Source organism: Engystomops pustulosus, chromosome 8 (genome assembly GCF_040894005.1).
Source record: "Engystomops pustulosus chromosome 8, aEngPut4.maternal, whole genome shotgun sequence".
NCBI classification, from domain to species: domain Eukaryota; kingdom Metazoa; phylum Chordata; class Amphibia; order Anura; family Leptodactylidae; genus Engystomops; species Engystomops pustulosus.
This window is the reverse complement of record NC_092418.1, coordinates 46704983-46849161: the sequence shown is the minus strand read 5'-3', so window position 1 is coordinate 46849161 and position 144179 is coordinate 46704983. Positions and strand designations below refer to the sequence as shown.

Below are 144179 nucleotides of genomic sequence, written 5' to 3'. Positions count from 1 at the left end.
ATATCCTAAACTTATAAGAACGCTACTACACTTGATCTTATACAAAAGGTTCTTAGAAGTGCTGTTTGGGGAGTAGCCTAGAGACAGGGGCTTGGATTGGCGAAAGCTCGCCTAGCAGCGGAGCGCCAGCTCCATGCGCATCATGCGCTTCTTGCGCATCTGTTTACATTCCCCTCACCCGCCATATCCCAAACTTATAAGAACGCTACTACACTTAACTTGGTGCAGGCTGGGACCGAGTCTGACCCTGGGGCTGGTCATATACTGCCGACGCAGAGGATTGCGGGGCCTACCTCGGTCCAGGTCTCAAAGGCCTACTATACCTCCAAATCCTCCCACCCCTCCTCCACCTCCTCCTCCTCCAAATTACCATCCGTGGGCATGGCGTCATCAGTCGGTAGCTCTAGGCACAGCAGCAGTGCCGTTGCTAAGCGACAGCAGGCGGTGCTCAAACTGCTGAGCCTAGGTGATAAAAGGCACACCGCCCAAGAGCTATTGCAGGGCATTCCACATCAAACTTGTTAACTTTGTCGCCACCCTGCTGTGTAAGCCACAAAATATACTGGAAAACTTTTTTCATTTACGGATATTATTTCAGCGCTTCTTGCGCAGATGTTTACATTCCCCTCACCCGCCATATCCCAAACTTATAAGAACGCTACTACACTTGATCTTATCCGAAAGGTTCTTAGAAGTGCTGTTTGGGGAGTAGCCTAGAGACAGGGGCTTGGATTGGCGAAAGCTCGCCTGGCAGCGGAGCGCCAGCTCCATGCCAAGAACCAACTAACATAGTTTTAACTGCAGCACCATTAATCTACTACTAGTTCACTGCCTCCATACATCGTCCCCTTATCAAACGAGCTGTGTCAGGCAGAATTTTGGATTGTTTTCATGGCTTCCATGTTAACTTTGTCGCCACCCTGCTGTGTAATCCACAAAATATACTGGCAAACTTTTATCATGTACCAATATTATTTGAGCGCTTCTTGCTCACCTCCTTTGGTTCCTCTCTGCTACCCATTGGTTTGAAGCCTGAGTCCATTTAGGGTATGTCGCCATGCCACTCTCTAGCCTTCCGCTGCTGCCGCTGCCTCTGCATGCCGTCCCCTATAGTGTCTACTATCTAGCTTCATTCTGTCACTCTGTCATGGCCATGCTGTTGCCCATAATTTTGGCATAATGGTGCATTTAAGCAGCCTCAGAGGCATCCATGCATGCTGCCCCTGCTGTTTCCTGTCCATTTCCGTGGTGTTTCCATCCTTTTCTGAGGTTCCCAGGTGTTTGGCCAAGCTTCCCTGTGCAGAGCCTTGGTCCCCTTGAAAAATGCTCGAGTCTCCCATTGACTTCAATGGGGCTCGTTACTCGAAACGAGCACTCGAGCATCGGGAAAAGTTCGTCTCGAATAACGAGTACCCGAGCATTTTAATGCTCGCTCATCTCTAGGTAGGATTAATTGACGCACTACTTCCAGAGATAGATAAAAGTTAGAGTTTTTATTATTAGTTAATATTTTGATATTTTGACAACGCGTTTCAACACTGTATCGATGTCTTCATCAGGTCTTTAGTTATAATGAAAAAATAGAACAAACAACAAAACACATATAAAAAATAAATTAGTAAATTAGTGAGGATTAATGAGTGACACACACATTTGAGCAAGGAACATATATCTGTAGGAAAGTATGTGCATAGGTATATGATATGATGTGTAAAATAAAATGGAAGGTTATAAAATGAATGATATAATTTATTATAATAAACATGTAAATCCATCATAGAGAATGTCACACAAATTGCAAATAGGTTAAACTGCATGGCAAGAAATCAATAGCATTAATAAAGTATAATTAATAGATAATAAATAAACAATAAAATTGATCAATAAATTCTGTATGATAAAAACATAAGACCGCGCGGGGTGCGAGAGGACCATTCAATAATCAATTCATTGATAAGAAATTGTCACGATCAGGAAATGTTTGTGAATGGTTTAGGTAAGTTAATATAAATATGAAAAAATATGAGTTAGTAATTAAATAAATGAATAAATAATTATATGCTGATTAAATAACTGGGGATAAACTATATACAGTAGAGTGAAGAATTGCTGTATTGATCTACCTGTGGAAGGGGGATAAGGTATCCATGCCGGAAATAGGTGTTATGGTGTAGAGAAAATATTAATAAGTAGTGTTATGGTGTAGAGAAAATATTGATCTAGGGTTGAACTGCAGCGATTGCTGGATCTACATATTCAGAATTTAATAGGGCTAGTGCGAGACCGAGATGTATCAGTGTGTGTATGAGAAACCAAAAGTATCCCCCCAAAACAAGGTCGGAGGGAAGAAAGGAGTAACCAGAAACCATTGTATGATAAGCAGATAAAATACTTTTATTTGAACAATAACAATAAAATGACAAAAGATGATGTAGACAAGTTGATACAGTAGATGACACAGAAAAACTAGCGTTCAGAAACCAAGGCAGTAATGGAAAATTAGTGTGTATAACATGATGGACTGTGGAACCCAAAATAGGGGGGGTAGGGAACCCACTGAAGTACTGGCTGGTAATAGCTACCGTGCCTGGTGCTCATACAAAAATGTGGGAACCTGCACAATAATAGAAGGGAGTCCTTACCCCCAGACGAAGGCTCATTCCAGAGCCGAAACGCGCGTCGGGGCCAGCGTTTCAGTCCAGGCAGAGGAACATACTGTCACCCCATTGGTAAGGACTCCCTTCTATTATTGTGCAGGTTCCCACATTTTTGTATGAGCACCAGGCACGGTAGCTATTACCAGCCAGTACTTCAGTGGGTTCCCTACCCCCCCTATTTTGGGTTCCACAGTCCATCATGTTATACACACTAATTTTCCATTACTGCCTTGGTTTCTGAACGCTAGTTTTTCTGTGTCATCTACTGTATCAACTTGTCTACATCATCTTTTGTCATTTTATTGTTATTGTTCAAATAAAAGTATTTTATCTGCTTATCATACAATGGTTTCTGGTTACTCCTTTCTTCCCTCCGACCTTGTTTTGGGGGGATACTTTTGGTTTCTCTAGTGATTTGATGAGTGTAACCTGTGCGTACACCAATAGGTGGGGGGCCACTTTTGGCCAGAATCGAAGGGATTTGTGCCACTGGGCCGTTACCTGTTCCCCACTTGCCTAAATCTGATCTGCTGCCTTTGGATTCAGTGTGTGTATGAGTCCAAGCAAAGGACCATTGACCAATGAGGTGTAAAAGCTAGACAGGACACTGAGGTGAATGCCGTGTGCTAACTAATTGTATAAGTGGCACACTGTAGCTGTAGACAGACGTGCATCCCGAGTCAAAGTCCGATCTAAAAGACATAGACTCAAATGATATTCGCCGAGTGTGAATCCATGCATGAGTCCTTGTCTTGAGGACAATAAGAAAGCTGGAGACAGGAGTCACGGAGGCGTCTGGAAACACTGGAGGAACGCGGAGGCGTCTGGAAACACTGGAAGAACAGGAGCATCTGGAAACGCTGATGGGCAATCACTTCAACAGGAAACCTTGGAAGATCCTTTAGAATGCTGAAGATCCGGCCAGGAAGGAAGGGATTAGCCAGCGCCATTCAGGAGGACACTGGCCCTTTAAGTCTGGGAGATGGGGCAAACGCGAGATTTGGAAGGGAGCGTTCAGCCTTGGCAGCAGGAGTGAGGATGCGGCCTAGTCGGGAAGCAGGCTTGTGGAGAGGTATGTCCGGGCCAGGGAGTGCAGCGCCATGCTGGGGGGCACGGGTGTGCCCGGAATCCGCGATAAGGATCGCGGGGCATCCGTGACAGTTTGTTCTATTTTTTTCATTATGACTATAGACCTGATGAAGACACCAATACAGTGTTGAAACGCAAAATATCGAAGTATTAACTAATAGTAAAAACTCTAACTTTTATCTATCTCTGGAAGTAGCGCATCAATCAATCTTACCCCATCATTTTTTCTCTCTATTAACAATAGAGACATAAACAGTTGTAAATTAAAAAGAGAATAAAAATGAATAGCCTTACTAATGAATAGGAAAGTTACTCTCATAGTGAGATCCAGCATAAGAATTACGGGCAGCCTTTTCAAAAGATAATGGATTTTCAAAATGACTGACAATGGACATTTGCATAGCCCAATAATTTATCCTTGATGGATTTTCCTTCTGCCCCCAGATTGTGATGTTTATATGTTAATATGTACTGTACCGCTCGTAATGCTTCACAGAAAAGGTTACAATTCTGCCAACACTAGTTGACTGGGTACCCTGTTCTGTATCACAGGCAGTTATATGATCTGGCCAGATTCCTCAATAGATTTAGCCCTGAGGTTTGGGAGAAATATGGAATAATTTCCCTACCCTGAACCTATGCTGTTAGCGGGGGCCTATAATAACAGGTTATGCCCAAGTTATTTAGAAATATACAATCTCCTGTCTCTAATTTTTTCTGTCTTTGTGCTTTTTTGACGTATACGTTAGTGATATATTCCTCTACAGTGGCCATTTTGGATCAAGCGGCCATTTAAGTGACGCGTTTCGTCACAAGCGTGACTTCCTCAGGGCCAGAGGTGACGTAACATTGTTTAGGTGTTTTAAGTGTTTTTACCCTTTGATGATTGTCTTGTGTAGATTTATAAAATAAAGAATTGTGTCTTCATTTTTGTCGTTATATGCATCTCCTTGTTCCTTTTTGTGGTTTTGGTCTATTTCATTGATGCATGACTGCTTTATTGTTACTGTGTTCTCTCTTTTGTTTTGTATGTAAAAGAAAATACTAATGCTGAAATATTTGATTACAAGAGAGATCCATTGAACGAGCTGAAGAATTTGAAAAAAATAACCTCAAGTCTTTGTATTCAGATTCACCCATTACCCTTATTGGGGCTCATTTACTAAGGGTCGAGGACTGTTGTCAGACTGCTCGTCTTTTTCGGGGATTGGACTTCTTGGATAGGTATTTAACAGGTATCTACGCAGGGATTTTGTTGCATGCTATCGTTTTTTTGACGCAACTGTGCTGGCTTCCATGAGACACAAATTTGGGGGGCATGCCGTTGTACGATCCAATTTGGTCTGAGCGCAGGATTTAACTTTCAAATTGTGTCGCAAGACAATGCACTTACATGCACCATTTAAAAGAAGGTAAACTCCGTCGGACCTGAGCGGGGAAGCGACACATGCAGGATATCGGGCGCATGATCTTAGTGAATCGTCGGACATTCGGTGAACTCCAGCTGATGGGTAAGTAAATGTGCCTCATTATCTTGTTGCTCTCTTCTGCGTCCCATTTAGTTCAACTATTTCCTTCTTTTACACTGGTGCCAGGAATAGTGCACAACCTATACAAAAATATTCCTTTCATATGCCTGTACCCCTGCATTTGTTAGTATACACCTTTAATCATATTTGGTATTCATGTATAAATATAAAACTGAACATTGCTGTTGATCTGCTCTGGATATAAATATAAGATTCATTGCTAAGTCAGAGTCAGACACAGATACACTGAATCACTTAGACATATGTAATTGTGAACATTACCACATATTAGCTTTGCAAATTGGGCTGTGGACAGGTGCCTCTAATGTGGACACATGGCACTTCACAATGCAATGCAAAACCTAGCTTCACTTTGACAGATGCAACCATTCCCAATTTCAGTGTGTTGTTCCCCATCCAATCTATCCCGGCAATACACAGGCACATCCATCCAAATCATTATAATACCAGTCTACAGCTGTCACAAGTCAAAGGTATAATATCACTCAGCTGATCTGTCTGTTATAACACCATTTATCAGTAATCTAGAGAATGAATATAAATGTCATAGCTGCGGCAGGGATTATGCGGAGCAGTTATTGCAGGCTTTGGAATAATATCTTGTATTATTGCAATAATGTTGACTAAGGATGTGAAATCATAGTGATGAATATTTTCTATATATAACTGATTATGCTCATGTTTGGAACAGGATGTATTGCTGTCCCGAAAATTGGATATATTGGCAATGCTTTTAATAAATTCTATACAGTACTAAGTAAAGCTGACTTTTTACTGCATCTGAGGTCTTTGTGTGGTCCATCACAGTCAGTCAGATGCATTGGCTATCATCTATAGCTAATATAAAACATGCCTCTATTATTTTCATTATTCTTAATATAACAGCAGAAAAATGGAAATATAGACGTGTCTGAGAGCAGATCTGTTCCAGTTGACCATGGCAACCAATCAGAGCTCGGCTTTCATTTTCTCACAGCTGTTCATAAAACTAAATCTGAGCTCTGATTGGTTTCCATCGGCAACTAGAACATTTTTACCTCAGACATGTAAACGTATCTGAAAGCCAAACTGCTTCTAAGAAAATGCAGTCCAGCATCATAAATAACAGAAGGAGCTCAAAGATTGATGTATAGTATTGTAGGAAAACACACAGTGAATGGGAGAACCATAGACACCACCCCCTTTGTCCCCCTGGTAGCTACGCCTCTGACTATACATACAGGTTGGTCCAAAAGAATGTACACATTGTGATAAAGTAAAAGGTGTTGTTCGGAGGGACCTGCATCTGTTGTACAGTACAGGCAGTTAAAGGGTTATGGTAAACGCCCTAGATTTGTCTGTAGTAACCCAGGGTTAATGCAGACATGTGGTAAGCAGGAGAAGTCTGTTTGGTCTATGTTGGCCTATCTAGCATAGACACTTTTGTAAAGTCTGTACTGGGCCTGCTTATTATGGAGTAGGGGTAGGCTGGTGGTGGGATGCCTACTTTGGACTCCAGGCCAGAATCAGTAGATGTGGCAGCTCCTGGGGATCTGAATGCAGGACTGTGCCCATACACCTGAGGCTGACGGCACACGTGGTGTTTTGAACCCATTTTTGGGACGTTTTTAAGCAGTCTGTTAAAAAACACATCCGTTTTTGACCCGTTATAAATAAGATAATTGGTAAAATTGTAAAAAAAAATGGAGACGTTTTCAAAAACGCATGTGTTTTTTAACGGACTGCTTAAAAATGGCGCCAAACGGGCTCAAAACGCCTCGTGTGCCGCCAGCCTAAGGTTGAGTGCCTCCTGATATACTACTGGCCAAGAGCGGGTGCCTGGCAGCCAGGTGCATCTGTATAGAGGGACCTGTTATTGTGTTAGACAGAACTCAGACAAGTAGGATTTGTTTTTGTTTATGCCTATGTTGAGGCTGAATTTAAGTTGTTTGACGAGTGTGAATAAAACACTTGATTTGGACTATAACCTGCTTCCTGAACTACTACCTTGTGTCTGCCAGAGCGATTCCCCACAACATATAATACTTATCTGTATAAAAAAGAAAGGGTGGCTGTTACAGTAACACATTACATGCTCATTTACTAAGTTTAGGCATAGCTTTGAATTTTATTTTAACATAAATCTTTTTATATTAAATTCTTAAAAAGATCCATAACATCACATTATTGCATGTTCTTCCTTCAATCTGGAAAACTGGAAAATTCCTCTCTTCTCTTTCCTTTATGGAAAAAGCATTTGTGACTGCCATGAATATTCAGGCCTCAGGAAGCCAAGTTTCTCTTTAATGGTTTGAACCAAAGAACAGCATGAAACCAGCTAAAAACACTAAAGTATGAAATGCACTAGAACATTTACACTGGATACTGAACGATCCTGCCCTGCCCATGTCCTGGAATGTTTAGATATGAATATTAACAAGAGAGTGAATGCAAAAATAACTGGATTACACATGTATCTTCCCCAAGATAAAAATGTTATTTAACACTCACTGGAAAGGTCATATAAATCATACACTGGAATTTCATGTTTCCATGCAGGTTTTTCCCTGACTCGATAACAGCTGTACAATACTGTGTCTTCACTGATATAAAACCGCTTATCCATTATAACTAGAGATGAGCGAGCACTAAAATGCTCGAGTGCTCGTTACTCGAGTCAAACTTTTTACGATGCTCGAGTGCTCGTTTAGAATAACGAACCGCATTGAAGTCAATGGGAGACTCGAGCATTTTTCAAGGGGACAGGGAAGCTTGGCCAAACACCTGGAAACCTCAGAAAATGATGGAAACACCACGGAAATGGACAGCAAACAGCACGAGCAGCATGCATGGATGCCTCTGAGGCTGCCTAATGGCACCATTATGCCAAAATTATGGGCAACAGCATGGCGATGACAGAGTGACTGAGTGAGGCGAGATAGCATCTAAAACACCCAATAATTGACCCTGACACTATAGGGGACGGCATGTGGAGGCAGCGGCAGCAGAGGCAGGCTAGAGAGTGGCATGGCGACATGCCCCAAATGGACTCAGGCTTCAAACCAATAAAAAAAAATTCCTTTTGGCGAGGATAACGTGTAGCACTGTACCAGTGCCATATATCTGGTGAAACACCCAAAAAATGAGCCTGACACAGCTCGTTTGCTAAGGGGACGACATGTGGAGGCATCTGAGGAGACGACGTCTGGAGGCTGCTATGGAGACAACGTGTGTAGGCAGCTATGGAGACGGCGTGTGGAGGCAGCTGTAGAGAAGGCATCTAGAGGCTGCTATGGAGACGACGTGTGAAGGCAATGGGGACAGTTATGGCACCCGAGGTGGTCGTAAGGAAGTGAGAAAAGAGGAGTGAAAAGATAGATTTTAGAGGTAAAAGGTTATAGGTTGTGGGTTGAAAGTTGCTGCAGTTCAAACAATGTTAGTTGGATCTTGGGATGGAGCTGGCGGTCCGCTGCCAGGCGAGCTTTCGCCTGTCCAAGCTTCTGCCTCTCGGTTCCTCCCCTCCCAAAATGGGCCTGGGGGCCAGAAGCGTTTACTTTGAAAAAATTATCATTTTCAAAGCAGGTGGGGTCATTTGAATATTTCATCTAGGAATAATGGAATAGCATAGCGGTTCTATTTTTTATTTTTCTCGGACATGGTTCCATGATTAAGAGCGATGGTATGGAGCATCTATATTGCGCTACTATGATTGAAACTTCAGGTCTCCAGCAGTTATGTATCTGGTGAAACACCCGAAAATTCTGCCTGACACAGCTCGTTGCTAAGGGGATGATGTGCTGTATTTCCTCTTGCGCTCCAGCGTCTAGGATATAGACAGTTGAAAGCTGCGCATGGAGACATTGGTGGACGCTGTGGAGGATTGTGGTGGCAAAATGGACAGGAAACAGCAGGGGCAGCATGTATGGATGCCTCTGAGGCTGCCTAATCTTGGGATGGAGCTGGCGGTCCGCTGCCAGGCGAGCTTTTGCCTGTCCAAGCCCCTGCCTCTCGGCTCCTCCCCACCCAAAATGGGCCTGGAGGCCAGAAGCGTTTACTTTGAAAAAATTATAACTTTCAAAGCAGGCGGGGGCTACAAACAGCACTTCTAAGAACCTTTTGTATAAGATCAAGTGTAGTACTGTTCTTATAAGTAATTGGCCTGGTTATGTTGGGGGAGGGGAACGTAAACAGATGCGCAAGTAGCGCTGAAATAATATTGGTCGAAGATAAAAGTTTGGCGGCATATTTTGTGGATAACACAGCAGGGTGGTGACAAAGTTAACAAGTTTGATGTGGAAGCCGTGAAAACAACCCAAAATTCTGCCTGACACAGCTCATTTGATAAGGGGACGATGTATGGAGGCAGCTATATGAACAAGTTTTGGAGGCAGCTATGGAGCTGATGTGTGGAAGTAGCAATGGAGACAACGTGTGGAGGCAGCTATAAAGACGACGTGTGGAGGCTGCTATGGAGACAATTAAATTTGGATAGTGCCTGTATGTGGCAGTCCAAAAAAGTTTTCAAACCAGAGGAGCAGGTAGGTGGTCCTCCAGAAAAATTAAATAGATTGAGTGCCTGTTTGTGTCAGTCCAAAAATATTTTCAAACCACAGGAGCAGGGAGGTGGCCCTCCAGAAAAATTAAATAGATTGAGTGCCTGTATGTGGTGTCCAAAAAAGCTTTCAAACCAGAGGAGCAGGTAGGTGGCCTCCAGAAAAATTAAATACATAGAGTACCTGTATGTGGCACTCCCAAAAATAGTTTAAAACAGAGGACCGGGTAGGTGACCCTCCAGTACTATAGCTAGAGCCAGTTGGCCCTGGCAAAAAAATAGCCAGTTTCCTCTGCTTTAGTGTACAAAGAGGAGGAGAAGGAGGAAAATGAGGAGGAGGAGTGCATACATTATTCAGGTTGAGCTGCTTTCACCTGGTGGAGAATGGAAATCCTGAGAAATACAGGCTTTATTCATCTTGATAAGCGTCAGGCGTGTTCGCTTATCAGTGATGATGCCACCAGCTGCACTGAAAACCCGCTCTGACAACACGCTAGCGGCAGGGCAGGGCAGGCAAGAACCTCCAAGGCGTACAGCGCCAATTCGGGCCACATGTCCAGCTTTGAAACCCAGTAGTTGTAGGGAGCCGTGTGATCATTTAAGACGATGGTTTGGTCACCTACGTATTCCCTCACCACCAAGATCAGCCCTACTCTGCCGAGACTGGGGACAGGTGACAGTGTCTTGCTGGGGTGACATAAAACTGGCAAAGGCCTTGTAAAGCATGCTGGACAAGCTGCCTGCTTACCTACTCTCCCTCGCTACTTGTCCCGCAGAAGTACGCCCCCTGCCTCTAGCGCTGTCAGAAGGGAAATACTGTTTCAGCTTGTGCACCAGGGCCTGCTGGTATTCATGCATTCTCACACTCCTTTCCTCTACAGGGATGAGAGTGGAAAGATTTTGCTTGTACCGTGGGTCCGGGAGAGTGAATACCCAGTAATCGGTGCTGGAATAAATTCTTTGAACGCAAGGGTCACGGGATAGGCAGCCTAAAATCTGCCATATGCGCCAGAGTCCCAACGCGCAAGAATTCACTCCCCTCACTGGCCTGACTCTCCATTTCCTCCTCCTCTTCCATCTCCTCTTCTTCTGCCCATACACGCTGAACAGTTCAGGACTGAGCAATGGTCCCCTCTTCTGTCTCGCCAACATTCTCCTCCTCTTCCTCCTCATCCTCCTCCACCTCCTCTGATACGTGCTGAGAAACAGACCTGAGGGTGTTTTGGCTATCAATAAGGGAATCTTCTTCCCCTGTCTCTTGTGACGAGTGCAAAGCTTCTGATTTCATGCTGACCAGAGAGATTTTCAACAGGCCAAGCAGCGGGATGGTGAGGCTGATGATGGTGGCATCGCCACTGACCATCTGTGTTGACTCCTCAAAGTTACTCAGCACCTGACAGATATCAGACATCCACATCCACTCCTCATTGTAGACTTGAGGAAGTTGACTGACCTGACTACCAGTTCTGGTGGAAGTTGACATCTGGCAGTCTACAATTGATCTGGTAAAATCTGGATAACATGGTTAATGTTAAATTCCACCTCGTGGGCACGTCGCACACAGTCAATGAGCGAGCATTGGAGGCGGCGCTGCGCTGCCCTGAGAGTGGCAGCATCTGTGCTGGACTTCCTGAAATGCACACAGATGCGGCACACCTTCGTGAACAAATCAGACAGATTGGGGTATGTCTTGATGAACCGCTGAACTATAAGATTTAACACATGAGCCAGGCATGGCACATGTGTCAGGCTGCCAAGTTGCAGAGTCCCGGGTCAGTAAAAACATAGCAATTTATTTCATATTCTCTAAAAATTCACAGAGGCAGATGAACATATAGGAGAACACAGACATACACAGCGTAAATGCCTACGCGTTTCGGCAAAAATCCTTCATCATGGCATTTTTTCGCGTAGGCATTAGCGCTGTGTATGTCTGTGTTCTCTTACACTTTAGTAATAACTAGAGATGGGCGAATCAATTCTAACGGAATTATTCCAATTATTCAAATCGATTCTAGTGGAATTCGTTTTGAATTTCAGGAAAACTTCAGCACAAAGTTTACAGTGATTCAAGGGATTTAATTCCCCCCCCCCTTTATTAGCAAAATAACCGCTACCACAACGTGTTACATGGGGCAGGGAACACCCTTGATCACATGTGCAGACATTTAAGCCAATCAGTGACCGGCAGCCTTATGTGATGTCATGATGTGATGAACAGACGGCCATTTGCAATCGCGTCATTTCACACTGCATGTGATGTCTCTAGTGTCTAGCTGCTTGTACTCAGTAGCTGATGGAGTGATTTTTGCTCTAAGTCCAGGGTGTCCGTCTTGGGGATCTGTACAGCTCAAATTTCAATTCTTTTTTTGTTGCTAAAGTTGATATCAAGAAATATGCCTCAAATCCACATAGTTGCTGGAGTGATTTTTTCTCAAAGTCCAGGGTGTCAGTTTTGGGGTTCTGTATTCCCCAAATTTCTATTCTTTTTTGTTGCTAAAGTAGATATCAAGAAATTTGTGTCAAATCCATATAGTTGGTGGAGTGATCTTTTTTCAAAGTCCAGAGTGTCAGTTTTTGGGGTTCTGTATTCCCCAAATTTCAATTGTAGCAAGAAATCTGTGTCAAATCAACATAGTTGATTAACCAATATGTCAGACAATGAGGTGGCAGATGGAGCAGGCACAGGTTACAGCACAGTAAGGGGACGTCGCAGCAGGGGTGACTGTGATTTCACCAGATAAATGCTGTCCTGGCAAAACACAGAGAACATTTAATCCAGAGGTAATGAGGCCCTGTCCTTCTTGTCCAATAATTAGTTTCCTAATATCTGCCCCTTGAAAATGGAGAAATGATATAGCATGACTTGCACATTGGAACAGCATGTGAGAGTTGTACAGCATCATCTGTGTACACGGCCAGCGTTTTTGTACCATATCTCCGATTTCCGTAGACCACTGTACGGTCTCAGCACCTGATCTGAAAGATCAAACCCACCCATGTATTTATTGTAAGCCAGGATGCAGTGTGGTTTGGTGGCGGCAGTGGTGGTACCTCATACAGAAGTGAGGGTGCTGGAGTTCCCAAGAATTGTGGTCAGAAAAAGGACATCGCTTTTGTCCTTATACTTAATTCCCCCCACCCATTATAAGTGTCTATCTAACAAGGGTTCCAGGGGACCTCTATGGTTTTTGCGTACAGTGCCTCCACACGCTACAGGACCTTGGTAACGGAGTGATTGGAATAGTGGAACGCTAGGATAAAAGTTATCCACATACAAGTGGTAAGCCTTATCCAGCAGTGGGTGCACATATTGGTCAATCAGAGCTTTTTGGGAGATGGCATGATGCCACCAGACATGGCCCCTTCCACTCATGATTGTCACCGTGTGTTGCTCTAATTCAACCCAGCGATTACCATTGTGACAAATATTGCTACTATTGGCTGGTCTCGATCGACCAGCCAGTAGCGGCAAACATGGACAGAAGGGGGCAGCAAAACTCCTCTGTACCGTGAGGCAAAATCATTGGCTGTCAGGAACAGCTGCCATCTTGCTCTGATCACCGTGTCTACTGACATGGTGACCGGTATTACTGACGTCCTAAGTGAAATTGCTGCTATTGGCTGGTCTTCATTGTTCAGATCTTGATCAAGATCTAGATCTTGCCACCACATTTGCTTTGTGCCATTCATTTTACTGAACTTAGATTGTCACATGTCTACATTCAACCAGTCTAGTATATTAGATTTGTTGTATTGGATGTGTTAGCTGCAGTGGCACCACCCACACCAGATTGACTCTTCTTACGGTATAAATAGAGTAAAAACCCTTAAGTTACTCAGCTTTTCCGAGATTACGAATCTCCCATTATTGGCATATAGGCGTTCCACCTGTATTTTTGGCTTTATATGACCTGCAAGTTAAAGTCCATGATCTTTCCACGTTTACAACAATCCCCTCCTGTGCAGCCTGCTCTATGTATTTATACAGTTGACCTTTTACTTCATTAGTGATATTGGGGGGTCTCTAGATTACACCAAAAAAATTTTTTTCAAAATTCCCCTGACTTTGAATGTCAACCCACTAAGTTTTAAATCCTCACACACTTCAATGACTATTGTCTCATTCACAATTTCTCCCTTTACTTTCATGGCTCCACTGACATAAAGACATACTGTATACCACCTCTTCTCCTATTTGTCCTGTCCTGCTAAAATAGCGTGAAACCTTGAGGACTAGCACCCCAGTCATGTGACATATCTAGCCATGTCTCAGTATTACACTGTTATTTTACCATTGTGTGACAGAAGTACTTTGTTGATGATATTTTGTTAGGCCACTGATAGGATTTATGTTAACTGGACAGTTTGGCACAGTATAACTTGAAAATGTCAGTGTTTTTGTTTCAATCCGATTCTTGTGGGGGTTTTTTCCACGCCCTTTCAGGAGCACTAATGGAACCCATGCCTGAGAAGGAACTACGTGAGCAAAATCTAGAGCGACAGACAATACATTCATTAAGGATTTTGTCTCAAGATGTGAAATATACGTAGTGACATCATTATTCATTCTATAAATATTTGTTCTTCTGAAATATTTTTTTTTTAATTAAAATTGAGTGTGTTTCCAAAGGATAACGTGCTCAAGGCTTTAACAAGTGAGTGATCTTGGATTACCATTGTCGTAGTTTCCTTTTAGGAAACACATGGGTGTTAGCTTAGATGGCTTCCTGGAGAGTAACATAAACCAAGGCTAAACGATAGTCATCATTTAATTAAAAAACAGCATGAGAAAACAAAGAACGCATTTTAACCTTGCTGCTATGTATTGTTGGCTCCTGAATAATCCATTAAAAACACATAATGGAAATGATGATTCTCTACACTACATCTTGGCCCACATTTAAAAGACTTTTGTGTGTTTAAAAGTTATTGTTTTCAATCCCTTAGATTTAGAAACAAATCATTTTAACAATGGAAACATATCTCATGACATATTCAGAAATCACAAAGAAGTGGTACTTAACATGAACAAAGCTGTAATCAATGGCCACAGGTCCAGTACATGTATTGAAATAAAAGCAATGTGACATGGAACCTTTAACACATGCTGAATACGCCAAAATAGCTAACTGTACCTGTAACTATGTGACATGTACCTTAGAGTCGGCTTACAGTTTGGGTGGAGTAGGACTGCGCTGCACTCTGTTCCAGGGTTATAGTAAATTTGTAGAGTATCTCTGCCCCATACCCCATTAGGCTGATTGGAAAGAAGGCGACATCAAGAGGAAAAAGACAAGTGCCAGGAATTGATATTTTTTCATGCCTTGTGAGCTGGTGGGTGGAGAATAGGTTTTTTAACATACTACAGACAAAGGCAGAAGAGATTTTGTGGTCATTCACATTAAAGATCATTCCCATACAGTGGACATTTTATAAGAAACACATCTGATGTTCTGTCAACAATTACTAGATTTCTGGCTGCAGAACAAATGTGATTAGCATTTGCTCATCTGTGACCAGATCACTGCCTAATAGTCAGGCATGATCATTCATATGCGTATTGCCTCAATTACTGGTCTTACTACCTTACTAATAAGGTGGGTCCGGTGGCAGATTCATGTAATATATAGCAGGATAGCCCTTTTTAGGGCTAATCCTTTAGACCCCTGTAACATTTCTAATCTTTTATTACCCTAATATGAAAATTTCTGAAAGAGGCTACTGAAGCATGGAGTAGCCAGAGCTTAAGCTACACAGTGCAGCTACTGCATGCCTCAGTAGCCTCTTTCGATCCTCCTACCAAGACATGTTGGGGCAGATTTACTTACCCAGTCCATTCGCGATCGAGCGGCGCGTTCAATGCGGTGGATTTGGGTCCGGCCGGGATTCACTAAGGTAGCTCCTCCGACATCCACCAGGTGGCGCTGCTGCGCTGAAGTCCGCCGAGGCCCACCGGAATGCACTGAAGTTCACCGGCCTATACCTGGTGAAGGTAAGCGCGAGTCCCGCGACACTTTTTTTTTTTAAATTGCGGCAGCTTTTCTGAATCCGCGGGTTTTCGTTCGGCCACTCCCCCGATTTCCGTTGCGTGCATGCCAGCGCTGATGCGCCACAGTCCGATCGCGTGCGACAAAATCCTGGGGCACTACAGGGAAAATTGGCGTAAATCGGAAATATTCGGGTAACACATCGGGAAAACGCGAATCAGGCCCTTAGTAAATGACCCCCATTCTGTGTGTAGCTCTTCGTAGCTGTTTGCACTTTTCTATGAAGTTTGAATTTGGCGCATGTGCAGTAGCTCAGGTTTCAGTGCTGAGACCACGTAGCCGCCATCTCTGCATAGATAGTCTATAAAGAAGTTGGATGAGTGTGTGCAGCTACGAGGAGCTGTGCGCAGCAGATGTCTTGGCAGGAGGATCACAAGAGGCTACTGGGTCGTGGAGTAGCCGGGCCGTGTAGCTTCAGCTCTGGCTTCTGCATCTCAGAGTCGCCTCTTTTCGAAATTTTCATATTAGGGTAATAACAGATTATAAAAGTTACGGGGGTCTAGAGGATTAGCTATAACAAGGGCTATCCTACTATACATTAGATGAACCTGCCACCGGATCTACCTTAATAGGTAGATCAGTGATGGTATGTTTCTTTTAAAAGAAATCTACTGAGATGAAGGATTGTAAACCAAGCACACTTACCCTCTGCTGTGTGCGCCCTCTGGCAGGATCTGCTCTTCTGTTATCTTCTTCTTCCCTTGTTTTAACCAAAAAAAGTTTTAAAAATTGTGCAAATGAGCCTATGGTGCTCCTGGCTCAATAGATATTATTGAACTTGAACCCCCCAGCCAGGGGTACACATCTGCATGTAAGTGTGCTTGGTTTACAATACTTGACGCTGGTGGTAGATTTGCTTTAACCCTAACAATGCAATGTGCTATGTGACCAACATTTCACAAGGTTTTATTTTTACTATGATAGTGTGCTTAAGCACCTGCTTATCTCAATTTTCACTGTAGTAATAATATTGTCCTTTGAATGTGAATAACAAGGCACCAAGCAAATTATTGTATTGTTTAAACAGGTCACATACTTTCCTTTCCTACTTGAGCATTGGAAGCAGAGGAATATGAGTCATTTTTGTTGGAAAGTTTTATTTGACCTTTACAAAGCAGGTCAAATTCCTTCCAAGGTGGATCTCTTCACATAGAAGTGTTGTTAACTCTAACGGCACAGCTCTTTCACCACACATGGAGAGTTAATTTTCTATAATGGCTTTCACTAAGCATAAAATCATTATGAGCAGGACACCTACATAAATAAGAATCCCTGTAATCAAGCTAAAAAGGAATGTCAAGCTTCAGTGTCAGGTAAGGCATTAGCAGCGCTGTTAAAAGTATATGCCCTCTACTCACTGAGTGGGTGGCCTGGAGCTTTCAACAAATGGAATATCACAAAAAGAATAACTGTTTAAACACATAACACATTCATGAAATATTACTACATGTACTTAAGAAGCAACATTGTTTAACACCCATATTCTCCATATGAAGAAAGTGTATGATTTGCATCACCTTACAATTCCAACCTTACTATTGCTATCAAATGCTTTCCATAATTTATTTTTCATATTTTATATTGCCGCTAAGAAATTCCACACCACATAACAATGTAGATTTATTTTTTTTTATTATTCTGAGGTTTAATAAATGAAAGGCTTCATGTTCTAAACCGCTGTGAAATAACTGTTAAAATATAGTGTAGAGAGTTAGAAAGGATAGTAAAGCAATATACAAGCACTGTTATCTAATCACAGTAAGAGCCCTATATATACCCTGTATAGTACACACGCCTTCAAGGGGTATTCCAGGAATCAGCATAATTCATATACAAATGGGTACTCAAAATATAAGCTAATGTCCGTTAATTTCCTCCGCGCAGTCCGTTGCAGGAGGAGACACAGGACAGAAGATGGCTGCTGGTCACATGTCCACATCACATGTCCTGTACCTGCCTGGGCAGGTCATGTGATCACCACTAGGTTTGGCTGTAGTTGGTTGGTTGCAGTGCATCCAGTAAGGTCAGTGTTGTGGTGATGGCAGTTACACATCATTACTATGGTAACAGAGCAAGAAAACCTGTTACATCATCACCAGGAGCAGAGCATAAGAGGGAGGAGGAGTTACTGAGAACTAAAGGATCATGGAACTTGTAGTCTCCAGTGGGGACCATCTTAGTGATAACTTCACCGACTTTAGAGGGGCCATAAATTTTGTAAATCCTAAAATCAAACAATTTAAGCTTCGTTTTGTGACTAATGACATTGAGTATTGTTGTATTCATTTATTTATATCATCATGGGTTTTTGTGTCAGACGTTCATACCCCTTTCAGCAAAGATTAGCCTCAGCTAAGGGATCATGACCTGAGAAGGAGCAGAGGTGTCATAGAAGGAAAAGAAATACTCTACAACGGCCTCTTCAATCTGTGGCTATCCTCCTCCCAACATGTGGGAAGTCATTTTATATGTCATCAGGCGGTTGGTGCACCAGGGTCATGTCCTCAGCACTTGGATACACAGTTAATCCAGATTATTCTAGATTTGTCTGGTGAGATGTATGGGGTAACATTGAAAGAACTACGGTAAGTGATGTAGGCAGGAATAGCAGTGCTCCAGGTGCTGAGGACATGGTCCTGGCAGGGGCGTAACTTAAGGGGGTGCAGAGGTTGCAATCGCCCCGGGGCCCAAGAGGTTTAGGGGGCCCTTATGATGTCACTTTACCATACTATTACTATAAACCATACATTATAGTCGGGGCCTGGCACAGACTTTGCACTGGGGCCCACCAGCTTCTAGTTATGCCACTGGGTCCAGGTGCACCAACTGCCTCATTTCCATGCAAATTAACCCCTTCACCCTCTGCGACAGATATATTTGCCTGAAGGGATGCTATGAAGGGATACATACAGAGATGGCTTTGCTGCATATTGCAGCAAAGACCTATTGATAACACTCGCGGTCGGTACTTGCACCAATTGAGGGCGTTAACCCCTTGTTTGCTGCCGTCAAAGACGCCTGCAGCAGTTAAAACTCATTAAACACATCTTTATTGAGATCGCTGCATTTTCATTGCATTTGAAACGCATATACAACAGCTAATGAGAGGTAATTTGCCTAATTACATTACCGTTTACGTTTGTAAATGCAATGTTAACGCATGTGTTAACAAAACACATGCGTTAACACTTTATTAACTATGCATTTTGTAAACAGAAATGTTAACAGTGACGTAATTAGGCAAATCACCTCTCCTCAGCTGTTGTATATGCATTTCGAACGCAATGAAAACGCAGGTCAAAACGCAACGTGTCAACGCGCCCTGAACATCATCAGGGGCAGAGATTGGTTGCCATGGCTACTTGAAATAATGTAAAAAACGCCATATACTGCAATACTACTGTAGGAACGATCAGAACATCTAGGGTTAAATTACCCTAGAGGGTCTAAGAAATAGTGAAAAAAAAATGTTTAAAAAATCTTTAAAAATTACAGTAATAAAATATTAAAAATTCAAATTACCCCTTTCCCTAAACTGATATAAAACTAAGTAAGCAGTAAAAATCACAAACACATTAGCCCAATGCCCGATCTATCAAAATATAAAAACAGTTATACCCGGCGGTGAACCACATTGTCAGGTTTGCTGGGGAGAATGCTAGGACTTCTGGTTCTTCTGGTGGTGCTAGCAGCGTTCTCCGACCTCCGGCACGTATCCGCGCAAACTCCACCTCTCGTCCGCTACCAGCGGTCTCTGGCATGCGCCCTGGGCAGCGGCTGCTGAGACCTTGCGCTGTCTAGGAGTTCTGTTATGAACTGCTGGGACTTGTGGTACCTCTGCATGGTGCCTGCGATTGTGCTTGGTTATTCTGCACCATGAGGAGTTAATTCTCAGAAGTTGTCCAGCTCCTATCAGGTTCTGGAGGTGGGGTTCTGGCTGCATAAATTGCAGCCTCACTAGTCACCTGTGCCAGTGTTTCAAATCCCCTCATGGCTTGCTCTGTGCTTAGGTTTGACCTGCTCTTATTCTGTATTGTTGTGATCTCGGCTAGTTTTTGACGTTGACCCTTTTGCTTACTGATTTTGCTCTTGACATACCCTCTCGTTGTGACTCCGGCTAGTTTACCACTCTTTTGTGTTTTATGTTTGTCAGTCTCTTTGTGTTGTTCCCTTCCCACACTTATCCAGTGTATTTCGAGTATTCAAGTAGTCGCCCCAAGGTTTAGCGTGGGGGGGCTATAGAAAGGGACAGAGGTTAGGGCAAGCTCAGGGCACACTATCCCCTGTCTTCTGTGTTACCAAACCCTAACACACATGATAGAAAATAGCGCCCAATTGTCCAAAACGCAACTTTCACACCATTTAACATCACATAAAAAAATGTAATAAAAAGTGCTAAAACATTTCCCCCAGTCCTCAAAATGGTAGCAATGAAACCGGCGGCTCATTTTGCACCATACACCAAAGTATGAAAAAGTTATTAGCGCCATAAGATGGAGAAATTTTTTCAAATGTTTTGTACACATTCATTTAATATTTGAAAATGTATTAAAACTAGAGATGAGCGAACATACTCGTCCGAGCTTGATGCTCGTTCGAGCATTAGCATACTCGAAACTGCTCGTTGCTCGGACAAATACTTCGCCCGCGCAAGAAAATGGCATCTCCCGCCGTTTTGCTTTTTGGCGGCCAGAAACAGAGCCAATCACAAGCCAGGAGACTCTGCACTCCACCCAGCATGACGTGGTACCCTTACACGTCGATAGCAGTGGTTGGCTGGCCTGATCAGGTGACCCTGGAATAGACTAGTCCCTGCCTGCGCTGCTCGGATCATTCTCTGTCTGGATGCCATTAGGGAGAGAGCTGCTGCTGCTGCAGGGATAGCGTTAGGCTGTTAAATTAGCTTTATGTTAGGCAGGAGTGAGTCTACAAGAACCCAACAGCCCTTCTTAGGGCTACAATAACGTTTTATTTTACTTTTTTTTGGTTTGCCTGTGGCTGGGCTTGCTGCCATTAGTAGTGCAGCTAGTACCATATTGTGAGTAATTTGTAGGGAAACTTGCTACCGTTGTGTTAAGCTCTTAGTGACACACATATCCACCTTAAACACCGAAGTGGGACAATTTATTAGGGGTTTGATTAGAATTAGGCAGAGTCTGCTGATTTATTTTTTTTTACCTTTATTTCTTTTTAGAACTCACAGTAATCTGCCAAAGCAGTGTGCTTTCAGTGTAGGCTAGAAAATAGCCATAGGAGAACCCCAACGGCTTACTTAGGCCTACAATAGCGTTATATTTTCCTTTATTTTGTTTGCTTGTGGCTGGGCTTGCTGGCATTAGTAGTGCAGCTAGTACCATATTGTGAGGAATTTGCAGGGAGACCTGCTACCGTTGTGTTTAGCTCTTAGTGACACACATATCCACCTTAACCCCTTAAGGACCAGGCCCTTTTTCGTTTTTGCGTTTTTATTTTTCACTCCCCACCTTCAAAAATCTATAACTTTTTTATTTTTCCATGTACAGAGCTGTGTGATGGCTTATTTTCTGCGTAACAAATTGCACTTCGTAGTGATGGTATTAAATATTCCATGCCGTGTACTGTGAAGCGGGAAAAAAATTCTAAATGCAGTGAAAATGATGAAAAAACACATTTGCGCCATTTCTTGTGGGCTTGGTTTTTACAGCTTTCACTGTGCACCCCAAATGACATGTCTATTTCATTCATTGGGTCAATACGATCACGGGGATACCAAATTTGTATAGGTTTTATAATGTTTTCATACATTTACAAAAATTAAAACCTCCTGTACAGAAAAAAAATTCTTCATTTTGCCGTGTTCTTGCGCTAATAACTTTTTCATACTTTGGTGTATGGAGCTGTGGGTGGTGTCATTTTTTGCGACTTCTGATGTCGTTTTCAAAGCTTCTATTTTTAGGACTGTTCGACATTTTGATCACTTTTTATAGAATTTTTTCTATTTTTCAAAATGGCAAAAAAATGCCATTTGCGACTTCGGGCGCTATTTTCCGCTACGGGGTTTAACGCAGTGAAAAACGGTTATTATATTTTGATAGATCGGGCATTTTCGGACATGGCGATACCTATTGTGTTTATGATTTTTACTGTTTATTTATATTTATATCAGTTCTAGGGAAAGGGGGGTGATTTGAATTTTTATGTTTTTTTAATATAATTTTTTTTTTTTTACTTTTTTTATTTATTTTTTTTACTATTTTACAGACTCCCTAGGGTACTTTAACCCTAGGTTGTCTGATTGATCCTACCATATACTGCCATACTACAGTATGGCAGTATATGGGGATTTTGCATACCATCTATTATAATGTGCAGATCGCACATTATAATAGATAGCCTCGATCATGACAGCCTGGGATCTTTGTGTGATCCCAGGCTGTCATGGCAACGGATCGCCACTCCCCGGTGACGTCACGGGGAGTGACGATCGGAGCCAAGATGGCGGCGCCCACGGGCCGCCGGCTCTTTAGTGCCGCCGGCAGCTTTGCCGGCGGCAATCAAAGGGTTAACACCCGCGATCGGTGCAAGCACCGATCGCGGGTGTTAGCGACGGGCGTTTGCTTCATTATGAAGCAAATGCCCGGTGAGTATGAAGAGGGCTCAGCCTGTGAGCCCTCTTCATACTCCCCCATGCGCAGTAAGACGTAAGGGTACGTCTTATTGCGCTATGGGGTTAAACACCGAAGTGGGACAATTTATTAGGGGTTTGATTAGAATTAGGCAGAGTCTGCTGATTTATTTTTTTTTACCATTATTTCTTTTTATACCTCAAAGTCATATTGCAAAGCAGTGTGCTTTCACTGTAGGCTAGAAAATAGCCATAGGAGAACCCCAACGGCTTACTTAGGCCTACAATAGCGTTATATTTTCCTTTCTTTTGTTTGCTTGTGGCTGGGCTTGCTGGCATTAGTAGTGCAGCTAGTACCATATTGTGAGGAATTTGCAGGGAGACTTGCTACCGTTGTGTTTAGCTCTTAGTGACACGCATATCCACCTCAAACACCGAAGTGGGACAATTTATTAGGGGTTTAATTAGAATTAGGCAGAGTCTGCTGATTTATTTTTTTTTACCTTTATTTCTTTTTATAGCTCAAAGTCATCAGGCACAGCACAAAATCCAGTTGTGTGCTGTCAGTGTAGGTTAGAAACTAGCCATAGCAATAGGATAGCATCGTTTTGTTAAAAAAAATAAATAAAAAACACAAACAAAAAAAAATTTAAAGTTTACACTTTAATTTGGAAAATGTTTAACCCGAGGGCTAGGGGTAGAGGGCGTGGATGTGGGCGTCCAACTACTGCAGGGGTCAGAGGCCGTGGTCCTGGGCGGGGTGAGACACCACCTGCTGATGAGGGAGCAGGGAAACGACGCAGAGCTACACTCCCTAGGTTCATCATGTCTCAAGTTCCTGGGACTCGTGGTAGAGCACTGTTGAGGCCAGAACAGTGCAAGAGGTGATGTCGTGGATTGCGGACAATGCATCTAGCCATTTGTCCACCAGTCAGTCTTCCACGCAGTCCACCCATGTCACCGAAATCAGCACTCCTCCAGCTCCTCCACCTCAGCCTCCTTCCCCCCAGTCTGCCCCCTCCCAGCAAAATTTGGCATTTGAACCGGCATACTCTGAGGAACTGTTCCCACAGTCACAAACCACTTGTCCGGTTGCTGCTGAGCAATTTTCCGAAGCCCAGGTTTTCCACCGGTCGCCGTCTGTGGGTGATGATGACATTATTGACGTAGTGGAAGAAGTGTGTAAAGAGGTGTCGAACGATGAGGAGACACGGTTGTCAGACAGCGGTGAAGTTGTTGTCAGGGCAGGAAGTCCGAGGGGGGAGCAGACTGAGGGATCGGAGGATGATGAGGTGACAGACCCAGGACCACGGCCCAAACACCTCCCGTGCGAAAACCCCATCTTCGCCTCCACGATCCTTCACAGCATCCACCAGCGTTCAGCTCTCCATACCCCAGACGCTGGAGCGCAAAAGGAAGTATAGCGCAACCCACCCACACGCCCAAGCCCTCAACGTCCACATCTCCAAGTTGCTTAGCCTGGAGATGCTGCCCTATAGGCTGGTAGAGACCGAGGCCTTTCGAAACCTCATGGCGGCGGCCGCCCCTCAGTATTCGGTCCCCAGCCGCCACTACTTTTCCTGATGTGCCGTCCCAGCCCTGCACAAGCACGTGTCAGAGAACATCATCCGTGCCCTGACCAACTCCGTTTCTGACAAGGTCCACCTGACCACGGACACGTGGACGAGTGCTGCCGGGCAGGGCCACTATATATCGCTGACGGCACATTGGGTTAACTTGGTGGAGGCTGGGACCGAGTCTGACCCTGGGGCTGGTCATATACTGCCGACGCAGAGGATTGCGGGGCCTACCTCGGTCCAGGTCTCAAAGGCCTACTATGCCTCCTCCTCCTCCCACCCCTCCTCCACCTCCTCCTCCTCCGAATTACCATCCGTGGGCATGGCGCCATCAGTCGGTAGCTCTAGGCACAGCAGCAGTGCCGTCGCTAAGCGACAGCAGGCGGTGCTCGAACTGCTGAGCCTAGGCGATAAAAGGCACACCGCCCAAGAGCTATTACAGGGCATCACGGCGCAGACTGATCTGTGGCTGGCACCATTGAACCTGAAGCCAGGCATGGTTGTGTGTGACAACGGCCGTAACCTGGTGGCGGCTCTGCAACTCGACAGACTGACACATGTGCCATGCCTGGCCCATGTGTTAAATCTCATAGTTCAGCGTTTCCTCAAGACATACCCCAATCTGTCTGATTTGCTCACGAAGGTGCGCCGCATCTATGCGCATTTCAGGAAGTCCAGCACAGATGCTGCCACTCTCAGGGCAGCGCAGCGCCGCCTCCAACTGCCCGCTCACCGACTGTTGTGCGGCGTGTCCACGAGGTGGAATTCAACATTAACCATGTTATCCAGAGTTTACCAGCAGCGCAGAGCGATTGTAGACTGCCAGATGTCAACTTCCACCAGAACTGGTAGTCAGGTCAGTCAGCTTCCTCAAGTCTACAATGAGGAGTGGACGTGGATGTCTGATATCTGTCAGGTGCTGAGTAACTTTGAGGAGTCAACACAGATGGTCAGTGGCGATGCCGCCATCATCAGCCTCACCATCCCGCTGCTTGGCCTGTTGAAAAACTCTCTGATCAGCATGAAGTCGGAAGCTTTGCGCTCGTCACAAGAGACGGGGGAAGAAGATTCCCTTGTTGATAGCCAAAGCACCCTTAGGTCTGTTTCTCAGCGCATATCGGAGGAAGAAGAGGAGAATGTTGGCGAGACAGAAGAGAGGACCATTGTTCAGTCCTTCACTGTTCAGCGTGTATGGGCAGAAGAAGAGGAGTTGGGGGAGTTGGTGGAGGAGGAAATGGGGAGTCAGGCCAGTGAGGGGAGTGAATTCTTGCGCGTTGGGACTCTGGCGCATATGGCAGATTTCATGCTAGGCTGCCTATCCCGTGACCCTCGCGTTCAAAGAATTTATTCCAGCACCGATTACTGGGTATTCACTCTCCTGGACCCACGGTACAAGCAAAATCTTTCCACTCTCATCCCTGGAGAGGAAAGGAGTATGAGAATGCATGAATACCAGCAGGCCCTGGTGCACAAGCTGAAACAGTATTTCCCTTCTGACAGTGCTAGCGGCAGGGGGCGTACTTCTGCGGGACAAGTAGCGAGGGAGAGTAGGTAAGCAGGCAGCTTGTCCAGCATGCTTTACAAGGCCTTTGCCAGTTTTATGTCACCCCAGCAAGACACTGTCACCTGTCCCCAGTCTCGGCAGAGTAGGGCTGATCTTGGTGGTGAGGGAATACGTAGGTGACCATACCATCGTCCTAAATGATCACATAGCTCCCTACAACTACTGGGTTTCAAAGCTGGACATGTGGCACGAACTGGCGCTGTATGCCTTGGAGGTTCTTGCCTGCCCTGCCGCTAGCGTGTTGTCCGAGCGGGTTTTCAGTGCAGCTGGTGGCATCATCACCGATAAGCGTACACGCCTTTCGACTGACAGCGCTGACAGGCTGACGCTTATCAAGATGAATAAAGACTGGATTTCTCCGGATTTTCATTCTCCACCAGGTGAAAGAAGCTCAACCTGAATAATGTATGCACTCCTCCTCCTCATTGTCCTCCTTCTCCTCCTCTTTGTACATTAAAGCATAGGAAACTGGCTTTTTTTTTTTTGCCAGGGCCAACTGGCTCTAGCTATAGTACTCTATGTATTTAATTTTTCTGGAGGGCCACCTACCCGGTCCTCTGTTATAAGCAATTTTTGGGAGTGCCACATACAGGCACTCAATCTATTTAATTTTTCTGGAGGACCACCTACCTGCTCCTCTGGTTTGAAAACTTTTTTGGACTGCCACATACAGGCACTATACAAATTAAATTGTCTCCATAGCAGCCTCCACATGTCGTCTTTTTAGCTGGCTCCACACGTTGTCTCCATTGCTACCTCCACACGTCATCGCCATAGCTGCCTCCAAAAGTCGTCCATATAGCTGCCTCCATACATGGTCTCCTTATCAAACGAACTGTGTCAGGCAGAATTTTGGGTTGTTTTCATGGATTCCACATCAAACTTGTTAACTTTGTCGCCACCCTGCTGTGTAATCCACAAAATATACTGGCAAACTTTTATCATTTACCGATATTATTTCAGCGCTTCTTGCGCATCTGTTCACATTCCCCTCACCCGCCATATCCTAAACTTATAAGAACGCTACTACACTTGATCTTATACAAAAGGTTCTTAGAAGTGCTGTTTGGGGAGTAGCCTAGAGACAGGGGCTTGGATTGGCGAAAGCTCGCCTGGCAGCGGAGCGCCAGCTCCATCTCAAGATCCAACTAACATAGTTTTAACTGCAGCACCTTTAATCTACTACTAGTTCACTGCCTCCATACATCGTCCCCTTATCAAACGAGCTGTGTCAGGCAGAATTTTCAGGTGTTTCACCAGATACATAGTGGAACTCGGCGCATCTGTCGCCGCCATGCTGGAGACCTGAAGTTGCAATCATAGCAGCGCAATATGGATGCCCTATACTGTCGCTCTTAATCATGGAACCATTTCCGTAAAAACAATTAAAAATAGAACCATTATGCTATTCCATTATTCCTAGGTGAAATATTCAAACGACCCGGCCTGCTTTGAAAATTATAATTTTTTCAAAGTAAACGCTTCTGGCCCCCAGGCCCATTTTGGGTGGGGAGGAGCCGAGAGACAGGGGCTTGGACAGGCGAAATCTCGCCTGGCAGTGGACCGCCAGCTCCATCCCAAGCTTAAGCAGCCTCAGAGGCATCCATGCATGCTGCCCCTGCTGTTTCCTGTCCATTTTGCCTCCACGATCCTCCACAGCGTCCACCAATGTCTCATTTCAACTCTCTATACCCCAGACGCTGGAGCACGAGAGGATATGCAGCACATCATCCCCTTATCAAACGAGCTGTGTCAGGCAGAATTTTCAGGTGTTTCACCAGATACATAGTGGAACTCGGCCCATCTGTCGCCGCCATGCTGGAGACCTGAAGTTGCAATCATAGCAGCGCAATATGAATGCCCCATACTGTCGCTCTTAATCATGGAAGTCGTCTCCATGGCTGCCTCCACATGTCGTCCCCTTATCAAAAGAGCTGTGTCAGGCTCATTTTTCGGGTGTTTCACCAAATACTTTATGGAACTTGGTCACTATGTCGCCACCATGCTGTGTTATCGACTAAATATACTGTCAACCTTTTGTTCACATAGGAAATCATTTCACCTCCTTTGGTGAAACCTGAGTCCATTTAGGGTATGTCGCCATGAGACTCTCTAGCCTGCCACTACTGCCGCTGCCTCTGCATGCCGTCCCCTATAGTGTCAGGGTCAATTATTGCATGTTTTAGATGCTATCTAGCCTCATTCGGTCACTCCGTCACGGCCATGCTGTTGCCCATAATTTTGGCATAATGGTGCGATTAAGCAGCCTCAGAGGCATCCATGCATGCTGCCCCTGCTGTTTCCTGTCCATTTCCGTGGTGTTTCCATCCTTTTCTGAGGTTCCCAGGTGTTTGGCCAAGCTTCCCTGTGCAGAGCCTTGGTCCCCTTGAAAAATGCTCGAGTCTCCCATTGACTTCAATGGGGCTCGTTATTTGAGACGAGCACTCAAGCATCGGGAAAAGTTTGTCTCGAATAACGAGTACCCGAGCATTTTAGTGCTCGCTCATCTCTAATTAAAACACAAGGAAACCTGTATAAATTTGGTATCACCGTGATTGTACCACACCAAAGAATAAAATAGACATGTTATTGGGAGCGCACAGTGAAATTAGAAAAAACTGAGCCCACAAGAACGTAACGCAAATGCGTTTTTTCTCCAATTATTCCACATTTGGAACTTTTTCCAGATTCCCAGTACACGGCACGGAATAATAAGTAATGTTATGGAGAAGTAAAATATGTTACATATAAAATAAGCCCTTACACAGCTCTGTACATGGAAAAAAAGAAAAAGTTATGATTTTTGAAAGTGGAGAGCGAGAAATGAATGAAAAAACGCTGCGTCCTACTGGATATAACTTGAAAACTAATAATGGAATAATAGAGGTATGATGGAAATCACAGTCTATTCCTCTACAACATTCTCCCAGTAGATCATAACATTTGGTGGAGGTGGCAGACAGACAGACAGACCCAAAGAACAAAGGTTATACATTATTTGAGTCCATAAGATAATAGCGCACATGCTTTTTTTTTGTCAACCTCACCATGTTTAAACTAGATTGCTTGAAATATCAACTTCGGTCACTAGAAAGTACAATTTTTACCGCAGGTTACAAGTCCCCATATGACGCTATAAATGGGAAGATAATGAAGATGGTCTTTGGTATTCAGAAAATGAAAAACGGTCCTGGTTCTTGATGGGTTTGACTGAAAAAATTTACAACAAGTTTATGAGGCAGGAATTCTGCATACTCTTAATGCTTATATGATACTTACTAGTGGGACATTCTACACATGTAAAAATATCTACTGTTTGGCATTGTACACAGTAAATCTTATTTATAGTTTATATTATAGCAATGTTCTCTGTCTGTCATGGATGGAAAAAGTAAAATGTTGAAAACTGGAATCTGTTGACTATATTTATTATATTATCTTTTATGAGTGCTGGGGTTGAGCTACTTTACAGTACCAGAAATAGACAGTAATATTTTAGGGGAGCATGGTGAATTGGGATTGGCATCAATAGAGATTTAGTATTGATTATGCTTAAGAAATAAATGATGTGATGCTTGTTGGAACATTACAGTACAGTAAGAAATAGAAAAAACCTGCTGTTATGTTCCAAAAAATGTTTTTAAAGGCTAAATCTACACCCCTCTAGTGGTGTCCATTACTGTTTTAATTTATGGAAAAGAATAGCGGACACCTAATACTGATACTGAAGTTTCCTTTAATTTTGCTGTTATATGGATATGACAAATGGTGAACTGAGCCAAGCCTAGGAAAAATAAAATCCCCTACAGTAATCTTATGATCATAGAATGCCCTATTGGATATCTTCACATAAAGTGCCCAATTACTAGTTGTAAAGTAGCCCATGGTAAAATGTTTTATTAAAGAAAATACATTTTTATACCTATAAAAATTAGCATCTCAGGGAACTGGAGGCAGGGCTATTCTAGTGTTCTTCCCTCTATGGTGCATTACTATCCGGCTCTTTCAATTTACGCAAGGATTGACAGCTTAAAAATACAGGCCCACATTTGCACCAGTTTTCTGTCTGACTTTGCACTAGGAAGAATGTGCACACTGTTTGCACATGTATTTATTAAGTGTTTGCACCAGTTTTGTGTTGCAGCTGCACTGTGTCCAACAGTGCACCAAAAGGAGCGTTCCGGGGCACAGTTGGAGCATGCACCACAATTCTGTGTGACGTGGGCCACAATTCTAAAGCATTAAGAAAGTGCACCAGAAAAAAAATGAATCTGTTGCACACTGCACTCCCTATTGGCAAGCTGCACATATTGCAACTTGCACTAGTTTTGATAAATGTGGGCTACAGTGTACAAAAAATGTGTGGACCTATCAGGCATGGCATCACAGTCAGTGAACCAAGAAATTCATTTTGCATATAAATGTTGTTTTCTCTAAAATTGCGGATTTTTAGGAAACTGAAAAATTATGACTAAAAAGCTTATAAAGTGCCATACACAATACATATTGTACTTTCGGGGTGATTTGGTAGCTCTAAATTTACATTTGGAAATGTAAGTAAAATTAGAACTATTAGCAGTAGTGTTTATATTTTTTTCTGGGATCTTGTTAAGTATCCGTTTTTATTTAGGGATCTTGTCTGGGTGCTAAATTTTTCTGGTGCCATGAAATGTGTACTAACTTTTGAGATTTGTATTATAATACATAATCTATAATGATTAGAGATTGGCAAATTTTTCAAAAATTCAATTCACTGAATTCACCAAATTTTCCAACAAAATTTGTTTTGACCCGAATCGAATCATGGCGAATCACGTTAAAAAACAGGTATTTCCTGGCTGCAGAGAACCTGTAGGGTGTTGTAGAATGTTGTGTTATGCTGAGATATATGCATAGGGAGCGTGGTTTGGTCTTCACACAATGCTGTGTTTTAGTATGACACGCACATGACAGCCGCTGCTCTTAGAATCGCTTCACTCTTCAATTCCATGGGCACTTACAGGGGCCAACTTGACCAAATAAGTGAAGCAGGGACACAGCCTGACAAGGCAACATCTGTGCCAGCTGGAAAGGACTGAGCTGTGAGGCCAAGATTACGACAGAACCTCTTCTGTTAAACGCTGATACATGTAGAAACCCCCCAAAAGAGTGCAGAGGGTGTCGGCAGTAATTCTGCATTGATTATTTTGCCCTTCTTTTCATCCGTCAGTGTCAATAATCCATCAGTATTGCTAAAGCCAAAAACAAACAGGAGTTGATCCAAAACAGAGATGACCAGTAAATGTTATATTTGCATGTCCTCTGTGTTCTGTATCCACTCATGCTTGTGGCTATCAATCCTGAAGATTTTCATTCCTTCTGACAGATGAAATGAAGGGGAAAACTAAACATAGTGGCAATGTCATAGAGTGGTGGAGGGTAGTCATTGTAGGCCACAGAGTGGTACAATGACAAATGATGTAGGTGGCAGCAACATTGTAGGCCACAGAGTGGCAGAATGACAGAGTGTGGAGGTGGTGGCAGCAGCATGAGGTCAGAGAGTGGCACAATGACAAATTCTGGAGCTTGCAGCAACATGATAGGCCACAGTGTGGCACAATGACAGAATGTGGAGGTGGCGGCAGCAGCATGAGGTCAGAGAGTGGCACAATGACAAATTCTGGAGGTGGCAGCAACAAGGTAGGCCACAGTGTATGGTGGTGGTGGCAGCAGAAGCAGCAGGAGGTCAGAGAGTGACACAATCACAGTGTGTGTAGATGGGTGGCAGCAGCAGCAGGCCAGAAAGTGGCACAATGACAAATTCTGGTGTTGGCAGCAACATGGTAGGCCACAGTGTGGCACAATGGCAAAGTGTGGAGGTGGTGGCAGCAGCAGCAGGAGGTCAGAGAGTGGCACATTTACAGCGTGTGAATGACAAAGTGTGGAGGTGGGTGACAATTCCAGTCCCTGGTAAAGATGGTGGGAGGCAGATAGAGCACTTGGCAGCAGATATGTGGCATCAGGTGGGTGGCAGCATCAGAATAGTGGTTGAGGCAGGTAGTTAGAATCCAGACTCATTTCTCAACATTTGGGGGAGGCGTCATGGCTGATGTAATCTGATGCATAAGGCATTGGTGTGTTTAAATCCTGGCCAATCCATGCCTGATTCATCTTGACAAAGGTCAACGATGGCCCCCACTGCACTGAACACCCGCTCTGATGCCACACTACTGGCTGAATAGAGTATACTGGGGACTGTCGGAGATGGCGCACACAGTGAACCACGTCATCAAGATCTCAGGAAACGTTAATTTGATATCTCGGGTCACAATGCGTTTCAGAGTCGTAAAGACTCCTTTATCAAGTGATAAAGTGTAAACAGTGATAAAGTGATAAAGGTGTCTTTATGACTCCGAAACACGTTGTGACCCGAGATATCAAATAAACATTTCCTGAAATCTGCCGACGTGATTCACTGTGTGCGCCGTCTCCTACAGTCCCCAGTATACTCTATTTGACTTCGATCCAGACCGTCCTGGCAACCGCATCTCGACGACGACTGCACTGATACCCTCACCAGCACCCAAAAAGTGATAAATAGTGTTGTGCCTAATTCAGCACAGCCGGATCTGGTGAGCCTACAACCATATATCTTTGATATTAACACACTATATACAAACAATACCACCATATGAGCGCCTCTCGGTCTACAATACTGGACGGCAGGACAGCTTCTCTACTGCAAACTCCGCAAGTTGCGGCCACACATCAAGTTTGGCTGCACAGTAGTCAAGGGGATCCTTTACCTGGGGTGGTAGAGTACTGTTCATGTAGGCCACCATGTAGGCTGGTGGTGGGTACCCTCCTCACTAGGCGGGTGAAGAATGCTGCTCATTAAGGACTTCAGACTTAAGCCGCTGCTTATGGAGCTGCTACTGCTCCTATCCGCCCCCCCCCCCCCCATCCCAGTCACGAGAGTTCAGACCTGACAGAGGATGGACAATGGCGCACTGTCTGCACAGTATTTTTCTATAGTACGCCAGTTGTTAGTCCCTCTCAGCAGCTGGAAAAAAGGCACCCATTTTGGACCGGTAGTGAGGGTCCAAAAGGGCGGAGAGTCATTCCTATGCCGGATGTTGACTATTATGAAGTGCTGTGTGAAATGATGGGTTTGCAAATGGCTGGCTGTTTTTATAGGGCTGTGACATCACATAAGCTAGCCGGTCTCTGATTGGTTTACAAGTATGCACATTTCATCGAGGGTGTTCCTTTATTCTTCTCTACCATGAAACACGTTCTGCTGATGGCCATTTTGCTAATAAAGGGTAAAAAAAAAATTGTTCCCACAAATCACTGTAAACTTCGGATTTGTGCAGAAACTAAGGTTTCTGAAATTCGAAACAAATTCCACTTCGTTAGAATCATTTTGCCCATCTCTAATTATGATATAATGTGATATAATGCTGGTACTCATTTTGTTAATGTGTTTTATGATACAGGCGGTCCCCTACTTTAGGACACCTGACTTACAGATGACCTCTAGTTAAAGATGGACCCCACTGCCCCCTGTGACCTCTTGTAAAGCTCTCTGGAAGCTTTACTATAGTCCCAGGTTGCAATGATCAGCTGTACGGTGTCTGTAATGAAGCTTTATTGATAATCCTTGGTCCCATTACAGCAAAACATTTTGAAACTTCAATTGTCTCTGGGGCCAAAAATTGTTTTGTCTGATGCTACAATGATAAAATAAACAGTTTCAACTTGCATACAAATTCGACTTAGAATAAACATATGGCACCTATCTTGTATGTAACCTGTAACTGCCTGTATATATAAAACTCAGGGCATCAGTGAGGTCATGCACAGTCATGTAGAAGCTTAGTTGTTTCCGATGTAGGTTCTGCAAATATTGCAATTCTACAAACTAGCCCAATAATCATTGGTATTTTATATAATTAATGGAGTGTTTGTCATATACTCCCAACACATACTGTACAGACTAAGTGTAAAATCAATTTAGTTGTAACATACTGTCTTGGGAATAAGCTTGATCAAATTTACAAGTACTGATTACAGTTGCCGGAAGGTGTTCAGGCTTTCCTTGAACGATCTTAACCTGTCCAATTTCATAATCCTCTGTGGAATGATATGTTATTACTGGATTTACACATTAATATTTCACACATTGACTGAGCATGAGGGTTCCTTTAAAATGGGCTAATTCTGTGTTTGTGACTAAGAATAAAGATAAAACTGGGTTATTATTAAAACAATTTTAAAAGCTATTGGTCAGGACATTATTGGTTGTAAATCATGATGGATGGCCCCATAAAACTCAGGTTCGACCTAGATTTGGTGAATCTGGATTTTAAAACCCTGTTTGAGTGGCTGGTGCCAGTGGCATTTAAAGAGTTAATAACCACGATCAGTGCAAGCACAGTAACTGTGGGCATTACAAATGTACAAACCGGAACTTGGGATGTTCTATTGTATGCTAGCAAAACATCTGTTCATGCTGTCACGGTTAGTATGTGTCACACTTTTGGTAACATTAACATGTGACGAAGTCCACCAAAGAACTAAATTGCTCACATCTAAAGTCATCAGAAAGCTAAATAAAATAATTCATTTTTATCTGTTGATTTTTTAATCACTGTTTGTAGTTTATTATGCATAAGGACTTCTTCAGACATCTGGTTCTTCATGCTCAAAAATCAGCCATTGGTGTGGAAGAAATCCAGAACTGAGGATCAGAAATCTGCAGCAGAATGGCAGTTTTCATTTCTTTCTATTTTAAGCTGACGGGTGTGTGTGGCTACCACAAGCCAAGACTGCCTCATGAAATTGATGAAATTCAATTCAATTTAAACCCACATAGGGGAGATTGGCACCTAGTAGTCACCTTCACTAGAAATGCATAAAGTCACAGTATAAGGCTTATTACAATGGTTGAAATCAATTGTCTGCTAGCTGTGATTGGCTTAAAAAGGCACCAAATCAGAATTTCTTACTTGTACTTCTTGACTTTTGTTATCCAGATATCTCTTTACTGCCCTACTATTCTTTAGTTTCCACTGTAATGATCTTGATAGTGCTATCATCTCCCACCACAGGCTGCTGCTGACCACTATCAACTCCTACTCTTTACAGCGTAACTAGTATAACAACCTGAACCGGTGAGTATAATAGTAAATCCTTCAACCAAAGGTAATCTTCACCCCAGAGCATCCTTTTTTATCTTTCTATTGTAATCAAGATAAGAATGGGGTAGTCATGAAGTAACTGGATTGGCCATCCATCACTCAAATCACACATGCCACCCCACAGCTCAGAAACAGGATGTAATCACCCAGCTTTCCACAAAACATACACCCAACTCAGCCAAAGGACCTAACTGTGTAGAGCAAGCTGCCAATCACATCAGAGCATCCCTGGGTGTGGTTCACAAGCCCAGAATTCTGCAGGAAACACTCATTCGGTGAGTTCTGACAATACCACTACCTCTTAAGGAGGAGCTTCTGGGTACTCAACAAAAAATATTCTATCTGTTTTATTGTACATGATGCATAGGACTTTCAATGGGGTCTTGATGGCTGTGCCAAAAATGAGAACATGTTGTATACAGCGGCATCTGCTTGCAGATTTCTGGGTGGATCTGAAAACACACGAGAAAAATGGGAATCAAATATATAAGTGCAGAAAAATTACACAAAATGCACAAACTCAGTTAGAGATACATTTCTTGTCCTGTCTAATTCAGACGCAATACTCCCAATATATACTGTTCAATACCCAAACTAGTTCACTCATAATGCCCACTAATCTCAAGGCAACAGGATGGCAAAACTGATACTTCTTATGGAACTCACATACTCACGTACCCCCTATCAAAAATAACAAATTCAATTATCCCATGCAGTTTAAAGATATTTGGGCACATTTACTTACCTGCTCCCTGCGCGATCCACAAGGTGTGTTGTGTCGTGCGCCCGCCCGAGATCCTGCATGTGTTGCTTCCTCGGTCAGGTCCGCTGGAGTTCACCTTCTTCTTCCCGGTGTATGTGAGTGCATGTCTTGCGACACAATTTGAATCGGATCGTAGGCCGCCAAGCAAAGGTCCCCCCACCCCCCGATTTGTGTCACGTGAACGCCGGCGCAATTGCGACACAAAACTATCGCGTGCCACACATTCCCTGGCGCGATCCACTAAAAGTCGTGCAACCTGACAAAAATGAGTGACACTTAATAAATAAGCCCCATTGTCAACAGCATGTAAAATCGTTATTATTAGGCAATTTCTCCAGAGGAAAATAAGACACATCTTAGAATAGATATCTGCTACCACATAAATCACAGTCATTCCCTGAGAGGTAGGTAGATTTGTGATGTAAACTATGGGTAAGTGGTTTACTTGAAATAGGCAAGGAAAAAAGTACCTCTGCAAGATGGCTCTCTAGCAGACACAAAACAACAACTTTTGGAGGCGAACTAGTAACAGGTTCAGAGTTTTGTAAGTCACAGAAACCAATTTGGTATCTTTGGCCCCTGAGTCAACAATGGCTTTGTCAGGCACCTTATTTTCAGCTAAGGAAAAAGCAACAGGCAACCTTATCGGAGGTTCTGGAAATACCTGACCCCCAGAGTGACCTCCTTGGTTATCACTGAGGCCTTGATGCTTTTTATACACAGATATGTGGTAAGGCAGAACTGTATGAGTTCCCACAGTAAAAGCAAATGTTATTCCCCTTCCGGAGATCTCATTGTTACTGAGGTGATATAATTCCAAATTCAGCTTGCATTGTTTCTTCAACTTCTACTTGTGTAGGTGCATAACTCTACTTTTGCCATTTTATAAGGAGTGGAAGGTACAGAGGAAGGAGACAGATGACACTCAGAAAGAGTGGGAATAGAGCGTTCTCTTTTGCATTCCCTAAGCTGAATACGTCTCTTAACAGCCAGAGACATAGCCCCAGATTAATCAATAGGGATGCAAACAGTGTAGTTTGCATCACTAATGTGCAGAGTGCTCCAGATTATTGAAAACTGGTGCATGGTCTCCATTAATCTGGTTCACCATGCACTCCGCAGTCATACTTAAATTGAGTGCACCAGTTTTCTTTTGTATATTTAGTTTAATGGCGGTGCACCACAATTCTGTTAAGACCCAATTGAGTTCTGTATAAAATGGCATTTTTTATTATTTTTATGGGGTTTTTATTATATAATTTAATATGGGGCCACTTTAAACAGTTGATGGTTTGATGTACATAAATTAGGTGAGGCACCATATCTAAAATAATTCATATAGGGTTTTTTCACTGTATGTTTGTAATGAAAGAAAATCTACCATCAAATAAGTATGATGATGTTAGTTATCTATGGCCTTTCTTATTCTAAAATCAACCTTTACAATTATGCTAATGAACATGAGGGGCTCCTGTGATCTGGATTTACAGACTGTTACACTGTCTCACCCATATGTCCTTATGATAAGAATCTATGCCTCTCTTGATACATAACCTATCTAAGAAAAAGCCATTACGATCAAAAAATGCAAAATACAGATATATCTTTATTGGCTAATCAAATAATACACAATTTAAAAACAGAAAGACAAGCTGACACAGGGGCTTCTGTGTCAGACGGCAGGTGAACCAGTCACAATGGGTACGTGCAATATGGTTGTTTTACTGCTTTCATGATAGGCTATAATGAATTTATGTGCTCTTAGTGCAAGATATGCAATATGGCTGTTTTACTGTTTTCATGATAGGCTACAATGAATTTATGTGCTTTCAGAGCAAGATATGCCCCCTCTTGGATGTACAGGCACTATGCACTTTAAACATTGTATACTGATTCTAGGTCATCTTAGGATTACTCCCCCTTTTGGATCCACAGTATATCTCTCTGGGCACACCTCTCCTAGGAGGGTAGCACCCATTCCCATATATCACCCTGCAATATTCATCTGATTTTGTGTAGTGTCCTCGCTTCCCCTTTTATGTGACCAACTTGTCTTTCTGTTTTTAAATTGTGTATTATTTGATTAGCCAATAAAGATATATCTGTATTTTGCATTTTTTGGTCGGAATGGCTTTTTCTTAGATAGGTTTTGTGTTTATCCAAGCCAACCACATTGCGTATGTAGGAGCTAACAATAGAAGTGGAGTATGATAAGGAGACCATAGGGGAATATATACTGAATCTATATGTCATTGCACTTCCTCCACTGTATACATATGTATGCAGCTGCACCATTAGTGTTCTCTTGATACATCCCTTAATTTAATTTGCTTTATTAGCAGCTGGCTGGCTCTAGTCACTAAGACAAAAGGAAATCAACCACCAAAATCAAGGATTGTAAACCAAGCACTCTGACAAACTGGTTTGTGCCCCCTCTGGCAGGATCCACTTTTCTTTAAGCTTTGTATACCCTTGTTTTTAAGAATAAAAGGCTTTTAAAATGTTGCAAATGAACCCTGGTTAAAACCTATGGAGTCCAGAGCCCCTCGGGCCCATGAGCATTATTTTAAAATCCTTTTTTGTAAAAACCAGGGAATAAGAAGCTGAAAGAAGAGCAACTCCTGCTAGAGGGGACACACACCACTATGTCAGTGTGCTTGGTGTACAGTCCTTCATCCTTGTGTTAGATATCTTTTAAGTTTACTGTCCACCAATAACCACACATCTTTTTCTGCTGAAGTAACTGACTATTTAAAACATAATTATACATTTTTTTTCAATGCCCCAGGTGCATTACCTTACATTTATCTACATTAAATTTCAATAGCCATTTCTCCCCCCAATCCTCCAGCTTTTACAAATCCCTCTGTAATATTATGCTATACTACACTTAATTAATTACTTTACAGAACTTCTACAAATTTGTGTAGGATTTTGAAAGAATATATGAATGGTGTCAGTGATCATAGAAAGCAATAACTAGCAAATCCTTCCTACAGGTGTAGCTGGACAAATTATGGGCTAAGTGTAAGATAAGTGATTACAGTCAAGTCTCCAGAAGAATACATGATAATAGTACACCATGTTAGTATCTTGGAAGGGTTATCTGCCACCGACATCATTGATAGAGCAGATTCTTGAATATCTAAGAATTTTAATAGTCTATAAAATGACACACATGCATTGGGTGATTTTTGTTTAAGGAAAAACAAACAACAGCACAACACTCTCCAAAACTATTTCAATGAAGTTGATCAAATACCAAATACCATGGCAGATGCCACCTTAAAACTACCAGAAAAGACAAATCAACAGGCCAAATTGCATACAACCCCGGGTTTTGATGGCTTTAAGTGATGTGAGGGCGTAGCAAATTCAGTTTGTTAGAGGTCCAATCGTGGAGAATGTTGCTGTATATAACCTTATAAAATAGTCTCATGACTAATTTATGAAGGGTCAGTCCTGTCAGATTAATCTGATCAGCTTCTAACTGTTCTAAACTTAACCTGGTGAAGGATGTGGATGTTATGTATTTAGACTTTTCCAAGGCATTTAATAAAGTACCACAGGCAAGTTGATACATAAAATGAGACTGCTGGAACTAGGGAGAAATCTGTGTATCTGGGTTAGCAATTGGCTTAGTGATAGAAAACAGAGGGTCATTATTAATGGCACATTCTCAGATAGGGTTGATGTTACCAATGGGGTGTCACAGGGGTCAGTATCAGCAACACTTTTTACAATATTTTATATAACCTTATAACCTCTTAGAGGGTTTACAAAGTAATACTTCAATATTTACAGATGACACAAAGATTGGTAAAGTAATTATTGCATATGAAGATGGTATAATACAGAGGTATTTATGGAAGATGTCATATTGGGCAGAAAAATTGCTAAGGAAGTTTAACGTAGATAATTTATGGTTATACACTTGGGCAGTGTGTGTGTAGCTGATATGTAGCAAGAGCTGGAGAGTGTCATTTTGTGTAATATGTGTCACGGGTGCTCCCGCGATCCCTGTCTCGGATCGCGGGCGCATCCGTGCCCCTCCGTTTGCCCCCGCTGCAGGCCGGTCTCTGCACTCACCTCTCCCGGCTCCTGCTCTTCCCCGGACTGCCGTGCGCGCGCGTCCCCTGCCGAAAATTTAAAGGGCCAGCGCACCGCTAATTGGTGCACTGGCTCAACCTCACCTTTAAGAATCCTGCCTCTTCCTGTGTCCCCTGCCGGATCTTTGTGCCTCATAGCCTTAGAGAAAGCTTCCAAGCGAGTATTCCTGCGTTCCTGTGTATTCCTGCGTATTCCTGTATTCCTGTGTGTTCCCGCTCCTGAGTCCTGTGTTGCCGTGTTACCTGAGTTCCTCCGTGTTGCTGTGTTCCGTGTGCCTGTGTTCCCGTTCCCACCTGCCTGGACCTCCTGTTGCTGACCCCGGACTTGGACCTGACGTTGCATCTCTGCCGCCTGCCCTGACCCTGTGCCTGGACCTGTCTAGGAGATTGTCATCCGCTAAGGTACCTTGACCTCGGCTGGCACCGTGGGCTAGTCACACCTGGGAACGACCTAGTGGTATCCTGCCGCAGCAAGTCCAACCCGCTTTGCGGCGGGCTCAGGTGAATACCAGGTGCCGCTGGGCTCCGGTTCCGGGTGTTGGCTAGTTACATCTCCCGCGGTGGTCCAGAGGATCCACTGATCCTAACAGTAAGATCCGGCCATGGATCCCGCCGAGGTTCCGCTTCCCACTCGACCAAACTTTGCCGCCATAGTGGTCCAGCAATCCCGGGAGATTGCCGCTCAACGCGAACAGCTGGATCAAGTCACCACCATGCTGCAACAGCTGCTAGCCGCCCAGCAACAGCAACAGGTTCCCGTGTCTGCTCCCGTGGCTCCTGCAACCCCGGTCTGCCTTCCTGCTGCTGAACCACGACTACGGCTGTCTATGCCCAGCAAATTTGACGGAAACCCCAAACAGTGCAGGGGTTTTATTACTCAATGCTCCCTACAAATAGAACTTATGCCTTCGCAATTTGTCACGGAGCGTTCCAAGGTGGCATTTTTCGTCAGTCTTCTCTCTGGGAAGGCCCTGGCCTGGGCCACTCCACTTTGGGACAGAGGCGACCCGGTCACGGCTACTCTTGCGGCTTTTCTGGCGGAGTTCCGGGCCGTTTTTGAGGAACCAGCACGGGCTTCTTCTGCCGAGACTGCGTTGTTGAACCTGCGCCAAGGCAACTCATCTGTGGGAGAGTATGCTGTTCAGTTCCGCACCCTGGCCTCTGAACTTGCCTGGAACGATGCAGCTCTCAACGCCACCTTTAAGAAAGGACTCTCGCCGCAGGTCAAAGATGCGCTGGCGGCTCGGGATCTACCGTCAACTCTGGGTGGTCTCATCACACTGGCCACTCGGATAGATGTCTGGTTTAAGGAACGCGCCGAGGAACTTCGCTCTGAGCATCCTCAAGCTCAGGTAAGACGTTTTCCTCGCCTCGCACCTGCCTTCCAAAGACCGCTCCAGCCTCCGCCTGTATCATCTGCTGAGGAACCTATGCAGGTGGACAGAATCCGGCTCTCTCTACAAGAGCGTTCCAGAAGACGACAGGAGAACCTTTGCCTGTATTGTGCCAGTCCAGGGCACTTCATCAGGACTTGTCCTGTTTGTCCCCAACGTCCGGGATACGCCAGCACCTAGGGCTCTTGGGAGAAGCGTCCCTAGGTGTGTGCCAAGCTTCTCCACGTCTGATTATTCCTGTGCTCCTCAGCGTAGACACCGGCACCCAGATTCAAGTTTCTACTTTCCTGGATTCAGGCTCTACAGCGAACTTTATGGACGCAGCCCTGGTCTCCCGGCATCACTTCCCAGTGGTTCTTCTTGAGAAACCATTGTCCATTGCCTCAGTCAGTGGCCAGATTCTTTCCATGCCCATCCGGTTTCGCACGGAACCCCTGCTTCTGCAAGTTGGAGCCTTGCATAAAGAAAGACTTTCTTTTTTTGTACTACCCCAAAGCACTTCCACCCTCCTGTTGGGTCTCCCCTGGTTGCAGCAACATGCCCCTGTGCTGGACTGGTCCTCTGGAGAGATTCTCCGTTGGGGCCCGGCTTGTTCTTCTCATTGTATGGATGTCCCTCGTCCGCTCCCTGTTTGGACTTCCACCTTGTCTCCCAAACCCCTGGAGGGGCTCCCAGCTCCATATTTGGATTTCGCAGATGTGTTCTCCAAAAAACAGGCAGAGACTCTTCCTCCAGAGAGGCTTGGCTGGCAGCTCCGGTGGACCTTCGGCAATTACCTCCCGGCAAGACTTATGTACGACCTGGATTTCGAAAGAGGATCCTGACCTGGGGACATTCTTCTCGAGTGGCTGGGCACCCTGGGGTGCCTGATTTCCCGTTTCTATTGGTGGCCTGATTTGGTCAAGGACGTTCGGGATTTTGTGCGGTCTTGTGCCTCTTGTGCTCGCAATAAGCCCTCACGACAAAAACCAGCTGGTCTTCTGTTGCCGTTACCCGTGCCTACCTGCCCGTGGTCTCACATGGCTATGGACTTCATTACTGATCTGCCGCCATCATCTGGCAATACCGTTATCTGGGTGGTAACAGACCGCTTCTCTAAGATGTCCCATTTTGTCCCTCTACCAGGTTTGCCTTCAGCCCCACGTCTTGCCAGTCTCTTCTTCCAGCACATCTTCTGGCTTCATGGCCTTCCCCGGCACATGGTTTCTGATCGAGGTGTTCAGTTCGTGTCCAAGTTCTGGAGATCTCTGTGCAATCAGCTGCAAGTGAAATTGGACTTTTCCTCTGCCTATCATCCTCAGTCCAACGGCCAAGTAGAGAGGGTGAATCTGACTTTGGGATGCTATCTCCGCCACTTTGTGTCCGCTCGTCAGGATGACTGGGCTTCTCTTTTACCATGGGCGGAGTTTTCCTACAATTCCCTGGACTCCACTTCTGCTGGTTCTGCTCCCTTCTTTATTAATTACGGACTGCACACACGGCCTCCTCTTCCGTTACCTGTGTCTGCAGATGTTCCTGCTGTGGAGGACTTGGTACAGGATCTAAAAGCCATCTGGGAACAAGTCCGTACCTCATTGCTCCAAACCTCTGCCAAGACCAAGCATCAAGCGGACAAGAAACGTCGGCCTTTTCCTGTCTTAGCTCCTGGTGACAGGGTCTGGTTATCCTCAAGGTATATCCGACTGAAGATCCCTGGCTACAAATTGGGACCCCGGTTCTTGGGTCCATTTGAAATCCTCAGTCGCATCAACCCGGTGGCCTACAAATTGCGGCTGCCTCCTAGCATGCGCATACCCAACTCCTTCCACGTTTCCCTCCTCAAACCAGTCATCTTAAACCGCTTCACCCGACAAGTTCCTCCCCCTCCGGCCCCACAAGCGGACTCTACTGATGTCTTCGAGGTGAAGGAGATCCTGGATACTAAGACAGTGAGAGGTAGGCGGTTGTTTCTGGTAGACTGGAAGGGATTTGGTCCTGAGGAGAGATCTTGGGAGCCAGAGGATAACATCTTGGACAAGAGCCTGCTCCAACGTTTTCTCAGGCCCAAGAAGAGAGGGAGGCCGAAGGGGGGGGGGTACTGTCACGGGTGCTCCCGCGATCCCTGTCTCGGATCGCGGGCGCATCCATGCCCCTCCGTTTGCCCCCGCTGCAGGCCGGTCTCTGCACACACCTCTCCTGGCTCCTGCTCTTCCCCGGACTGCCATGCGCGCGCGTCCCCGCCTCCTAGGGCGCGCGCAGCTCCTGGCGAAAATTTAAAGGGCCAGCGCACCGCTAATTGGTGCACTGGCTGAACCTCACCTTTAAGAATCCTGCCTCTTCCTGTGTCCCCTGCCGGATCTTTGTGCCTCATAGCCTTAGAGAAAGCTTCCAAGCGAGTATTCCTGCGTTCCTGTGTATTCCTGCGTATTCCTGTATTCCTGTGTGTTCCCGGTCCTGAGTCCTGTGTTGCCGTTTTACCTGAGTTCCTCCGTGTTGCTGTGTTCCGTGTGCCTGTGTTCCCGTTCCCACCTGCCTGGACCTCCTGTTGCTGACCCCGGACTTGGACCTGACGTTGCATCTCTGCCGCCTGCCCTGACCCTGTGCCTGGACCTGTCTATGAGATTGTCATCCGCTAAGGTACCTCGACCTCGGCTGCCACCGTGGGCTAGTCACACCTGGGAACGACCTAGTGGTATCCTGCCGCAGCAAGTCCAACCCGCTTTGCGGCGGGCTCTGGTGAATACCAGGTGCCGCTGGGCTCCGGTTCCGGGTGTTGGCTAGTTACATCTCCCGCGGTGGTCCAGAGGATCCACTGATCCTAACAATATGCATCTCTCATTTCTGATCTGTTTTATTTTATTCACTAGTATCTGTGTCGGATACTAGTGAATGTTCAGAAGTGAAAATGTAAGTGTATATAAACTTTGTACCATGATATTCTAACCACATTGTCAGCTCACAGCATTAAATGGATCATAATGTGTCTGCCTAGAGAGTCCCCGCCCACATCCTGGAATTTTACACTGACCATCACTGAGTGATAGGAGCTAAAACATCACTAGGGGATTGAAATTTGAGGATTTTCTTTCATGGGCAAACCCCTTCAAGGAAATGGGCAGCCTTACATAATGACAGATTACTACCTTGGGGTTACTCAGGTCAGAACAATGATGGCTAATGGGTGACCTTAAAATGTCTGAATGGGCGATATAGGGATCTTTCCAAAGATCCTTTTATACCTAGGCCTGTGGAGAAAATAGGGGACATCCTCTATTGCTAGAGAACAAAAAGGAACTCTTTACTGTAAGAGCAGTAAAGAGTTCCTTTAATTTGGACATATAGGGGATTCATTTTTTTCCACATGAGATGCACTTTTCTTGTACAAAATTTTGGGGCATCTGTGAGTAATTGATGAGATTTTATTAACTCTTTGTTGGTGGAAGAAATGCAAATGATCAACTTTTGGTAAGACTTTTTTGCTTTTATTTTTGGCCAGTCACCATACCATAAAATGATGTTTTCTCTATTCTATGGGACGCTACAATTACCAAAATATTTCATTTATATGGATTTTTTTTATTGTTTCCCAGTTTTACTGAATAAAAACTAATTTGGAGAAAATCTAATGTTAGCATCATCTGCAATGTGTTCTTCACACATATTATTCTTCACATACTATTGTGAAGAACATCGCTCGGCACGCGTGTCTTCTGATAAGTTAGCAGATGTACAGAACGTATGCAATGTGTTCTTCACTTAAATGATCCTGTGTTCACTGTGTTCTCTGTTTTCATTTTATTCTTCACTGTTCTTCACTGTGTTTTGTTCCGAGGAACGAGCCGCTCCGAATAATGAGCCGTTTCAAGTATGCTAATACTCGAACGAGCATCAAGCTCAGGCGAGTATACTCGCTTATCTCTAGTTATTTTGTTATCCTGAGTACATTTAAAAACTTGTCTATGTGGGAATACCCCTTTAACTACTATAAAACTATTTTAGAAATATGTATCTGAAGGGTCACTTGAAGACTTTGATAATTATAAAACAACAAAATCGGAAATAAAATAATCCAAAGAAGATGTAACTGGTTACACCATAGATATTATAGAACTTCTCTGCCTAAACATATTTTTAAAGTAAAATAACATTGGTTGTTACATAACTTTTCATAATTCCTTTTCTCACCTTTCCTCAAATTCCATACCCCTTGCTTTTCTTGATCAAACCTCTTTTCAACCATACTATGTGTGATGTTCCAGACCCCTTAAGGGTATGCAAGGTCTATTAGTTATTGTTTTTCATTGACATAAACCAAACACACAGGTTCCAGGAGGCACAGAAAGTGAGACAGAGTTGTCCACAAAACCTCTGGTATTGCACAACACTTGCCCACAACCCTAAACAGCCAAAACTACCCTTTCAGTCACCTCAATGAAACTGAGCCCTGTTAGTACAGTAGTCTGCACCATATCTCTGGTCCACAGTGGGATTATATTGTGCCACTCAACCCACAAATTCCCAATTCTTTGTGTTTTGTTTATATATACGAGACATGAAGTACAAGTACAAATGGTGTACAGGAAGTTTATGTAATACAATGAAAGTCAATTTCCTTGTGCTGCACCAATGGGTAGAGATGGTCAGCATTTTCAGTTTCTTTCTACCTTTTTTAATGTGATCTTGTGTTGTAGAAATCTCCCAGGAGTGAACATGGACATAACTACACTTTTGTGTTTCTGATGGGATGCTGAAGCTGGGGGTCAAGCTCCTGGCTCTTGTGATACCGCACCTCTGGAGAGACCCAATATGCTGAACGCCGGGTTGGGGTTTGGTCCAGCGGGTCCATGTGATAAACAGCCAACAGGTTCTACCAGAGCTGGTTTCTGAACAACTCTAAGGGACAAAGGGTTGACCACACCTAGGACCATTGGTCTACCAGGAGCTCATAGCAGACCTTCATATTATCAATGGATCCTTTTACCTTGAACAGACAGGGTACCACTATGTAGTTCCCTGAGCCACACCTTAAGTGAACCCTGCTGGACCATACCCTGGTACAACTGTGCTTTGTCCCAGACCACCAACTTGACATCTGAATCCAAGGGAGACTGTGTCCCTTGCTCCTGAAGAGTTTTAAGGCTCTAACACTGCCTGAAACCCTTGACTGGAGGTGGCAAGATTAGGAGAGACCACTATATCTACAATCATTACCATATGATCTGTCTTCAGGCCTCCATGTGACCTGGCAGCCACTTGGTTGGAAGGGAAGAAGTTGCAGCCCTCGAGAGGTCTCAGTTCTCTAACTGCTTGAGAAAGTCGCAATGGTCAGTGCAACAACATGTAGCATTCACTTCCACTCACCTTTTGGTCACCAAGGCAGATAGGCAGACCTTGTCCTAATACAGCCTGGTTAGGGATTAACCTGGGAGCCCAGCCACTCCTGGTAATTTACCATGCTCACCTGCAGGACTTACCCAGTAGCTGTTTTCCCCTGTCTCTCCCTATAATGGGAATCTCAAAAGATAACAGGTGTCAACACTGGATGACTGGCTACTTTCTTTCTGTGTAAAATAGGAAAAACACACAGATGCCAGCTCACCCCTCCTTGGAATGTCAAGTCCGGCACGGACCACCCCTCTGCTGGGGCTAACGGTTATAGTAGAGGAAGAAGTATACGGTCCAGCCAGTCTTCAAACATGAGTCGTATCTTTATTGAAGTTACATCAAAGAATAAAATCCACTCAGGCAAATGGTTACAAATGCCTACGCGTTTCAGACAGACAACCTGTCCTTAGTCATGGCTAACACACATTGTTAAGATCCACAAATATATAGCGATACAGACAATCAAACAATCAGAAAAGACACCTCCCCTTACTCCGCCCCCCCCCCAGGTGGAGCCTCGGCACTTCCGGTACCTCCTACTATGAAAAAGGAATCATTCACAATAATGATTAATCACACAGTATTGGTAGTATTAGTGAGGCGTAAATTCGCCCGTCGCATCGTGTATTATGTCGCTTTCGGTACATTCGGCTCTGGTCATGTGACGCGTGTCAGCTGACACATCCAAGTCACGTGAACCAAGGTCATGTGACATGCCGGGGGTCGCGTAGCAACCTGAGGAAAATATTGCGGCTTTGGACATCAGAGTGGTACATCCTAAAGGGGTGCCGTCTAGATGGAGCTGGAAGAGACCTCCTGTCGGCATCGCAGCGAAGACCCAAGAAACCGCTTTGGACGGGGAGCCCGGGCAGCATCCAACGGGAACCGCGCGGCGCGGCCGAGAAGAATCTCCCCCCTCAGGGTAAGTATCTATAGTGGATCAAAACATAGTTGTAATTAAAAAACAAAATATATTCAATATAAAACAGTTTATGTTTGATTTATCTCTTACAGGCACTTGTGGGACCAGCATTGCCACAAAAACATATCGCAAACCCACAGCTGGCAACACCATTCTGCACGCTAAATCCCAACATCCACCACATACGAAACGGGCCATTCCGGTAGGGGAACTGACGAGGGTCAAGAGGAACTGCAGTAACAACTCTACATTTCATACGGAGGCACTAGGTGTCTGCAATAGATTAAGAAACAGAGGGTACCCAAAGTGGGCACTAGCAAGAGCCCATAGTAAGGTCAGTAACAGAGACAGACATGACCTCTTATATCCGCAACTTTTTACCCATAATAAGAACTCAAATATAGCCCCTGTTCCTACGTTGGTTCTGCAATATAGTTCACAATTTAAGGCTATTTCCAACATTGTACACCAACACTTGCCCCCACTCAAAACTGACCCCACGTTGGAGAGAATTCTTGACGATGGATGTAGAATCGTCAGCAGGAAAGGCCAAAGTTTGGCCAATATCCTGTCTCCTTCTCTTTTTTCCACCCAATCCACCTCGACCTGGCTAGCTACACAGGGCTTCTACAAATGTGGTGCATCACGTTGCCTTACTTGTAAATTTGTAGCCAACAAAAAGAAAGATTTTTGTTCCAGTGATGGTCAAACGAAGTTTCTCATCAAGAAGCTCTTAAACTGTAACTCTGAGAATGTGGTGTACATCATACAATGTAATTTATGTAACCTAATGTACGTCGGGCATACTACCCGCAAATTCAAAGTTAGATTCTCGGAACATTTACACGATATTTTGAACCCTGCAGGTCGTAACTTATCTGGAGCATCACAACATTTTGTTAAACTGCATAACGGAGACACCCGTTCATTAAGTACGTATGCAATAGAAAAAGTTCATAAAAATGTTAGAGGAGGTAATACAGGAGCCCGCCTAGCTAATAGAGAGGCGTATTGGATTTTTACCCTTGGTACCTCTTCCCCACAGGGTTTGAATATCAAACGGGAATTAATGTATCATTATTAGCCTTAGATATATATATATCTCCTCTTTATTGTACTGATAGTGCTCCATGTTCCTCTGTTCCTGAATATATCACATATCATCATGCATGCCACTGGTCAGTGCCGAGAATCTTTTATCTTTTTTGCACACATAAACTGTTTTATATTGAATATATTTTGTTTTTTAATTACAACTATGTTTTGATCCACTATAGATACTTACCCTGAGGGGGGAGATTCTTCTCGGCCGCGCCGCGCGGTTCCCGTTGGATGCTGCCCGGGCTCCCCGTCCAAAGCGGTTTCTTGGGTCTTCGCTGCGATGCCGACAGGAGGTCTCTTCCAGCTCCATCTAGACGGCACCCCTTTAGGATGTACCACTCTGATGTCCAAAGCCGCAATATTTTCCTCAGGTTGCTACGCGACCCCCGGCATGTCACATGACCTTGGTTCACGTGACTTGGATGTGTCAGCTGACACGCGTCACATGACCAGAGCCGAATGTACCGAAAGCGACATAATACACGATGCGACGGGCGAATTTACGCCTCACTAATACTACCAATACTGTGTGATTAATCATTATTGTGAATGATTCCTTTTTCATAGTAGGAGGTGCCGGAAGTGCCGAGGCTCCACCTGGGGGGGGGGGGCGGAGTAAGGGGAGGTGTCTTTTCTGATTGTTTGATTGTCTGTATCGCTATATATTTGTGGATCTTAACAATGTGTGTTAGCCATGACTAAGGACAGGTTGTCTGTCTGAAACGCGTAGGCATTTGTAACCATTTGTCTGAGTGGATTTTATTCTTTGATGTAACTTCAATAAAGATACGACTCATGTTTGAAGACTGGCTGGACCGTATACTTCTTCCTCTACTTTCTTTCTGCCCCTGGTTCCATTGGCCATCCTTGCAGCTACTGGATATGGAACTGCAACTGATAATACTGCTGAGTTGATCTTAAGACTCCAACGGCAAAAGCTAATGCTGGTAGCCTTTAGTGTCTGGGATTATGCATTCTACACTCACACACTATTATCTAAATCCCACACCACTCGGCCTCCAATAAGTAACGTTTTACACCCTTAAGAGTATGCAAGGTCAATTAGTTATCGTAGACACTCCTTGAATGCTTGGGTTTTGTGAGGCACATGAAGTGAGCTAAAGTTGTCCTCACAACCTATTGTGTGGCACATTTGCCCAAAACAGCCGACAGTCCCCTTTAACTTGCCTTAGTGATACAGGGCACAGTAGTCTGCCACAAACTATTGTTAGAATTATGGCATTATATGGGGCCAGAAGTTAACCCAGGTAATGTATGTATAACTAACCCATGGACAATGGAATTTTTGGTTCAAGATAAAAGAATAAACCAGGTTAAAATGATATATTTATTTGCCTGAAGGGCACATTAGTCAATTCAATAAACACAAGAGAATACATGTAGAGTAGACAGAGTACAACTTACAAGTCGTGTATAAAAGTTTAAGCAATCCAATGAAAGTCAAATACCTTGTGCTGTACCAATGGGTAGGGATGCCCAGCACTTTCAGATTACTCCTGCCTTTTTGATGTGATCTTGTGTTGTAATAACCCTTCTTGACAAGAACAAAGGCCAAAGGACCCATTTGCTTTTCTGCAGACAACCCCCTCCCACCCAAAAGCTGCCAGTAACATAGCCTGGGTTTACATAATAACAGTTCCAGCGCCAAGACACCCGTCCGGATCTCCAGTGTCTTTTGAGACCATCCAAGGCCTCCAGAATAGACTGAGACCCAGGTGTGCATTTGTCTCTCTGCCGTCATCCCAGAGATGTATCTGGTATCTGGCTCGGGTCGACCATAATTACTTAACAGGCATATGGAGTTATAAGCCACATACCCTTATGAAGTTCTGGAGGGAGTTCTATAAAAATTCTTGGTGTCAATGAGTCTGTTCGAGGTGTGAAGTGGCTTGCACCCCTCCATGCATATAAATACCCTATCCAGCTTATATTAAAGATGAGGCTGCGGGAGGTGAGGGATAGTTGTGACATGTTTAAAGCACCAAGGTACCTGACATGTTCCCCCCCTTGCTATGTAACTACGAAATATGTTATTCACTTACTGTTGCTTCATACTAATATAATGGGCACCCACAATAGATTATGTATGGCATCTGAGGTATGTATGTGGAGGAATCCAGCTTATGAAGACATATACAGTGTATTATTGACAAAGGTGCTATAAACATTCCTTTTTATTTTCACCGGACATTTTGCACTATAATGCTCTATTGTCTGCACTGTTCTTTTGACCATGTTTCTCTGATTAGAAAATCTTGCAAAAGACATACAGAGATATGATGTGTATTAATAGGATTCTGCATCTGTTTTTTTCAGAAAGGGAGAAGGAAGAAGAACAAGGTTATATGAAGGTTTGAAGCCCTGTATTCAATGTCTGATCTGAGGATTGTATTAGTTATTTGGTTTCTGGGTTATTCATTGTGATGTACTGTGGTAGTTAGTGGATCTGGGTTGCTGGTTACCAATGGCAGATGCTCATTGGTCCATTTTGGGATATTCATCCAAAGTTACATTTGGTTCATTTGGTTACAAATCTACTTGTCACTTCTATATAATCTCCATTGATTAACATTTCATGGATTTATTTGTTATGGTACACAATTTCACTAGAACAGTGTTTCACAAAATTCCCAAAGTACATCAATATAAAAGCTTTATTTTGCAAAAAAAAAGAAAATATGCTGGTCATAATTTGAGAACAACAATAACTGTAGCACAGAGAAATATTATGATTACATTTTATGAAGGTTACAATGGTCACCAATCAGTAAGAGGTTTACAAGCCTTTGCAGGGGCATAACTAGGAGAAGCAGGGCCCCATAGCAGACTTCTGAATGGGCCCCTTTATACACTCTTACACACATTTATGCACTTTTATGTGCAAACATTTGCAAACATTTATGCATTGAGAAATACATCTCTATACTTACACAGATCTGTCTGAGTAGCTGCTGGCCACATGGGAGGATACACAGCAGGAATTAGAGGGGAGAGATTCCTAGTCCTGCCATTCTGATGTCTCTTCCCTCTCCCTCTCTTATTATCTGAGCTGCCAATTCATGCTTGGAAGATGTGATATATATTGAGTTGTACAATATGCAGCATAACATGCACATGATGCTGCACACCCTTCATTCTATAGTGTGTTCAGGTCAGATGCTGGGGCCCCTGACATTGCTGGCCCCAAATCAGCTGCTACTGCTGTAGTTACACTTCTGGGCCTTTGCTTTAAATAACTTCAGTACATCTGCGGCCATAGGACATCAATAGTCTCTCACATGGCTGTAGTATGCTATTAGCCAACTTTTCATCCAGTCTCTTCCCCAGTTTTGTGACTGTTGTTTAATGAACATAACTTACCAATGATTTTCCAAACGTTTTCCTTTGGAGTTAAATCAGGACTTTGGAAGTGCCACTTCATTGTTTCAAAGAACTGCAAAGAACAGGGGGCATTACCCTGCATGAAAAATGTTGGGTGATGGAGTGAAGCATGCAAGGAAGTAATCACATGTGGTTGAAGAAGGCTTCATGCACACTTGCATTCTTTCTGCCATGTAGCTGTATGAGAGTTCCTACTCCTACTGCAGAAAACATTCCCCAAACCATGACACTTCCTCCATCATCTTTCACTGACTTTTTTTACCCACTTTGGGTTTAGTTTTACCCCAGTTTGCCAACACGGTCAACGCCCTCACCACACTAACTTTTCGGAATGTTGGGAGCGTGATGAAAAACTCCAAAAAGGCTTTGATATGTAATATAATAAAATTCTGAGATGTAAGGGGCCCACACTCTTCATACAGCCCGGAGTCCATGGTAGCCTTAATTCACCACTGCATGTGACTAAAGCAGTCTCTTCAAGTTGAGCTGTATGATAATTCTGCCCTCAGACCAATAAAGTTTGACATTGGAAACTGGGTAAGTACAGCTTCTGATGACTTTCCATTCAACAGACCTTGAAATTTCACATATAAAGTACTGTATGTGATAAATCAGATGTTTACTCCCATTTTCTGCAGGATCCTTCAAAAATGCAGGAATGAAAGGATAAAAAGAAAAAATAACTAAAAATATCAATTATATTAATATTGCCATATTGAGTGTGGAGCTTGTAGCTAACAGGCTGAATAATGAAGTAAAGGGCTGGCCACTCTTTTATCATCTAACGCCCTCTAGCAATCCGGTTAATGCACGTTTATAACTTCTGTTACCATGAGTATGAGTATGTAGTTCTGGACTGTTACATTCTTGTCTTTTATTGGATTATGCCTGTTTGTGGCCATATAAAAGTATACTGATAAACGCTGTTACAGGGCCAAATAGGCTTATATCAGGGAATCCCTACAGCCTATACCTAGTCCTGTGTATAATATTTTATACATATGTCTGAGAGATGCCTTAGATATACTAGCAGGAATGATATATTTCATCCAGATGAGACCGTTCTTACACATTTAAGATACTTGATGCAATTTACTAGATCCAACGGAGGAAATATAAGTTTCTACTGCTACTTCTCACCTTTTTTCTATGTGTACTCCAATAGTTTTCAGATTTTGATTCTTTCTTTTTTTCTGATGAAGGTCAGATAGACCAAAACATGAAAATATTTTGGTTTGCTCTATGTGCTTCAATAAACTGGAATATCATTTTCAACATATTTTAGAGTGCTTTGTTATTGTTATTTGTCTTTCCATAGGGTGAACATGTTTGTGTGCAGTGAGCCAAAGGAACATAGGAAATCCCTCCTCTTTTTTAATATTTCCACATTCAGTTTTTTATGCAGTTATTACAGAAGAAAACATATTAAGACAGAGATTATTTATTATACGATTTTAAATCTAGTTTTTGCTTAAAACCCCCCAAAATAAAACCTTTCAAAAAGCTGACCATCTACAGGAATCCTAACCCACAGGAACTATTTAGTTTCCAACTTCAGGTAAAGCCTACTAAAGTTCAACATAATTTCACTTAACAGATGACTGAAGGAAAAATCATCAATGACTGTGGTGTGGGTTTAGGGCAGTAACTACTAAAAATAAAAAAATAAAACATTTTTTCTGACAAAGGAATTGATTCCTGTGTACAATTTTTTGATCAAATATAATTATTCAGTTGTAAAGCATTTTATCTAATATAGGTTTCAGTTCTTTCCTATTTGTACGTATCTCCTAGAATTACTGTCCCAAGGAAGCTTAAAAATGACCCGTTTTATTAGATAATGCCATGTGTGTCATTAATTCCAGCCGTATACTGCACACGTGCCACTTATCAGTTTTGTTTTATTGTGGAAGAGAGAAGCCTACACAATTGTTTTGTAGTTAGGACCTCTGTGGTCAGTGCCTCTTCCATCTGGATTTTGTCTTCAGTTTATTGCTGAGATTAGTTCTTCTCCATTAGTAAGAACTCTCTAACTACAGCTATTACGGTGGTCTGGAGAGCATCTGCTGTATCCCTCCAAATTGGAAGGTAGTTGCCACATTCACTTGCAGGAATCGTGATTAGAGTCATGATTAGTTAGATTTACTTGAAGGACTACCATTTACATGTGAACCACATTATCTTCAAACTAAAGTTCTAGGGTCTTGTACATGTTTGATGTCAAGGGAGTTGCCTTACAAGGTAGCTAAAAGAGGCGTGGCTATTCCAACCTGGAAAACTTATTTGCATGTTTTCCAAGAACCCCTAGTGGAGCATCCATGGCTATAAGTCTCCACACACCTACAAGGCGGTATTAATTGGCAGACACTGTAAGGAGAACTTCTCGACCATGGTCTTGTATACAACTTCTGCAGAACACCCGGTAAAGTTTTTTCCCTCAGTCCAAAATAGCACAGTCTGAATTGGTTGCGTGCTGTCAACACAATATGACTGTATAGAGCAAAAGGCTGGCAGTGACAGGATGGACCAGAGGGGAGGACTGTTGTTTATTATACCACCTGGAGTCCATAAAAATGTATATCCCCCAACTTGTGGTGATACAGGGAGGTTGTTGTGCCCAGGTTTATAACGCTATAACCAATACTTTGTTGTCAGGGGGCTTGGTGTGAATTTTAAGGCCCAGCACAGCCGCTTTAAGTTATATTTCTAGTGTCCAGATATTCTAGACCTGACAAAGACTGGCAAAAATGGTCTATTCAATGTTTACTACTACTTTTATTCTACATAAAGCTATACACTTTTGATTATTGTTGACCAACAGCTATCCTGCCTGAATTGGTATAGATGGGTTATTTTCTGAAACAGTGAAAGGGGAATAGCAGAAAGCACTTACCTCTACCTCAGCTTATCTCCCCATGTAGAAATGAACAGGTAACAGAAATCCTATCTCTCCACATCTCTCTGGTCAAATACTGAATAGTGAATAGGACTGTGGGTTGGACTGACAGATATTTTTGGCTATGTTCAGTATAATTACTGTTATCTGGTAGGGTTCTGTATGTAAAGTGCTCATTCCTATGGCGGTGGTAGTTTATGCTGTTAATAGGCATACCATAACAAAACAGCATCGAGAGAAACCACTCACAACAAGGGAAAGACTCGCTAACAATAACTACAGCTCTTCTCTCTAAAAGAGCTCTGTGAAAACGGAGATCTCTAACCTATATTTGTAAGGAAAAAGAAATGTAGATGTGAACCACATCATGAGTTATTCCCTTGGCAGATGCAAACAATGCTTCTCTCTGAAAATAACTTCATCCAGGAAAAAAACATGCTCAGTGTTCCAGTGTATCATAGCAGCCAGCCAAAAGTTTTCCCCTGCAGCCAAGAGAAGCAGGGATGGCTCCTGTCCAACATAGGGTGTTTTCTGTGCCTGCATGAAGTCATTATGGAACTATGGCATGTTAAAAAAAAATATGAACCTGCACATCTAGGAGTGCCGTGACATGGAGTGTGTGCTCTGAACACACCCCTGGATCTGAAAAGTTTGGACAATTCACATTTCACCTCCCACAGGGTGGAGCAGAGGCTTAAAAGAGAAGCTGGAATGTAGATGCTGGCAGTGTTATGCTGCAGACTAGTGTGTCATACTATCCTATCAAAGCAAACACTAATCAAAGGAGAAGAAGCCAAAGAAGAGAACATCTGCTACATTCACAATAAGTTTTCTAGATTATATCGTAAGAAAACACAAGAGGATACGTGAAGCAGTTGTAAAGAGCGATTTGTGAACATCTATGAACATGGAGGAAGATGCAATTCAAATAGAGAAGAGCAATGAAGAGTTTCAGAAGATGGGTGATCATGAGAGCCAGGAGCTGGTGGTGCCCAGCCACAGCCCAGCAGAGTCCCCCAGCTCCAGCCCTACACCCCAGCAACTAGTGGCGGACTCCATTAAAGACAGTAATCAGGTCAACGCCATCACAGTCCTCACCCTGCTGGATAAACTGGTGAACATGCTGGATTCAGTGCAAGAAAACCAGCACAAAATGGAAAAGAGGCAGATTGACATAGAAAACTCAGTAAAGGGAATCCAAAATGATATCACCAAGCTATCCAAAAGTCATACATCTACCAGCAACACTGTCAGCAAACTTCTGGAAAAATCTCGCAAAGTAAGTGCCAACATGAGAGAAGTTAAGGATCGTATGGATAAGCAGACTGTGCAGGTGAAGAAGCTGGAGAGCAACCACAATCAACTCCTGAGAAGGAATAATTTCAAAGTCTTGATCTTCCAGGTGAGTTTTACAGAAATTGTACAAAACCCTATTTTTTGTCTACAAAATTAATTCAGGAAAATAACTTTTGAAGAGTTTCTTGTTTGCATTACAAGTACAGACTGGTACCCTGTACAGCCACTCCCTTCGCACTATTAAGACAGCGATACCTAGGTTACAGTTATCATTGTATTTCATGATAGATATACAAAACATAGGAAAATTTAAAAACATTAACTCAGTCTATCTATCTATCTATCTACCAATTCTTCCAAGTGATAACAATAAAATGTGCCTAAAATAATCACTATACATAGTTGAAAGAAATGTTTGTGGTATTTTTAAATTAAACCATATAAAACACAGAGGAAGTGAATCTAGTAGTGGCTAGTAGTAGTAGGTGGTTTGGGTGATAGCCCAGGGCCCAAGACTTTTAGGGAGCCCACCCACCAAATTTTATACTCAGAAATATCTGCACCCATTAAATCCTTATAAATCTGTTTCTGCTTACAATATACATATATACAAGAGCCATTCCAGGACCTCTAAATGTCCTACAAAGGTCCTAAAACAGCAAATTGAAAGCTGGCAGAAGAGACACATCCTCCATTCCCCAAGAAGTCCTAGTCCTAGTTTTTTAACACCTAACACACTTCCCTGTATCTTTCTATGCCCTCACAGATATGGCCATAGTTTCTATAGCTCTGTGTATGAGTAGACTGGCTGGACCACAAATTATAGAGCAGGTCCTATTTGTGCCGGGTTTGCAGCTTGGGCAATTCTCTTCTATTGTCATTGACATGTGAGCAGAGCTCCCAAAACAATGACAAACTGGCCACAAAGAATGGACCGTGGGTCTGTTGTTTGCTCCCCTTGAAGAGCACACGTTCATGTGCAGGTAGCATTAGTCAATCAACACAGACATCACTTCTCAATGTAAATATTATTTATTATTTTAAGTTATACCTGATTGAAGCATTACTATTGGTACTATTACAAGTGGTGAAAAAAAGATGAGAAAATTGGGCGTGGTATCCAAAGGGCGCTTGTTTTGGCCTGCATTTACAATGTGGAATAAAGGAGCATTCACCAGATCTAAGCCTGTTTATAGCAAATGTTTTACATTAAGGTGAGTAGTAGAGATTTGAAAGCTTGGTAAACATATTATGGAACAATCACATTATATTAAGTTGACATGTATAGCTTTAGCTACATTCTTTACTTTATGGGCAATATTTCCATCCTGCATCTCAGCACAGATGTAATACCAGTGTATCAGCACAGATTATTAGTATATGACAATTCTCTGTAGACAAATTCTTCAATCCCCAAAACTGTGTTCTAAAACACAAAAATTTACTAAAGCTGGAATTTGGATGCATCATTCACAAGCCTATCTTATTCCAATTCATTGAACCAAATTTTTGCCAAGCCCACACCAAAATCCACCTGCTATGTGTGAAATTGCCAAAGGAAAATATTCCAATTTATACAGCAGGTTTGGCCTGCAGCTTTCAATCTGACTGAAATCAATGGTAGAATCAACCCAAAATGGGCTGCTTGTCACAGTAGTGGATTAAATACTGAATTAATGTGATGCACATCCAGTAGGGGTGTTGTCCCAGGAAGACATGCCTTGTTTTCCAAGTATTCTAAATAGCTGTAGTCTGCTATGTAGATAAGGAAACCACTCTTCTCAGTGTTCAGATGTCACTTGCTATAGCAGTGAGGGGCTACCATTATTCATACCTCGCACCTGCACTACGGGACAATGGTGGTTACACTTCATAAAGCAAGGTGGATGTCATTCCAGTGACCACATGAGGGGTTAATGCCTGCTGCTTTTTTACTTAACCTCACAAGTTAATAACTATTTCCTCCCCACCCTGCCCCACCCTTACTATAGTTCTGTCTCAGAATACCCCTTTATCCCATCTGGTTAATACTTTATACAGCTATTCCTGTATTACTCATACATATATGGTTTGAGGCATTGACATAATGAAAAGAATGATTTTATTGTAGAACATACTTATGCTTCAGATTTTCCCTTTTCCTTTTCACTTACTGTGAATATCATGTGCTCGAGTTAATCGTGAATAATTCAGACCAAAAATGGAAAAGTTGAATCTTCAACCTTTCAACTCTGAGTATTTTGCCATGTGTCCAATTCTGTTTAGCATTTCTTAACTTAACCCTGTGCTGTGTCCGTTTTCTTGCACAGACTTCACCACACTTCATTTTAATAGTTGAGTTCAGAGAATCAAACTACATGACCTTCTTTATGACCTTTATAGAAAATGAAGACTTTAGTAAACCTGAAATAACTTTTTATTCAGTGGAAACTATACTTTGTTTTGCAATGAGGGATTGGATAATAATATGTAGCCAAAAGCTAGTAGTCTCAGAGTAGATGCTACACCTCCCTAATAGGGAGGGGGGTGAGGGCAGCAAGGGGCATGTCATTCTATGGTAAGCAATGGACACGGTGGAGGATAAGCTGGGGTTAGCAAAATTCTATAAAACCGATCTGCACCTTACTAAGTTGATACACCATACCATTATCCTTTAGTCAACTGATGGTAGTGTGTATACTAGTTAGTGTACCCTACTCAGGATTTATCATTATGGTGACACATCTTGTCCTCACATGTGATATTTAGGTCCTTGCTGCATAAGACTATATTAGACATTATACCATTGGATGTTACATTTATATACATAGTTTATTTTAAGGGGTTAGCCACTTAACAGGGTAAGTGTAAGACCCTAGTAGGGTCAACCATATTATAAGTACCCTGTTAAGTCTGCCGCAAACTGTCATAAGCATCTATTCACATTACCCCTTGGACAGAAGGACCTTACGCCCTACAAACACTGATATAGGAGGGGTTATGACACAAAGTCCTACTGACTGGTGGTCACATTACCCATGGCTCCTGGAGGCTCCCGACAAACTATTTCAGTGAAACTTGTAAACTACGCCTTCATGGCAGTGCCAGGTATAAATCTATCCATTTGATGTTTCTCTTTTTAGGTTGCAATCTTAGTTTTTTGTTTATAAGTACTGGCCAAATTACTGACCTTTGAAGATGTATTATGGTGCAAGGGCAAACTCCTCCACACATTCAGTATTAAACCCCATACACAATCAAGTTGGTACTTTTGCCAAATTCAGACAACTTTGATGAATTGTATAGACAAATATCTGGTTATTTCTATGCTATAATAAAGAGATCCAGTCTCGTTCATTGTTTAAGGATTTTTTTCAGTATTGATCACAAGGCAATACTTGCAGCCATAACCTCTGCATTATCCATCCTTGGTTTTGATTCACAGTTCCTATGTAATACAAGTATACAAGTATCTAGTATAAATGTAGTAGGGCATTGTGCATATACAGCTAGTGACAAATATTTGTGTGGGCACTTTTTTCCATATGGCAAAGGTTAGGAAAAATTTGGCCTTGTGTCACATTTCTGAATGTGGTGTAAAATCTCAGCACTGAATATTTTACATTCCTCTTGAGCAAGCAGACCCAGCCCAGGATAAGACTAAGCTGCATTGTTGTGGCACTGACAGCCAGTAACTTGTCTTCAACTGCCTTTCATGGATGTTACGTATAGTGAATCCCCACCTCGAGACCCCTTCTTCATCAAGACCATCCTCTGTAAAGAGACCCCCCGCCATCATAGGGCAAAATACATATTTATACACAAGTGCAGGGGCATATTTTTGAGGGGGTTCACAGTATGCAGCGGAAACACGGCCAAGAAGCCTTAGGGGTTTTATAAAGTGTTTCATTCCTATAAAAGGAGGGATTTAAATGATACATTATAGTTAGTTAGGTAACCTGATACAGATTGTTTTTTGTTCTTTTTTAGAGTCAAGGGCACAATATCAAGTGTATAACAGTAAAATATGGGCACAGGAATATTTTGTTATCGACTTTCTACTGTTATCTACTTGAAAAAGTAATTATTCTGTATCATCTAACATAGAAATATACAGAAAACATTACTTGTCTCCCCTCTTCCTTGTTTACCATATGCCTGTGGTTTCCCAAACTCGGTTTACCATACCTCCTAACTGTCTCACACTGAGAGGGACAGTCCTGGATATACAGGGCCTTCAACACAGGCGCTGGCTACTTTGTCCGGGCCCAGATTAAGTTGAGTGCAGCGGTGAGATTGGGAGCGGGCAGCCCACCCAATGCCCCCCATTGAGTATATGTTGTCTCCCATCCAACCTGCCAGCTTCAGAGCTGATCATAGCAAAATCCATTACCATGGGGTCATTGGGAAAGGTGAGTGTTTCTTTTTTTTAACAGCAAAAAGAAAAGAAGGGGGACGGGGATCATCTGACAGAATTGGGAACATTATGAACTTGGTGGTGCTAAAATTAAGGTATTATAAATAGAAGTTTACAAGAAAGGGGGCATAAATCCAAGTTGTTAGAGAAGACATAAAGTACAGCATTGTAAGTGAAGAGTAGAAAAAGGGTGTTGGATTAAAGGGTGGATTTTTAACAGGGGCCAACAGAGAATGGGGATTATATAGTGTGGGGGTGCACATGAAGCCTCTCCATGCAGGCTTAATGAAACCATGACATTCTGCTACCTCATGTATCATTCAAAGGTTAAATAGCAGAGCCACTCTAGCAATCACGGGCCACTGTTATACATTTACCACTCCCTGATCTCCACCCCATAACATCCAAAGTGGCGTGTGAGGTGGAATTCTGACTAAACTGTTGGATTGGAAGCTTATTACATGCCAAATGTGCAGAGGTGTGCATTTTCGCCTATGATGTTCATGCTCATATGGAAAGGGGCACAAACACAATTTGGTTATGTGCATTTTGTAGCTTTGCTCTTACCAGTCAATAGGGATAAAGAGAGAGGCAACTGCAGAAATAAAAAGAATAAAATCCTTTTCTTATTAATATGACCCTATATGATCTCTATCCAGTGGGTCAGATGCTTCAGAAACCCAACGGCCAGGCATCTGTCTCTCCACCTAACACCAGATTAGATTTATGATATATAGCTCATCACATAGGGAGAAGGAGGATAGGTATTCTTCATCAGATAGTAGAGAATGCTATTTCACTGTGATCATTCATGAACTCTAGGTGTTACAGATCTACAGTTATGTGAACTCCAGAAGGCTGCACTAAGTTTGTTTTTGCTTTATCCTTCATCAGTAATATAGTTTAAGGCATCATCAATATTATCTGACGTTTGTATCTTCTCTTGCAATGTAAAGAAATGAATTATTTAGCTGTGAAAAGCAGAAATCTCTCTTTCTGGCAGGTGGATGAGCTGGAATGTCCTAAGATGCATGCCCTCCAGTTATGGAGAAGTTCCCACATTAACTATTACACAATTTTGATTTTAAAACCTATAACCTCTACATTTTAACTTTTAGTTCTTTCCCCTATGTTTCATAAATTAAACAAGACTTGCGGTAAAAATGAGCCGACTAATGGTGCAGTCTTTTTTCCAGAAACACCTTAAAAGGATAGCAGGGCGATTTGGAACACTTAACCATCCACAGGTGATTATGGCCTGGTGGTTTAGTGCCCCATACCACCCTTTGTGATTTTTCTGCTCCAGCGCGTTGCAACAAGCAAAGCTGATATAGTACACCCCGGCTTCACTGCGCAAGTGCTGTAGGTACAGCCCATCCACAGTGAAGCCGGAGCATTTTCTCAGCTTCACTTGCCACATCGTAAGAGAAGGTGTCCGATGTGCCTCATCAGACTCACATCATAAAAGTTTTTACATTTTTTTACTTTTTCTCCACCTGACTTCATATAGGTCGATTTGGGACCCTAAATCACAAGACCATAAGGACCTGTAGTTGGTGTAGGGTCCCAAACCAACCTGACAGGTCCTCTTCAATTTGGTTGGGCAGATGTTACTGCTGTTTTTGCACCAGACTTTTGGCATCATATGAAGAGCAGATGGTTTTTGCTTTCAAGACACTTCGTTATGTAAAGAGGGTTTGACTATGTCAGGATTAAAAATACAGGCGGTCCCCTATTTAAGAACACTCGACTTACATACTACCCATAGTTACAAACGGACCTCTGGATATTGGTAATTTATTGTACTTTAGTCTTCGGCTACAATGATCAGCTGTAACAGTTATCAAAGGTGTCTGTAATGAAGCTTTAGTGTTAATATTGATTCTTGTGACAACCCGACATTTTTAAAATCCAATTGTCACCAAAAAAGAACCAAAAAAGTTCTGGCTGGGATTACAATGATAAAACATACAGTTCCGACTTGCATACAAACTCAACTTAAGAACAAACCTACAGACCCTAACTTGTATGTAACCCGGGGACTGCCTGTACAACAAATATATTATTTGGCATGATCCAGCTTTTTGCCATAAAATACTGGTCTACATTTAACCAACAGATGAGTAAAAGATACCTGTATGTTTATTCATGCACCATAGATAACAATTTAATAAATGCCGTTACCATTAGATTCCTGCTCTGGGAGATCACAGATCAGCTTGGATGCCATCAGCTCTAAGCAACGGAAATTTAGTGATAGAGCCTGCAACGGGGAAACAGAAAAAATCACATCATATGTTAGTAATTGTAACATTTTGACACTTTTTGACATTGTTATGTACAGGATAGTTTAAGGCTTATTTCATTATTATTATTACTATTTTTTTTAAACTACCATTATGTAAGACAATAAGTTATTTTCTTTTTGTCCCCTGAATAAAGACACCATCAAAATCAGTTCAATCTGGTCCAATCTTAAATTTTAAGAAAACCCCATGGGGCACATTTACTAAGAACAGGGCAAACTGCACTAAATGTAGTTCTCCTGTATATACTGCAGGGGGTGCCAGATTCAGGATTCTTCATGAATCTAGTTACACCTGCACTGACAGAGTGCACCAACTTTTTTTTTGGTGCACCTTCAACATAGGGCGTGCGACACACTTTGCATGATAAATCTGGCGCACAGTGTGACTTGAGCACTGGAACGCCCCCTAATTTGTTTCACATGAAAAGGGTCGCGTACAACACATTTGTGGTATACCTGTGCTTGTACAAGCAGTTTGCCCCTAAAAGAGTGTACAAAGTCCGACAGAAAACTGGCGCACGGCCATTAGTAAATGTGCCCCCATTGTGTACTACAAGAAGGGAACTAACTGTTTTGATGTTAGCTACTGTAAGTAATTCCCTCTTTGCTGGGCTCTTAGCTATAACCAGGAATCTTTTGTTTAATTAATATGTTATATGGTATAAGACGCTTGACTGATGACATGTATGTGATATGAAGATTGAATAAGATGCTCCATAATTATGTTGTCAAAACAAATATTGTTTTCTCCTTGATTTAGTGGAGCACAGTCTAATGCAACAGAAGCATCCAAATCATGTTACGCTTTGCTTCAGTTCAAGAAGTGATGTACAGTCAGCACACATGATAACATAAATGTACATCCATACACAGAACAAGGCAGCTTTATAATTGAACATGTCAGTTACTCAACTATCCTGCGGTGCTCAGCTACATGATAGGATCAAAGATGTTCCTTCATTGAATGTGTGGGAAAAAAGGATTATGCAGATTCCAGTGCTGTGTGTGTACTACAGAGCGATTCTCATCAGGCCATGTATGGCCAGCCTCTGTTTAGCCGTCCTTTAGCAAGCTTGAAAATTGTCCAAGTACATTCACAGCTGAAACCATGATATACTTACTGATGAGAATTGAAAAGAATACATACCGTACATTGATTGATTCCATTTAGACAGCCCCTTTTCATACTGTAAGTCTCATTACAGCACAATGACTTTAAAGTAAACCTGTCACCAATAAACTATTAGCACCATCAGGGTATGAAATGTCCTTTTTCTTTTATGTAAAATCTCGCCTGTTGACCTACAGAAAAAAATCTCCTCTAAAGTTGTGTGAAAATTAGCAGAGAAGAGTCATATTTGCCTGAGATGATTTAGAGGCTGCAGGTAGAGTGTCATTTAAGACGCCCCTATCTTCAGTTCTATAGTGCCTAGAAATATACTTTTGATGAAAGATACAAATCTCATTTTTCAGATCACTTTAGGCTCCTGTTTTGTTGAAAAATGAGATTCTTATTTTGGATATGACACTCCCTCTACAGCCTATAAACTTTATCATCTTAAGCAAATATGACTCTTCTCTGTTTTTTTCACATGACTTTGGAGGAACTTTTTTAAGATAAACATTTGAAATTTCACATAAGAGGGGATTCCATAAAGGATATTTTATATCTGAGGGTGCTTTAATTGGAAATATATAGTGATGTGTTCCCTTGTCACTGAAGCCTGTGTCCAAGCCCTATTTTTATAATCTGACATGTATCACTAAGTGGTTATAACTTTGAAATGTTTTAACACATGCAGGTGCATGATTTTAAGATTGTTTTCTTGTGTATTTCATGTTATTTGAAGAATTTGGGTGTTATGTGATATGAAATTTGGCTAAAATTTAGAATAATTCTACATTTTCAAAGTTCAAATTTGTCTGTTCTCCGGGCAGATAATCACACCACCCAAAAATCTTGGTATCTAACATTTCCCTATTATTGCTTCATATTGGCACTGATTTTTAATGTGTCCTTGCATTTTTCTAGGATGTTATGAGGCTTAGACCTTTAGGTGCGGGACCTGTTTAGAGGCCTGCTCAACGATTTTGAGAGGCCTACATAATATTTAGAGCTGGTTTAGGGCTTCTCTTTTGTGTAAAGAGGCGTTATTTCCAGTGGTATCATTTTGGGACATGTAACTTTTTGATCCCTTTTTAGAACAATTTTTGTGAGGAGAGGTGCCAAAAAAATGTATTTTCTATACACCTGGATTTGATCAAGCGATGCTCTGATCCCTTATTCAAGTCCAAGCCACTGCACTGCAATACTTATGTGAGATGGTGATTGCAGGGAACTAGGGCAGTTTCTAGGCTGCTTGCTTAACAAAGCAGATTTTAGAAAAGTGCCCCCTCCACAGAACACATAAATCAGCTGCTGCAGAACCTCATAATACACACCTCACCTGCTGCAGCACCTCATTATTACGGGGTCTTGTTCCCACGATTGCAGGAGCAAGAGAAATGACAGCAATGTCACACATACATACATGCGATACAAGCAATGGACTAATCCTGCAGACACCTACACATACATACATGCAGTACATATGATACACTAAGACTTCAGGCAGACAAACACACATACAATACATATGACATAGAAACTAATAAAGCACACAGTTACTTACATACCCTGGTATTGGAGGCAGAAGTCTTCTGGTGAGTGATGGGTGTCGACTTCAGAGCAGGTGACTTGCAGGGAGGAGTTTCTGTCTACCATCTTGTCATCCCAGGAGACATGTGACCTTGATGCCCTTCCCTATCCAACTGTCACAGGAGAGGGACAGTGCTGAATTCTTTTCTATAAGGTGAACCCCCGACAGACATTAGAACTGGGAGCTGTGCCTCCCCCCTCCCTCGCTGACACGGCTACAGGAGAGAGGTGTGCCTTTCATTGACTCTTTTTTCATGTGATAAGTAGTCTGAAGGAGGGAGCAATAGAAGGGGTCTTTGGAGGTATTGTTTGAGTTCAAACTGTTAAAATGGGAGAAAAGGGCAATGGATAACCACTCACCCTCACATAGAAAAGGTAAATGTATGTACCCTTCCAGCAGTGTGTGGTGAGTCCCGGGGGAGGGGCAGCTGCAGCCTGTGTGTGCCGGTGTCTCTGCATGCTTTCTTCCTCTCCTCCACAAAACCCCCCTCACTGCCTGCTCAGTGCACATGACAGGAAATGATGAGGGGTGAGGGAGCTGGATGAGTGTGGAGGAGACCGAGACACAGGCAGACACAAGCTGCAGCTGCCCCCCCCCCCCACACACACACACACACCCCTTGAGACTACCAAACACTGCTGGCAGGGAGCCATGTAATGTCAAGTAAACTACTGAAATGATTCAGAATGCTGACAAAGGCATTTTTAAATCAGCATAGCGTATGCTATTGGAACCTGTCACATTCCTAGTGACCGGTTTCCTTTAAGTACTGTAGTCTTCATTTTCTAATACTATAACTAGTGATTAGAGATTAGGATTTACCCTGTGTTTCCATTGTGTTGTGCACTCTGCCACCACTTATGCTTTTAAAGAGGTACGAATAAAGAAACTACTATTTTTACTGCTACATTCTTCTGAAGCGCTGGTCTTTTCTACAATAGTGATTAGAGTTGCATCAACAATAATGTAGACTTGGTGTGCTCTAGTCTGATTCGGGTATCACCAACACAAATGGTAAAATAGTGGTATATAGACTGGAACCATAATAGGCTGACAACACTGACAATAAATTGCTAATGTAGACATCCTATAATTACATTTAATACCACAAAAAATAAGTAAAAACATAACAGTAATGCATTTAGGGCCCATGCATTTAGTACAATTCATCTGTTATGTCCATATATTAATAAAACCATACATAAATTTGTAAAGTAACTAATATGTTAGTGTTCATATTGTTAATATTTTCTTGCAGTGTCCGATATACTGTCAAATATGCTCATACGTATGGGTGATGTCCAATCTGCGTGGTATATACCGTATATATAAAAACACACAACATCCAATTTAGCTCTTCGTTCTCACAACATATTTGAGTGCGGATATGTTAGAGAAGTACTCACAGTGTCAAGAGGAGAGGTATTTGTTGTTAAACAGTTAGTTTGCAGTACTCACGCACAGGGCCGCCATCAGGGAGGGTTTATTATGACTGTGTTTAGGGAGCCCTAACGAGGAGAAGGGGCCCCTTGTCACAGAAAACCCTCCTCCCTTCCCAGCTGCAGGGAACTCACTGTGCACACAGGGCTGGAGTATCATTCTGTGAGGGGTGGGGGCGCCATAAAATTTACCAGTTATGGGCCCCAAAATTCTTCGTGGCGGCCCTGCTCACACACAACTCCGGCACCCTGGAGTAGGTTAGAGCGGCACAGCCATTGTAGTTGGTTCCACGTTTTCTAATAGCCGTGTCTGTGGGTTTGCGGCGCACTTTTAGCTGTGGGACTATTTATGGAAAGATAATTATTACCATTTTACCATCTAACGTATCCAAACCTTATGCTGGATTCACACGATAATCATTAAGTTCAATGGGAGCAACAATGTTTTTAACATTCCCATCACTACATATACATCAGCCACAGGTCCCAGAGGTGAGAATTTCATCTATGGGGTAATTTTGGAATATTCTGAGGCTATTCCATACATATCTGAGATAGGAAAACCTCTTCATGAAAATGGCAGAAGAAATGTATGCACTTTTTAATGCAGTGTGTATATCATTATACTATGCAATTTTATCGGACGGTCCCTTTAAAGAAATGCAAAAATATCAGAAATTGATAATAAAACAGCATGTATAAAGAGCAGTTCTATTATAATGTAAATCTTATATAATAGGACCTTTTCTTCAGCTTAGGGAGTTATGTGACCCCTTAGGAAAAACCACAATTGACTAAATTTAGATATTTTAATTAATGTGCTATTGATATGCTATGGAAGCTTAGTTTAATAAGCACCAAAGTGGTTTCCATGACATCTGATAGCATATAGATTGCATAGCTTTGGCACCATGCTGTGCCCCTTCTGAATGAATTCTCACAGGAGCCTGTTTCCTTACAATAACTAGTTACCGTGGTGATCATTAGAATAAGGTCCTTAACATATTTGGGTTTTAAATTGAAAAATATAGTTAATATTGCAACATGTCCACATGTATTCACAATTTTACACTGCATATTACAATGTAGCACCGGAAGAGGTACCGGATTAACTATAAATGGGGGGATTATTTTTGTCACTTTTTGTGAGGAAGAAGGAATACAACCATAAATTTAGTTCAAGCCAATCCGTAATCATACAGAAAAACTAATAGAGGAATCTTATACTGAAATTTTAATAGGGTAGTAACATTGAATTATTCCCTTCCACCAAAATTTGCAAAATATTTGACTCCTCCCCCCTGTCTAATTCTTATATTTGACAAGAATGTTACTTTTTAACTTATTTGCTTGCAAAGGTACAACATACAATTAGCTACGCAACAATGATAATGTCATACAGTTGCAGGTTTGGGCTATTCACTCCACCTATATAAATGCATTTTACAGTAAAAAAAAAAAAGTGCTAAGGAAGGTGTGTTCCTATTTCAGCAAATCATTGGGGCACATGTATCGTAGTTTTGTCTCTCTGAGGTGAATTTTAGAGACTTTTGGCGGCTAGTTTTTGCACCTTATGTATGATCCTGTCTTTTTACTTGTGATACATGTGCAGTTTTTCCTATCCTGGCAGGCGCAAATTTTGGCTTCTTTTTGAGACTTTTTGTTGCAAACGTCTCAAATCCACATGGACACAAGCCACGTGAGGGGGGTTTATACAGGAGAGGACATAAGCCACGGGAGGGGGTAATATACAGGAGTGGACTGATAATTTGGGATTTAACATGTTGCATTTTTATGCATTTTGAAACCTATTACAACAGCTGAGGAGAGGTGATTTTCCTAATTACATTACTGTTAACATTTGAATTTTCCAAACCCATAGTAAATGCAATGTAAACACATACGTTAACGTGGCGTTTATATTGCGTTTTATAAACGCAAATGTTAACAGTAATGAAATAAGGCAAATCACCTCCCCTCAGCTGTCGTAATAGGTTTCAAAATGCATTAAAAACGCAATTAAACTGCTACACGTGACCTCACCCTTAGAAGTAACCAATAAAAGAAAAATATGCAAACATTTAAGAATTTTGACAAAAGAGGTTAGTGTGCAAAATGTTAAAGATTATAATTCCAATTTGCATGTTAAAATCAGGTCCATGAAAAAAAAACTTCCTTTGCACCTGCCCTGGACCAGGTGCTGAATTGAGCCAAAAATGGCTCATTATAATATACAGCTCAGTGCACCTGTGTGACATCACATGACCATGGACGGGTTTTCATACACTGGCAGAAACGGTAAATCTTTCTATAGATTGACAGAAGGAACAGATGTAGAATACCTTGAGCAATTGATGCAGAGTATCTTGGAAAATTGTATATTTTTTCATCATCCAAACGCTAACATTTATGTGCCAAAGCGGGAATACTCTTTAAACTAAACATCTGGTTCAAGTGATGTTCCAGAGCATTGTTCTCATTGTGTTGCCCACAGTGACTTCAGCAGCAATATCCATCGATTATTTCAAGGTCAATGAAAATCAGTTTTCACGATTGATTTCTTGCATATTATTCTAATTGAAGCCACATACAGTATGTACAGATTTTTATTTCTTCATTTGAATACTAATAGGTGTCATATATGTACATTTTTTCTACTGTATGTGTTGCGTTCAAAATGTCTTAGAAGGTCAAGTAAATCAGTGTTAGTTAATATATTACTATTTCTCCTACAATGATATAGGAGAAACTTAAAGTCTCTTCTTCCATACACTAAAACCAGCACTAATATTAAACCAATGTACCTGTTATCTATATTCACTCTCCTTTCCACCTGCCGGCAGATTTCCGATAGCTCTTGCCCTTGTTCCTTGTGACTCCGACACCCGCATTATTTACCACAACACTTAAAGCGTTTTCATCCCAGCATGACAAGTTTCCTAGCAGATAGTTTGTTCACTTTTATGTAGGGCAAACAGACAAGTGTGAAATACGAAAATCCGCTCAGTGCGGTACAACTGCAAGGAAACTGCCTTCATATTTATTAGCCGTACTATTTTGTACAGGTTTGCAGGCATTAAAACATATGGGAGGATGATAATATTCAGAAATTGAACAATCAATCACTTCTACGGCCTAGGAATTCCAAACCTGGCAGAGGTAATTTGATTACCTTATTCAATGAAAATCAGTGTCCGTATCCATAAATCACTGAGCGTGGCAGATGAAAAAAGCCCTCTTTTTATAGTGTTGTCATTGGAAGATTCAGGTGGCAATTTTGCAATGCCGCGCAGGTGACACAATTATTAACCGCATTTATATAGCATACCTTTCAGTGTGACCCATTTACCACAGACATTGCTTTGCTCCAGGTTTCACACTTATTTCCCAGCTGCATGGACTGTCAGCACTAATGCATTTTCTGGTACCGACATTTGACAGTATTAATCGGGGCATAAGGATAAAATTTCAGAGCATAGGTATATATGTATCTATATATATGGACATCTCTAGTTATGTTATCTATTTATAAACATAAAACCATGACCGCTACTGTGGCACAACTACAATTAAACTGTGGATTTTGTCTAATATTAGGCTTTTTGTAATCAATTTTTGGCCAAAGTGGAGAAGATTTAAAGGGACTTGTAGCCGAGAACAATATTTTTGTATCTCTGCAATGCCAGTGATACCCACATGACATACATCATCATACAAATTCTGTTATGTTCCCATGTCTTGCAGTGATCTTGTTCCATTCATCATTTACATAACTACTGCAGTCAATCATTGACCCAGGAAGGCTGTGTTCATGTATACCAATGGATAGTTCCAGTAATATAAATTATTTAGGGCTTAAAGGAAATCTACCATCAAAATCAAGATAAACCAGGGACACTTACTCATACATCCAGGTGCTAGAACTGCCAGAATCTTTTTATATTTGTTATCCATGGCCCCCTTCTTTCTAAAATCAACTTCAAAATGTATGCTAATGAGCCTAAGTAGTTACCCTAGCTTTTCTGTGATCTGGCTTTACATGCTGTTACACCGCATTGCCTTCCCTCCTCCCCCTCCCCACAGATGGGCTAGGGTAGCTCTTCTGGTTCATTAGCATAATTCTAAAAGTTTATTTTAAAAGGAAGGTGGCCATGTATAAGAAATACGGGAGCCTACTTAGTGGGGGTCATCTTATTTCTGTTTGTTTTGGCTAGTTTTGCCTGTCTTTTTTCCATCAGCTTCTTTGGTAATTTATCAATCTCACTTTTTCCTTGTGTTAAATGTTTGGTTTTTTTTGTTACAAATGTCACAAAAATGTTGCACAAATGTCCCGAGTCACTTCTTTCCATTTTCTAAGTTTTCCTTAAGTATGGTTTCGTCTGGAGTTTTTTTTCTCTAAATAGTGTCACAAATATGAGACAATTTGAAATTATAAATATCATTTGCGACATTTAGCACATCTGGAATGGAAGATAAATGTGTCTTACAGAAGAAAAACTAATTTCGAAACTTGCAATGCGACAAAAAATGTCTCCAAAAAAAGAGAAAAGGCAGGAAGAAAAATAAATATAAATGACCCCCATAGACTAAAGTATAAGCGTGTGGAGGGAAATGCAGCATCATCCAGATAGCCCCCCATATATTTTTGCTATCCCCTCATGTTCCCCGCTATCCTAATCTTCTAATAATCTTCTGTATTATTGATTTCCCCTGCAGGTCATGTGATCGTGCAGATCCTTTAGCCTCCAGGAAGTAATATTCCCCGGGGGGCTGCAGGACCTGGATGACAATTAGGGTCCTGCAGGGAAAAGCAGAGTGCTTAAAGGAACTTTACCATCAGGATGAAGGATTGTAAACCAAGCACATTGACATACTGGTGTATGCCCCCTCTGGCAGAATCTGCTCTTCTTTTAGCTTCTTATGCCCTTAATTTTACAAAAAAAAAATTGCTGTTAGTTGAGCTCCAGGCTCAAATAGCTATTGGACCCGGAGACCCTAATTTTCATAATTTTTGAAGCCATTTTTTTGAAAAATAAGGGCATAAGAAGCTAAAAGAAAAGTGGATCTTGAGAGAGGGGGCACACATCATGTAAATGTGCTTGGTTTACTTGTTGCTTGGTGTCGCTGCAGCGGCTTACAGCAAGTTATCTATGGGTGTGAGAGTGAGACAGACAGACTGACAAACATACAGAGAGAACAGTCATCCCCCCATGGGAGATGGTGGGGGTAGGGAGTAGGGACAGAGACACAGGTGACACGTTGTTGCTTAGTGCTCCATCCACCTTCCCCCCCCAGAGCATTCAAATAAACTTTATTATATATAGTGAAATCCTGGGACTGCCCCTCACAATCTACATAGACATGTGACTTATGACATAAGAGAACGCATGATGCCATATATGTCCTTTACATAAAGCTGATGATACAGCTAGAATGCGCAACTAAATATAAAAATAGTCTTTAGTGATGGGGGAAGTCTTGCAGAGTCCAGCTACAGCTATCATTCACAGAGCTGTACAATGTCTATTCTTGTCAGAGGTCAACGACCTAAGACAGCCAGCACAAGGCAATAATTGTGTTCACATAAACTTAATACATTATTATTTTATTTGCATTCACATTTCCTCCTTTTGAACACATTTATTGCCTCCTTATGTTGTTGCACCCAAACAGCTACTTCTGGCCGGATCCCCCGGACCAGGACACTCGAACGTCATTCACCAGTTGGGCCACAACCTCATAAGGAAATACTAAAACTCTGGAACTCTTGCAGACCAGTTATTTCACTATATCTAAGGGATTGTATCAAATAAAGTATTGAAGTAGGGTGATCTTCTTATGCGGCGCCAAACTCCAGAAGTTCAAGGGTCACATCATCTGACTTCAGAAAGCTTTAATCATCTCCCCTTGGACTCTGCTGGGCTTGGACCACAATGGACTTGTACTGTTTCAGCATCTTCAGCTGTTGCTTTAAATTACCTTACACAAAAGCAAAACACAAGCTTAAAAGACAGCAAAAACAGCAAAAATACACATCTCTACTAACAATACATTTAAAATCCCAAAAATTGATTAATCCCTCAAGGCCACCACCAGTTGACTAAACAAACTAAGACAGGCTGGTCACCAGAAATTCTCATCCTCTACTGAGTTAGAAATTATGGTTTCCTTGAAATTAAGGTCCCTTGACCTTTAAACTTGCTCAACATCATGTTAGACCCACAAAGACCAAAATGATCTATATGTAACAGATAGAACCCACCACCTGGCACATGTCATACTACTAGAAAAGACACTACTTTTAACAATACTATGCCAGGTCCCAATAATTTAACAAAAAAACTTCCATAAAAAGGAAACACTTATAATAAAAATTATATTTTACTATGGTCACATGATGTTTAACAAGCTTATAGTCCCAATACTCCTACATGAAAATTAAAAAGGCTGACATATAAACACTGTACATCAGACCAGGAGACCTCTAGTAACTGGTTCTCCTGATTTCTCATCAGTTGACAAACATATCTCATTAGTTAACACACATTTGTCATTGCCTCCAGAACTCCAAGCTGGACGGTCTAATACAGTCTTTCCACCTTCCCTTCCCACTTCTCTTCAGACTAAGGAGTGTGGAAAGCCTGACCTCTATATCCAGAATATTTAAAACATTCAGTTTTGAGTGAAGATTGTACCTTTTCAGTAAACATAATATCTTTAGCACTCTTCCTGGTACATCTACCTTCTGTCCACCTGAGAAGAGATCTGCACAGACCAGAACATCCTTATACTCACCAACCCTTGACAGTCTCAAGTTACCCTTTGCAGTCGCTGAGATGTGTAAGCTGCTCCATGTGTCTTTCTGTAACTCACACAGTGTTGTAAGGTTATGGCACACACATATATCATTGCACAAATCTGGCAGCATTGCTAGATCCCAGGGTGACCCATCATCATGCAAAATCGCACATATTCCTAGTCCTGACACTTGTCCCTCTATCCACAAACTAAACCATTATGGAAACATAGTTCTAGGCAGACACTATTTTATTCCTGCTCCCATCACTCCAAGATACACTGAAGGCTTCCCAGTGCTTCCTCTCAGCCATTGGGATCCATCCTTGCAGCTCATCTAACACGACTACAGGACCTTTATCCTCCACAGTCATGAAAGAGACCATATCCTATGGGAAAGGTAGAGCAGGGCAGCAGCCTCAGCTGCCTCATCAGATAACATATATGTGCCCACACCTTGGTAATACATAATACAGAGGCAGTGTCAGGATCTCAAACACTCATCAACATTCATCATGAGATTTCCTGAGGACCCAGCAAGGTCTTATCATCTCAGACTTGGCCATAACCACAATACTAAAGACACCTCTTACCAGCTTACATGTATCAGCGATTGCCCTCAGACCCTCCTGTGATGACAGGGCAGGGGTGGTTCTCTATCCCAGCTGTCAGGATGGTAAGAAGATCTCTGATCTAGTAGATTCCTCAGGATGAAATCTACAAGACAACCTAAAGTATCAGTTAGACAATGAGCAATGTAGTCAACCTGTGCTAGGAGAATTTCCTGTGACTAGTCTGTTCTATCCCAACAGTCCCATATGTCTGTCATTCCTTATTTAACCATATCATATCTCCCGTCTTTTTGGACCCTGAATATGTAATATAGCAGGGTACAAAACACACTACTATGATATAAAAACAGAATTAAATCAAGGAAGGGTTTCATACCCACTGAGACAGACAAATGTTCAATAGGAGACTGAATATCTCACTAACCTAAATAACTGGACTAAAACATACTTGATGATAATATTTGTTTGTGGCCTTGTAAATCAATATAAAAAGCAATTTGAATAGCTCAGGTAATAAATAAGCAAAAAGTGGTATATGAACAAATACAAAGTAAACATTGAATGAAGATGCATAGAGAAATCATTCTCCCACAATAGTCTCAGACAGACCCTTATGCTGTTATCTCTATGATCCACACACAAGGAAACTTTGCACCTGTTGTAGACAACAAAAAAGAAATACAAATCACTGTATGTGATAGCTGTCGGACATCACAAGTGAAACAAATTACACCAAAAAGGGTACTACAAAATAAATTTCACATAAATAGACAATGGGCCCACATATGACACTTATGACAAATTTATCACTGGAGCTCCAACTACAACTGCGCAGAATTAACACATATAAACAAATAAAACAAATAAAGACATTGCCAAGATCTTAATTGCAAATGTATTCTTATAATTTACCTTATACATTGGATGCCTGGGCAGCCCTTTACCCAGGCACTAAAAACCATAAGTAATACAATTTCTACCATACAATAATACAATGACTTTACAAGTAAGTGACATTTAAACAGACTCCAAAAATGTGACATAACCTATTCTTAGCCCCAAATGGACACAGATGGCACTTTGCTCCTGTCAATCAATTGGCATGGATCTTTCCAACATTCCACAACATGCACATAACTCCAGAAGCAATGGCATGCACCTAAAAATAGGAACGTCAATTTTTACACATGCACAATTACACAAAAACAGACAAAATGCACACAGAATGCAAAACTGAGCTCATTTGTTGTCACATGACCTGGTACCAGTTAACCAATTTGAAGGATATCCATTACATTTTACATCAAACATTTTCAACATATTGAAATTACAAATAGAAAGTTCTCTCTTTTAACTCACATTACCTGGAAAAAAACATAAACACGTTAATTCACTCATACTATTTCCAGATAAGGCATAATTCTTAAAGTTGTTAAAAGTTACTGTTAGTTCATTGTGTCTAGCTCTCCAAATCACATCACTTTAATCTCTGGCTCCCAGGGGCCGCATCTTTTAAACTCCATAATTCTAAATGGACTCAGCCCATGGTATCTGAACCCATTCTCTAACTCCCTTCTCCACATTGTTCAGTAACTATTTCTGCTGCCGTAGCTCCCCACCCTCTGTGGTCATCTCTGCATTAGCTCTAGACCCCGATATTCCCATACTACCAGTCCGCACCTTACCTTAATACAGGCGCAACTAATTAAACAAAAGAGGCTGATCAAACCCCCCATATCGGCAATCTTCCCACTATCTGACACCTAGAAATCAGTAATCCTAATTTCCACTGGATCAAGTGTCTAGCATCAACTTGTATACCGCAGCTGGTTAAACTACCACCAGAATCTGCTAGGCTCCATGCAGAAGGCCTTAAACAACATCAATGAGTTACTTATCATATGCAGGAGCACTCGAAACAATCTATCCTATGTTACACTGGCCCTTGGAGCATTGCCTAGCTCGTACTCCAGTACTTCTTAACAACAACATCAGTCCCACAACCTAGGAACATCACACAGTCAGTTTCTTATTCTAACAACAACTAAACATATACAACTGTACATACACTCAACCCATAGAAAACTATACTTCCTACTTAACACCGAGAAAACAACACCTGGACAGCAGCTAATACAATTTTGTCAATTGTCTTACTCACCAGTCCAATGGTGTGATTCCCTGTTGTCCTGTTAGCCACTGCCGGCCATGAATTATTTCTTTTGGTTCCTTCCATAATCGCGGACGATAGCCCCCAAATAATGTCGCTGCAGCGGCTTACAGCAAGTTATCTATGGGTGTGAGAGAGTGAGACAGACAGACTGACAGACATACAGAGAGAACAGAGTCATCCCCCCATAGGAGATGGTGGGGGTAGGGAGTAGGGACAGAGACACAGGTGACACGTTGTTGCTTAGTGCTCCATCCACCTTCCCCCCCCAGAGCATTCAAATAAACTTTATTATATATAGTGAAATCCTGGGACTGCCCCTCACAATCTACATAAACATGTGACTGATGACATAAGAGAACGCATGATGCCATATATGTCCTTTACATAAAGCTGATGATAAAGCTAGAATGCGCAACTAAATATAAAAATAGTCTTTAGTGATGGGGGAAGTCTTGCAGAGTCCAGCTACAGCTATCATTCACAGAGCTGTACAATGTCTATTCTTGTCAGAGGTCAACGACCTAAGACAGCCAGCACAAGGCAATAATTGTGTTCACATAAACTTAATACATTATTATTTTATTTGCATTCACACTTGGCAATCCTTGATCTTGGTTGTAGATTTCCTTTAATACACACTTTTCCTTGTGTTTTGCGGGTAGGGGAAGTACTGGTGAGAACAGGTAGGTTCTCCTGCTTGATGACTACTCAGTGATGGGCCGGTGTGACTTTTTCAGCATTAAAAATGTGCAAAAAATGCCTATACCTGAGTATATATGTCACAGGTGCCCCTGCAACCCATGTCTTGGGTGTCAGGCGTACCCATGTGCCTCTGTGTGCCAGCTGCAGCCTCACTTACCTCTCCGCCCTCCAGCGCCATATCCTGCGGCTCTGTGCTCGTGTCCCCACCTCATAGGGCGCTCTGTTAAAGGGCCAGTGCGTCGCTAATTGGCGCTGGCCAGCCGCTGACCTGTGAAATGGCCTCTTCCTGTGACCCTTGCCGGATCTTTATGCCATTTAAAAAATGTTCCCTGGCCATCTGTGTACTATCCGTTGTGACCACCTACTACGTTCCTGACTTTGATTCTCTGCTGCCTGCCCTGACCTTCTGCTACGTCCCCGACTCCGATCCTGTGCCATCTGTCCTGCTCTTCTGCCTTACTACGACTCCGATTTTGCCAGTTGACTCTGTACCTCGCCTTTGCCACCACCACGTACAAGTCGCACCTGTGGAGCAACCTGGTGGCATCCCACCACAGTGAGTCCAACACGCTTTGCGGCGTGCTCTGGTGAAAACCAGATGACACTTAGACTCAGGTGTCGGCTTACGTCATCGCTTGAAGTGATTCAGTGGGTCCACCACCCCTGATACAGACAATGTACAGTAACCTGTTTCCCTTCTCTAATTTTTACAGATCCAGATAACAACCATGAATTGTAAAAATATTTACCTTCACATATTTCCAGATAATTTAATTTCTTGTTGCAGCTTACAATGTTATATAGTAAGCATATTTTTCTTTCAAGATGGTTTCACAGGTTTCACAATTGAGGCTTCCTTATTCATTTATTGTATAACTGATTTGTACAGATATGTGATCCTGAGCTTGGATTTCAAGCATGTAAAGTGCTCAAGATGTTATCTGAAAAAACTTTGACTCGCCTTATGGGAAAATCTATAAACCCTACGTGAACTTCTCACATAAGTCATTCAGTAGATGACTATAGGGGTACAGAATAGAATAAGGAATACTATATTAATAACTTGAACTTTACAGTATATTTTGTTGAAGGGAAATTGTGTATAATATAAAATAAATTTACCTTTAAAACAGTATACGTCTGTATGGATTTTCACTCCTTACATTTTCTGCTAAAATGTTTCTACTAGTAGATATAGCGTCTATATGTTCTACAATCAGAGCAAAGAGTTTGTATGTTCTCTCTGTGTTTCCTCCCACACTTCAAGACATACTGATAGGTTGATTAGATTGTGAGTCCCATTGGGAACAGGAACTGATTTGGCAAGTTCTGTGCAGCTCTACGTAATCTGTGTGCGCTATATAATTATTATTATTATTATGACACCTGGTAAAGTTTTACAGGTGACTATTTTTTGTAACTAGGGCTCTTTAAAGGGCACCTACCACCCCGATTCTACCTATAAAGGTAGATCGGGTGGTAGGTGGATGAATGGGACGTGAGGATAGCCCTTTTTTTGGGCTAATCCTCACGTCCCGGCTATCTTTTAGAAAAGTTTAATGCCGGCATATGTAAAATTTTTTATGCGGCTACTGGGGCGTGGAGTAGCCGGACATGAGGCTACAAGTCGCGGCTACTCCTTGCCACAGTAGCCGCAAATGCTACTCCTCCTACCATTTAATCTTCGGCCCTCTCCTAGTCCCCCGGCATCTGCGGCCTTCTGTGCATGCGCAGTAGCTCCGGCCCTGGAGCCGCGGCCACACAGCCGAAGGCCAAAAAAAGGCTATCCTCACGTCCCATTCATCCACCTACCACCCGATCTACCTTTATAGGTAGAATCGGGGTGGTAGGTTCCCTTTAACTATCTTACATTTCAAGAAACAATAGAGGTCTCTATTTTACATTTTCAGAGTGGTTAACTGTCTCTATTTTAGATTTTTAGAATGTCTGGCTACAACTGAACATGTCTGAAATAAATCATTTCTGTAACATTCCTATGTAAATGATTTCGGGGCTGATAGAAATGGAGACACATTTGTTTTGTTTCAGTCTGAACGTGAGAAATTTCCGGACCTTCTTTACAACTTAACCCCTTCCCGCACCCTGACGTGATTCTACGTCATAGGATGCGGGTAGTTCCCGCACCTTGACGTAGAATCACGTCATGGCGATCGCCCGGGCTCAGAAGCTGAGCCCTTGCGATCGCCGCGGGATCCCAGCGGTACGCGGTAGCTGGGATCCCGCAGTAACAGCCGGGATCGCGACTATCGCGATGCCGACTGTTTAACCCTATAGACGCCGCGGTCATAGTGACCGCGGCGTCTATTGTGTATCGGCGCGACGATCGGCACCCTCTGTGCAGGGCACGGAGGTGCCGATCGTTGCCATGGCAACCCAGAGGCACGATCAGGTCCCCTGGGCTGCCTATGGCAGCTGCCTGCTAGGATCGTGCACTGTGCACGATCTAACAGTGCAGCTGTCAGCCTATGCAGAATGCATAGGCTGACTATGTAATATGCTGCAATACATTAGTATTGCAGCATATTACAATGAACAAGTGATCAAATGATCACTTGTTCATGTCCCACCCTGGGACAAAATAAAACAGTAAAAAAAAAGTTTAAAAAAAAGGTGCAACTAAAAAAAACTTATTTAAAAAGAATAAAAGTCCCATTAAGTCCCGTCCCATGCAGTAATCATATAAAACATAAAAAAAGTGAAAATCACCAAAAAACCCACAACATATTGGGTATCACAATGTCCGTAACAACCCGTACAATAAAATAAAATGGTCACTGAACCCGTACGGTGAACGCCGTAAAAAAAAAACACAAAAAACCTCACAAAAATTATTACATTTTCACATCTGACCGCATAAAAAGTGCATAAAAAGTGATCAAAAAGTAAAATGTACCCCAACATGATACCAAGAAAACGTACAGCTTGTCCTGCAAAAAATAAGCTCTAAACCAGCGCTGTAAACAAAAAAATATAAATGTTCTGCCCATTGTTACTTGGCGATACAAAAACAAGTAAATGTCTCACAAAATGAGTTCTATATTCTGCAAAACAAGTTAACCATAAAAAAGCCATACAAATGGGGTATCGCCGTAATCGTGATAACCCATAGAATAAAAATAACACATTATTTTTATGGTACGGTGAACGTCCGAGGAAAAAAATGCTAAAAACCATAAACAAGAATTAATGATTTTTTTAACCACCACCAAGAAAGAGTTAATAAAATCTGATTATTGGCTATGAGCCCCCCTGTAAATGATGTACCTGAAAAGTGGATCTCATCCACAAAAAAATAATCTCCCATATATCCAAATTACAAAAAAAATAAACATTTTATAGCCTGTAAGATGTGACATTGCAGATCTGCTCTGAATGGCTCCTCCCCCCGGTCTATCCCCGGCCGTGCGCCCGTACAGCAGTCACCACCACATATGGGGCATCCTCATACTCGGGAGACATTGGGTATCAAACTTTGTGGAGTTTTTTGTCATTTAATACTTTGTGACGGTTTAATTTTTGGCCAAAATGAATATATTGTCTAAAAAAATGACAGCTTGTAAATTAGACCTCCATTTTGTTTTAACCACTGTGAAGCATCTAAAGGGTTAACATACTTCTTAAAGTTGATTTTTTACACATTGAGGGGTGTACTTTCTAAAATGGCATAATTTATGGGGGTTTACTGCTGTTTAGGCCTCTCAAAGTCAGTTAAAGCTGAGCAGGTGCCTCTAAATAAGGGTTTTGGCGTTTTTCATAAAAATGAGAAAAATTGCTCCCAAAATTCTGAACCTCCTAACAACCTAGAAAAGAGAGGGGATGCATAAAACCCTATGCCGATATTAAGCAGACATTCGTGAAATGTTAGTTATAAAGTTACTTGGGTGCTATGACTATCTGCCTGAAAAGCAGAACATTTTGAACTATGAAAATGAAGAATTTTTAGAAATTTTTGCCAAATTTAAGTTTTTTTCATAACTTAACACAAAATATATCATCAAAATTTTTCTATTACTTTGAAGTACAATGTGTGACGGTAAAACAATCTCAAAATCCCCTGGATATGTTAAAGTGTCAAAAAGTTATAACCTCCTATAATGACACAGGGCAAAATTTTAAAATCAGGCCTGGTCCTAAAGGTCTAAAATGGCATAGACACGAAGGGGTTAATGAAATGCAAAACAATAATCAAAACAGTTCCTATTTATACAGGAAGCAGGTCACCGTGCAGGGCTAGAATAAGCATCCTAGACATTACAATATTTACAGTACTTTGTTCAAAGAACGTTTTAGTTCCCAAGGGCGTAACAACTTCTATAGTAGCCATGGAAGGTGCTGTTGGGCCCAAGCTGTCAAATAAGTCAGAACACAGTTATACAACATTGCTGTATAAAGTGGTTCTCCACAATCCTCTTATTCCAGTATAAACATCTGTGGTCAAGAAGACAATATTATAGGTACCATTTAATAAATGACTGTGCTTGCACAGCATGGGGGTCATTTATAATAGTGAGATCTCTGTTTTTTTATGCTTATTTATCATAAGGGTTTTACTGCTAAATGTATTCAATCTCATGTTTGGTTTTATTCTTAAATTGGTGTAATTTGCACCTTTTTCCTAATCCCATAAAAGAAGTGTGCTAACACCAAGGTTTTACACCAAAAAAGCACAATAAAACAAGCACATCTTCCATGCTAAGATAAATAGGGCATATATAAGACAGAAAGCAACTATTTCAATTTTGTACAACCATTGGAATAGCACCTACAAGAAGGCACACAAATGGCTAAAATCAATTAAAAAGGTGCAAATAGAGAGAAAAATAAAATAACTATGATAAATGACCCCCATAGTGGAAGTAAATGCATTTGAATTAGCACTAGTTCTCAGGGTGCATATGTATTTTCAATTATTTGTAGCTACAGCCTGGCAACAAGTGGTTATTCTTACTTGTTTACCAATGCAGGAGCAAACTTTCGATGGGCACCCATGGGGCACAGACATGCAGCTTTATAAATTTCCACCTGTGATGTTCATGTGAAGTGGATTGGATCCCAATCATAATTTTGCTAGGGAACAACCACTCATTAAGACCATAGGAGCACAAAACTTCCTCATCTGTACTGTACACTCACCGGCCACTTTATTAGGTACACCATGCTAGTAATGGGTTGGACCCCCTTTTGCCCTCAGAACTGCCTCAATTCTTCGTGGCATAGATTCAACAAGGTGCTGTAAGCTCCTCAGAGATTTTGGTCCATATTGACATGATGGCATCACACAGTTGCCGCAGATTTGTCGGCTGCACATCCATGATGCGAATCTCCCGTTCCACCACATCCCAAAGATGCTCTATTGGATTGAGATCTGGTGACTGTGGAGGCCATTTGAGTACAGTGAACTCATTGTCATGTTCAAGAAACCAGTCTGAGATGATTCCAGCTTTATGACATGGCGCATTATCCTGCTGAAAGTAGCCATCAGATGTTGGGTACATTGTGCTCATAAAGGGATGGACATGGTCAGCAACAATACTCAGGTAGGCTGTGGCGTTGCAACGATGCTCAATTGGTACCAAGGGGCCCAAAGAGTGCCAAAAAAATATTCCCCACACAATGACACCACCACCACCAGCCTGAACCGTTGATACAAGGCAGGATGGATCCATGCTTTCATGTTGTTGACGCCAAATTCTGACCCTACCATCTGAATGTCGCAGCAGAAATCGAGACTCATCAGACCAGGAAATGTTTTTCCAATCTTCTACTGTCCAATTTCGATGAGCTTGTGCAAATTGTAGCCTCAGTTTCCTGTTCTTAGCTGAAAGGAGTGGCACCCGGTGTGGTCTTCTGCTGCTGTAGCCCATGTGCCTCAAAGTTCGACGTACTGTGCGTTCAGAGATGCTCTTCTGCCTACCTTGGTTGTAACGGGTGGCGATTTGAGTCACTGTTGCCTTTCTATCAGCTCGAACCAGTCTGCCCTTTCTCCTCTGACCTCTGGCATCAACAAGGCATTTCCGCCCACAGAACTGCCGCTCACTGGATGTTTTTTCTTTTTCGGACCATTCTCTGTAAACCCTACAGGTGGTTGTGCATGAAAATCCCAGTAGATCAGCAGTTTCTGAAATACTCAGACCAGCCCTTCTGGCACCAATAACCATGCCACGTTCAAAGGCACTCAAATAACCTTTCTTCCCCATACTGATGCTTGGTTTGAACTGCAGGAGATTGTCTTGACCATGTCTACATGCCTAAATGCACTGAGTTGCCGCCATGTGATTGGCTGATTAGAAATTAAGTGTTAACGAGCAGTTGGACAGGTGTACCTAATAAAGTGGCCGGTGAGTGTATATTACTGCCATAGAGCAGCGACTACATTGCTTAGCTATTTCTGGAAATGCCCTTAAAGGGGTTGTCCGAGTTCTTGAAAAAAAGCTAAAAGTGGCCGGGACAGGGCTGCTTAAAAAAAAATAAAGATGTACTTACCTTCCGGTGCCCTCCGGTATCCAGCGCTGCTGTCACTCCGGTCCGGGCGCCACGTAAACAAACATGGCCGCCGGAGCAGCGCTGGATTCAGCTTCCGGCCGGCCGTGGCCGGGTACGCCTATCCGTCCCTATACACAGCATTGTGTATGGGGGCCGGAAGGTTGTCTGGTCCGGCCGGAACTGAGTCCAGCGCTGCTCCGGCGGCCATGTTTGTTTACATGGCGCCCGGGCCAGAGTGACAGCAGCGCTGGATACCGGAGGGCACCGGAAGGTAAGTACATCTTTATTTTTTTTTAAGCAGCCCTGTCCCGGCCACTTTTAGCTTTTTTTCAAGAACTCGGACAACCCCTTTAAGTTAAATGGGGAAAGACTCTTTCTTGTCATTCATAGGGGTCTCATATTTAAGTAATCTTTAAAGTCCTGTGTTATTCGGATCATTTAAAAATAATTTTAAAAAAAACAAAGAATTGGTTCTTATAATGACCCCAATGCTGACCATGGTCCATTATGAACATTGACTATTGAAAATGACTCTGTTTTCTATCATTCAATCAATTTTTTTTACTCATTTGCTTATTTTATCATATAGTATAGAGATCTATATTTTCTACCACCCCAATGTGCCCCCCCTCATCCCCAGCTGATGTAATTTAAGGGTAATGATAGGTTGTTATAATGCACTGAGACTTTACAATGCCATTTTTCACCTAAAAGGTTTTACATAATCCCATAAATGATTTAAGTTTTATAGATGGTGAAATACTAAGATATGAAATTTTGACTTTTTTCAGTGATGGTGTTTACTATATGGAGTAAATACTTTTATTTTTTAATAATATGGATATTTTCAGTTTTAGTCATCTTAATTGCAATCAGAAATGCCAAACACGTATGTTAAATGTGAAAGCGTCTGGTGTTAAAGATCTCTTATCCAGAAATTATCCCACATTGATGGCCTCCTTTTAAGCTCCAGTGCCCCAAGCTGTAAGATTGCATACTGGCAAATATCATACTTCCAGTAAAATCACTATGGGCTTTTTGATTTAATGAATTGATGGACTGCTTTCTCTCAATGTGTCTCAGATGAGCTTTAAAGGTTTTGATCTCTTCTTGAAACGCTCTTCTCGAAAGGTCACTCATCCCATGTTCCAAGAATCCTCCACTTCATCACCGCAGATCGTGTATCGGCTTTATCTTCACTGTACGTAAAGTACAAATCACAGCAGGAAAGTTGGCTCTTTTCTGTAGAAAAAGTCATGGTTTTAGGTTTCCATTAGGTAGTAATTCTATTGTATATTTAGGTTACGAGGTCTATGTAATAAGTGTTAAATCTGTAGTGATACCGACTAGTAAATTATTAATCCATCTCCATAGATACTCGAATCCTATTTTCTTATTCAGTCCCAGTCCAAGAAATTTAGCATCGCAGTGGTGTGACACAATTTCCTTATTGCCGAGCCTTTCCTCTGGCCATTTTACCGCTCATTAACTCTTGAACGTGAGCCAACCTAGCATCAGCAAACAGAAGTAATCTCATTAAGTGTTCCTACCCCAAGGTAAAGTGAATAGTGCTTAATTAATTGTTCACAATTATTACCTGATGGCCCACATGATGGAAAAGACTTATTTGTGACTGGACCACTGTTTTGAAAAACAGGTTTTCTAAAAGACATAATTGGAATTGCTAGCTGTGATAATTGTCCTCGAATAGTTGAAAATTCCTTGGCAACCCCATCATGTTTGAGATCCTGGTGTACCAAACAAGGCAGTAAATTAACATAGCTTGCAACGCTGAGAAAATAATACATTCTGACTCCTTACGGCTTGTATTGAATAATGATTGACTGGAAAACATTTAGGAAAATACAATAACTCACCTTTCACAATCTTCCCCGACATTATGCGGAAACAAAAGTTAAAGGGAATGCATTTATGTACTAGAAGCCATTAGCCAATCTATAAATATAAGGTGAGATGTGTATGCTAATGAGGAAGCGGAATAGATCTGCGGTAATAATTTGAAGTACAGATCAAAGGAGTAATTATGGCCTGTTATATTCCATTTCATTGTTGCTTAATACAATATAATAGCTCCATTATCATTTTGATTCCATAAGATATGCAATAGAGATAATGTGCTATGAGTATGAATTCACTACTTTAGTCAATTTCATCTGACTAGAAGCAGTAGTTCATCGGAGGAGAGAGAAGCTGAAGACCAGTTATTTAAATACATTCATACTAATGGAAATAAAATATATTCTACTCTGATTTTATTAGGTATAATACAGTTTTATTTAATGGTATTAAATGGTGAGCGTTCATAAATCTGATAAATGCTACCATCTGCCATATTAAAAAATATGGCGTGGTTTAATACCATTTGCCCATGTTTTTAGCATTTAACTCTTGCAGTGTGTACTAGTACATAGCAGGATCTGTGAACGCAATATTATTGAACCACGATGGTGCCTCTATCCACACATTGACTTGTAGGTGCCAGCTGACTGCGACAAATAAGTGGTTAAAATGGAGCTTTCATTCTGCTACGCCATTGTGGCGCTATAGCCATGTGACTGTCTCGCTATGACAAGTAAGTGGTTAAAATGGAAGGGTCATTGTGCTCCTACAGCGATGTGACTTAGGGGTGATGAAGGGATATTATGGTTGTTTGGAACTTAAGAATGCCATCTATAAAGGCCTACTAGGATCTGCCCTGTAACAAAAAAGTAAACCATGATGATATCTTTAGGAAAGAAAACCTCATACAGTTATGGGGGGGATTTATCCTAGGAACCAGTATTCATACATAATATATGGTCACATTTTGTTCTTGTAATGTCATTAGAAGCTAAAATGAGATCTAGCATCAAAATCAAGCATGATAAACCTGGGACACTTACACACATAACCAGGCAACATGACTGTCAGGGGCAGTTTAAGACAACCATGGGCCCTAGACTGTATATATATATATATTCGAGCCCCTACAAGTCCGGTTTGGGTAGCCATGGCCCCCTTGGGACCCAAACTGCCTAAATTATAATCCATTACTGATCACTGTGGTTATCTTCTTCAATGGCCTCCTTCCTTTAATAAGGAGTCTGAATTACTACTGGGGAGGTTCCCAGAGCTGTTACAGTATACAAGGACTACTGTGTGCTGAATCTTTCCATGCTGCAATGAGATTACATAAGGAAGAGGGAGGGATAACGTGATGAGGGGGCAGGGCGAGAAAGTGTAACAGCCAGTCAACCTAAAGTACGGAGGTACTCTGAGAACCACTCCAGGCTCATTATAATAATCTTGAAAGTTGTTTTTAGAAGGAAGGATGCCATGGATAACAAATACAAGAAGATTATAACAGTCACAGTCTGGATCTATGAGTAATTGTCATTGGTTTATCATACTTGGCTTTAATGCTACATTTCCTTTAAGTGCTTGCTTAAAGTATATTGTAAAGTATGTAAGGCAGGACCAAAGCCAAACCACTGTATTCATCTTTGAGCTACAGGTTTAATAGAGCATTACCTGAGGTGTGTACAGAAAAATACCTTATTCAATAAATATTGTAGTAATGGAATGTGACATTTTGGTGGCCATTTGTCTTTACTTTTCTTCCTGATTTTTCTTTCTTTTTGAGACATTTTTTGGCGCATTGCAGTTTTTCGCCTTTTTGTCCGCCGGACATTTGTTTTTCGTCAATAAGACAATCTTCTATTCCAGATAGATAGAATGTCGCAAATGACATTTATAATTTCAAATTGTCTAAAATTTGTGACATTTTTTGGCACAAAAAACTCCAGATGACACCATACTTAAGGAAAACTTGGAAAGTGGAAAGAAGTGACTTGAGATATTGGTGCAACATTTTTGAGTCATTTTTAACAAATTTCTCAAAAAGATATCTGAAAAGAAGAATTTAAATAGTGAGATTGATAAATAACCAAAGAAGCAGAAGAAAAAAAAGACCAAAAAAGTCAAAAACTAGCCAAAACAAGCAGAGATCAGATAAATGACCCCCTTTATGTACAATCTAATAATAACACCATTATAGTGGATGCTGCTTAATAAGTTACACAGCAGAGTTACACTCAGTTACCATATCCATATTGCACTACAGAAACTAGGACGCGGTACTGTAAAGCCTCTGCATAGCCTCAAGGCCCTCTCTTACCAGGCAACCCCCTGTGTACAATTTAGTGTAAGGTAAAGTCTGTGTCCCTGTATAACTGACTATAGTCTTGTAAAATAAAGATTTATTTTAAGCTCCTACATGAATGGAAAGGTTGTATTAATGTATATTGTATGTATATTTTAACAATTATTTTTAAATAGTTCACATAAAAAAACAAGATACATTTTGAAGAATACTTTACTATAGGCAGTGTACAATGGCACAGACAAGAGACTAATATATCCCTATGTTTCAGGCATTCCTGAAGGGCCCCATGCATTTAAAGCGTAACTATAATTTGAGATTTTTTTTATTGTGTGTGGAAAACATTTTTGTAATATACTTCATTAACACGTTCCATTTTGTTTGTAATCAAAATCAAGCTATTTCCTCCCATATAGATCCGTATACCAGCCTGTACAGTGTGTGTACAGTACAGGCTGCATGAGTTCACATCGAAAATCCCTGTGTTTGGTTAAACAGCTCTGAAAAGGGCGGTTTAACTACTTCACTTTCTGCTTGATCTTTGAAAATAATGCTCATAGCGCATAACTACATCCCGTAACATGCAGGAAAGGAGAGAGAGAAATTCTTCTTCTTTCTGGTAGACAAATTTGTTTTAGCAACGTAGAAGTAACATTGTAACTATGGGGCATATTGCAGTCTGTTTCTTTGCAAACTTTATGAAGTACCGTATATTAGAAAAATGTTCACAAAATCCACACATTATCAAAAATATCTGAATTGATGGTTACACTTTAAATGGGAGTCCTACAGCACCACTGTATATGAAAGAGTCATAACATGAGGCCTCAACTCTAAAAAAAAATATACAATCACTATACCCTTCACTAAATAGCCAGATCAATACTGTTGCTTTTATACAATGTGTTCATTGCTATGAGGATGTGTCCTGGTTTCCCTGATAATGTTGCATGATTCTACAGACCTAACTTTATAGGACACTAATAGGGGTATTTAGGTCACATATCTGTCTTATTGATTCAAGGAGTCCCACAACATTTATCCCAGCCTGGACTGTATGTCTGCTAGTTGTGCTTTAGGGTCTTTATTCATTTAGGTGACCCAGAAAGACCTTGGGAGGGATTCACTCACATGATGCCAACCAGCAGCAAGCTGCACTTGATATAGGGCTATGAAGAAGGTAACAAAATAACAATACATTTTGTAACCTATTTTTATGTTTAAGGGTTTTCCATGTCAACTTTCACCTAAACAATTACTCTTAAATCAGGTCCCAAATTTGGGGTATTATACTAAAGTATAAATGGGGTATTATACTAAAGTATATTTATATAAGTGCATTGTTAATTCACAAACATAAGACTACAGAAATAAAATCGGTATTAATAAAAACTATAACAATAATAATAATCTTTTGTATTAGGTATATTATAAAACTGTATTGCCACGTGGTATAGAAATAACGTACAAAACTTCCACACTCTAATGAACATACGTGTATCTTTAATAAACATAAATGAATTGTGCACCAGTAATTACATCGCAGAAAATGTTGCAAATGAAACTATTAATTTCCCTGTAGAATACTGACTAGGTGGTTATGAGTCTTAACTACAAACAGGAATTTTTGGCTTACATTTTCCTGTTTTGTGATTCTATTATTAGACTTGCATTATATAGGAAAAAAATTAAAGCTTAACAAAATCTAAGCAGATTATTTTACATTGCACTGTATGTACTGGAGTATAAACTGCCCCAAGTGTACCGTATTTTTTGCCCTATAGGGCGCACCGGACTATAAGGCGCATTAGTCCGATGCGCCTTATATATGTAATAATTACATATATAAGGCGCATCGGACTATAAGGCGCGGGGTCCGGGGGCCGGGGGCGTGGCGGAGGTCTGGGGGCGTGGCGGAGACCCGATGTGACGCGGCGACGGGACGCGGCGACGGGACGCGACGCCGAGACGCGACGGGGAACGCGGGGAAGGTGAGGGGGAGTTGGAGGAGGGCAGCGGACCATACTTACATAGGTCCCCGCTACCGGTCTCCCGCTGGAGATCTGCTGTCTCCGGTCTCCGGTAGCGGGGACCTATGTAAGTATGGTCCGCTGCCCTGTGCCCAGCCCCATACATAGGGCGCACCGGACTATAAGGCGCACTTTGGATTTCCACGGAAATCCAATGCTTTTAAGTGCGCCTTATAGTCCGGAAAATACGGTAACCTGAGGCAAACTGGGAAAACTTATTAACTAGGGTGGGAAATGCAGCAACTACTCTCTAATAAAATGTCCAGCAGCAGCGCTCCTTCATCAATAAAATGTCCAGCAGAGCTCTGTATTAAAATAAAATGTCCAAAAGAGCCCCCCATTAAAATAGTGTCCAGCAGAGCGTCCCATTAAAATAAAATGTCCAGCAGAGCCCCACATTAAAATATAGTGTCCAGTAGAACCACCCAGTAAAATAAAATGTCCAGCAGAGCCCCCTATTAAAATCAAATGTCCTGCAGAGCCCAAAATGAACCACAAAGTTGGGGTTTGTGTCCCCGGACACAAGCCCGAACTTCATTAGACATTATTAGACTTCTTCCTAATGAGAGGAATGCAGAGAACCACAAGTTATCATTTAGTCCGATGGACTCCATGTAGACTCCAGATCCACTTATTTTTGTGCAAGTTTTGCTTGAAGGAACTTCCTTGGAAATCAGTCTTTATTTTCCCAATCCCCCTTAAGAGGCTGCCATCACAATTGTGAAATGTTCTCTATATTCCATTTTTTATATGCTTTGTGAATAAACAATGTTGTATTATCTTTTAAAACTAACACAGCCGACTATAGCTGCAGACACTTGTGTCACAAGAGCATGAGAGGAGTCCTACTTATCAAGAAAATGTCTTAATAAGTATTGAGCCCAGAATCTAATGGGTTAATCTGCTGGAATTAGCCTTATCTTTAAAATACAGCCAGTACCCATTAGGGATGCCTTTGGCACTGCTTCTTTGCTGGCACTATTGAAGAACGATGTATGACTGTGTTGAACATTACCTTTATGCCTCAGTACACAAATGTAAAGGTTTGACTGAGTGTTTTCTTTACAAATGTATTTTTCAGTAGGAATAAGAAAGTAATTTATAAAAGTTGATATTTCTTTTACCCTTACGACATACTATACATTTATAACATTGTAGCAGCTATATCAAATGCATTTTAGTTTTGGCTGCCTGTCAGATTCTGTTAGAGGTAATGGGAAAGAACTTAGGATGGGAGAACTTTGATTACTGTCCTTTCAAGCTGCGGTGATGAAGAGAAAGTGGCAAAAGAATTAATAGCAATTACCTGCGAATCATCTACTTCCTAATTGAGAATGTGCTATCAGAATGAGAAACTGTGCACAGTTCTCTACTTTACCAAGGGCATTGATGTACGGAATTACAATGTTATTGTATGTTATTGTGAAATGTATGGATAAAATAAACCTGGTCTTGTACTGTATTTACTAACATCAAAGAACTCAAGACTGGTCAGATAATTTCCACTATACTTTCCGAGAGCGAGATATAATAGAGGAAGAGTTATTGTGCTCCATTGTATGTAGTGTATAGATAGTATTTAGAACAGGAGAGATAGCAAGTGTACAGATAAACCTATTCACACAGGATAAATGATATTCTTTAATAGTAATAATAACCAGGAACTAACTATATAAAAGCCTTGAGAAACTTGTTTGATTTGATAAGATTTTGCAGATCTGTATTTGCTTCTCTTAGAAATCCTTGTCATACATTACTACCATAAAGGTACCATAAAGGTACCATAAACTTATTAACATTATAACAGACCTGAAGGGGTTAACTCACTGGCAATAATGGACCTATGTCATTAGAGAAAAGCATTTTGAACAGGTTTTTTATATACAGGCAGTCCCCGGGTTGCGTAAAAGATAGGTTCTGTAAGTTTGTTCTTAAGTTGAATTTGTATATAAGTCAGAACTGTTATATTTTATTGCTGTAACTCCAGACACAATGGGGCACATTTACTTACCCGGTCCTGTCGCGATCTCCGAGGTGCGTTGTCCAACGAGGATGAAGTCCGGAGCGATTCACTAAGATCGTGCGTCCGATATCCTGCATGTGTCGCTTCCCCGCTCAGGTCTGCTGGAGTTCACCTTCTTCTTCCTGGTGTATGTAAGTGCATTGTCTTGCGACACAATTTGAATTTTAAATCACGCGCATAGTCCGAATCAGTTGGGTTGTTCGACAGCCATGCCCCCCGATTTGTGTCGCATGAAAGCCACTGATCAAAATATCCCAAGAGACTAAAATCAGTCAATGGCAATAGTCATGGTGCGGTGAGCACTCGCTGTCTGAGCCGGGCGGCTGCATGGAGAGATATATAGGACAGGTCCTATATTTTGCCGCATTACAGCCTGGGCCACTCAACTTTCAATAGAGAGCGGTGAAGTGAGGAGTGCTCACGCCTCCTCTCTTCTGAACCTGGCTGTATGCATACTTTTGACTGCATTAGTCCTTAACTTTGAAAAAAAATGTATAAGCTATATCATTTGTGTTTCTTAGTCATTTACTTTTCGCTCAAAATAATTTCTTTCTTTGACGTACAAAACATCAATTATTCATTGTAAATAAGCAGTTAACAAGTGTTCGTTTCAACTTTAATCAATCTAGCGGATAAAGAGCACTAAGTATATTCATGATTTACATTAATTTGGGAGTAAATGAGAGGCTATGGCTTTATAATATTTTATCTTATTAGATGGGAAATCATGTTAAATAGGTGTCCATCTCTCCGCAGCTGTTATTCAGTGCTTTTTAATTCAGAGCCAATGGCCCTTCTGTCTGCATAATGAATCATTGGAAGTATTAGAACCTTACATGTACAGTATATTAAGTTGTCTGGTAGAAGACTGTAACAGCTTTACTTGACTCTGGGTTGCAGTGAAGGGAGGGTTATCATTTACTGACTTTACATTACAACTGTCCCCTGAGTAGAGATATATTTTTGGAGACAATTCTTTTCTTACGTTCCCAGCATTGCTCATGAGTGGTATTTAAAATCTAGCCTCACTTACATCTTGTTTCAAGTAGATGTATTGCCACCGTTTATTGAGTTTCTGTTTGAGTAAATGGTTTCCGTGTCCATGGAATAAAGGAACCTCATCTTTGATTTAGTGTAACATTTCTTTTCACATGGGCAAGAAGTTATTTATGTTACATGAACTCCGATTCTTTAGTTTCCTACAATACATAGAATATAAAGAAGACCAATGAAATGAAGAATCTTGATAGTATTCTCAAGGGGACATATTTTTTTTTTAAAGATATATAGTTATTGTAAAGAGTGCATAGTCAGTGGGGGCCCCCAGAATTTGAATTGGGGTCCACGATTTTCTAGTTACTTTATGTTTTATATGTGATTTCATTCTGATATCTTGGGGTTTAATATATAAATAAAAGATCTACTGTAACCTGTCACACAACAGTCCCTGTCCCTGATTGGGCATCACATCCTATCTCAAACACCCACAAATACACACAAGGTCAATTTCATAGAACAGCAAATTATCTATAAGAAAGGTTTATCACAAGCACATATTATAATTGCACTTGTTATTCCATAATTATAGATTACAAAATATCCAGTGTGTAGGGTTATTTTGCAGCCAGGGTCTGGTTGGTCCACCAGTGACTCTGCCTCTCACAGGTACTGCCCTGGGACTTCAGATGATGGGGCAAGAGGCCTTCAGCTCTCTGCATAATCACTGTGTTCCCCTGCTGCAGCTGTATGCAACAGAGGCCGGCAGGTGCAATATGATGATATAATCTCATCTGCCAGGATTACTGCACAAAGCAGCAGGAAGAAGAGCTGCAGGAGAACGGGGAGAGGTAAGTAATTGGCTTGTTATTTTTTAAATTATGCAAAAACAAAGAAAGGAAGAGTATAGGGCGCCCACAAGATGAGGTGGAGGTGAGAGACCACAATATTAGGAAAGATGAGAGTGATCCACAGGATGAGGGGAGTTTGGGGGGCTGGGCAAAACATGAGGGGGAGATATGGGGAGCCCACAATATGAGGGAGAGGTTCACAATATGAGGGGGAGCTGAGGGGCCACAATAGGAGATAAGGGGCCACAATAGGAGGGGAGAATGAGGGTCATAATTGTAGGGGGGAGATGATGGGCCACAATAGGAATGGTTGAGGGTGACCACAGTGTAAGGTGGAGATGAGGGGGGAAAAGTATGAAGGGTCACAATATGAGGGACAGATAAGCGGGCCACAATATAAGAAGGATATTAGGGGACATCATGGGGTCCACAGATGAGGGGGTCCAAAATAATAGGGGAGATGAGGGGTCTCACAATATGAGCGGGAGAGGAGGGGTCCACAATATGAAAGGGAGATCAGGGGACCACAATAATAGGGGGAGATAGGTGGGAATATGAAGGGAGCTAACAAGGATTACTTTTAAAAAGAGGTCTTACCTATTGCTGGACACTGAGGCTGCATTCACACAATTGTGTTTTGAAGTGCATTTCAAGTACATTTGGAGAATGTCCTCCTCTGTGTGTTTAGACCTAAATGCCTCTGCCAGCAGGGGTGCACCTGCCATGAGGCGAGTTGAGATTCTCGCATATATGGCGGCACACTGTATGTATTATATGATGTATGGCGGCACGCTGTATATATTATATAGTATATGGTGGCACGCTGTATGCATTATATGGTTTATGGTGTCATGCTGTATATTTTATATACTATATGGCGGCACGCTGTATGTATTATATACTATATGGTGGCACACTGTATGTATTGTATGGTATATGGTGGCATGCTGTATGTATTATATACTATATGGCGGCATACTGTATGTATTATATGGTATATGGCGGCACACTGTATGTATTATATGGTATATGGCAGCACGCTGTATGTATTTTATGGTATATGGCAGCACACTGTATGTATTGTATGGTATATGGGGGCACGCTGTGTGTATTGTATGGTATATGGTGGCACGCTGTGTGTATTATATGGTATATGGCGGCACACTGTATGTATTATATAGTATATGGGGGCACCCTGTATGTATTATATGGTATATGGCAGCACACTGTATTGATTTTATATTATATGGCGGCACGCTGTATGTATTATATGGTATATGGCGGCATGCTGTATGTATTATATACTATATGGTGGCACACTGTATGTATTGTATGGTATATGGCGGCATGCTGTATGCATTATATACTATATGGTGGCATACTGTATGTATTATATGGTATATGGCGGCACACTGTATGTATTATATGGTATATGGCAGCACACTGTATGTATTATATGGTATATGGAGGCACGCTGTATGTATTATATGGTATATGGCGGCATGCTGTATGTATTATATACTATATGGCGGCACACTGTATGTATTATATACTATATGGCGGCACACTGTATGTATTATATGGTATATGGCAGCACACTGTACGTATTTCATGGTATTTGGCAGCACACTGTATGTATTGTATGGTATATAGGGGCACGCTGTGTGTATTGTATGGTATATGGTGGCACGCTGTGTGTATTATATGGTATATGGCGGCACACTGTATGTATTATATAGTATATGGGGGCACCCTGTATGTATTATATGGTATATGGCGGCACAATGTATGTATTGAATGGTACATGGTGGCAAGCTGTATATATTATATGGTATATGGCGGCATGCTGTATATATTATATAGTATATGGTGGCACGCTGTATGTATTATATGGTATATGGCAGCACGCTGTATATATTATATGGTATATGGCGGCACGCTGTATTTATTTTATATTATATGCCGGATTGTTGTATGTATTTTGTTCTTTGTGGTAGCTCACTCTGTTTTTAATATATAGTACAATGGGAAGCTCTATGTATTTTACATTGCTTTATTTTCACATTAAACCAATATGATTGGGTCTGGTCCTGACACTCCTTTATATATTACATATATGGAGTGGGGCGTCTTTTTATAGCTCGCCTCAGGCAGCAGAAAGGCTAGGTGCACCCCTGTCTGCCAGGTAGCAACAAGTGTTTTGCGTTTAGGTTTAAACACATACAAATTCGGGTAGGAAATACACCAAATGCGTTCAGAATGTCCTTCAAATGGCAATTCAATTGCATCTTGTATACATGGCCTTATGAGTCGCTTACACATTTAATACACATTTCAAACACAATGCAGAAAATGCAAGTCAAGATACATGAGCAATTTTGCCAACATCAAAAATAATTATGTGTTTTGGGTTGCATTTTGCCTAATGCATTTGCAACCCAATGCAAGACGCATGAAAACAAATCATGTAAATGCGGCCTGCATAGGTGCAGGTATTATTCCCATTCTATTATTACTTACATGCACATTTACTTGAAAGTGTCATATTACTAAAAATAAAGTAAAAGGTATTTTCACGTTTTTTAAACATTTGGAAAATGAAAAAATATTTTCTTATATGGTATTTTAAGACAAGATTCTTAAGCCCTTAATGACACCATATTGCGGTTTTATGGTGGCCATTAATGGTACTTCTTTTGAAGCACTGCCTTTCTACGTTGGCACTAGAAGAAGAAGAAGAAGAATAGGAAATAGTCTCCAGTAAGTGCCGGTACCAGACTGTGTTATCACGGCCCAGACCCGGCACTAACACCGGGGATTGGTAAAACTCTAATCCCTGGTGTTTAACCCCTTACACACCGTGGTCAAGCATGACTGCAGTGTGTAAATATATCCCTCTTGTTCAAGCCCAAGTGTGGAATAGGTTAAAAAAAAATTTAATAAAAAGTAAAAATTATTTTATAACACAAGATTAATAAATAAAATCCCCTAATCACCCCTGTTACATATGAAAACCAAATAAAGTATATAAAACACAAAAAAGACATACCGTTTATATGCTCAAGTATAAGCCGAGTTCTGCTGTCCAATTCTAGGCACCGGTTCATAAAAAGGATGCCCTGGAGCTGGAGAGGGTTCAACGTAGAGCCACAAAACTGATAAGGGGTATGGAGGGTCTTGGTTATGAGGAAAGATTAAAACAACTAGATTTATTTAGTCTGTAAAAGAGACGACTACGAGGGGAGATGATTAAATTATATAAATACATGAATGGTCCATACAAAAAATATGGTGGTAAGTTGTTTCAGATTAAATCAAATCAAAAGACGAGGGGGCACTGTCTCCGTTTGGAGAAACCAAGGTTTAATCACCGGAGGCGACAGGGCTTTTTTACTATGAGAACTGTCAATCTGTGGAATAGTCTGCCTCAGGCGCTGGTCACAACAGGGACAGCAGAGAGCTTCAAGAAGGGTCTAGATGCCTTTTTACACCTAAATAGCATTGATGGTTATGTTATATAGAATAGTTTCCCCTAAATCCCTTCCTCATGCAATCCCTTCCGTTCTTTGGTTGAACTTGATGCACAAGTGTCTTTTTCCAACTGTACTATGTAACTATGATACTATGATACTATGATGCTATGATGCTATGAAAAATGTGCTGAAAAACTTCACCTCAGCTTATGCTCGGGTCAAGAAAAAAAAATAAACAGTGTACTCACGTTCTGACGCCCCCCAGCAGGTCCTCTTCTATACAGCAATTCTCCGTCATTGGCTACGTGTCCCCACACTATCCGTCGCAGGGATCATGATGTCTGCCGCTCGGCACACACTATGATATCAGCGAGCAGCTGATGTCACGATCCCTGTGCGGGGACACTGAGCCGATGCCGGAGTATTGTTGTATAGAAGAGGACCTGCCGCGAGGGGAGGGGGGTGTGTGGAAGGTGAGTACACTGTTTGTTTTTTCCTATATTGGGGGCAAGGGCTATATACTAGGGGGCTGGCAGGCTATATACTGCAGGGGGCTGGTAAGCTATATACCACAGGGGGCTGGCAGGCTATATACTATAGGGGGCTTGCAGGCAATATACTAGGGGGCTGGCAGGCTATATACTACAGGGGCTGGCAGGCTATACACTACAGGGAGCTGGCAGGCTATATACTACAGGGGCTGGCAGGCTATACACTACAGGGAGCTGGCAGGCTATATACCACAGGGGGCTGGCAGGCTATATATCACAGGGGGCTGGTAGGCTCTACACTACAGGGAGCTGGCAGGCTATATACTACAGGGGCTGGCAGGCTATACACTACAGGGAGCTGGCAGGCTATATACCACAGGGGGCTGGCAGGCTATATACCACAGGGGGCTGGTAGGCTCTACACTATAGGGGGCTGGTAGGGTATATACTACAGGAGGCTGGGAGGCTATATACTACGGGGGCTGGCTATATACTACAGGGGGCTGGCTATATACTACATGGGGCTTGCAGGCTATATACTGGGGAGGCTGTGACCAATGCATTTCCCACCCTCAGCTTATACCAGTTTTTCCAGTTTTTTTGTGTTAAATTAGGGGTCTTGGGTTATACTCGGGTTGGCTTATACTCGAGTATATGCATCGAGTCTGCATCAATCTGTAAAATACATCTAAAGCAATATTGAACCTGCATGGTGAATAATGTAAAAAAAAACAACATGAAAAAGTCCTGTAATATATCATTTTTCTTCAAATACCCTCACAAAAAATGCGATCAAAAGAAGTTACATGTCCCAAAATGGTACCATTGAAAAAAAACAACCCTTTTCGCAAAAATAGGACCTCAACCCTTTATGCCTCAAAAAGTTATGCCTCTAAAAAGTTGTTGATACTTATATAAATGCTATTTTTTCCAATATTAGTTTTGCTTAGTTTGCTTGGTTTTAACACAGGTAGTGAGGGATAGTGGACGAATCAGTAGGGCTAAACTAGCCAGTAAATTGTTGTCTGTTTTCTTTCTTCTTTCTTTCTATATTTATTCATATTTTTGCTAATTCTTTATGGGAAGGTATTGTTGGAAAAGAATAATACATTTTTGAGGAAAAAAAAAAAGCTAAACCATGTACTATGATTATCTAAGAACATTGTCATCACACAGCATCTCATAGCACAGAGGGATCATGAAGTGTCTGCTCAGCTAGTGCCCGTCCACTCTGCTTAATCTTAGTGACCAGCCTAAACAATGTAAGGAGCCAAAACAACAATAAAACTAGGTAAAATTGTAAAGTAAGGGGTTAAAATTATCTTATTGTGTAAACATCACTAAGGAATTGAAATTTGAGAAGTTTCTTTTATGGGAAAACCCCTTTAAGAACATACACCACTATACCAGGCCAGGCACGCCTTTTAAACAAGCCTTCCAAATCTCCCTACCATATTTAACCTGTGAGAAGGAGGATTTATATCATTGACCAAAATAAGCACCTTTATACAGTAAAATCATATTTAAACCTCCTTCACTATTCCTACATGCAGAAATGAGTTTTCATTATAATTGGGGATAGTGATTTGTGCCCAATTTAAAATGTCTAAGGCTAATATAATCTTCCTTTGGAAGCAATTATTTGCTCTAAGATTAACTAGAAAGTCTTTAGATCACCCAAGTTTCTTTATTAGTGCATTGATTTAGAGTTCATCTGTACCTTTTCATGCTAAAGCACGCCTTTACAAGCGTAGTCTAAATTTAGGTACAAGCTCAAGATAATCTAATTTTCTACTCTGCTGCTAAATTAACTATTAGTCATGCTTGGATATACTCTGTTATACCTTACCCAAGTGCAAAATAAATTCACCATGTTTTAACATATAAAAATAATACCAATGGCTTTCTTCATTTATTTCCGTTACAATTGAACAAACTTTCAACCAATCTTTTTTTATTCTTTTATTGTAATTAATGGTTAATATTAGAATTTCATACATTTAAAGGACATCTACAATCAAAATCAAGCAAAATAAACCAGGGACATTACTCCTAGATCCAGACACCGTGACTGTGGCAATCTTCTTATATTTGTTATACATGGCTTCCTTCCTTTTAAAATCAACTTTAAACATTATGCTTATGAGCCTGAGGGGCTACCCTATTTGCCTTGCGATCTGGGTTTACACTGTCTTCCCCCCTACCGCTCCCTAAGCACAGCAGGAAGTTCCAACTACAATGGTGCTGAGGGAGTAGGGGGAGTACTGTAAAGCCAGATAACAATGGGGCTAGGGTAGTGCCTCAGGATCATACACACAATTTAGATCACAAAAGAGCCATTCAACAAAATTTTAACAGTCGATTTATGATGCTTGATTATGATGTTAGATTTCCTTTAAGACTTTGTATAGCTGCACTATAGACAACCATGTGTACTTTTCGTCTCTGTCATAGTAAAGCATTGCTAAACACTTGTGTATTCACTTTGTATGTGCAAAGAAGATGATCCTACATCCACAGTATGTGTGAGGGGGTAATTTGTGATCTCACACCAAGAATTCCAAGCCATTCTGTGCAACACCTAAGACGCTCTCTGCTGTTCATGCAGCCATACTGCATAGTGAAGGAACATATATGTTGAACCTTGTTTGCAGCTGAAATATTTGTATAAGAACAGGAAGAGTAATATTGAGCTATTGTGGATATATTTCTGATCTTTCTTAGAACATCACTGTGATAGAACTTTTAGGTGAATATTTATGGTTTTTGGACGTTTACCCTGTTCTGTGACTGCACTGTCCTGATCATTACCCAAAAAGGTTTTTATTTGTGTTTTGCTGATTGTTCTTTGTTCCCCTGTGAATACAGGGAGCATCTTATTCGTTTTTGATGGTAGTAGACTGGCTGCGCTTTTGGAGCTCTGCCACAATCCAAACAAATGGGAGGTAGGCTCCAACAGTGCAGCAACAACCCTTGCGGTATATACAGAGTTTTCTCCTTTCAGCTCATTACACTCTTCAAATATCAACTGTTTGGATGCATGGTATTGGACCATCACCAGTCTCCAACATATGGAGATGCCAATAAGTGTAAACTCTTGGACAACCCCTTTAACACTCCTCTGCCCATCACTGTTATAAATAATTATTTCAATAGTCAGTTAATAGCTTTAGTAATTATTAAATTGCTGAGTTAATCAAAACCTTTATTAATTAGGACACATACCCCTTATAGATTCTTGCTGTTTACAGTATTACATGTACATATTTTACATTTTACACTTTCTGTACTCTGTTTTAATATTAAAAAAAAAATCTCATTTACGGTACGCATTTGGACAGTTTATGTAGTCGTGTAAGGGTTAATAATATCGTTATATTTTTTTAAATGCTCAGTTCCCCTTAATTTATAATGATTTATTGCATTTACCATACCTTTCTGTATGTTGATGGCTATGACTATTAAAATCCTGTGTTTTTTATTTGTATTCATATTTTGGTGTACTCTATATTTACTCTAATTACTATTTTTTTCTTTTCTATAAAGGAAGAAAATGAAATTCCTGCAAGTGTCTTTGTGAAAGAGCCAACACCTGTGCCTAGTATAACAGAAGGTCCAGAAGAGCCCACTGACCTGAACAAGTCTCAGGAGGAGACCATGCATACAATTGACCTTTCTTCAGATGATGAAATTAATCATGAAGATGATGGTCATGATGACAGTATGGATGAAAAATTAGGGCCAAGTAGAGCTGAGAAAATGAAAAGGTCCAGCCTAAAGAAAGTAGACAGTCTGAAGAAAGCATTTTCACGTCAAAATATTGAAAAGAAAATGAGCAAGATCAGCACTAAAATTGTGTCCCCAGAAAGAAGAGAGAAAATCAAAAAGTCTTTTACCCCATCCCAAAACAAATCATCAAAGGGATTCAAAGTTCCAATAGGTTTTAGTGTGAAGAAATCCAACGATGATGAAATTCATCCGGAGGGTGAAGGGAAATCCCCTACAGAGGGTGAAGGGATGTCCCCTGGGGATGAAGAAGAAAAAGCTGTGAATGGTCAGGATGACAGCCCAGTGGCTGAGAATCCTCCTGAGTTGCTTCCTAATGAAGAAGTAAAAACAGTTGAAGTCTCAATAGATAAAGAGCATAAAACAGAAGAAGATGTGAGGAAAAATATTGAGTTGTCTATTGTTGAAGACGAGGAGGAGAATAATGCAGACTTTGAATGTGAGAATCCATTTAGCACTGAGTACAAGCCAAAGCCTGGGGAGCTAGAAGAAGCTTACGAAGCTCCTACACAATCGACTGCTCTACAGATAGACCAAACCGCATAAAATTGTCATAGCGTGCAGTCATCTGGCTAAAAGTTGTGATTTACACAGTAATATACAGATCCAAAATAAAAACAAGTTTATGTGTGAATAGATAAGTTTAGTTGAAAGCAATCCAGTTAGGAGAAGGACTATATCCGTTATCCAGTAAGCTAGAGAGCAGATAGGATTCTTTGTTTCATAAATGGTTTTGGAAAATGTATATATCTTGGAAAACTAGATAATAGGACATTGACTTGTTCATATTGATAAATCTGTTTCCTAGCTATCTCTATATCTATGTGATAAATATGTACTCTAAAACATACATTGCATTACATTGGTTATTTTTGTGTTACTAAATATTACTTAACATGCCTTAAGAGTAGATGGGGGTGTTAAAAACAATATAAACACCTATATGTAGATGGAGTGACCTGATACATTATCTGGATATTATTTAGTCGACACAAATTAGGTATCAGTCACCTTTCATGGTGATCTGACTTATTTCAGTAGAATATATGGGACCACCTGTCTAGGGAACACCTGTTTTAATAGAGGCAGTCAAATACATTAATGTGTCCTAATTTTCCTATATAATTATTAACAAATCAAGTGAAAGAAAGAATAATATATAGTATATTTTCAAGTAAACTTCTTATTGTCTAGTTATAGTTTTCCTCTTTACTTTTATTGTTTTTCTTCCGTATCAATGTTTTTATATGCTAAGTAAGCAAGCAAGACTCATTGTTGGATATCAGGTGTAACAACTTTATGTAAAGGTCCTATACAGCTAATATAAGGGCTCCCTGTACTTTTTTTTAACATACTTCTGCTTTGGTCTGAGTCACCATTATTGGTTATCAATTATGCTTCTTTTACATAATGATAACAAGTATTAAGAGAACGACACACTTATTTTTGAATGGAATGTTGTAACATAAATCATATGTTGGTAACAGAGTTCTTGTAGAATCTATAAAGCGCTACAGAATTTGATGGCGCTATATAAATAAAGTTTATTATAATTTGTAGAATATAATCTTTTGAAAAGGATCTAAAAAAAGAGTCTAAGACCATTTGTTTGGGATTCTTTTCTTTCTATATTCACATTTTTTGTAGCTATATTTCTTATATGATTCCTTATACCAATGGACAACATTCCTCAACTCCTTTGACCTGTGAGCCCCTTCATTTATTACTACTATTAATGTTGTATGAATGCTTAAGGTTTACAAATCTTGAGAAAAATGGAACACTATTAGCGGAAAACAAAATCTTTAAAATCCTTCTATTTGTAGTCAAATAATAATAGAGAAATCCTAATATTCTGAATGAATGATTTACATATTTATTTTGTTCATTCAATGGCTTAAAGCAATTAACATTATATAGATTAGAAAGTATAGATGTTCTACTGAATGATACATAAAAGAGATTTGATGTACTTTTTATTATAGCTAGAGACATATATAGCACTGCACCTTACTCTGCTTTATACACATGACTATTTTATAAATTCTCTGTTTATATATTGCTGTTGGATGTATAGAACATATTCTATCCACTAGTGACTACTGTAGAGGATTTGGAATGTTATATTAATAAAGAATAATGAGAAGATATTCCTTCCATGGGGGGAGTATGTGTGAGGATTACAGAATTGTCTATGCAAGTTATATTCATAGAAACATACAACGAGAGAAGTTGAATCTACATCTGTAAGAAGGTTATGTAATATTTCATCTACTTTATGTTGCCCTAGAAATGTTATCCGCTACCCTCAAACCATGAAGCACATGTTCCCTAGATACAGTATACAATGTCAGATAGACATTCATGGAATAATAGCCTTTTTACAGAATGTGCATCTTTCCAAATCTTGGTTTTTATGTTTTGAAGTACAAAATGCAGGTGTATGGAAGAACTGGATATGTATGTATGGTGATAAGTGGACTGTGATATTTTAAATATGCTAATTAAAAAAAAATCCACAAAATACAAGTAGTCCAGTCACCAGCCTAAATAGGGAAGGCCCCTTTATTATTAGAGTCTGGGGATCGGATCTCCCACTTGAAGCTCACTTGAAGGGAGAAAAAAACAATACTGGGAAGTAGTGACCAGGCCATGATATTAAAGGGGTTGGAAACTTTATCTCAAGTTTTTTGTAATGTGTGTGTGAAGGGCAGGATAATAGGTAATTTACCAATATACACTACTTATAGTTCTGCAGCCCTTTCCTAATCTGTATAGTGAAGTCTCCAGTCTTTTACCTCATCAGTCAGACATTCCTGTCCGTAAAATGGTCGGAGATGGAGGGTCATATGATCTCTAACTGGTGATAGTTTATGGACAGATGTATATCACATGACCCTCCATTTGTGGCCATTTTATGGATAGGAGTGGTCAGCTGATGAGGTAAAAGACAGGAGGCTTCACTTCACATATCAAGAAAGCCAAGCAGAACTATTTATAGATGTATATTGGTAAATTACCTAATATCCTGTCCCCCAACCACCCTTACCACACCCATTACAAAAACATGAGGTAAAGTGGCCAAACCCTTTAATGTCATATACACACATACATAATTAATGGGTATAAATATGTAAGAAGCTATTTAAAATAAAAGAAAACCACTCTACATGTGATAAAATAAAAATTCAACAGCATTTACACTTCTGCTGGGGATAATCATTTATGTTCATTTGGCCCTCCTGGTTTTAGTTTACAAGTGGATAACACATGATTTTTGAATCTATTGAGTACCAAGGTGCCCAATCAGTTCCCAAGCAGTAACATGTTGTACTACTGGTATCATGGCTCAATTACTATTGGGTCTAGTGGTGACTTATTGTTTTTTTGGGCGGGGCTAGAAGAGGGAAGGTGAGTGCTTTTTGTTTTTTGTTTTATTACGTTTGTAGTTTTGTTATTGTATTTTTTTTTTGTTGGGATAAAATATCACTCTGGATGTGTGTACTGGAGAATTTCCAGACACTACTTTACTTTAGTTCTTATCAGGTATAGGGGTATATAATGGAATAAGTTACAGTTAAAAGTAAAATATGCCCATCTGGGCACTCACATTTAATTTAATTCATTTGCCATATGTAAACATTTTTTTTTTAATATCATCCAATTGAAGAAAAGTTCCTGAATGAAGATAATTTCTCATAAATGTAGTCATGTTGTCCCTTAGAAATGAGATAGCTTCCTCAGATATGACCACCTCACATTTTAGCTGCGGTGGCCAGACATGCGCTATTGAGCCCTGTCTGACCACCTGGCTTCAACGTTCATTACCACACGATGGCTGTGGGACCTGCAGTAACTCCCAGACATTTCATATACAAAAACCTTTTGTTTCTTTGTGCAATCACTCCAGCAGAGGTGGCCGTATCCAAGGACACAGTCTTGTTTCTAGGGACCATATCACTACATTTATGAGAAATTATCTTCACACAGGTAAAAAAAATTTTAATAACATCTAATTGAAGAAATCTTTGTATGTGGCAGATTAATGAAATTGAATGTGGATGCCCAGATGAGAATACCCCTGGCTGATATTGGCTGTTTTCTGGAGGCCAAATGGTAATTTTCTTCTTCTAACAATCCTTTTATTGAATTTTCATAACACACACATATACACACAATTTCTAAAAGACATTTAAAACCATATTAACTGCTTTGTTTATTATAGATAATGTAGAAAATAACTTCTTTATGGAACATAGGCACATTAACTAAACTGTATTAGTTAAAAAAAAAATATATATATATATATATTTTATTACATTGTGCCACCCGGCACCAGCAAATTCACAACTTGATTCCTACAAAATACATTTTTAGCTGAAAAAATATTTAACATTATTTTATATAAACAATAACAATTGAAATATCTTTAAAAAATACCAAATTAATTAAAGGCACCATAATCTATTTAGATGTTAAAATTAACTCTTAAGCTTGAAATCTAACACTTTAAGAAATGCACAATGGGAAGAACTTTTTAGTCGGTTCTTCTGAGTGTTACTTGATGTTTTATAAGCTTCCCACAAAGTCTCTGACCCTTGATGTTATTAATAGATTCATAGTAGATAAGCATGGAAATAGACGCATGGCCATCAAGTCCAACACATAAGTCATAGAATGTTGATACAGAGGAGAACTAAAAAATACTGTACAAGGCAATTGGACCAAATTAGGGGAAAAATTAATTCCCTACCCCAATATGGCAGTCAGAATAACACACTACAAAAATAATGAAAATAATATTCCAATCTACTTTTCAAAAGGGAAGTGAAAGGCCTAAAATGCACAGGGTAACAAATGTCTGCAAAATTAATACCAAACCATTTAGTATTTTAAAAAATATTCAGGCACGTACTGCTTCATAAATTCCTTTTGGAGTTTGGAGTTTTTCCGGTTTGAACACTGACATATATTAGAAGTCTGGAAATTCCGGTGATGTATTTCTACTGTGGTGATAAACTAGTTTTATTTAACCATACTAAGGCACTGTTTAACTTCCTGTTAAATTCAACTAGATCCTGGACACAAACTATAACAAAATGCCAGAACAGTGTACAGACTTTAATATAAACTAATTAACTGTATTTGGATTGCAATTTGGTCTATAATGATTATTACTAATTTTATATGTCATCCCTAAAACATATAAAGAACACACTAGGGGAAGAACCCGCCATACTGGTAGTGAAACACTGAATTATTATTATTATTATCTAAAAAAATATAAAGATTTATTCTACTGCTGGCTATTTTACCTGTTGTAAAGGTTTTTTTCTGAGTTGTTTAGCAGTGTCTAGTGGACTGACTTCAGTGTATGGTTATTTCCATCAATAAGGTTTAGATAAGTTTACATAAGATATTGTAAACTGGGGATAACCTATATGAGGGCAGACCACAAATAAACTTTCTGTTCATTTAACTTTATGTAATATTAGTAAAATAAATGACATTGGAAAATGATTGATTAACAACACATCTATCAAGAGTATCGCAGATCTCATGATTACTCTCCCAACCGAGACTGACCAAAAAAGTCATGACTACTACTCATGATTGCTACCAGCATCTTAAAGCAATTAACTTTTTAGTTTTTTCTTCAGTTTTAAATGGATTTCTTTTTTCTAAAAAATTGGGGGAGTATCTGTTATATTTCTAGTTTTTATGTCAGTCTAGTTCCTTTTTCCTTGTTTCTTTGTATGATTTGCCTTAGGTAGATTTTCCTTGTGTTTAATGGGACCCTGTTCCAGTTTTTCTAACATTGCTCCCGGGTGCGGAGGCGGCAAAAGGAAAATGTTTTTGTGCAAAAATGTCACAAAGTTGGTTGTGCTGTTACTTTCGTTCGGTTTCACCACCTGAGATCAGATGAGCTTTTGCACATTTTTTTGTGACTTTTTAAAAATTGCATATAGTCAATATAATGAACATGTGACTAGAGATCTGGAATTATAAGATAAATAGAGTGAGTTCTGCTGGAGTCATGCACCATGAGTTGCGATGAAAATAAGGAAGAGTTACAAAAAAAGTGCAAATTCACAACTGCTCAAACATTTGAGACTTTCATGTACTAAGATGAAAAAAAAGAGTTGTGTATTATTTAATATTATAGTTCACGCAAACCATTTATTTTATTTTATAATATTGTTTGCCAAATATGCAACAAAACTATAAAATGTAGCACATCATCAATGTGGAACAACTTGGCCTAGTGTAGTCTTCTGTACATAGATGTCATTTTTATTGTGTAGTTGACTTGTATAGTAGGTATAGATTGACATGTCACTGTGCTAGTTAAGCTTAGGAGTTAAGCTTTTATTTTACCACAGCCAGGGTTGGCTCCAGGTTTCAGAAAGCCCCTGGGCAAAAGAGCCACAGTAGACCCCTTTGCAGTGAACTCACGTAGCAGCAGTAAAAATTCAGAAACTAAAACAGTTTCCTGTTCCGTAAAATATTCCATAGTTTATCATACCAAACAGTCCCCTCATGCTTATTTTACATATACCCCCCCTCACCCTCTATGGATTCATTAGATACAGCCCCACTAACCACCATGGATTACTTTTGTTCAACCCCCAGCAGCTCCAGGCCCCAGCACTTGGCCAGGTTTGCCCAATACTGTTGCCGGCCCTGACAGCAGCACATAAAATTAAAGCTGAGCTCCGATTGTTTGACATGTCCGACTAGAACAGTACTGCCCTTAGACAGTTTTGATAAATTAGGGCACATGAGATTTTTTTTCCTATGTGAGTCCTACTATGCCTTCTAATGTTCCAATGAAAATGACAAGTGTGCAAATGTTGAGATATACACTAATGTGAATAGTTCTACGTTGCCATCTATGTTTTATATTGAATAACTTGTGACTTATTTTGTGAGTAAATACAGAAATGCTGTATGTTTTATTTGTAGAATCAAGTTATGTGTCATTCCTTTGGTTGTAATGTAATTGTTATCATCTGGCTTGTTAGGCATTCTACTAAATATAAGTTTCATATTCTTTTTTCTGTCTAGCTTACTGCTCAGTTGTGAACGTGCATGAAACGATCCGCAGATTTTATAATGCCAAGTTTGACAAGTTTCCATATATGAATATATTTTTGTATACCTATAGTTCAGCACTTCTACACCACCTGTAACAAGCAATATATTGTAAATAAATCACAAATAAAAATTCTAAGGTTTTTGAATTTTTCTTTCTAAATTAATGTTTTAATATGCAGATGACAAATTGCAGACAATCTATTTATAACAAGAAACTTTTCTAAAATGTCAGCTGTTTCCAACCACTAATATCTGAAATACAGCCAGTATCTAGACCACTCTAGGTGATGTCTGGTGGATTCCAAAACAACTCTTTGTCCCACCACAGACAAACATTACATTTCTTAATGCCATTGTATGAACTGTTAATTTAGTAAATAAAGTTTATAAGAAATAGTAAACATTCAGATATTCATATTCATATTCAGGGTAACTCCACCTTTTTAAAACTGGCTATTTTTAAGTTAGGCCAATCCCTTGGGAGTTCAACTGTGAGGGCCATCCTCATGGCTGTTTCTCAAGAGTGTGTCTTACAGTATTATTGACATACATAAGGTTTTCACATGCTGTAGACATCCGGTGCCAAATAACTGAGGTATCAGGCCAGATTCAGTTCGCTGACCTTGTGTTTAAGATTTATGATAAATACTAGAAAAAGGTTATTCCAGAAATGTTTTAGTGTTTGTCCTTAAGTTAGTTCAATCACTTATGCCACTTCAGTGCCACGTGGGTATGGAAGGGTGTGTAGAGGGCCCTCCACCCAGCGGTATAGCATTACCCCTTAGTTTCTGACAGGAATGAATATGGAACTGGCTTTTGGCACATACATAACATCAATATGCATCTGTTCTGTAAAGCAGACTGTGACTCATCCAGTCACCAGAACAGCTATAAAGCACTTTATTATAACTATAGCCCCACACATAGACATAATTTATGTTTAGCAATCAAAAAAGGACAAATATGGAAACAAAATGCAGGAGATAATAATAAATCAAAACCTGAATAATGGACAATACCATACTTCCTCTAGTGACATGGCAATTCGGTCTAGAACAACAATGATAACTAAACAATACTGTAATCCAAGATTCTCGCACTAGAGAAAATGGTAAATTATTTTGATTCTGTAATGTTGTGTACATATGTACAGTCTAAAAGGGAAGTCTCAAACACATCAGGAGAAATTATTACACAAACAAACATGTATTTTGACCAATACCATGTGTTTTGCCAGTTAACTGCATAAACAGGTAAATGTAGAGTTTTGGTCAAATAGCATACAAGTTCAGGGAGGAGTTTCTCCTGTTGCATTTGTAATGTGATTCAAAAAACAATCCAAACTGTGGGCATGGCCTTAGACTAGGTTCACACTTTGCAGTGGAATTGCATTCTGCATCACTCGTTTTGCATTGTTTACATACAAAACATGTCTTGCTTGTTACCAACATCATGCATATGCAAACAGAACAAGCTTCCTTAACACTTCTCCTGAGTAGCATTTCAAAATGTGTGAACCCAGTCACAGGGTATGCTCAACAGCGGATCTTCATATAGGCAGTATACTAAATAGCTTTAGGTTAAAAAAAAACTGTATACTCACCTCCGACTTCTTATCCCCGCTACTCTGTCTTCTCCTGTTCCAGCCAGCGCACATACACTATTATGTGGTGGGTCACTGGAGACATTTCATTATAGGGAGGCCAGTACGGGCTGCTGTGGTGTGGTGGGCAGAGAAGATTTTGCCTCAGGGCATGAGGTTGGTTTGGATGCTGGGGGGTGCTAGTCGTGTGAACAGCCCAGGGCCTATGGGACAGCTGATCATGTAGCCGCTGTTCACTTAGGTTTTGAGTTGGTGATGTGAGCAAGTCTCATATTATGGGATTTACCTGCATGTGCCCTCTTACAGCTGTTTCAGCAGGTCATGGAACTTTTTTTACACTCATAAGAAGGATGTTTCAGCCTTTATAGGAGGCAAATTCTGGGTGCAATTTGACACAGATACTGGGGCTGATTTATCAAGTTTTCTGAAAGTCAGAATATTTCTAGTTGCCCATGGCAACCAATCACAGCTCAGCTTTCATTTTACCAGTGCTCATGAATATTTTAAAGGTGAGCTGTGATTGGTTGCCATGGGAAATTAGAAATATTCTGACTTTCAGACAGCTTGATAAATCTGCCCCACTCTGTGTGACTCTTAGACACAACACAAAACCCTGCATACGACCCCCTCACACAACACAATAACCAAATATTATAAAAATAGCTTAGGTATATAGGGTAACATACTTAGCACTGAAGCTCCTGTGTCATCAGGAGGCTCCATTACCATCAGAGGAGGTTTTCAGCAGCAGTTTTTCCCAGCAGCAGCAGTAGGGAGAGGTGGAGAAGAGCCAAAGCCTGCCCTCCTCCTCTGCCCTCCTTCACATCCAGCCATCTTGCCGATGCCAACTCCATGAAGCAGGATAGTAGAGGCATCACTCCTAGATGCTGCCACCTACTGACCACTATAATTGCATTCCCTCTGAAGCAGCGGAGATGTGTTTATGGCAACTTCCTGAAGAGAGAGTGTCCTGCAAGTGTTTATGCTGGATACTGGAGGTATTTGCCACCCTAATGGGGATCCACCATTTAACATAACAACAATAGTACTTGATCTTAACTTTTTCTGGCTTGTGCTGGAAACAATTAAACAAGCCTTCAATGAAGTCCACTGCATGATACAGTACCTCTGGCACACAGTATTTCTTATCTTTGAGAAATACCAATGTGGGAAGAAAATATGAGAATAGCCATAAGTAGTTGCCTCTAGTCCTTTAATAACGATCACAGTTAGACTCATAGCCAGCCAGAAACTGACCCCTTTTGTAGTATAAATGTTAATTACACGTTAGAGCCCAGACAGGATCTGCCCAGAAGGAATGTTCGGGTGTTACCTGGCAACTTCGGGTGGTCCATGTTTGTCAAAAAATATATATTGAAGCTTAACTTTAAAGGAAACCTACCATGAGAAATCTACTACCTCCCTCAGTAATTTAATAATCCTGGAACCTAACCTAACTTTTAAAAAACTTTATTTTAGTAATATGAAAATTAACTGCAGGGGCTAATGGGGTGTGTACTAACCTTAGCCCCAGTGCCCGACCAGGCTAGTACACGCCCCTGTAGCCCCTGCAGTTAATTTACACATTACTAAAATAAAGTTTTTAACAAGTAAGGTTAGGTTTCTTCATCTTTCATAGGGGGGCAGGGTTTTATGTTGTAAGTGGGGGTACATCACAACTAGTTTCAATTTTTGCTGTAGATTATGCTGGAATGTTTAGGCCAAAACAAAAAGTGCTATTCAAAAGTCATAGGCAATATAAGCAAATTATAACAAAAATGTAAGTGTATCTCTAAAGCCTGCTGTCTGGTACACAGCATTAGGCCAGTTTAAAATGTCTCACAGTTAGGCTACATTCACACGAAGTATGCCCGCCGTACCGTAGTACGGAGGGCATACATCGGTGCTGCGGAGAGGAGCAGGGGATGAGCGCTGCTCACCCACGCCCCTCTCCATAGGAAGATACAGCGCACAGCGCCGTATCACAGGAAAAGATAGGACATGTCATATCTTTTCCCGGGCTACGGAGCGGTACGGTGCCGCACGTGTGCTGCACCGTACCGCTCCCGTACAGGGCTTTGAGCCCATAGAAGTGTATGGGGGACCTACATTGGCCGTATATATGTCGGCCGTATATACATCCCCCATACATGTGTGTGAATGTAGCCTTACAGGGGCACATTTACTAACAACAGTGCCAAATGCACTAAACTGCACATGTGTAGGGTGCAGAGGATGTCAAGTTGAGGATTTCTGGCGCACGTTCTGCATGAATCTGGCTCCCCTCTACTTCTCCGACAGAGTGCCCCACTTTTTTGGGGCACCTTTAACATGGGGCACGCAAGACAGACTTTGCATGTTAGATCTGCCGCACCGTCCGACTGAGCACCGGAACACCCTCTACTCTGACCTTTTTAATTAAACAGTTAGACTGTTTGGTTACCCACATGGCTAATGTCCTAATTGTTTGGACAGTGCAAGCTACTTTCTCCCCTCATTATGACTACTGTGAAAACGTATTGAACATGTCCTCCTTGTATGTTTACTAGCTAAATTTGGCTTATACAGACACTCTCAGTCCCAGGCCAATCCCTTAATCCCCTCCAGAGTTCTGTCCATATTTTCTGGAGAACCCATTTTGTTCTATGCTTCTTAGTTTAGTCACTGTACACAATATCTGACATCTCCCATAGAAATTATGTAGGTGCACCAGATGGTAAAGCAACACACATAATGCACTAAGAAATCATTTGCATAAAATAAAAATTAAATTGTCTCTATAATATTTCATAGCAATACAGAAATCTAATTATAATGAAAGATTGCTGAGAAACAGGATAAAATGCCTGGAAAGCTTATAATGTGGCCTAAACAAAGCTGCTTTTATTTATAGGGCGATATAGGAGTAGGTAGACTGCATTTAAAACTGCCATATGTAATACTTTACATTTTCTCAACCATATAAAGCTGATACCAATTAGCCCATAATGGGGGAAAACCTTCTTCCTATTCCAAAAATGACAAATGTGATATTTTCCGTTGAAGTAAGGCATCCAGACACCGTTCTCCTGCCCCCCACTCCCTGCATACCTACTCTCCCAGTTTTCCCCTCCGGGCTCCCCCCCTCCGCTCGCGGGTACCCACCCTCTTTTATACAACATGGTGGCATTTTATACTACATGGCAGCACACTGTATGCATTTTATACTACATGGCGGCAGTCTGTATGCATTTTATACTACACGGCGGCACACTTTTTGCATTTTATACTGCCTGGAGGTATGCGGTATGCATTTTATACTACATGGCGGCACGCTGTATACATTTTATACTACATGGCAGTACGCTGTATCTCTCTTATACTACATGGCAGCACGCTGTATGCATTTTGCATTGCTTTATTTTCACACCAAACCAATATGATGGATCTGGTCCTGACACTCCCTAATATATTACATATATGGGGGGGTTGCCTTTCTATGGCTCGCCTCGGGCAGCAGACAGGTTCACCCTGTGTACACTCTCTCGGTAGCCCGTGGCTCAAGACTTCTAGGGGCCTATGGCCACACAAAAAACCCATTTGATTTTATACTCAGAAGGACCTTCACCCATGAAATCCTTGTACATCTGTTCCTGCTCTCAATATACATGTACACAAGAGCCATTTCTGGACCTTTGAAGGTCTGTCAAAGGTCCTGAAATCAAAGACTAAAAGCAGGCTGAAGGTAAACATCCTCTATTCCCCAAAAAGCTTAATTCTAGTACCATATGTATGAAGTGACATGTAGGGGCAATAATATTCATACAGCCCAGGGCCCATGGCAGTCTTAATCCGCCCCTGTCCATTTGTGCTATATGGTAAAAGGGCAAAACTTATCATGAGCATCTTTGCCTCTGAAGATACATCCCATCATATTATAAGCCTTGGCAGCAGCTGCCTGAGCTATACAGGTCATCCGCATATTTTGAAATTGTACTGTGGTAACGCCAAGAGCAGATTAACATATCTAAAAATATTAAACAGAAGAATACCCAGTACAGACCCCTGTGGACCCCACTGGTCAGTGTGACCTAGTCTGAGGATGTGCCATTAGGAGGACCTTCTGTTTCCTATCACTTCATGTCATTTATTTTGTAACTTGGGCGAACTTATAAAATGGTTTGCTCATTACTGGATTGTGGTCAAATTAAAAGGGTAAATCTCACAAAAGTAACAGTTCTAGAGAAAAGGCTTCAACCCCTGCTCAATCTGCCTAGAGAATAGATGGGACACATAAATGTTATTATTTTTATGGTGTATATGCGCTAAACAAAATGTCACTACAGTAACAGATGGCAGCAAATTTGTCATTGTACACATACTATCTATAATATGGATTGTCAGAACGATTCTCCCATAGTATTGCAATGCAGTGTTTGTCATTGTCAGGTATGCAGTTTACCTCATTGATATTCCTGAATTTGTCTCTCTGGTGAAGCACACTGTGTTTCCTTTGAATTTGCATAAACGAGGACATGAAAATGATACATGGTTATGTAAGGCAATTCATTTTAGTGTCTCCACACAAGTGATGGTTTAGCAAGTACATATGCAAAATGAATGGAATATGTAAATACCCCGGTGATTGTATTTTTTATGAAATCAATAACATAAAGGAAATGATATGGTAGGTGAATTTTGAGCTCACATAATCATCCATAAGGAATTTTAAACATGTTTGGTGTAAGAATGAGAATAAAATGAATAGTCATCAAATAAATAAACTCATCATTTCTAGCATTATCAACTTGTGATCAACAGGGACTCGGGTGTTAGTTTTTGTAGTGAAACTGATTGATTTTAACTATTGAAGTACACCTGAATCTGTACAGCAAATATAGGGTTGTATGCAACCTCAAAGGCTATCACTTATCTCAAGGACTATCATTTCTCATGAACATGACTGTGTGCGCAGTATGGAAACGCAAACAGGGTCTGCGGCCCCCATTGCACCGGATAGGGTGCAAAATCAATTAGGGCCTAATGTATCACAAAGAGTCTATGTTAATCCCCCCACATCAAAAATAAGTAATTGTTCAAAAATGAAAAAGAGGATGTGTATAGAGAAAATATTCTTTATTATATTACCTTATATACTCAAAAAATGTGCTGAAAAACTTGACCTCGACTTATACACGAGTGTATAAAAAAAACATAAACTTACATACTCACCTTTCGCGGCTCCTCTTTCTCTTCACTCATAGCAGAGTGGGTAGAAATGCGTCCATGCACTCTGCCCTCCGGCGCAAACTATGATGATGACACTGAATCATAGTATTTGCCCACTCTGCTACAAGTCAAGGGAAGAAGAAGTGGAGCCGTGGAAGGCAGGTATGAAAGTTTATTTTTTTGCTTATTTATTTATTACTAGGGGGGCTGCTGCAAGGCATTTCTTTACATGACTGTGACTAGGCTTATACTCGAGTCAATGCATTTTCCCAGTTATTTGTGTCAAAAATTGGGGGCCTCGGCTTATACTCGAGTCAATGCATTTTCCCAGTTATTTGTCGTACAATTAGGGGCTTTGGCTTAAACTAGGGTAGGTTTATACTCAAATAAATATGTTATATGAGATTAAAAAAACCAGTACAAACCCAAAAAGTGTAATTTGCCATGATGGAGAGCAAACAGTTAAGTGGGTGGCGCACTCTCCAGAGCCTGAAACCGGAAGTATGCCATACCCACAATCATGAGACTGGCTGTCTGGGTTGGTCATGGTACAGTGCTGCATCCATACACCGTGACCATGCACAACAGACCTCTATGTGGGCTGTGAGCTAGCCGCAATTACTGCAGTTAGCTCACAGCCACTCATATAGGGTTGTGTGGATGAGGCCTCAAAGAACTACTATAACCGAAATGCAGTGCAAAAGTACAAAAAAAAATTTAAAAAAATTAAGATCACCCCCTTTCCTTAGAACTGATATAAATATAAACAAATAAAATCATAAACATGTTAGGTACCAACACGGCCAAATGTCTGAATTGCCACTTTTTTGCCTTTTTGCAATAGCAAAATATTTATCAACAGATCATACAGTCCTCAAAATGGTTGCACTGTAAACATTATCCTATCCCTCAAAAGTTACACCTTATAATAGGTCTGTAGAACCATGAAAAAGAATAGGGCAAAATCAAGAGACATATGTTTGCACAAAATGATTTGTTTTCTTAAATCTATTCAAACATAATAAAAGCTAGATAAATTCTGCATTCCTACAGACCCATGGAATACAGTAGAGGTGTCATTAAGTGTCACACATGTATTTTTTCTACATTTTCATCACATTTTGATTTTTTTCCCAGCTTTCTAGTACAATTTGTTACACAAAAAACAAGCATTCCTTCAGCTCTGTTAATGGAAATACCGGTAAGGAATGTATTTTTAAAGATCGGGAGTGATATCTCATTCTGATTCCAGTAAATGTAAAACTTGTTGGATTTCATTCCAATGAATCTCTTAAAATTTCAGTCAGCTACAGTTCCTTGCGAAAGTATTCAGCCCCCTTGAACTTTTCTACCTTTTGCCACATTTCAGGTTTCAAACATACATATATAAAATTTAAATATTTAGGTGAAGAATCAACAACAAGTGGGACACAATTGTTAAGTGGAACGAAATTTATTGAATATTTTAAGGTTTTGTAAAAAATAAACTGAAAAGTGGGGAGTGCAATATTATTTGCTCCCCTTAAGTTAATTCTTTGTAGCGCCAATTTTGGTTGCAATTACAGCTGCTTGGGGTATGTCTTTACCAGTTTTGCAGATCGAGAGACTGAAATTCTTGCCCATTCTTTCGTGGAAAAAAAATGGAGCTCAGTGAGGTTGGAGGGACTGATTTGGCAAGCTCTGTGTAGCGCTGCATAATCTGTGTGCGCTATATAAATAAAGGAATTATTATTATTATTATTATTATAGAGAGTGTTTGTGAACGACAGTTTTCAGCTCTTTCCACAGATTCTCGATTGGATTCAGGTCTGGACTGTGACTTGGCCATTCTAACACCTGGATATATTTATTTGTGAACCATTTCATTATAGATTGTGCTTTATATTTGGAATTATTGTCTTGTTGGAAGATAAATCTCCGTCCCAGTCTCAGGTCTTTTGCAGACTCCTACAGGTTTTCTTCCAGAATGGTCTTGAATTTGGCTCCTTACATCTACCCATCAATTTTAACCATCTTCTCTCTCCCTGTGGAAGAAAAGCATCACGTTGCCACCACCATCTATGACAGTGGGGATGGTGTGTTCAGGGTTATGAGCTGTGTTGCTTTTACGCCAAACCTATATTTTGGCATTGTGGCCAAAAAGTTGACAGAAAACCTTCTTCCACATGTTTGGTGTCTCCCAGGTGGCTTGTTCAAGTTTGTGAAATCTTTTTGTATCAAAATTTGGCTTTAAATTTCTCTACAACAGTATCACGGACCTGCCCAGTGTGTTTTTTGGTCTTCAGGATGCAAAACCCTGAGACTATTGCAGAGCAGGTGGAGACCGGTTATATATTGGATTACACACTGGTGGATTATATTTATCATCAGTCATGTAGGACAGCATTGGATCATTCAGAGATCCTTACTGAACTTTTGGAGTGAGTTTGCTCCACTGAAAATAATGGGGGCGAATGATATTGCACGCCCCACTTTTCAGTTTATTATTTTTTACAAAAGTTTAAAATATCGAATAAATTTCACTACACTTCACAATTGAGTCCAACCTGTTGTTGATTTTTCATCAAAAAAATTACAATTTTATATCTTTATGTTTGAAGCTTGAAATGTGGCAAAAGGTAGAAAAGTTCAAAAGGCCCGAATACTTTCACAAGGCACTGTACTCAGATAATTTTAGCTTTCATTTGAGTCAGGGTTTTCTCAGACTAGAGTGTCTTATGCGCAGCTGCAAAATGTTTAAAGTTTGTTTGCAATCCTTGTGTCTTCCTTATTGTGTCCTTGTTGTATACACATTTTTTTATGTCTGCAAAAAACAAATGGAAGGGAGTTAATCACAGCTTGTACACTTGCAAACATATGTACAAGCTATGATTAAGTTGAAATTCCCAATACAGGGTTACATTGCAATTACTCTGCCCTATAGCCTGTGTCTATAGGGCAATTTCTCTACCCTATTGATTGCACTGCTTATAGCCTGTGTCTAAATGGTCAGACCTGGTGTAGAAGTGCCCCACTGACACAGCACGTCACAGCTGATCATCGCAATTTATCAGGAAGCCAGAGCCTCCTGTCGGATATATCCGGTGGCTGTTGAGGGCGATTGCACATTAATTGCCATTGTATGATAAATGTGCCTCATTGTTGGCTAAAATTAGATGGCAAAAAAGGGGTATTCCTTTCTTATATGTACTCAGGATAACAATATAACATTTTCTAATTTACTGTTATATCTGTGAAATGCTGCATTTTTGTTAATAAGTCCAACCTGTCTCTATCAGTCCTGCTGTACACAATTTCAGTTGCCCCTAGACACGACCCAGTAACTTCCGTCTTTGGGTCCGGTGGCGGCCATCTTGGATGAGATCGTGCAGATTATATTTTTGTCTCTCTCGGCTCTGAGCCTGTTGCCACTCCACCTGCATGGAGCTCAGAGGCTCTCAATGATCACTTCCTCCCAGGAGATTTTAGCAGAAAGAGAGGCTGCAAACTACAAGCTACAAGGAGATAAGTTATCTGGCGCCACATTTGTATTGCACATGACCATTTTGTGGTGTGGCTGCAATATTTCCACAGGATAGGGCCTAACTTGCTGATCATTGGGGGTGTCAGAGCTGAGACCCCCACAGATCGTGAAAATGAGGGGCCCATCGGACCCCTCATTGAGGCTTCAGATTAATGTAGCAGACGGACGCGCATGCTACATTAATCTCTATGGAGCTGACGGAGATGGTAAGCATGGCACTTGCCAATTTCTGTCAGCTCCATAAAGATTAATGAAGCAGAATGGTCATGCACGACGGAACAATGAAGGGTCCCTCGTTTTCGCGATCTGTGGGGGTCTCAGCACTAAGACCCCCATTGATTAGCAAGTTAGGCCCTATCCCATGGATAGGGCCTAACTTTAGTTTGTGGGAAAACCCCTTTCAAGGCAAATTACTCAAGGTATGAATGTATACATCCCTGGGATTACTGTGATGACATTTTGGTGTAAATACAGGCCAGGGTGTAGGTTGCTCCCCCCCCCAAAAAAATTGGATTGACACAGTTTCACAAATGTTATTGGGGTAATATTTGCTTGTAGCTGTAATCTTGACTCAATAGTAAATTATATTTGTCTTTGACTTTGTTGTTTATGTTCGATTCCACTTTTGTTTTATCTGAATTCATGTAGTGAGTCTATGTATATATATTTTTTTTTTTTTGGTTTGTCGAAAAATGTTCTTTTTTTTGGAGCACTTGTCCTTTGATGTCTTAATGAATTTGCGCCAAATTGCAAATCATGAATTCAGTTCAGTTTTCTATACAAATAATGAATTAGGCAAAAGGACTTTGCACTGTCCTATGTTTATTTGGCGCAATGGAAAGTTGCAAAACAGCAGTTGTAGCACAACACTGCTTCAAAACAATGCCAGACATAGACAAAAAACCCAATGAGTAATTCCGCCCAATGTGCATATACCTCTCAAGATGTCCGCACATAAATAGAAAAACTCCAGTACAAAAACCATATATACGTATTAATATTTTTTCATAAGAACATTATAGTTTCCGTATGAACCCATCTCCTTATATATATTATCAACTGGAAGGTAGTTATTATCCTGAAATTACATAAAATGTGTTTTGTTTCTATTATTGTCCATGGCCAGCTTCCAGCTTCATTATTATCACTTCGCTACAACAATTTTATTGTTCCATATTATCAGCCTTTTGCTGCCAATACAATAAATGTGCATTTAGTAGCTTTGGCCAATGAGCCACTACTGCAAATACTACTTAAGCCGCATCCAGAGAAACAAAGTTTTAGTTTAATCGCCCCAGAAAAAAAATATTGAAATAGATTCTTAACACTGCGTTGTTATCTCCCAGAAGAGTTGAAATATTCTGGCTGGCACTGACAGACTTTACCATGGCAACATTTAATTAGGGTAAACTGTGACTCATATTTTCTTGTTAGAGGTCTGTTTTTCTTTCTAATTTTGGCTAGGCTTAACTCTCTCAAGTACATTAAGTTACATATACGGTTACATCGAGACCGTACCTCATTTACCACAACACAACAGCTTAGCGGTGATATTTTGTTACACATCAGTAAATGAGAAAATCAGGAAACTGTGAGAATTTATCAAATGTTTTACATTATCATATATATTCCTCCAACAAATTACACATGGGGGAAGATTTATCATAAGTGCTTTAGAGCAGAACTGTTCAAGTTGACCATGACAACCAGTCAGAGCTCAGTTTACATTTCCTCGCAGCTGTTCATAAAATTAAAGCTGAGCTCTGATTGGTTTCCATGGGCAACTGGAACAGTTTTACCTCAGACACTTCTGCTAAATCTCCTCCATGATATCCAGGCAAAGGCTACACATGTACCACCGAATATATAACATACACCACTGAAAAGTATACAACTATTACATTATAATTACAAGGATTTAAGGTTTATTAGGGTTCATGTGCTTGAAAAATATGGGACAATGTAAACTGGCAGTGGACCTTGATCTTGAATTTTTTGACATAAATATATTCGACGGGGGATGAGATTATATCCCACTTCTATCACTTCAATTTATGTCCTTCATGTTGTTTTAGTGCCAAGGAAATGGATTTCGACGTGTTCCAGTCTCATGAATAAAACATTCATCTACAGGGTAATACATGGTCAATGCTCTGCAGCGCCACCACAGGGAAAATGAAACATTGCACGGTCACCTGTGAAATAAATAGACTGTTGGTGTAATACGCTGCTGTGCTGGGTTATTTGGAGTGAATGCTCTGTGTAGCCCTTCACAGCTACAGGTAATTACTATAAGATCTGAACAAAGAACACCTTCTGGGCACTTACAATGTCCTAATCCGAGAGAGTCTTCTCGCTACAACATTCTGTATTGAATTGTGTTAACACATTGTGAGCTACGGAGGTGCTTTCTGCTGACAATATTTTTTGGGTATTTATTCAGCCTCAGTTAAAAAGATATTTGCGGGAATATTAAAAATTCTAAGGCTGTTAAAATAATATAAATGTATAAAACGTTCTAAAGTAATTCAACCCATTCCTACAATAGCAGAAGGACATGGGTCATTGTGCAAGTCACTGTACTGTTATGGCACCATTACAGCTGGATGATGGTTAACATATACAGCTCAATTTTTTTTCTCACTGACGTACTGGTGGACCTGATGTACTACAAGAGCCAAAGAGCAAACTTTGCCCAGGGTCTGATACCTGCTATAGTTGTGGTGGATATGCATTGCATCTGCATCTTGAATTGGACTGTGCAGAAAAGCACAGCTTTTACCAAAAGTACAGAGCTCTGAGGATAAATAAATAAAAAAAGACATAGCGGCCCCTTCAATGCGCTATATGCAGAAGACTACAGAACAACTTTGCATTAGGAAATTAACCAACAACATTAGAGTCTACTACTTTTGACTGTCATGGTGTAGGGAAAACAACAGAACTCATTCATTATTACAAACGTCATCTTCATGAAAGACACGTTGAAATACAAAAAAAAATATACTTGTATTCATATTTTACTGGAAACATAATGACAAATAGGAACGTTCTACTTAACATAAGCAGCTAAAGTCAATGGAATGGCAGCCGTGCTTCACATGGCCAATGAGCACCCAGTACATAGAAATACTTTTGGCAGGACTACTTAGGATAATGAGACACAGATTACACTAGCGTTCTCCCTGTCAGTCTTGTGTGACTACATAAACTCATTCCTGGTACACCAAACCAAACACAATTAAGCATCCTTATTCTCCATGTTCTCATTCATAATTCATTCCCACCACTTTATAAATCCATTCCTAGTTTTCTTTTTTTTAACGCTTGGAGTATCAGATGCTTTTTAAGCCGTGAACTATTAATAGATAATTTACATCTGACCCATAGAAATCCTTGCCCTAATTTATTATTAGTTTTCATTTCTGATAAGTTGCACACGTATAGAGCTTTCCATAATGTATTCCCTTTAGCAAGATTATTCTGAATACACGGTAACAAGCACTAATTAAACTGTCTGCTTATGATTTACATTTCTCTTCAATGAAAATACAGTACACCTGAGACGCATATTATACAAAATTACAGAAGTGCTGCAAAGTGGGCTTCTGCTCTGCAGCTTAAAAAGAACATACTCTTCTTTGGGTCAAAATAGTTTTGTACTTTCTATTTTAAAAAACATAATCACATCCTATAGTCCTATCACTTAAATAATATAAAGGGAGATTTATCAAGCTGCCTAAGAGTAAGAATGTGCTTAGGCAGTTTGATAAATGTTCCCCCAAGTGTCTCTATAATGCTGTCAGCTATAATGTTTCACTATATTGTGTCACAGTGTCATTTTTCACAAAAAAGGCCTGGAAATGGCCTTACAAAGACCCATTAGTCAAGCGATTGGGAACATTTCTTTGTTTCCCATTAAAACTAATATCTTTATTTGTTCTCTTTAAAAATGATGATCAATGTCATATGTGTATCCACAAAGTGACTATGTGCCAAACAGAGGTCACTAAAATGTCACTACATTGGGACACATTTACTAAAAATAGTGCAAACTACACTATGTGCAGTTAGTCTGTGTAGTGTGCAGAGGGCGCCAGATTCAGGATTTCTAGTGCAGATTCTTCATGAATCGAGCAAATCTGAAAGAAAAACAAAACAAAAAACCTGCTCTATCACTTCTGGATGGGGTGGTGGAGGTGCCGTTCTGTAGCTCGCCTCACACAGCAGAGAGTTTAGATTCATCTCTGTTTAGAAGCCAAAATAAACAATGATAAAGGTGTTAAGCAATTCATTGCAATGATCTCACTAAAGTGTGGGCGAATATATACACATTGTTGTTTATGATAAAAGAGTTTTCTGTGTGTGTATATCCCAAAAAGAAAGGTAGAAGCTGATAAAAAAAAGCACATCTATGTGATGCCCAACAGTACAAGGAAAGTATTTTCTACTAATGGTCTCATATACAATATCTTGCCATCTCCATAGCCTAAAATGAAAATACTGCACAAGTAAAAATTCACAAAAGATGCATACTCTGACATTTTGAACAAAAAAACTTTAAGATCAAAAACATATTCTAAAAATGACCTGAAATCAAAGTAGTCTAAGTGTTCTTTCACTCTTCTCGATATTGTCAATGCAGCTTCCAACTTCATACAGGAAATTCTTTCAAATGAAGTACATTTCCCATGTAATAAGTTGCTGCTTTACTCAACACTGGAAGCTTTCTAAGACATAAAAGGTCAGTTAAAACTACCTGACTCTATTGCAGAAGGCTGGCAAGAATGAGTGTTGCTATAAAAGCTTTCAAAGGTGAAAGGATTCACTTATTGTCAATCTTATTCGGACTTGAGAAGGTTAAAGGACATACCGTTTCAAAAGAACCAGACGAATCCTTTTATCTAGAAAAAAATATATCATGTATCAAAGATCCATTTTCTACATACACTCAACAATGTGTTTGCCATTTGTATGTAACATTATCTCCAACCAGTGTTTGATGCAGTCTTAAAGCTAGGAGAACATTTTTCTGAAGGTTATACTGAATGGTTTTTCATGCATTATGTACAATATCAATGGCAGCTTTATATAATAATCTTAGGCTAGGTTCACACTACCGTTCAAACCTCCATTAAAAAAAGTAGAGGTTTAACGTATGGAGGTTTAAAGTATCAATTAAAAATTCCCATTGACATCAATGTAAATATTATGTCATCCATTATGTTCCATTTAGGCTGGGATCATTTATCCAGGCTTTTTTTGGACGGATAAAACGATGGCGTCTGCAGTACATTTCCTATGTTTGAAAAAAAAATGTATGGATAACGAATCCCTGCCTAAACGGAACATAACACATGACATAAAATTTACATTAATTTCAAAGGGAATTTTAACTGATATGTTAAATCTCAGTTTTATACCTTTTTTGGGCAGTGGATTAAAGGGAAAAAAGTAGAGCTTCCGCTGTTACATCGATTTCAGGCTCAACCAATGTTCGATCACAAATTCATTTTATTCAAAAAGTATTGAATAATGAAAAACATGTATTGGGGCGGACGCTCCACTCGTCAGGTTCTTACATATTCGGGATCTAGTTGGAGGAGGAATATTGCTGACTGAAAAGCAGTGGTAATCTAAAGTGTGGCGGATGTGCTGGTGCAGGGTACACGGCTTACCACGTTCCACTGCAGCGGCAAACCCTCTTTCTCCAAGACCTCAGTGTAGCAGTACACAGAGGAAGCTCTACTTTTTTCCCTTTAATCCTCTGCCATTTGCAATATGGTCCTTCCAGGAGGAACCGGTAGGAGCACTGCAGCGCTATATCATCTCTTGACACACTCTGAGTAATTGTGCTCTGAGCATAACTACCCCAGGTGAGAGCATAACTAACCTGACCTTAGTCACCAGAAATAGGGTTCCCTTGAACCAACGGGTATTTGCCCTATGAGCTCCTTTGTGTCCTTTTATTTTTTGTACCTTTTTTAACGGAGGTAAGGAACGGAGGTTTGAACGTTGGTGTCAAATTACCCTTAATAGTGTTGGAAACCCATTCCAGAAATAGATCACATGCCTATTCTCTCAGCATTAGAAAATACATCAGTCAGTAATACTGTTTCCATGACAGGTATATGCAGAGCGATGAAAGTTTTAGGTTATTTAACAATGCTCGCAGAAAATGTGTTTGTAACATTAATTATTAGACGCAACAGGAACAAGCTTAGTGTTGGCAGGAAATGTCAAACCAGTCTTTCTCCAAGCAGCATGCTTACAGTAAAGAATGACAAAAAATACCTGGTATAAGGTTAATGGAATATAAAATATATTAGGCACAGCAGAACTGACCTGAAAGCTATGTTTTCCTGAATCAGAGTCAATATTGTAAACCCTCCAGCTTTATTCTGGCAGGAACAGTGCAATATAGCACAGCTGGTCTCCATTGCAAAATAAAAAGCACAGGCGGGTGGCACGGACTAAAAATTACATATCATGCTACCTCCAAAGTTAAATAACTGCTTTATGACAAATGATCCCTTATGCCGTCTGAACACAATAATAACCTGTTCAGCTGTGTATGGGACCAGTGGGTGCAGGATGTCCAGGATAGTCTGAATGCAAAGTATTACGGAACAATTAGACTTGGTCTCTAAGTCTTCAAATGATGACTAGTGTGATCCCCTTATTAAATAGCAATTGCATCATTACATTTATTTGCTAAAGGGCCATCAAAACAACCATTAAAAATAGATATAAACAAAACATGCTGATTCTCACAAGTAATGTAGCCACAAAGCAGGGCCAATAGTACTCTATAAAACATGCATTTCAGGCTCCAAACAGATCAGTTCTATGAAAGGCAGGTTCATGGAAGTGTATTCTATAAGACAAAACTCAAAGAAGTGTCCAGGAAGTCTTTAAAATATATACAATACCAAATACCATACATTATGTAACTACAGAACTGCCCTGACTTCATAATACAGAATTATGACCCCTTTCACACTAACATTATTTTCCGGTAGTATGCAGCACATACCATATTGTTTCGATATGGGTAGCTTACAGCCACATGCTTTACAATTTGGAAATATGTCTATCCATTTTTATGGACGTATTGCCCAGGAAAATACATGGGAAAAAGATTGAGCTTGCTCTATCTTTCCCCGTACATACAGGCTATCTATGGGAGCAAAAACTCTATCCCATTGTGTGGCACAAGAAAAAACGCACCCTGCTTAAATCAACTTTTCCTATTTAAAATATTTAAAATGCACTTCATATTAATATACTATTTAAATAAAATGTTTTGTATCTAAAATGATTTAATTAACCTATTAGACACATATAAAACCTGTTTACCAACCAATAAATACAAATACAAAACTGTAATTTTAACTGCGTTGATCCAGAAGGTTGAACATATACAGCAACAGAACCATGTTAAATACAGTACCAGAGCAAAAATCATACCATAAAGACAGCATCATGGCCAAGTTCTAAACAGATATAGCTCCACAACCAAGTCCAATACTGATAAATTCAGCACACAACCAAGTTTACACATGTTTACTGCACCAACACTACCTTGAGTACATAGAAACAGCATCTGAACTGTGATCAGTAAATAAATATCAGAGCACCAGAACTCAGCTCAGTACTAAAAAATACTACCAGAACCTAGCTGAGTACATTAATACAGAACTAAGCTCAGTGTACAAAATATTGAGTGTAGAAATGTGAGCTCATATGTAATAACAGCACTTACTGTAAATCCGATGACGTCTGATCTGAGAATTATCCTTCATCATCATCTTCTCTATCTTCTTAACATAAATGTAATACTGTTCTGTAGTTCCCCTAGTGATCAATATTATGCTACCACAGTAACCAATATAGTAACATTCCCTTCCTAATCCCCAATATAGTAATAATACCCCCACACAGAAGCCAACATATTAAAGGGAACTGTCACGATCAGAGGTAGCGGATCCTCTGTACCACCGCGGGCGTTGACATAAGCCGTCACCTGGGACCGGAGTCTAAGTGGAACCCGTTTTTTAGTGCTCCACACAGTAGCCAATATAGTAATAGTGCTCCACACAGTAGCCAATACAGTAACAATGCACCCAGACAGAAGCTAATAAAGTAACAGTTCCCCACACAGTAGCCAATATAGTAATAGTGCTTCACACAGCAGCCAATACAGTAACAGTGCCCCCTCACAGAAGCTAATGTAGTAACAGTTCCCCACACAGTAGCTAATATAGTAACAGCAGCCGCACAATAGCCAATTACACAACAGCAGTCGCACAATAGCCAATATAGTAGCAATGCCCCAAACTGTAGTCAATATAGCAACAGCAGCTGTACAGTAGCCAGTATAGTAATCGCAGCTGCACAGTAGCCAAGATAGTAACAGTGCCCCCACACAGTAGCCATTCTAGTACCCCCACAGTAGCTAATCTAGTCACAGTGCTACCACACAGTTGCTAATGGACACATTGCCCCCACACAGTAGCCAATACTCACAGGCCAGTAGTCACAACAGCAGCCCCTAGCAGCCATTAGTCAGAGTGCCAGTCCCCCGTAGCAACAATAATGCTGCCAGTAGTCACAGTAATGCCCCCAGTAGTCACAGGGATGCCCCTTGTAGCCAGAAGTCCCAGAGATACCTTCAGTAGTCAAAGGAATGTCCCCAGTTAGTAGCCATTAGTCACAGGGATGTCCCTAGTTATTAACCAGTGGTAACTGGGATGTGTCCCCACTAATCACAGGGATGCCCCCAGTAGCCAATGGTGTAAAAAATAATAAAAGAACATGATACCTACTTGCACCATGATCCCAGAGCTTTGGCGCAGGGGGCGCACAATGACATCACATGCCTGCCTGTGACAGGTCACCTTTGACCCCATGCAGGTGGATGTGTCATGCTGGCACGTTGTTGGCCCATATGATGGAATGAGAGCACAGAAGCTTTTGGCTATCATCCTCTGCTGCAGTAAATAAGGGGTGGGAGCTGGTGCGCGGACCCGCATTGCCCCAGCTCTGCGAACCGGTCATGTTTTTAACATGACATTGGTGGTGGTTTGAATTAAAACAGGGCTATAGTCTGTTGAGAAGTATGTAGAAATATTGTTAGCCAAGAAAACTTCTTCTGTGGTGTTAAATATTTTTGTGAAGATCCTTTTTATGCCCTGATAGCTAGCAGCAAATATAATTTGTCTCTTTGACCAATAAAGGTGTAATTCCTTAAGCACTTTTGTATTTTTTACCCAAAAGTATTTAACATCAGTGACAGGGCTAGAAGCAAAATGTTCTCGCTAATAGTAGTGACTTGCAGAGTATTGAAGAAGAGCTTCCATTCCAGTGATTGAGACCAAATAACATAATGGAAAGTTGTATGGGTAATGGGCAAAATGAATACAAGCATGGACACAGATGGAGGAAGCCCTTTGGGAACCACTATTCTGGAACGGGAACCAATGTTCTGAAACTTGAGGGACAGGCTAGTGGAACCAATTTATTGTGTAATAGAGCACCACAGAAATGTGTGGATTACTAATATAACAGCACAACTGTTCATAGTAAGCTAGTATTTATGACATTTCAACCATTAAAGGGGTATTCTCGTCTCTGCATTCACATTCAATTTCATTAATCTGCCACATATATACATTTCTTCAATCAGATTTACCAGTGTGAAGATAATTTCTCATAAATGTAGTCATATGGTCCCTTAGAAACAAGATTGACTCCTTGGATATGACCACCTCTGCTGGAGTGATTGCACAAAGACACAAAGGGTGTTTGTATATGAAATGTCCGGGAGTTACTGCATGTCCCACAGCCGTCCTGTAGTAATGAACGCTGAAGCCAGGTGGTCAGGAAGAGCTCAACAATGCATGTCTGTCCACTGCTGCTAAAATGTGAGGTGGTCGTATCTGAGGAAGTTCTCATTTCTAACAAACAACACGGCTACATTTATGAGAAATTATCTTCGCACAGGAACATTTTTTTAAATAACATCCAATTGAAGAAATGTTTATGGATGGCAAATGCATTAAATTAAATGTAAATGCCCAGATGGGAATACCCCTTTAAAGTTGTGCTATTTGGAAAACTATAGTTGATTCATGCTAGTATGGAAGACTGAAGAATGGGACAATAACACACAATAATGAGTGTAAATGGCTACACACATAAAAAACTACTTCATGAAAAATATACAAAAACCATGTGTCAAGTAGCAAAAAGACAAATCTTTATTAATAAATCACACATAATACTCGGACAAAACAACATTAAAAACAATTAAAAAGGAAACAGCCCAACTGTTTCCCTATGACAAAAAATGCAGGAAAGACAGTGGTACCTGATAATAGCACAAGAATGTGCAACACCACTGTCAATACATGGGCAAGGGAGTAATTGCAAACAGTGCCCTCTCCAGGTTAGAAGCTGTCAGAGGGAGTCATGAACCCTCTAGAACAGTGATGGCGAACCAATGGCACTGGTGCCAGAGGTGGCACTCTTAGCTCTTTCTGTGGGCACCCATGCTGTCACCCCAGGACAAAGTTCACCAGACAGGGCTTGAATCTACCTGCAGTTCTAGACTCAACACTTTTTTAAATTGTCATATTGGTACTTGATGGTAAATAATTAGGTTTTGGTTGTTACTTAGGCACCTGGTCTCTAAAAGGTTTGACATCACTGCTCTAGAAGGTTCTATCACTGGGTTATTAGGTTATTACATGGTAGTGTTTCACCATGTACACTGGTGTGTCATTCTAGAGTTAGCCACCACCTGACCAGGATAATAAAACCCCTGGGCTGGGAGGGGCTAGAGTTCTTTTCCAGAAGGTCTTAGGCCCTAGCTCTCTTGGAGAGCACAAGATCCTTTTACCAGCATACAGAGTGAACACACCATAAGTGCTGCACACAGAACTGAATCCCAGGACCAGCGTCAGGAGACTCAGAGCTGCAGCTTCCAGTACTGGACACAGCTCCATCCAAGTCTGCATCTACTACCAGGCAAGTGAACCATTCCTGAGAACCCTCTCCATGACCACTCCAGTACCAGTTCTGCTGTGAGACCACTTAGGCCTGTTTCCTGCAGTTGTTCTAATAAAGAACCGTGATTTATTTTGCACAATGTTGCCTCCATCGGATCCCTGGATATGGCTGTCTACCACCACGGGCTCCCCATCTATCAAACAGAGACCATATCTTACAGACACTAAGGGGTTGCCCCAGGGAGAACCAGTACATCAGCCTCTCCCTCCATATTTCTTGCACACACTACCTGCAGGAGACTTGCCAAGCTGTAGGACAGCCCTCAGGTCCCCATACCAAGCAGCGCGACATCAGCGTGCCTAGCCGCGACCCCCAGCCACTCCAGTATTCTGGCCTCCAGGCCCCAAGAAAAGGCTAAGCCCCAGTGGGGGATGTTGCAAATGTATTACTATAGAGCCCTGTTCTGAACACTGTCCTAAGGGAATGTGTGAGATATGAAAAACAGAGCAGGTAAATAGATTGATGGGTAATGATCTAAGATGAATTGCAGTGTATAATAATCCAAAGAGCACATGCAAGTACCAAAAAGATGTCCACTGACTCCTATATACGCCAACAGTATACAAACATGAATAATGTGATAAAGTGGCGATACGTTGATATCGATCTAATTGCGATATGTCAAATCCTAGGGGTAAAGTATGTGAGCTCAGGCCCTATGTTTACGTGCTTACAACATGTATATTCCTCAGATCTGTAAAGTGCAAATAGTGCAGTATATATAAAAATTATTACATATATAAAGTGCAACCATTAATAGATATTTCATAAAGTGTGAGACAACAGATAATATATAAATAAAGAATATATATATATATATATATATATATATATATATATATATATATATATACATATACAAACCATATAATAAATATTTGTTACAGGGAAATATCATACAAGACATAAAATATAAAATATATAAAATTTCATAATAAACAATGACAATAATAAAAGAGAAAGAATGAATAGAAAGAGATCCCTGATCCATATGTAAATAAATATTACCAATAAATAAATAAATGAATGAAAAATAAAAAAAACAGACCCAAAAATGCTCAGGCACATTACAGACATACACACACATGGGCCATGCTCAGACACACATCCATACATACCCCAACCCAACATAATCATTACCAGAAAAGGACAAAATAGAACAGAGATGGTGTTCAAGTACAAATATAATGCAGTATATGCAAATACATATAAATACATACACATATAATGCATTATATACAAAAATATATGCCCTACAACATATAAGAGGGTTTTCAAGAGCAATGACGTAATGACACAAGTGCTGCGTGTGCGGGCCCATCCCTCTGTAAGGGGCAGGTCGCGGTAGCACACTCTGCGATCACAATCGTTATGCCCCTGCCTCTATTGCTGTGTGAGATACTGTGTTCTAACCAAATAGATTATCACTTATCACTTTAGCTTCTGAACATTCACTAGTATCTGACACATAGAAAGAGAGATGAGACAGATCAGAGATGAGAGATGATGAGATACATATAACACACAATTACATTCTTATCTCTGCTATATCTCACCTATAACACATTCTGTCAGATCTACTGTGCCTCCCTCCCCCTCCTCTGGATGAAACCCTTATCTGTCTGTAGCTTGTAGCTTTCACTATGCTCACGCTGTTTGCCAGCAGGAAGTCTCTCAAGGTGTGTGAGCTCGTCTTGGAATGCAAGGAGAAGGGCAGGATGCAGAGAGGAGCTCAGTGCGGAATCTGACAGGAGTAGAATATGCCTTCCTGACCCTAAAGTCAGAAGATTAACAGTTGGATTCAGGGGCTGAGGACTGAGACAGGTTGGATTATATCTGTGAAATGCTGTATTTTTGTTAATAACTGTGAATTAGAGAATGTATTATTTTGTTATCCTGAGTATATTTAAGAATCTTGTCTTCGTGGGAATACCACTTTAAATGGGGCTCTGTAATGGACATGTCATTAAAGGGGAGCTATACTATGGACATTTCTTTAGTGAGGAGAGGCTATTGGGCATTTTATTATTAGTCAAGGGAGGCTGCTGGGCATTTTATTTGTGAGGGGAGGCTGCTACGAATAGCATTGTATGGCAGGAAGCATGTGTGATTGGCTTCTCTATCAATTTTGAGATCCGTGGGTACCCCAATTGGTTATTTCCACCAAGCACAGTATATAACTCCTTGTCTGTGTGTGTGTGGGGGGGGGGGCGGCGTTCTATAATTCACCTCAGCCAGCAGAAAGGCTAGGTTCAACCCTGCTTTCACATTGACATTTTTTTCACGTCAGTGACTTTTCCCTTAAGTCATTTCAGATTATGGGCACATAAAGATTTGATATCTCTCCCTGTCGTCAGTGCTTTTTCACTGATGCCACACTAAGCCATTTTCTTCTATCGACTTTTTTACCAGTCTCTTTCCAGTGAGCCAATGTGGTTGGTGAGCAAAACAGGCAGGCTCCAAATTTTTTTCCACTGACCACTGATCAGTAGAATTAAAAAAAAGTGTGAAAAAGCACATTAACCTCTTAATGACCTAGCCCATATGGGTTTTTAATTTTTCACTCCCCACCTTCAAAAATCTATAACTTTTTTATTTTTACACATAAAGAGCTCTGTGACGGCTTGTTTTCTGTGTAACAAATTGCACTTCATAGTGACGGGATTTAATATTCCATGCCATGTACTGGGAAGTGGGAAAGAAAATTCCAAATGCAGTGAAAATGGTGAGCAAATGCATTTGTGATGTTTTCTTGTGGGCTTGGATTTTACAGCTTTCACTGTGCACACTAAATGACATGTCTACTTTATTCTTTGGGTTGGTTCGATCACTGGGATTCCAATTTATTAACCCTAGGTCGTCTGATTGATCCTAACAATTTTTTTTAAGAAAAAAATTTTTAAGAAAAATTTAAGAAATTTTCCTTGCACATTGTAATGAAATGGTTAAAACGAGACTTTGGATGATGTCACTGGGAGTGACGATAGATGGCGGCACCCATGCTAGCACCGATCACGTGTGTTACCAGTAAGTCTTTGCTGCAATATGCAGCAAAGACTTAGCTACTATGGACAGGGCTCAGCCTGTAAGCCCTCTCCATGCACCCGTACCCGACGCACACCATAATATTACTGCGCGTGTCGGGAAGTGGTTAAAAAGAAAGGTTCAGTAAGGCATTAGTGAAAAATCCCTAAATCCCAGAAGAGAAAACAAAATCTGTGTCTATAAGCCAAAATGGCATCATTGAAAAATAAAAACATCAGTGAAAAAAACACCAGTGTGAATCCGCCCTAGTTCAGTGATTAAAATATGGTAGAAAAAAACACAGCACATTAAAAACAAATGTAAGGCAATTCAGACAAATGGCTAAGTCAAAGCACAATGGGTACTATAAGGTGATGAGTCCAGGACAGGACCTATACCAGAATTGAAGAATGGTCGTAACGGAGGAATAAAAAACCAGGATACTAGCATGCGCCTTTCAATTTTAGATGAAATTTATTTCAAAATAAGTAATTGGTGGACTACTCGTTGAACAGCTCCCTTCATCAGGTCCAAACCGCATAGTCCACCCATTACTACTTTTGAAATAAATTTCACCGGAAATTGAGAAGCGCGTGCTAGTATCCTGGTTTTTTATTTCTCCTTGACGACCAGTGATTCTATTTTTGACTTTTCAAACAAATACTGTAATTACTTTTGTTAAAGAAAAGCTAAAGAAAAAATAATTGTTCTACTTCAGCATATTTATAATACATTATTTTTCTGTACTTAATTTTATGTACTGATTTTATTAAGATTGTTATTATTCAAGTTATTCTGCCAAAATAAAAGAGACAAAGGCGAGAAGGTTGAAAGTTCAGATTTTACACAGTGGAACATTGGCTTTCCACCAAATGTATCTTCAGAACTTGCAGGGGGAGTGTTGTGAAAGTCTACATTCTGTACTGGACAAGAACCAGGAGTTATGTCTCCTTAGCACAGGAAAAATGATACAATACAAAAGGTCTTTTATTTTCCCTTATCTGTGTGCAGGGTTTTCCTTTGTTTTCCAAATGTGGGTCTAGCTTATTGTGATTGCCTGAAGGTTAGCCATGTAGCCATGCAGCTGTATGAACAAGGGAAATCCTGAAAAAGTAGCATTCATTTTCAAGTATTCTGAACAGTGGGATACTAGTTTATAAAGTAGTTTAATTGATGAAACTTGAAAACAGAACCGTTGTGCAGCCTATATATATATTTTTTTTTTTTAAACGTTGCTTTGTCTTAGGGCTTAACTATTGTGTTTTTTATGTTTAATACATAGCATACAATTAACAATTTGTAGCCCCGTTTACCACTAGAGGATGCCTTTTTCGTATGGAGTCAAGTAAGGCCCTTTCCACACTAGCGAGTGTGATGCGATGAACTCGCATCACACTCGCAACGCAAGCTGCCGGGAACGCACGGCCCGAACGCTACACCGCGGGAGTGAACTTAGCATGTCAGTTCACTCCCGCGGTGCAGCGTTCGGGCCGTGCGTTCCCGGCAGCTTGCGTTGCGAGTGTGATGCGAGTTCATCCGAGTTCATTGGCGAGTTTGCCAATTAAGGCCGCCTTATAGGCGTGTGGAGACTTAAAGCCATTGATGCCCCACTAGGGACTTCTGGGAAGTATGCAAATGTCTGCATTCTATCGCCCTCTGGTGGCTAGTATACAGATAGCTTTCGGTCATGATTCTGCATTCTATCTACCTCTTGTAGCAAATATGCAGACTGTTTGCTGAACTCCCTCTGGGAGTCTGCACTTCAGCCCTGTCCTGCAACTTCCTCCGGAGGTCACGTGATCTATTCTGTGGGGTGGGCTATAAATGTGTTCTCTGAGCCATCTGTCTTTGCTTTTGTATCAGGTCTCTACTGGGTACTCTAGCCCTCTGCCTGCTCCGTTGCTCTGATTATTTGTGTGTTCCAGAATCTGCATTGTGACAACGACTCCACAACCAGTTCTTATCCCTCCCTTCAACTTTGAGTCCTGCTATGCCATTTGCTTGTCCTAGGCTTCGGTCTATATATATTTTTTATATATATCTTTTCTAGAAAGAACAGATTCCCTGTAGACAGCACTGTTTTCACCTGTTTGGGTTTCCTCAGTACAGAAAAGGGAACTGGATTGACTCTGTGAGAGGCTATTGACTAGGGTAAGAAAGTAAGAGTCCTCCTTATGGAGAGTTTGCCAATTAAGGCATCCTTATTGGTGTGTGGAAACTTAATGATCCACTCTGGATGCTCTGGGAAGTATGCAAATATGTGAAGTCTGCAAGTAATGTGATAACTTAGTGGCTAAATTATCACATCTCACTGCTTTATTTTTTTCTACAAACATAAATTGACTTGGGAATGGGAACCTTATAAACCTATTATAGTCTAAGTGGTGTGTCAACATTTTTTTGTCCAATAGGAATTTCAATGATATGGTGTAGAAGGAAACTGTAATGTGTGTCCCACAAATGGGACACCAAAATTCCAAATGGCAGCCCTGTACATGTCTACCACCCATAATTGGACGTAAATACATCAAAAAATTTCAAAAAAAGTTTAATTATTTGTACTGTGAAAAAAAAATTGATGTCATGACAGGGAAGAAAGCCTTTGAGCCCTGGCTTTCCACAATCTCTGTTCCTTCCTACTTGACAGCATTGTGCTAAACCATAGCCATCAACTGCGTTGCAGTCCCTACCCTAAATATATATGCACAGAACAAGACAGACAAACAAAGCAAACCAAGTTAACTCCAAGATGGAGGCAAGGTACAAAAGCAGCAAAAAACAGAATGTTCAGGGGATGCATCATTATCTATGACCATTGTTTAAATTAGCCCATTCCTATCTTAAAGTTACCACAACATCCTGAGGAATTGGAATGTCGGCAAAGATGTCTTGATTGTGACATTTGACTTTGAATCCCTATATACCTCATAGATATTTAAGACATATGAATGGGTTTGCCAGTGGCAAGGTTCTTCATATATACTTCTATCATGAGCCCTGCACTTTGTGAGTTGATCTTACTCCACCTGCAGCTCCAGGCAACCTATTTGGGGACAGCTGGTGCATCCTCATAAGCTAATTTGTTCTTGGGGCTGTGGGAGAGGACACTACAACAGTAATGGAAAGAGTGAACAAGGTATTATTCTGGTCAAGCTTCATTGATGATGTTCTGTTTCTGTGGCAGGGTTCAATCAAGGAGTTGGAAGACTTTTATTGACTATGAATGATGAAATTCTTGGATGTTTTGATGGAGATTGATAGGAATGGATTCATCACTACAGACTTCTGTAGAAAAGGTCAGTTTCCTCAGGCATATTTTCTCTGAAGATCAACTGTTCGAAAAAAAGGCTAAGGATTTCAGTGTATGCTACCACAAACTGTAACTGTAACTCCAGACACAGTGGGGGGCATGTATCTATTAGCATTCATTTTGGTGCAGGATGGGGCTGGAAACATGCTATATTTTTCAGTCTGATGTAAGTGCAAGGGATTAATGATTTGGCGCTTATTCGGCTCATACTCTTGTCAAGAAAAAAAAACAAAAAGTGTACCCACCTTCCGAAGCCCCCGGGCATCGGCACACACTATGATGCCAGCAAGCGGCTGACCGCATGGGAACATGGAACCAGTGCATTGCCGTATAGAAGAGGACCTGTCGGGGGGCGTCAGAAGGTGAGTACACTGTTTGTTTTTGTTCCTACATTAGGGGTCTCGGCAGTATATAGGGTAGCTAATTACTGTTCAAAAATTATTTTCATGAAAAATTTGTAATAAAAAATGTTATTTATAAGGCTATTTTCACTTATTTTGTGGTATTGCCTTATTTAACCGCTTAACGCTCAGCGTCCGATATATCGGTGCTGAACTAGCGAGACTGGCGTCCGCATGGTGGGTTTTTATATGCGCATTTTTACCTTTTGCTTTGTGAGTATGTTTTTATCTGAATAAACTTTTACTTGGTTGGACATACTACACTATTGCTGCCTAAATCTTTTCTACAGTAGCCTGTAATTGCTTGAATGGTTACGAGGTATAGGAAAGTGCAGCTGAATCGTCTGAACAGTGGTCTATTCTCATCTTGATGCCTATTTGTGTGGAGCTACACCAGAGATGTTCCTAAGGAGTGAGAGTGGAACGACTGGAACGACTGATTTGCCAAAGAACATTGAAAAGACTTAAAAGGAGCTCCGGTCATATAACAAAACAGTTGTGTGGAACAACTTGTGTTATAGAGGCGACAGTTTTCAGCAAAGTAATAATGACAACAATTAATGAAAATACTAGATACATCATCATAAAATATATACAAAATATAATACACTTTTTATAAATGTTAAGTGTTAACTATCATTTATACAAAATATACACATGCCCATTTCTGTAATGTAGAAAAGGAATAGCTACTGAAATAAGTAAATAGAGCAATGGAATATGGTGTATTGTTTTATAATAGTATAATATTGATAGTACAGGCGGTCCCCTACTTAAGAACACTCGACTTACATACGACCCCTAGTTACAAACGGACCTCTGGATATTGGAAATTTATTGTACTTTAGTCCTAGGCGACAATAAACAGCTGTAACAGTTATCACAGGTGTCTGTAATGAAGCTTTGGTGTTAATCCTGGTTCTTATGACAATCCAACATTTTTAAAATCCAATTGTCACAGAGACTAAAAAAGTTCTGGCTGGGATTACAATGATAAAATATACAGTTCTGACTTACATTCAACTTAAGAACAAACCTACAGACCCTATCTTGTATGTAACCCGGGGACTGCCTGTATATAGAGAATGTCTTTAAAAAAGGTAAACTCAGGCTCTTCTGTGGTCGCTTTACCTACCCCTTTAAACAATGAATTAACAGTTTACTGCTGACATAGCATTCACTAAAGTAAATGGGTGCAATGCCTGCTGTGCACTTGGAGACAATGGGGCTTATTTACTAAGGGTCCTACGTAACGCTCTTTTAACGGATTTTGGAGATTTTTGGGGATTTGCGCCACTGTGACAGCTATTTCGAAGGGGATTGTGTCGCACGCGATCCAACGGATTCAGACTTTTAAATTGTGTCACAAAACATTCACTTACATACACCGGGAAGAAGAAGGTGAACTCTGGCGGACCTGAGCGCTGAAGCGACACATGCAGAATATCGGGTGCACGATCTAAGTGAATCACGGCACAATGCTTTCCAGTTGGACATTCTGGATGGGGGAACAGACAAGGGACTGGTACGTAAATTTGCCCCAATGTACAGTAAGAAACTTATTCAGAGAGATACAGGGTGACTGCACCAATCAAATCCTTATGGATTTTTTTTTAAATAAGTCATTATTAGTATTTCTCCAGTACAGCCACATCCTTAACGGGATAAGCTTTATCTTCTTTTCCTAATATTTCACTGATATTTATTTACTCCTGTGTGCAAGTAGACAAGGGGCATCACCAAGTGTAGGCAAGTACTATATTGCATGACAATAATGTATGTTACACTATGGAAAAAAAAATAGGCTTGTACAATTACTACTAATACATGAGTATTAACCTTTTTTTATTTGAATTTGTTTAATCCTCATGGGATCACTGTATATACGCTACTGCCAGAGGTTCCCTTCTTTACTATTTCTATCAAGGTAAATTATGTAAATTTAGACAATCCTTATTTCACTGGACTATCTGAATAATAACTTTAATTATAATCCTCTACAAGATAGACCTGTGGCTGACATATAACAATACCGAATCTTTAAGCTTTATTTAGCCCTTTCACACAAGCCATTGCAATGAAATATGCTTCAGACAATTACCATAATAGAAATACTTGCTGCCATTACATTATTTAATTCACTGTTAAAATAATCTCAACACGAAATCAATGTGAAGATACTGATCTCAATATGTCAAACTAAGAAAAATACCGAGGCTGAAAAGCTTTTAACTATATTCTTTGTTATGTTTTACCTAGGGATTGTTTCATCTCTAAAAGCTTTGATAACCAGGCCCCACATTCCAGTTCGGAGATTACAGCATTTATTATGACTTCAGAATATTCCTATTTCTTCTGAAATCTAGGTCACTTTTTTGGAATCAAAAGTAAGTGTAAAGTATTTAAGACATAATAATGTATAATCTGGGTAAATAATATTGTTGTAAAAGACTCGTCATATTATGAAAAGCTACAGTCGTGTGATCAAATTATTTTCTGAATATTTTATCCTGCTTTGGTTTAATATATTTCATTTTTATTATTTTTTAAAAATAAAAAAAATGAAATGACAATTACTTTGCTATAAAGTTTACAGTAATAAATGTCTTAATATATTTGTTATGAAGCTGCACCATTTACTCACTGGCACACTCATGCCTGAACTGTCTGGTGTGTTCCTTGGTCTTCATGAAGTTCACTAATGGTCTGATGTAGTTATAATGAGAATAAATCAGATATTTTCTATTTTCTAATTAGGTGACTTCTAAAGATAATTGTACACATTGGATTATATTTAACGGTATCATAGTACAGAGGGCTGAAGACACACGCATGGCACAAATGTTTTCTATAGGTTTCAGATTCACTTGATACTTTGGGTTGATCTATCTCATTAAATAATACTCAAACAAATCTAAGTTTATACTTGTAGCATTCATTATTTTTTGTGATTCACTGTAGATAAAAAAAATACCAAAAACATGAACAGTCCATAATTCTAAGATATTAGAAATGAACCCTTTTCATCCTGTGCTGAAATAATGTGTTGCAGCATTTTTGTAAAATATGCCATCCACAACATGCTTCCAATGCTCCTCTTTGGGTCCCCTCGCAATGCTCACACACAATGACGTCTGCAAGCGGCTGACACAAATCTGTGCGCCGGCTGAGCCCGAAGACCTGAAGAGGAGCGGAACCAGCCAACGAGTAGCCAAAGAAGACCAAAGGACCCAAAGAGGATCTGAAGCAAGAAAAGGATCTACAGGGGGCGTCAGAAAGGTGAGTACAGTGTTCTTTTTTTTTTTTTTTCGTACAGAGGGGCAGGCAGGCTATATACTACAGGAACTGGCAGGCTATAAAATACAGGGGGCTGGCAGGCTATATACAGGGGGGCTAGGCAGGTACCTCGGCTTATACTTGGGTCAGCTTATACTCGAATATATACAGTATATTCTATATGCTTTGGGTCAAATTTGTTAAAGAAAAATAGTTGACAGCTGGCCCACCTTGATTTACATAAACAATGTTGTGGATGGGATATTTTACAAAAATGCTTCAACACATTATTTCAGCACAGGATGAAAAGGGTTCATTTCTATTATCTTAGAATTATGGAATGTTCATGTTTTTGGTAGTTTTTTTTTATCTACAGTGAATCACAAAAAAATTCATAAACCTGAACTTTTCCTAATTAATGAATGCTACAAGCATAAACGTAGATTTGTTTGAGTATTATTTAATGAGATAGATCAACCCAAAGTATCAAGTGAATCTGAAACGTATAGAAAACATTTGTGGCATGCGTGTGTCTTCAGCCCTCTGTACTATGATACCGTTAAATATAATCCAATGTGTACAATTATCTTTAGAAGGTCCGCCAGAGTTCCCCTTCTTCTTCCCGGTGCATGTGAGTGCTTGATCTTGCGACAAAAATGGTTTTTTAAATCCTGCAGTTTGTCTGAATACGTCGGGTTGTCCGACGGCCATGCCCCCCAATTTCTGTCTTGTGAAAGCCGGTGATGATGCGCCACAATCCGATCGCATGCACCAAAAACCCGGGACGATTCGGCGCGAAACAGCGCAAATCGGAAATATTCGGGAAAACCCAACGGAATTGGGGCCGCAGGACCCTTAGCAAATGAGCCCCAATATGTTCCAATATACCATTTGGAAAACTGTATGATCTTTTGATCAGTTTTTATTCCAATTCGTTTGTGAGGCAAAATGGCTAAAAAGTGTCAATTTGGAGATTTGGATCTTCATTTTCCCATTATGGAATTTCTGAAAAATTCGCATTTTAATTCTTATGCTAATAAGGCAGTTGGTGCCCCTAGGTTGTGTAGCAATACCCTCTATCAGAAAAGAAGGCGATTTGTCTTGTGAAGAGCATGGGACAACACTGGAAGAGTGCAGGCACCTATTGCCTCAATAAACCTTTCACAACTGCTCAACGTAAAATTACATTGACCTCGCCTGAATGGGTGTATGGAGAGTACTCGCGTGCTGAGCACCTAACGTGGCACTGTGGCACCTGCACAGCGTCAGTGAAAAGCGTCACATGTGACACCATTGAATGGTGCTGATGAATTCCTATAATAGCTTGGAGCCTGCAAGAGGCTTAAAGGACACCTGTCATCAGGTCTGTGTCACTAGTCCTGTCACCTCTACCTGTTGGAGCAGCTCACAAGGATCCCATCCCAGCCTTTATCTAGTTATTTCATACATTATTCATTGTAAAATCATCTATTTTTTATCATATAAATGAGGCTGGTCACATGGTCAGAGGCAGTGATGTCACCCCTGTTACCCCTCCCCTCTCCTCCCCCTGCTCATGTCTGTGTGTAATGTATAGTAAAGCATGGCTAGTGTGTGCTGCATCTGCTGACATGCTGCATCCTCCTAATATACAGGTGAGAGACACAGACATCAGCTACACATGAATCTGACATGTTCTGCTGTAACATGGCTGCCTGGAGCTGCTGTATCTCTCCTATACACACGCACACACAGGCTGCAGGGGGCGCCAGCACCAGGAAGCACATCATTATACAGCCTCACACCATTATACAGGCTGTCAGTCATGCACTGGGGGTGTGGCTGTGCCTCCCACTCATGAATAGAGTGGACAGCTTGAATATGCTAATGCTTCATTGGACATTTCACAGGTCATTTGCATACAGCTTTAGGACCTCATTGCTTAGGTTTACAGGCATGTAGAGGGACAATGAAGGAATAGAGGCAATGCTCTCTAATGGCAGTTTATGATAATATATTTAGTTTAGGGGGGTTATTTTGCATGACAGGTTCTCTTTAACATTTTTTTGCCATTTTGCCTTCTATAAAACTTGAATGAAAAGTGATCAAAAGGTCTTACTGATGTCCAAATGGTATAATTGAAAATGTCCTCTCATCCCGGAAAAAACTACACCATGAAAAACATCTTACAGGGGCTAACATACAAATCAAAATGGGACTATCTCAGAAACAGAATAATAGACAGAAATACAAGGGAACTTGCAAGGGAATTTTTCGAAACTGTTTGGCTTTTTCACTTTTCTTTAGTTATCTATGGGATTGGACCCTGTGATACCTTCATTGCTTGGATGATATATGCAAACTTCTGTTTGCACTGTATTATACCTGTATCGTTTCCAGGGACAGGTTAGGTCAGGAAAAATAGGCTTTGATACAGGCAGACCTGGGGAATTTACAGACATCACACAGGGTATATCATTTAGTGTGATGAGCCCAATATTGCAGTTGAAGCTGAAACTCTATGCTCCTGGCACTGCACTATTATGTCACAGCGTGTGAAGGGGTTAACTAAGACACATTTACAAGATTATTTTTTTTTTATTTTACATACAGTGAAGCAATGCAATGTTTTGAAAAGTATACAAGAGATTTTGATGCACATTTTTGTCTGTTTTGTATCTCCCTTATGTCTAAATAGCCCAAAGTGAAATGGCTTTCCAGAACCACCAGCTTCTTGTCACAGCAATAACCACTTACAGATTTTAGAATCAGAGGATGAGTGCATTATTCTGCTGCCAAACGTCACCTTAGCAAAACAAGCAGTAGATTCGCTATAACAAACCCTGTTGTTGAGGCACATCTGTTTCAATTGTTGTCTGTTCTGTTGTTTCCTCGGCGAGAGCTGACTCAGTCATAATGATATATGTTAGATATCAGTCAGCTTGGAGTGCTGCCTGTACATTTTCATTTGCAAGTAAGCCCGGGAATTAAAAAGAATGGTGACTGATTTTATTTTCATTTTTACTGCAGAATAACCACTCTTTTCACTGCATGATTATTGCCTAAATGAAAACTTGATTAACTTCAGTCCATACATATATGTTGATATAATGGAAAAGAAGTTTTGTGCCTGAGCTCAGATCCATCTTATTCACTTAAAGTAGCAACCGCAAAAATAGTTTTCCTTGGCCAGTAAGAAAAGGGAATGATGTAAATTGTACTGAAGTCCTTAGCTCTGTCATGTGATACAAAATATGATCACATGTCAGATCCTCAATTTATTCCCTAACACTGACACTACTGTCTCTAGTTTTACCCCATAAAACTATCAGCCCTTTCATGCAATGTATCAGGATGTCAAAGTAGAGTCATAGTTTGCCTAAGATGGGTCACTCTCAATGTCCATATCTTTGGTTCTATATTTCCGGCCTTTTATATGGCACTGTATGTAACTGCCTTGGAAAAGTTTAGATGTACAACATCCACAGCCTCCCCCAGGTCCAGTCTGGAACTAACCTCCTCATTGAAGCCGATCAGGTTAGTTTGATAGGACCGATCCTTCATAAACCCATGCTGCGCTATAGGGTTAATTGAATTGATATACTCCAGAATACACTCTCATGGACTAAGTAAAAAAAAAAAAAAGGGGACAAAGAAGAACTCTGTGTATATTTTGGTTGCAACTTGCATGTGGACTTGCATAGTCCATAGACTCAGTTGATGAATTCAGATAAAACAAAAATGGAATAGAACATAGAAAACCAAGTCAGAGACAAATTGTAGCAATAGATTCCCCCCATTAAGTGTAATTTTCCATTTGCAAAATAGATGAAAGTAGTGAACACTCTATGTCCCTATAAATAGAATAAGAGCCCCTTCACACAGCAGCATCCTGGCCAGTAGTTTTATATGAGTGTAAGAGCAAAATAAAATGATGGATCATACCGAGAAAATGTAAAATGAGAAACATTTGTGAATATTCTGTGTTTAGGATCTGATTTTGGCTTCCAAATACTGATGCAAAATACAGACCAGATATTAATGATGTGAAAGTGGCCTAAATACAGTACATATGAAAAATACTCACTTCATGGCTAAGTAAGAGTAGCCTTACGAAATGCTTTACCACAGTCTCAAACAATTGGTGATTGCTTGCGTTTCAATGTACAAGAATTTCAGAGAGGATAACCAAGGGAAATATTTAAAGCAAATCTTCCCTTCGATAGAGATTTT

At 40.7% G+C, this 144179-nt stretch overlaps 1 protein-coding gene and 1 long non-coding RNA gene across 2 annotated transcripts; one reads left to right on the top strand and one right to left on the bottom strand.

Annotated features, from left to right (window-relative positions):
• The first annotated feature begins 55430 nt into the window (after positions 1-55430).
• On the top strand, positions 55431-108695 carry CAVIN2 (caveolae associated protein 2). Its single transcript, XM_072120848.1, has 2 exons — positions 55431-56157; positions 101212-108695. Exons 1-2 carry the CDS (start codon positions 55657-55659, stop codon positions 101995-101997), a joined length of 1287 nt encoding a protein of 428 aa, XP_071976949.1. The 5' UTR covers positions 55431-55656; the 3' UTR covers positions 101998-108695.
• On the bottom strand, positions 84587-85379 carry LOC140075238 (uncharacterized). The gene is made up of 3 exons (XR_011849373.1): positions 85237-85379; positions 84987-85147; positions 84587-84881 (listed from the first exon to the last, which is right to left on the bottom strand). It is a non-coding gene; the product is annotated as an uncharacterized lncRNA (long non-coding RNA).
• Positions 108696-144179: the final 35484 nt, after the last annotated feature.

Excerpts from the sequence above, each read along its gene's own strand:
- CAVIN2 (XM_072120848.1), top strand. The coding sequence starts at position 55,657 with ATGAACATGGAGGAAGATGCAATTCAAATAGAGAAGAGCAATGAAGAG. Across the intron at positions 56,158-101,211 it reads TCAAAGTCTTGATCTTCCAG|GAAGAAAATGAAATTCCTGC; the intron begins GTGAGTTTTACA and ends TTTTCTATAAAG.